The following is a 144,179-nucleotide window of genomic DNA, read 5'->3' as shown; positions in this document are numbered from 1 at the left end:
GGAGGCCAAGCAGTTGCAAGAACCAATAGATGCAGTGCAGTACAAGGAGGCAATGTTGAAGGCACGACTGAAGCCCTGGTTGGATGAGGCTTATGTGGTTACAGCCTCTATTGAAGGAAAGCTTGCGACTCTGCAGGCAACTCAGCAAAAGCTTCAGGCTGACAGTTCAGGAGCAGTGACCAAGCAAATGGTTGAAGAAGTGAAGCAGGCGGCCGCACAGTGCACTGCCGAGGTTGCGGTCATACAAGTTGAGCTGGGAGGTCTTCACGCTAAGATCTCTGTGCCCGCAGAGTGACTCGAGGGCGAGTCATGATGTTTGTGTTGGGGGCCTGTTGGGAACGGGATCCCCCAAGGATAGTTTTAGGGCTAAAAGCCCATGTTTTGGGTCAAGTTTTGTAATAAAGTTGTAAAGTCTCTGCATTTTGTGGTCGCGGAGTGCGAAGGTGTCATGAGTCATAAAGGGTTGTCTGCCCTTATTTTGTAAAGTGTAAAGTTGGTTGTAAAGATCTACCCATGGTTCACGGACCGTGGGATTGTATAAAAAGAGCTAAGTAAGCTCTAAGTAGTCATAAGTTTTTGGGAGTAGATGACAAGGCTTGGAGTCTTGGTAGAGAAGTCTAATTTTCGGGTCTTAGGGTAGGTAGGGCTATGTAGCTGTGTGCACAGGGTAGATAAAGTCTGTAATAATCTGAAGACATCAATAAAGAGAAGTATTCCGCAATTATTGTGTATATATTTCTTGTTAATAAATCTTGTCATATTGTGTATGGATTTCATTTACAATGCTTATGTGATGCGCGAATGTAAGTAATTATGTTGGTTAATTGAACACAAGTAAGAATATCTATTTACACAGTGTTGACTATGATTGTTTAGTAAGATAAGTAAAACACTTAAGATAACTTGGGAACCTGTACAATACGCTATCATAGCAGTGTGAAAGTACCTAGACCACAGGTTAGGGCTGCGCGAAGGTCAATCATACTCCTTTGCGGAGGTATTGAAGGGCAGAATAAAGGGCTAGACTAATAGAGCCCGAGTGCTTAGCGACCTGCGTGAAAGCAAGAACAGAGGGTATAAACCGACATCACGACCATCTCATGGTGCGGAAACTTGGTTCCAGCATCCCCCCATAGTGCTTTGGGTGAGACTTTGATTCACGCTCCGCAGGCTGATGCTGAAAGGGCCAGTAGTGTGGGGATTTGTTTGGTTAACTAACGTTGAACCTAGGTCAGGCCCCACACAGCCAACACGTTACGCAGGCCTGGACAGAAAAAATAAAATAAAAAATAAAAATAAAAAAAATTAATTAATTATTAATTAAAATTAAAAATTAAAAATTAGAAATTAAAAATAAAAAATAAAAATTTAAAATTTAAAATTTAAAATTTAAAATTTAAAATTTAAAATTTAAAAAAAAAATAAATAAATAAATAATTAAAAAAAAAAAAAAGAATAAATAAATAAATTAAAAAAATAAATAAATAAAAATTAAAAATTAAAAAAATTAAAAGAAAATAATTAACAAAAAAAATAATAAAAAAATAATAATAAAAAAAATAAAAAAATAAAAATAAATAAATAAATAAATAAAAATAAATAAATAAATAAATAAATAAAATAAATAAATAAATAAAATAAATAAAAATAAATAAAATAAAAAATAAAATAAAATAAGAATAAAAAATAAAAAGAATAAAATAAATAAATAAATAAATAAAATAGAAAATTAAAATTAAAAATTAAAAATAAAATTAAAAAAATAAATAAATAAATAAATAAAATAAAATAAATAAATAAATAAAATCAAGATCAAACGGGATAAGACAGGTATGTATTCTATGACATCTATTTCTCCCCCTTATAGTTTTGTAGCAGCCATGCTATGTAGATTGTTCGGTAAGCTCGATAGTACCAAATTTTCCCCGGAGTGGTTGTCATTAATAGAAGCAGTTGTGAACGCAACAATAATGAATTGGGCTCAAATTTTGTCTGATAATTTGGCAAAATCCATTATGGAGTATAGGAGAAATAGGAGTCCCTCTTTAAGGGTTTATCCCCCATTTTTCATGAGTGCCTTTGTAATGGACACAATCTGTTTTAGCTCTAAATTTCCTATTATGGGATGGAAGTGGACTGTGCAAGACCCGCTTCCTATCCATGTGTACCATAAGAGTTTGTGGGAGTCTCAGTTTCACCCCCATTTTTACAAGATTTGTCAAGGAGTTATGTTTCCCATCCATAAACAAGTCTACAATGCAACCGCCCCTAGGTTTTCCAAAGAAGCTGAAGTGGATATTTTTCCTGTAGCCAGATGGTTTGGGGAGGAGACATTTACCTATATCAGAGTATTTGGGACCATTGCAACACTGCATGTCCTCCCATACTATGTCCCTGACAAGTTAATGGCCAAGGAGATAGCCTACATTTTCGTTGCAATGTTGTGCGTTTGCACTACATGATTTTGGACATGCATGCAAAGAGGCAGAGATTATGAAATCTCTGAAATTAGCTACATTCCCAGGAAGGCAGTATGACCCAAATGGAACTGTTAAGGACTTCACTACTATGGTGAAAGTGAAACCATTCACCCATGAGGAAGATGCCTTTGATGACCTCTTCCTACAAAAAGAAACATTTTCATATGTGACGCATATGGCATCACTACTTTTTGCCCCAGATGATGTTGAAGCTTTTCATGTGTACAGAAAGAGGAGATTAAAGAAGGTCCCATTGGACCTACTACAGATTGAACCAATAAGGGAGCCAACTCCCAGTGTAAGCTTGGAGGACAGCTCCAAAGAAAATTCCGAAGAAAATTTTGAAGCAGAGACCCAGGAGAGATCTACTCATGAGTCAGAGAACTCAAAGCAGCAGTCTCAAAATGGGGGAGGCAATAAAAATAAAGAGTTTGAAAGGGATACAGTCAGAAGTACACAAATACAGTCGAGCAAACCTTAGGAAAGAAACAAGAAGAAATTCACTCTACTTCCACTCAGTTAGCAAAACCCCCAGTTATTGATTTGGAAAAGGAATGGGAGCATTTCAACAAGAAGCTTCATACAGATGAACAAACATCTGAGATACAAACTCCACAGCACAAGTCAACTCAAGAAATAACAGTGGAGAAAACTGTAGGCACTCAGGATGTTGAGCTCATTCCTGCCACCCCCACTTCAGAAATTATTTTGAGAATTGAGGAAATTCCTCCATTATATGTGTTTTATAGTCCTACTCATAAAGTTTCCTTTAAGAGAGAGACGAAGAAGAGGAAGCTAGATGTTGCAGCTATTATGAACCCTGATAATGAACCAATGGACATTGTATGGAAAGACTCACCCATGGACCCATCTGAAAACCTCACAAGACTGTTGCAATTTGCAGGAGCCTATGCTACGGCAACTATTGACAAAGTGACAGAGGTCCAAATGCTGCTTAGAGAAAAGGAACAAAATATTCTGCTGTTGGAACAACAATTAGCTCAGGAGAAATCCAATCAACAAGCAGAATTACAAGTAGTCTAGCTCCAACAGGAATTTGAACAGATGCAAATACAACATCATGCCAGCCTAGCGGAAAGAGATGTGTGATACAAGCCATGATAGATAAGTATACATACAATCCACAAATCAATGAGTTCATAAAGGAAGCACTCACTCTTAACTCCCAACTAATGCAGAAAAAGGAAGTTCTATGCCAAAAAATCTTTCAAATAAGTCCTTATTGCGAGATCAGTGATAAGCTAACAAGCCAAGTTGCTGACATGAGACTTGAGTATGACGAAATCCATAAAAGGGTTTTTGACTTTATCACTTGGCAAGAATCAGAAGAGGGGAGAAAGGTTGATTTTCCAAAGCTGGAGGAATCACATAAAGACATCTTGTTCACAGATTGGGATTCACGGCTCAAGCAAGCAGAAAGGGCAACGGCAGTCACGACAGTAGCAACAAACAGCATCATAGAAGCCATCAACAAAAATCTGCATGGCGCCAACCTGGTTGTAGAGTCTATACCAGGATTTCTTCCAAATGCCAAACAGTTAGAGCAGCAGTGGAGGCAGGCGGCAAAAGAAAAGGAGGAGGTAATCAGACAAATGGGTAAGCTAAACTGGGAAGCATACTAGCAGTTCTTAGTAAAACCATACAGCTAGTGGATGACCTTGCGATGCTTAACTACCTCCACACAAAAAATGGTGCCAGCGCTGATAGACGTTATATTTGTTGGGTAGTTGAAATCTGTAATCAGCCAACCGACACAGCTCAAGCCTATGACAGATATTTGCAATCTCAAAGATCGAATGCAAAGGAGTTAGTCACTTAGTTTATTTTTATTTTAGTTTTATTTTTGCATAATCTGAGGCAGGTCGTTTAAACCTACTCAATTATTTTTTTAATAATCTATTTTAGGACCTATAGTTTAGTATTTAAACCCCTCTCATGCATTTAGAGAGGGGTCCAAAAATTTTATCAAAAACATTCTTCAAAACATGCACTTTTGTACGTTTTAGGAGGTTCTGATGGAATGAATGGAATAGGATCTATTTTCCCTTAAATTTCTAGCATGGTCTACTGAAATGCACTTTTTTACTCTTAGAATATGTTGGGTTGATTGGAGTTACATCAATATTGTTGAAGTACATGAGTAAGACTCATCATATATGGCAATCTTATCTTATGATTTTGTTTTATTTATGTATCAGGCAATAATTCTTCTTTCAATTGTTTTGTGTGAAAGTCTGAATTACAGTGAGCATTATTGCACTTTTGTATGATGTTGGCTTTGATTTCATTCTAAAAACATGAATGATTTATATGCAATATATCTTTCACAATCGTTGTGGCTAACTATTTATCCAAAACGATTATTGTTAAACGATTTCACTTCTTATTGCAGGTTAATGATCATTATTACCAATTGTTATAGGAAATTATTGTAGATCGCATACTTTATTTAATTCTCGGGTATATTTACATTCAAATAGTGCTTAAACTAGGATATATGAACGTGTTTAGTAGTTTATATTATACTATACTTAGCTTGATCATTCCCCCATTACATCATATATCACCCCATCAACACTATCAAAATCTCTTTTGGGAAACTGGTCCCATTATCCCCAGTCTGAACCACGACACCAAACGGAAAAGGAGCTGCTAACCAAGGTCCGAACCAGGTGGTTTTCCCCCATGTTGTAGCAATGATTTTTTAGGCTTCAACACCTGCATTATGACATCCTACAGCCTTAAAACTATCCATTTCTCACATTAATTCACATTTTTTGTTATAATATGCATAGTAAGAGGAGTAAAAGGTGTTTTTCATAGTATGTGGCCTAATGTCGTTTAATTGCAGGAAAAAGAACCATTTTTTATGAATTTACTATGTAGGGGCTTGATGGAGACAAACAAGAGATAATCTAGGGGGTTTTTCCACCTCTTTAACTACCTAACTCACCATTTCGAATTCATTGACAACCAAGTAATTCCTAGCACAAGTGAAGCTCAAGAGGGATTGGATCCACCATTTCTGAGATCAACAAGGGAATCACTCCTATTTTCAAGGGAGCTGCTATCAACTACCCTTTTGTATAATTAAACAAGATTAAAATCTCATTAGGATTCAAAGTTTTGATTCAACTAGGTGTATCTATTGAGATGAGAGCTTAACATTGTTATTTTTACTTTCATGATATGTATGATACTTTTACTTTTTGATACTGAGAAGTTGGTTATTAAGTTGCATCTGAGTTAGTTTTAGAGGGCTGAGACCCTTGGGTTTGAGCCCAACCCAAAGGATTTGATCCCTCTTTGGTACTTTTGTTTTGTTCCTAGTTCCAAGTGTTTCATAGCTTTATTTCATTACAATAGAGGTTAAGCTATAAAAACATGTGATTGCAATCTTCTACATCACCTCTATCATGGGAGAATGGTTGGAAGGATTCATAATCTCAACCCAAAAACATTATGTTTAATATTTCTTGGAAATATATAGATGTTAGTTGTACTTCTTCATATCTACTTTCTATAATTTAGGAGTCATCTCAGTGATCAGAGTAGTGTTATGACATAAAATAGATGTTATTCAAATTGAACTCATCTTTCCCATCATAGTTTATATCACTATGTCAATGATCAATGGATGTATGCATGTGGCTGGTTGCAAGGCTATGTTTATTTGTAGGGGAGGGCACCTCTTTCACCTCCATTTCAGACTTCTCCATCTTCTCTTTCCATCCCTCAATTCTACCCCCAAAACTCTATTTCAATAGTCACTTTGCCTATGAAATTTAGGACACCATGGGCATTCATCCTGGTGCAAGACAAACCTCTGAGAGGTATTGGGCTTGTCTAGGAGGCTTCCAAAACTCCCTTCACTCTATGAAAACTTCATTTACCTCTTCATTCCCTCAAGACATCATATCCACCCTAAAAAGTCTCTTGGAACCCCTCCTATAGCATTATAGGTCCTCCTCTAGAAATATAGGACCTCCTGTAGTAGCACATGTAGCACCACTTTTCTTCACCTTCTTTGCTCCCCACTTCAACCTTAGCTCTATCAAGATGAATAATGACCCCAAGTTATGATTTGATGATCACGATAAGATCCTGTACAACTCCAGCCATTCATTTTCCTCACTGCAAAACATAGTAGAATTGGTGTTTTTCAATCACAAGCATGATGTAAGTTAGATTTCTAATTTTCAAGAAAATGTGAAATAGATAGATGATGCATGCAATTATGTCACTAATTTGATGAATTATGAAAGATAGAGTATCTTTTCTTCTACAAGTAGATTAACCCTTTTCCTTTCATGAAATGGTTAATTAGCATCTACAAGTGAACAAATGGCATTTTCACTTTCATAGCTAGAATCAATTTTCAATTGTGATTTCATCAGTAAGCTTTCACTATAGTTCAGTAGGATGAATGGTCTATGAACACCTTCATATAATGTCATGACTGAGAGTGGCAAGAGTAGAATCTAACCTACTGTGCATTTAGCATTGCAACCTCTAATTTTTTACGAACCCCAGGTTGATAATTTGAGTTGAGGAGCCCTTGGGAGTTGCAATATTCTTGGTGCAATACCAGGGCTCACCAGTTTTTGGTGATGTTGTCAATGAGGTGTCTAAGTGGATGTTGTTTCTACTTAATCATTGTTATTTATTTTGCATTCAATTTTGAAAAAATGAAGAAAAAAAACAAAAAATCTTTCATGCCTCGTAGAGTAGGGATAATCAAGGAATTGTTTTACCAAAAACTCCCACACCCTCAAGCAGTCAACCTTCACTCTTCTGTAGGTTTTAACCCCATACAAAAATTACCTGCACACGAATTCCAAAACACAGAAAATAAACAATGTGAGAGCATAACACATATACACAGAGATTTTCCCCTGGATCCCAAAACCGAGACTACCAACTTGATTTTTCATTATGTTCCTTTCAATTTTATAATACATATTTATACATGTCGAAGCATCCATACCATGGACCGAAAACCATCGCGTCCAAAACCATGGACCGAAAACCATTGAGACCAAAAAACATGTGCGAAAATCATGCACAAAACCATAGGTGGGTCCGCCCAACCTAACATAGGTTCCAAAACCAAAATTTTCTAGGGCACTGCCCCAGACCCCATAGAGTTGGGTTACCAGCACCCCTCAAACCCCCTATGACCCCCCCGCTACGCAATCGATGCAATGAAGGGGGGGCCCTACCCCCCCTCTAATCCCCCGGTTAACTACGTGGGCTAGTCGTGGAAAGAATATAACACAACCCAACATTCTCCCACTTGTTGTTTTCTTTTTGTAGGGGGACACAAGAGAGCTTAGTCATTTATCCAGCCCTACAATGCCCACTGTTTCTCTACACCAAGAGAACTTCTCAGAGCTCACAGATTTCATCTGTAGTATTTTTCAAAGTGTCCACCTTCACCAGCAACACCTTTTTGTCTTCTATCATATCCCTCACAAAGTGATACTGAACATCAATGTGATTTGTCTTTGAATGATATGCAGGGTTCTTTGCCAAGAAAATTACACTTTGGCTGTCACAGTCTATCCTTATAGCTCCCTGTACTTGAACACAATCTCTGCAACCAAACTGCTTCCTTGCTTGCATGAGTGGCTGCCATGTATTTTGCCTCTGTAGTTGATAGTGCCACTACAGATTGTTTCTTACTCATCCAACTGACTACACCTCCAAATAGGTTAAACATATACCCACTTGTAGATCTTCTCTGATCCAGATCTCTAGCCCAGTCTACATCAACAAAGCCACGAATATCCAACATTCTGTCTAATCCTGGTCTTCCTTGGTAGCACAAACCATAATCACTAGTGCCACACAAATACCTGAGATCCCACTTCACTGTTGTCTAATGCTCCTTTCCTGGTTTTGACATAAACCTGCTCAATACTCCCACTGCATGTGCAATGTCTGGTCTAGTACAGACCATTGCATACATCAGGCTACCGACTGCACTTGCATATGGAACATGGGACATGTCCTCTTCCTCTTCGTGTGTCTTGGGACACTGTTCAGCAGATAACTTTACACCTACAGGAATAGGAACCTTCACCGGTTTACTATCCTGCATATTAAATCTCTGCAATATTGTCTCGACATATTTCCTCTGGTTTAACCAGAGCTTCCTCTTTGCTCGATCTCTTTTAATTTCCATGCCCAAAATATAGTTTGCAGCACGAAGATCTTTCATGTCGAATTTGGAGGATAATTGGGCCTTCAAATCCTGGATAATTTCTTTGTCATTTCCAACCAGCAACATATCATCCACATACAATACCAAATAAATAACACGGTCACCAATTAATTTAAAATACACACAGTGATCTGCTTTGCTTCTGGTGAAGCCAAGTCCCTGTATAAATGTATCAAATTTCTGATACCACATCCTTGGTGACTGTTTTAACCCATACAGAGACTTCTTTAACTTGCATACTAGTTCTTTCTTACCCTTCACCGCAAAGCCTTCAATTTGCTTCATGTAGATTTCCTCTTCTAGATCCCTGTGAAGAAATGTTGTCTTCACATCCATCTATTCTACCTCAAAATCAAAAGCAGCAGCAACAGATAAAAGTAATCTAATAGAAGTTACCTTGGCAACAGGAGAAAAAATATCACCAAAATCAATTCCCAGCACCTAGGAATAACCTTTTGCTACCAACCGAGCTTTGTATTTCTCCACCTTTCCTTCTGCATTTGTCTTATTCTTGAACACCCATTTGCTACCAATGGGTTTCCTTCCAGCCGGCAACTCCACCAGATCCCAAGCCTCATTTTTGTGCAAAGATGCCATTTCATCAACTATGGCCTCTTTCCAGAGTTTTCCATCCTCTGAATCTATTGCTTCCTTCACAGTTCTGGGATCATCATCAGTAATAGATAAAGCAAAATTTGAACAGAAAGCAGATGGACTATACATTTCTGGTTGCCTTCTTTCTTGAACTAATCTTCTCACACCTAGAGTTTGTGGCTCTTCATCTTCTGATTCCTCCTCTGTTGTAGAGTTTGATTCTTCCTCCTTTAGCTCAAACTCTATCTTCTCGGGTTCCTTTGGTTGGACTTCATGTTTAATAACATCTTTCACCTCTCTGAACACCACATCTCAGCTGTAAACAACCTTCCTTATTACTGGGTTCCAAAGTTTATAACCCTTTAAACCATCCTTATACCTAATAAAGATGCACTTTTCATATTCACTATCCAACTTGGTTCGTTTCCCCTTTGGAACATGTACATATGCATCACATCAAAATACTCTCAGATGTGAAAGAGAGGATTTTTTACCAGTCCATACCTCTTGTGGAGTTTTAACCTCCAATGCTGATGAAGGTGATCTGTTGACCAGGTAACATGCTGTCTCCACCGCCTCTGCCCAGAATTCCTGTCCTAACCCGGCACCACTAAGCATGCTTCTTTCCCTTTCCATCAATGTCTTGTTCATTCTTTTTGCAACTCCATTTTGCTGAAGTGTATATAGAGTAGTCTTCTGCCGTGCTATACCACACTTCTTATAGAATTCTTCAAATTCCTTACTGCAAAACTCTCCACCGTTATCTGTCCTCATCACCTTTATCTTATTCTCTATCTGGTTTTCCACCAAAGCCTTGAATTCTTTAAACCTATCAAAGACTTCAGATTTCTTCTTAAGGAAATATATCCATGTATTCCTTGAGAAGTCATCTATAAATGATACATAGTACATAGACTTACCTAGTGATGGAACCTTCACGGGTCCAAACACATCACTATGCACAAGCTCTAATATATGTTTCACCTTCTTACCACCAGAGGGGATACTCACCCGATTTTGCTTCCCATATACACAATTTTCACAGAAATCAAAATCTAGAGAGCTATTACTCATACCTTTACCATGAAGTATTTGAAGGCCCTTCTCTCCAATATGTCCAAGCCTTTGATGCCACAGCATGTTCTTCTCTCCAAAGACCACTAGATTTTCTGCTCCACTTTTAGGAACCACAGAACTGTTGCACCCATCAACAACCGTGCTACCTTGCAGCTTGTACAGAGTTCCAATCGGAACTCCCTGCATCAATACCAGTGATCCCTGAACCATCTTGCATGTATCCTCCTCGAACACTATTTTTACACCTGCATCATCCAACTTGCTTACAGAAATCATATTTCTGGCCAATGCAAGAATATGCAGAACACCCGGAAGTGTTCTAACCCTTCTACCTTGCAACTTCAACTTTACTTTTTCGCGACCAATAATTCTAGTCTTCCTATCATCCCCTAAGAATACATCACCACCATCATATTTCTCATACTCGCAGAACCACTCCCTATGGGGAGTGAAGTGAAAAGATGCACCTAAGTCAATCAACCATGCCTCATGATCTACATGTGTACTTGAAGAAGCCAAGTACACATCCCAACCTTTATCTGAGGTGGTTTTCACCTCTGCAGAAGGAGCATCATCAGATTCCTTTCCTTTATCAGGAGCTTTAGATTTACAGTCCCTTTTGTAGTGCCCTTCCTTTCCACATTTCCAACACACCACCTTTACAGTTTTTCCTGGAGATTTAGATCTCCCTCTAGATTTAGATCTCCCACTCGTTGACTTACTTTTGTTTCTGTTCTGGGACCATCCTCGTACAGACAAGGCATCACCATTCTGGCTCTCCATATTTTTCCGTCTCATCTCCTCTGTCAGCAAGGATGAGACTATTTCATCAAACTGCAAGGTAGTTGCATTGCTACCTATTGCAATAACCAAACTATCCCACGAATCTAGTAGAGAACACAACAAATTGATCCACTTATCTTCATCTGAAATTTTAATATCAACAGATGTTAACTGACTTACCACAGTATTAAATGTGTTCAGATGCTCTGTCACCAAGTCTCCATCTTTCATCCTCAGGTTATACAGCTTTTTCCGCAGGAACAATTTATTCACCAGAGACTTAGATTGGTACAAAGTCCCTAACTTGTCCCACAAAGCCTTCGCCATAGCTTCCCCTGATACATTCAGCAATACTGAATCTGAGACACACAATCGTATTGTGCTCTTTTCCTTCCGATCCAACTTCTTCCATTCTTCATCGGACACTCCCGTTGGTTTAGTACCCTGATCTACCGCGATCCACTGATCTTTATCCACCAACAGATCCTCCATCTCGAGTTTCCACAACTCAAAACTCTAACCACTAAATTTCTCGATCTCTATCTTTCCATTGTTCACCATCTTCTTTCACCATCAGAATCGATCTCGCAAATCTCCCACTGAATAGGGTCTACCACAAGCCTGAGCAAAATCCCTCAGCAACAAAGGCGTCCCCTTGAAGCCAAAATAGCTCTGATACCAAATGTAGGTTTTAACCCCGTACAGAAATTACCTGCATACGAATTCTAAAACACAGAAAATAAACAATGCGAGATCATAACACATAAAACACATATACACAGAGATTTTCCCCTGGATCCCAAAACAAGGACTACCAGCTTGATTTTTCATTATGTTCCTTTCAATGTTATAATGCATATTTATACATGCCGAAGCATCCAATACCATGGACCGAAAACCATCGTGTCCAAAAACTTGTGCGAAAATCATGCACAAAACCATAGGTGGGTCCGCCCAACCTAACATAGGTTCCAAAACCAAAATTTTATGGGGCGCTGCCCCAGACCCCATAGAGTGGGGTTACCTGCACCCCTCAAACCCCCTGTGACCCCCCCGCTACGCAATCGCAACAATGAAGTGGGGGCTCCACCCCCCTTCTAACCCCCCAGTTAACTATGTGGGCTAGTCGTGGAAAGAATATAACACAACCCAACATCTTCTTCAATGACTGTGAAATTCCCTCTTTGACTCCAGGGGAGTTAGAAGACCCTTTAGGTGAGCAACCTAAAAAATTTTAAGAACCTATTAGGGAAGAAGAAGAACCCACAACACCTACCCAAAATTTGGATGAAAATAAGAACAATGAGGTTTTCCCCATCAAAGAAACCAATGGAGAGGCTATAATGAAGAATATAAGCCCTGTTGCCCTTCAACACTTCCATGGCTTAACCTCTGAGGATCCTGAAAACTTCATGTTTGAATTTTATGTTGTTTGTAGGACCTATGACTATGCCTCTGATGAGAAAAAGTTGAATTTGTTCCCCTATACCCTTAAATATGCACCCTTGCTTTGGTTTATGGGTCTTCCTAGGGGCAACATCACTACCTATGTCGAAATGAGACAAACCTTTAATAGAAAGTACATGGTGTTGGCTTGTACGAGCCTGACCCAAGTTCAGCGTTAGTTAGCCAAACAAATCCCTACACAACCGGCCCTTTTGGCATCAGCCTATGGAGCATGGACTGAAGTCTCACCCAAAGCAATATGGGGAGATGTTGGAACCAAGTTTCTGCACCCTTGAGATGGATGTGATGTCATTTTATTCCAGCTATACATGCCTTCATGTGGGTTTCTTAACCCTCTACTCCACCCTTTGGTACTTTCACGAAAGGGTACAATCGTCTTCCGCGCAGCCCTAACCATGGGCTGAAGTCCTTTCGCGTTGCTAGGGAAGTGAACTGCAATATCTTCCTAACTAGGCTAAGTGTTTTATTATCAGATCTTTAGTTAGCTTCGCGTAAAAAGATATTCCTACTTGCAGTCACTTATCCAACACAATTATATATATTCGCGCATCATATAAGCATTATAAGTGAAATTTATACCCAATATAACAGATGCATAAACAAGAAATAAAGATGCAGAAATTGTAGAATACTTCTCTTTATTGATAATTCTGAATGATTACAGACTCGACCCACCCTACGCACTCAACTGCAGGGTTCCGTGCACTCAACTGCAGACTTCTAGGCCTCTGCACACTCAGCTACAGAGCCTCTACCTATGCTATGACCCAAAACATAGACTTCTACTCAGAGCTATCTTTCATACATCATACCTTATTCCATAATTCCATTATCTGATTGATTTTCTCTAACTACTTAGAGCTTAGCTCTATTTATACAATCCCATGGTCCATGGGCCGTGGGTAGATCTTCTACAGCTGACATCACATTTCCAAAATAAGGGCGAACAACCCTATGACTCTTTAACATCTAAGTGCTCTGCGACCACAAAATGCGGAGTCTTTACATTTGGATTACAAAATTGGACCAAAATCTGGCTTTAAGCCCCAAAACTGCCCTTGGGGGATCCTGTGCCCAATAGGCCCCCAACACAAACATCATGACTCACCCTCGAGTCACTCTACAGGTGCGGAGATCTTAGCGTGAAGACCTCCCAGCTCTATTTGGATCACCGCAACGTCGGCAGCGCACTGAGCGGCTGCCTGCTGGACTTCTTCCACTCATTCGGTGACTGCTACTCTGAATCTTCTGCTGAGCTACCTATAGTTTTGTGAGCTTCCCTTCAATGGAGGTTATGATCGTGTAAACCTCCTCTCTCCATGGTTGTAAGTGTGCTTTTAAGACTGCTTCCTTATGCCGAGTGGCATCCACCTGTTCCTTGAGCGCCTTTGCCTCCTGCATCCATGCAAGCCTTTCTGTAAGGGAAACTGTGTAAGGAAATCGTGTGATTCGATGAATCAAGTGGTCTATGATGGGAATGGGCTCCTCCAGCCACAAACACCCATCATGCACCAAGCAAAGCAGCTACCTGATGACGAAGACAGTCACTGGGGTGCGGTGGTAATGTGGCACCCAGAGCAGGTTTAGTAACCCGGTTTTCTCTACACCCCTGAGCCATTTGCGCGGTTCCAATTCAATAATTTATGCCATCGCGTCAATCTATCGGTGCATTAGATACTCAGTTGCTAAATGTGGGAATTTCTCATGATCCATGAGGTCCCAATCTTCAAACTTCAATACAGGAACTCACCCTAAGTGTGGTCCCTGTTGGATACCTATAATAATAGGTTTCATATTTCATGATTGATTATTGAAAATCCAAATATGCTCTGCTTTGTTACTACAAAGATTCCATATTTCCAGGAAATCAGAGGTGTGTGAAATACTTCAAATATTGAGGACCTTATTACAAAATTTTTGGATGATTCAACAGTCTAATCTGGATCATGCCATGTTTCAATTTTGAGTTGTAGAATAGAGAAAGAAGTCTGTCCAAACAGCTTAATCTTGGCAGACAAATAGTTCAGGTAGAGAAACAAAGGATCCCAACAGCTTAATCTGGGACCTTGAAAGAGATAAGGGTAGAAGTAGATAGAAAAAGCAAAAGAAAAAGCCAAGGAAAAGAAAAGGCAAGTAAGGGTCTGCAAGTCCAAATGCACCCTCCAAGAAGAAATAAAATGCTAGGCAAGTAGCTGGGTAGGTAGCAGGGGTTGCAGAAAGGTATCCCTATCATTGCAAGGTTGATGATGGTGGGCAGCAAGGCAAAAGATTACAGCTGGAAGCATGACTAATTTCCCTCACTCCCCTCCAATTTCATTTCTAACATTCCCTCACTAGCCTGAGATTCATGGAAAAGACTAAGCTTTCATAGTGGTTCTTGATCTTTAAAAGCCACATTTCTTATCTAAAGTTCTTTTCATTTTGATCTACTCTTGGAACCAAGATTGTTTCATATAAACTCAATGATTTCCACATCCACTTACCTCCTCCTCCACAACTAACACTAACCCTATTGTACAAATCCCTTATATCGCCTTTCTCCCTAATATTACTAACACCAAGGTGTATAAATCCCAGCATTATCTACATATTCTCCTTTTGGCATTATAGCCAAGTAAATGGTCCAAGGAGACTTCAGTCCACCTGGGACTGTGGTCAACCTTGTCTTGGATGTGCTCTGACCCCTGGTTATGAGCAGAAATCCTGTCCCTCAAGCCCTTACCGTCTCTCTGCTGAAAGCGCACAGAAAACCCCCTTTTCCTATGAAAACCCCTGAAAAGGCCCAAAAAACCCAAAACTGCGAAAAAACCCACTTGCCTATAGTCCTCCGCCCAAAAATTAAACTGAATATTTTATTGCGCTGGCGGGACCCCTCCCCAACATGCTCGACCAGTCGGAAGGCCCGCCAGCCGTCAGATCTCCAGCGCCCAGATCTAAGGGTGGGCGGTCAATTTCAGATCTCGATGTGCCGACAATTAGCGTCCGGGGAAAGCGGTTTTACCTATCCCGTACAATGGACGCGTGGCGGACGGTAAGGTTTTTCGGAGCCCTCCTCCCACTTACCGCCTTTGCCCAAAGGTGGTGCAGGGAACCCACTTACCGCCACCCCGTATACCGCTACCCCACACGTCATGCCTACACGTCATGTCCACGCCGCTCTGACGTCACCCCGCCGGTGCCCGCCCCATCGTCCCTTGGTCCTCCACGCGGGCCCGCCTTTGCGCCCGCCCGCCACCGTGTCCTGCCGACCTGGCTAACACCTCAGCATCCACGTCACCCCTCACCTGGGCCCCGCCATGACGTCATGCTGACGTCATCGGCGGAAAAGCGCCAAATTCATACTTTTGCCAAATTTACCGTTTTAAACGGCTAAACGCATATTTTTCGCTTATTTTGCATGCGAAGCTGAACTAGCCGTTGTCAAGCCTGCTGCCGCGAAATCTTGCATTCAGCCATCAAATTCGACAAGTAAACCGTTCAAAGTTCGAAGCTTGACTGCATTAAGCCTTTGCAACCCAGCCCGCAAGCTTCCAGGTCGATTTGCCAGGTATTTTGCCGTCTTCTCCCATTCTGCCCGTAAATTCCAATTTTCTGCAAAATCACCATTAAAGTCTGCTAAAAACTCTAAATTTAGCTCTACCTAAGCACCCAAATCAGACATAAGCAACCTGTGCCATCCATTAAGCCCCAATTCAGCTCTGTACAAACCAGCTCGCGGGTTAAAACTGCAGAAATCGCCCTGAAGTACCCGGCATTGTTCCTTTTTGCCAAGTACTGGTTACCTACACTCTTCCTGTACAAATACTAATACCTCAGTAAACATTCCCTTAGACAATCCACATTCCTGAAAATCATCAGTACTTTGCTAGCTTCAGAACAACTTCACACCAGAAGAAGACATCACACCAATTGCACCTACCTGCTGCTCAAAGTCTTCAAGAGATTCATCAAAGCTCTGCATCCTGCTGCACACTTTCAGACTGTATCATGGCAGCATCTGCATCCTCCTCCCTCAGTGTCACTCCACTGAGTCAAACCAATAAGGAACTGGAAGCTATGCCATTAGTTGACAAAGACTGTCTCATAAATGATTTTGAGGGAAACAGAAACTTTTTGAAGACCTTCACCACATTAAGGGAAGACTATAAGGCAGGACTTGGTACAGATGGGATATGGGAGTCAAACCTGCCCTATTACTGCCTCCCAGCTGTGAATGTTTTCCCTGAAATCATTCACTTATGTGCTCAAAATTATGATCAGGAGCACAGAGCTGTCAACACTCAACTAGGGAGGATTTTGTTCTATATAAACGCTGACACCATCAACAAAATGCTGCACTTTGAACAGACAGAGTTATTAGTCCCTTTCTCCATGAGATCTTTAATAGAAGCAGGTGAGAAAATGACCAGTGAAGAGCTGCAGAAGGTCACCAGGAACTACATGTGGCCTGAGAACCAGCCTACAGGGCCACCTCCTTATCCACATGAGCACTTCAATGACTCAGGCAGGCTACTCCTGGACATGATAGCCTATGTGCTAGGCTACCAGAACAGCAAGCATGTGGATCTAGCCATGCTCGTAATGCTATCTGCCTACAGCCCACGACAACCCCCTGCCCGAAAGTACAACTTTGCCAAGTTCATAGCCAATAGGATCCATGATCAATTGTGCAAATTGGACAGACAAGGAGTCTTTAGATATTCAGCATACATCTACCACCTGTTCATGTATCATCACTCTGAAGCTTTCCCATGCTACATCAGAAGGCTGGACAACAAAGGGGAGAAAAGATCAGTCATATTCTGGACCTCAGTCTATCATGAAATCACAAGTTCACCCTACAGCTATTGTGAATTTGTAGATCAGTTTGTATACCCAGTCTCCAGCATACTTATGAAATCCCCTCCACCTAGAATATCAAATGAGATCAAGAAAGCTTTACAGCTTTCTAAGAAGTACAAAATAGGTGATTGGTACCTATATGAACACCACACTGTGTTCAGAGTGTATGGGTGTGAGCTCTGTCCATTCAGACTACCCAAGTATGTTCCCATGAGATTATTTGCCTTGGAATATTACAGGCAATTAATCCAGTCAGACCTCACTCACTTCCACAGCTCAAAGAAAAAAGCACACCTTAACTACAAAAATGAGCTGGGCCCTTTTATCATGAATAAGAAGGAAGGATGGGAGGCTGCAGATTCGATCCTAAAAGACAAATATAAGTTGTCTTACAGTTTCCGGTGGGTCCCATATGACCCTCAAGGTTTCATCACTGCCAGGAGAACAAAGTACAGACTCCTAGCCATCAAACACTGCCACTATCCACATCTAGAACAGTATGCAAACTTACAAGAGTGGCAGTTGGATACCCTTGTTGAGAGCTTGTCTGAAGAGGAAAAAATAGCTAAAAATATGAAAGAACTTGAAAAAACTATTGACCTGGACTATGTGACCCAGGTACCGTTCAGGCTGCCTCAAACATCAGGAGGAGGAACCTCAGTTACCAGGACAGCGCCGCCAACAACAGCACCAGGCTTGGATAAGGGAAAGGGAAAAATGGACGCCGAAGATGAAGCAAAAAAGCAGCAGTCAGAGCAGGGAAAGCAACAACCAGAGCAAGAAACAGGACAGCAAGAAGAACAAACCGGTCTGCCACAAACTGGGCTGCCAGAAACCACCTTATTGCAGACACCACCCCTTCAAGTGGAGCCCCTAACCACTTCAATTTTACAGACCCCGGCACATGAAGAAAGGGGGACCAAAAGACAAAGAGAAGAGTCCACTCCCCTCAGTGGATCCTCCCAACAACCAGAAGCTAAAAGGCAGAGGGCAGACTCCCCAGAAGTAGAAGACATTACTGAAGATGTCTTCAATGATACAGCCAAGGATAGGGAGGGCAGCCAACACACAGGGACTAGCTCCTTTCAGCAGGAGCAGAATTTACAACTTGGCTTGGAGGTATCATCTTCTTCTCAACAAAGCCAGAAGCTCAAAGGTGCTAAGGCCACCTTCAAAGAAATCAAGGCAGCAAATGAACTATTGAGGGCTGAGGTTTACAAGCAATTTATAGATGCCACTCCAGCCCAACAAGAAAGATTGATGTCGGTCTACGACTTCAAAGAGGAGAAGATGATATTCAGCCATTTCAAACCTAAGGGGCCCAACCCAATGTCCACTGCTGATTTCATCAAAACAAGGGTGGAGGTCTTGGCCAAAGACATACATCCTATGGACCAAATTGAGCTCCATAAGCAGACTGGAGAAATGGTCTATGCCACCTTGGTAGATAAGGCCACACTAGCTCATGAGCTGAAAGAATCCTTGAAGCACACAAATACTCAACTGGATTTTGAGAGATTGTCTTCCAGGGCCAAGGATAACAGGATAAAATCTCTTGAAGAGATTATTGTTGATCTAGGGCATAACCCTAGTGACCCAACCGGGGTAAAAGCCCTCCTGAAGAAAAAAGAGGATGATCTCAATGCCATGAAGAGGAGATTGAAGCTGTCACCTACAGAACATCCTCAGACAGCTGAACTGCAAAAAGAAAAACAAGTTGATCAACAACTTGATCTACTATTGCAGCAGGATCAAAGGATCCAAGAGCTAGAGAAGGAGCTGGGGAAGTCATTACAGGACAAACAGGGAGAATCCACACTACCAACTCCCCCAACAGATTCTACAGCAGCAACAGGCTCTGAGGCAGCAGTGGCCCCTACAACAGCAAATACAGTTGACCAGCCCAGCATAGAAGAACTAACTAAGGCTGTTAAGCAAATGGAGCTACAAGCAGATGAGATAAGGAAGGCAAAAGAAAAACTGGCAGAGATAGATGCCAAGTATGACCAGTCTAAAATGACAGTGGCAGAACAGGGCAGACAGATCAAGACCCAAAAGGACAGAATCAAAGCCCTGGAGAAAGAGCTTGATCTCAAAAACACCATGGCTGAGATCAAGAGGATCTTATGGAATAAAATCACCCAAAGCATGATTAAACAGTGGAAGTCACTCAAAACAATCCATGAACATATGGATTTAATTGTGCAAGCTCAGATAGATATCCAGAGGGCTAAGACAGCACTAGGAAATAGACCTGAACAAGCTAGCCAACTGATAGACTTTCTGAACAGGCAAGACAAAGATGAGCTGGCAGCAGTTGGAATCACCAACAGAACGGAAGCCATCCTTATGACCAAAAAGGTGCTAACACTCAGAGGATATGTGCAGACAGCAGAAAGGAGGAGCTATGAGATACAGACTGAAGTTGAAGACTTCAAGCTCAGAATGGGGATGCTACAGGCAAGAGGAATGCCTAGCCTATTGAGCGGTACAGGGAAATTGATCAACAGAGATCAATTTACAAATAGGATGGCCGCGTACATAGAAAATCAAATCACTGCATCCAGCAGTGCTTCTGAAGAAACCGTTCCTCCTACAGGACAGAGTTTGTACACTCAGCTTGAAGGGTCATTTTTTATTGAAAATGAAGTTAATCATCTATTTGAAACTCCTCCAAGTTTTTTCAAATACACAGAGCTTGATGAGACATTGATTAAAATGCGAAGGCATCAAATGCCCAAGGAGGACTGGTGGCAAGCCATGCTCCAGATTCTGCCACAGTAGTTTCAAAACTCCAGGTCAAAAGCCAGCTCAGGTCACCGCAAGACAAGTATAAAGTGGTCAGTGACTGGAAAATATCTAAAAGGTGATTCATCACTAACAGTGACAGCTAGCCACATTTTGAAACACACGCCTTCAGCCGACTACAACTGCTACAAATTCAACAGCATCTGACAGATTTTGACAGCTAAAGGACTAAGAGCTACTACTGCATTTACTTCTTCATTTACTTCTTTGGCTACTGCTCACTAGCAGTTGGCAGCATATTTATGAGGCATTTACTCTTCTTTCAGATATTTTTCCAAATGTAAATCCGTATATATACCCCCCTTAGTAACGCATAAGGGGTTGCTGGAATTTTCTCTTGGATAACTTCCATCCGCTGTAATATTTTCAGAGAATTAATACAAAGGAGGAATGGAACTTCCAGAAGTTTGGTGTATTTGATGTCTTGTGGTGAAGGATGCATGTTACAGGATTCCATGGGTGTTGCATAAAACTATAAGTATTCTCAAATCTCTTGTCGTGTCTGTTTTGAGTCTTTTGTTCTCTTTGTCGTTCTAATGTTTTACACTTGATAGCAAGGTGAAAGGATAGTACCAGGATTTAACCATGTTTACCCTGGACTCAAACTGAGCTATTATATATGTTTTCCTTATATACAGTAACAGAATTGTAATTCTTAATTGCTGCAATTCAAAACTGTGTTTTTATTGTAACAGTCATTCTCAGGGATGTTTTTATTGTAACAGTCATTCTCAGGGATTCAACTTTTGCCCCTAAGACCTCTGTTTTCTCTTCTTAAAGCTATCTGTTGGGAACATATAGATAAATAGTGAAAATTCTTAAATGCTTTCACTGTTCGTGCTACCTGTTACCAGTCTTTTAATCAAAAATCTGTTCTATTAAACACCCAAATGGCCCTGTAAGTTCCATCTTTCATCTCACAGATTCAAACACATTAAGCCACAGACTCCATTGCCCAATGATATTCAACATATCTAAAAACTACATCACTGAAGTCTAAGGGAATTTCATCAACCGAAACACAAACATGACCTGTACTCAATACCTAGCCTAAAACACCATCACTGTAGATATAAATCATAAAGAGAGAGCCCTCTCTGATCACTGTTTGGCTAGAAACAGTGATTAAAAGATTGGTTAGTGGTTACCCCGGCCGTATTCCCTTGGGAGTCATAGGGAACAACCTGGGTGTTAACATAACTGGCGACTCCACTGGGGAGGACTATTCAATTACTATCTATCTTCCAAAGCTTTCATCAAGCCTGAAGCTAGCCAAGACATCTTAGGACTGTTTCTCTTATACAGGGGCAGTCTTAGGGAAGAGCTAACTAGGGAAACTTATCCTAGCCTTGAAACATATATAGTCATTCCAGAGTTCTTATTTGGCCCTTGTAAATACAAAACTTCTGTATAAAGTTCTGAAAGAACACTTAGAAGCTGGCTCCTAAAAGAAACCCAAGGCATACTAGGGCACACCCTGACCCTGATCAACCCATCATAGTTGATAACCCAAATATCATCCCAAAGAACATAAGGAAACAGCACAAGCAGGATAAACCTGCTGATTCAGATATAAGGTCAAGACAACCCATCCTCATTCCCACTCCTTGCAAAGTCCTTTTTCGTTCCACACCCAACACCCCTAGTTCATCTTCAACCCCTCAAAGTCCTACCTTTCCATCTTCACCATCTGCACATACTCACTCAACCAGTTCTCCACTTGTTATCCATCCTATTAACCCCAGTACACCTGTAATCCCAGTTGTCCCATTTGTTCCTATCAACCCTATTAACCCTATAAACATGGCTAACAGATATGCACCATTGCAGATTCCAGCCAATGCTCCGGCTCTACCCCAAGACTACCAAACTAGACTCTCATTTTTTGACTCCCATGGCCCTTTGACAGCCATCCAGCATGCTAAAAAGATGCAAGACCACTTTGAGACCTATGAAATAGATGATGACAGTGTTAGAATGAGAATTTTTGTCCAAAGCCTAACTGGGGATGTCAGAACTTGGTTTAGATCCTTGAATGCAAATTCCATTGCAACCTCTGAAGTTCTATACCAGGAATTTACCAACAGATGGGAGAAAAAGAGAGATCCACACCATATACTTGGTGAATATAACACTATTAAAAGAGGTCCCCAAGAAACGGTGTTGGAATATTGTGCTAGGTTTAACAACATATACAATGCTATTCCCCAGAACTTAAGGCCCCCTCCTGATTTGGCCCTTTATAACTTCCCTGATGGTTTTGACTCTGATATGGCCTATCAGTTGAGAGAAAGAGACCCTCCAACCCTTGCAGAAGCTCAAAGAGTTGCAGTCACTGTAGAGGCCAACCTAATTGCCAAAAGAAACAGGGCAAAGCTGGAAAAGAAGGTTGGTTTCAAAGAAGAGCCCTCGGGCTTCGATCAGAAGTTGGATGCAATACTAAACAGCATGAAAAGACTAGGTGAGAGAGTGGAATCAGTAGAAAGAAAGTCATCATGGGAAGCACCACTAAACAATACTCCTAGAAACCCAAATTTTAGGAGAACACAAAACCCCAATATAGGAAAAACAGGTGCTGACCAAGATATCAGACCACCTTTTCAAGAAAATTATGCAGAAACTTCCTCGGCTAATCAGCTCAATGAAGATCCTGAGATCAATTTAATAGGTCTGGATGGTAAAAGCCATGTTTTCCTAACACAAGAAGACCATGATGAGGATGAAAACAAAACATTCCAAACACAATCAGGAGAATCCTTTGACTTTAAGCAAGGATATGATACTGCTGTCTATGAAGTCCATAAGCAGTACAAACTAAGAAGTCGGACTGTAAATGCAAATCAGCCTGAAAAGGTAAAGGAGAAACAGCAATCTAAAGAAGCCTCAGTCACTGAACCTAATGACAAAACAAACTTGCCTGCAAAGGAAGTAGTGGTTGAGGAGGTCACTGAATTTCTGTCCACACCACAAGAGCCCACAGCAACATCATCCTCTCACCCAAATCCGAACATCACCCCTCAAGACATGGACATGGGGGGCAGGTTCCAAAATCAAGATGAAATCCAACAAGAAGATTCATTGAATAAGGAAAGGACTGCTGTCCGTGACCCTAAAATTCAGGTGGATAAACCCTTTGACCTAGGAACAGAGATTGGCAAGTTAAAGATAGCAATTCCCCTTTTAGAGCTAGCCAAGCATGACATATATAAGCAACAGATCAAGAAATCCCTTCAGCTCACCAACAACAAAGATGATGTAAATGTACTAGATGACACTCCAGAATTACTGTTTGGTCCAGAGGTAGATGGAAAAACAGTAGTCACAGGGGTTTTACCTTTTTATGTCAGCTTGCACGTTCATGATAAAATACTGCACAATGCAATGTTTGACTCAGGTGCATCTCACAACCTCATGCCAAAAGCAGTCATGGAAAGATTAAATTTGGATATAACAAGACCATACAAAGACCTGTTTTCTTTTGATTCTAGTCAAGTAAAATGCTTGGGCCTGATTAAGGATTTATGTGTGTCCCTGGTTCAATTTCCCAACAAAACCATTTTAATGGATGTTGTTGTTGCTGATATCCCACCCAAATATGGAATGCTCTTATCAAGATCATGGGGAGCCAAGCTCCAAGGCTCCCTGCAATTAGACATGTCATATGCAACCATCTCTGTCTTTGGACAACCCAAGAGACTTTATAGGGAAACACTCATGAAATACATGGTCAGCAGTGAAGAAAAGCCTCAAAATTTTCCAATATATGCTGTCCATTCGGACATAGACTCCTTCATCCTTTTCAATGACAGCACAAATTCCTTAAGCAATAACATTAAGACCGAAACACCCATACAAGAACAAAACATCCATCAAACAAATGGCACCTGCCAAAATTTAATCAGCCCAACAATACCCATTCACCCTCCTTTAGTTGTCAAAAATTGTCAAAAAAGTGATGAAATTATCCTAGGAGACAAATGGGAAAAGAAACCTCAACTCATGCTCACATGGCCATCCCATGAGAAGAATTTAGGATCCCCTGACCAGCAAGATAGTCTGTGGGTCCTAGAGTTTGATGGCTCAGTTAACAAGTTAGGGGCAGGAGCTGGAGTATGGATACATAACAAAGAGAAAGCCTGTGCACAAGGCAGGGCATATAGACTGAACTTTAAATGCACTAACAACATGGCAGAATATGAAGCTCTGCTACTAGGTCTCAAGATTGCAAAATCATTACAAGCACATAGCCTCTCAATCATGGGGGACTCTGATCTAGTAATTCAACAAGTAAAAGGGGATTTTGTCACCAATGACAAAAGATTAAGGTCCTACAGGTCTGCTGTAATTGAAATGCTAGAAACTTTCTCCGAGTTTGTTCTCACAAAGATTCCAAGGGGCCACAATCTCCATGCTCACAGCTTGGCAACATTTGCCAGCACCTTCAAATTCCCACTACAACCCAACAATTGTTTCACAGCAGAAGTCAAATATAGGCCTTCTATTCCAAACAATGTCAAAGAATGGCAAGTATTTGAGAGTGATAGGCAAATAAACAACTTTTTAACTTTGCAACAAGAGTTTACAGGATTAAATATTGACCTTGAGACAGCAAGTCAATCTCAAATTGTTGATGGAGCAAGTCAATCACAATTACAGTTTCAACAATCTGCTCACCCAATGTCACTTAGGACAGCAAAACAACTGCTCAGCCCAACCATTTTCAACAATGAAAACATTCAACAAATTAAACAAATGGACAGTGAAGAGATGAGTAACATTGAAACTGAAATCATACAACTCAAAGACAACTTCCTCCCAGTGGGCCTTACCCCATTAGAGGATATTTTTGACTCAAACGACATCCCTAGGAAGCCAAAAATGCAGCCATTAGATGCAAGAGTTGAAGAATGTAATATTGGCACTATGGAAAAGCCTAAGATAGTCAAGCTGTCCGCCTCTTTGCCCCCCGATCAAAAGCCCAAATATGTTGATCTCTTTAAAGAATTCCAAGATGTCTTTGCCTGGGGTTATGAAGACTTGAAGTCTTATGATACCTCTGTTATACAGCACACCATTCCCCTCAAGCCTAATCAAAAACCATTCAAACAAAAATTGAGAAGAATCAATCCTGTGCTTCTTCCTTCCATTGAAAAGGAATTACAAAAAATGTTCAAAGCTGGGATCATAGCACCAATCAGGTTTTCTGAGTGGATTTCAAATTTGGTCCCTACAAGAAAGAAAACTGGTGAGATCAGACTTTGTGTAGACTTAAGGAATCTGAATCAAGTTTCACTCAAAGATAACTACCCTTTACCAAAAATGGACCACATCCTCCAAAGAGTAGTAGGAGCCTCAAGGATATCACTGCTTGACGGGTTCTCAGGCTTCAATCAAATTTTAGTGCACCCTGATGATCAAGACAAAACTGCATTTACTACCCCATGGGGAACTTTCAAGTATGTGAAAATGCCCTTTGGATTGAAAAATGCAGGGGCAACATTTCAGAGAGCAATGGACATTGCTTTTGCAAAAGAAATTCATGATTTCTTGGTCATTTACTTAGATGATCTCACACCCTTCTCAAAATCTGACCAAGAACATTTGAAACATTTAAGACAGATTTTCATAACATGCAGAAAATATGGCATCTCCTTAAACCCCAAGAAGTCTTTATTTGGTTTGGAAGAAGGGAAACTTCTAGGACACATCATTTCGAAAGATGGCATAAGAATTGATCCAGATAGGATACAAGCTATCCTACAAATGCCTCACCCAAGGAATGTCAAAGAGCTTCAAGGATTCTTGGGAAAAATCAACTTTTTGAGAAGGTTTATCCCAAATTTAGCAGAATTGATCAGACTACTAAACAATATGCTAAAGAAAGACTCAAAGGTCAAGTGGACTGTGGAAGCAAAGCAAGCCTTTGAAAGTATAAAATTGGCCTTGACCCAAACCCCAGTGTTAACTAACCCTCAGTTTGACAGAGACTTCGTCATTTTCTCCTTTGCCTCCCAACACACTATTGCTGCTGTTTTATTGCAGAAAGATGACCAAGGGAATGAAAAGCCCATTGCTTTTTTCAGCAGAGCTCTTAGGGATGCCCCCCTAAAGTACCAAATAATGGAGAAACAAGCCTATGCCTTGATCAAAGCCATCAAAGACTTTAGGATTTACATCCTTTACTCCCATGTTGTAGCTTATGTACCAAGTCCTATTGTCAAAGACATTCTCACACAAGAAAACTTAGAGGGAAGGAGGGGAAAATGGATTGCGAACATACTTGAATTTGACATTGAAATAAAGCCTACAAAGTTGATAAAAGGGCAAGGTTTGGCTAAGTTAATGACAGAAGCAAATTTCCAAGCCTTAGATATCAACCAACTGGACAGTGAAACAGAGCTGGCGACTCCAAAGATCAATGTAGCCTTTGAACAATCTCCATGGTACTCTGATATCTGTTATGTGTTACAAAACCTGTGTGCTCCCCCAGGACTGTCCAGAACTAAGTCTAGGTTCCTAAAAATGAAAACATCCAAATTTTGTGTGTTGGATGAGAATCTACTCTGGAAAAACCATGAAGGTATTTTGCTGCACTGTCTTCTTGAGAATGAAACTGATAAAATTATGCAAGAATTCCATGCTGGAGACTGTGGTGGACATTTGTACTGGAAGTCCACTGTGGACAAAATATTAAGGGCCGGTTATTACTGGCCCACCATGTTCTCAGATGTGAAGAAATTCACAACATCATGCCACAAGTGCCAGCTGTTTGAAGGCAGAAGACAGTTGCTGCCACTTCCTTTGAGGCCCATTTCAACAGAAAGACCTTTTCAACAATGGGGCTTGGATTTCATTGGAGAGATTCATCCCTCATCTTCAGGACAACACAGATGGATTTTGACTGCAACAGACTACTTCACCAAGTGGATTGAAGCTGCCCCATGCAGACAAGCAAATGACTCAGTGATCATTCAATTTTTAGAAAACAATATACTGGCTAGATTTGGCTGCCCAGAAAAGATAATAACAGACAATGCTGCTGCCTTCAAATCCAAGAAAATGATAAATTTCTGTCATAAATTTCACATTACTTTGGGCCATTCTACAGCTTACTATCCTCAGGGAAATGGTCTTGCTGAATCATCAAACAAAAGTTTGATAAACATCATAAAGAAAGTGCTAGAAGAGAACAAAAAGAACTGGCACAAGAAGCTAGTAAATGCTTTATGGGCAGACAGATTAACCACCAAAAGATCAATTGGGACCAGCCCATATGAGTTAGTTTATGGATTAGAGGCCAGATTTCCCTCATCACTAGGGGTGCCAGTTATGAAACTTCTACAAGAAAGTCAAGCAGAGCCAAATGATATGCAAAGAAGGATCAACCAGATAATCTGTTTGCAGCAGACCAGAGAACAAGTTTTCAGCAGAGTGCAAATACTACAGGAAAAACTTAAAAAGGCCTTTGACAGAAGAACCAAAGCAGAAGATTTCAATATGGGAGACAAAGTTTTAAAGTGGGATGCAAGAAGAGAAGAGAAAGGAAAACATGGGAAATTTGATTCTTTGTGGAAAGGACCATTTGCTGTCCAAGCAGTGCAAGGTAATAACACTTATTTCTTTAAAAGTTTGACTGTAACTGAACTGGATGAAGGTCCTGTCAATGGCAGGATGCTGAAGCACTATTATGATGGTCCACTATGATAAGGATCCAAAGGTTCATTGTATATATTCAGGCCTATATATGTTTTCTATTTTTAGTTTGTAACAAGAGGTTTTCCAAGGGCTGCACCTAGCAGCAATAGGCACATAGAACCAGAGGTTCCCCATCAAAAAGCACACAATTTTGACAGGTTACATGTATCAGAGCTCAAAGATTAAGATGGACAATCGAGCAACAAGGCAATCTGACCTGCTGTTCTTGGTCTTTCAAAAGAAAAACCATCCCCATGTGGAGCCACTGTTGGATACCTATAATAATAGGTTTCATATTTCATGATTGATTATTGAAAATCCAAATATGCTCTGCTTTGTTACTACAAAGATTCCATATTTCCAGGAAATCAGAGGTGTGTGAAATACTTCAAATATTGAGGACCTTATTACAAAATTTTTGGATGATTCAACAGTCTAATCTGGATCATGCCATGTTTCAATTTTGAGTTGTAGAATAGAGAAAGAAGTCTGTCCAAACAGCTTAATCTTGGCAGACAAATAGTTCAGGTAGAGAAACAAAGGATCCCAACAGCTTAATCTGGGACCTTGAAAGAGATAAGGGTAGAAGTAGATAGAAAAAGCAAAAGAAAAAGCCAAGGAAAAGAAAAGGCAAGTAAGGGTCTGCAAGTCCAAATGCACCCTCCAAGAAGAAATAAAATGCTAGGCAAGTAGCTGGGTAGGTAGCAGGGGTTGCAGAAAGGTATCCCTATCATTGCAAGGTTGATGATGGTGGGCAGCAAGGCAAAAGATTACAGCTGGAAGCATGACTAATTTCCCTCACTCCCCTCCAATTTCATTTCTAACATTCCCTCACTAGCCTGAGATTCATGGAAAAGACTAAGCTTTCATAGTGGTTCTTGATCTTTAAAAGCCACATTTCTTATCTAAAGTTCTTTTCATTTTGATCTACTCTTGGAACCAAGCTTGTTTCATATAAACTCAATGATTTCCACATCCACTTACCTCCTCCTCCACAACTAACACTAACCCTATTGTACAAATCCCTTATATCGCCTTTCTCCCTAATATTACTAACACCAAGGTGTATAAATCCCAGCATTATCTACATATTCTCCTTTTGGCATTATAGCCAAGTAAATGGTCCAAGGAGACTTCAGTCCACCTGGGACTGTGGTCAACCTTGTCTTGGATGTGCTCTGACCCCTGGTTATGAGCAGAAATCCTGTCCCTCAAGCCCTTACCGTCTCTCTGCTGAAAGCGCACAGAAAACCCCCTTTTCCTATGAAAACCCCTGAAAAGGCCCAAAAAACCCAAAACTGCGAAAAAACCCACTTGCCTATAGTCCTCCGCCCAAAAATTAAACTGAATATTTTATTGCGCTGGCGGGACCCCTCCCCAACATGCTCGACCAGTCGGAAGGCCCGCCAGCCGTCAGATCTCCAGCGCCCAGATCTAAGGGTGGGCGGTCAATTTCAGATCTCGATGTGCCGACAATTAGCGTCCGGGGAAAGCGGTTTTACCTATCCCGTACAATGGACGCGTGGCGGACGGTAAGGTTGTTCGGAGCCCTCCTCCCACTTACCGCCTTTGCCCAAAGGTGGTGCGGGGAACCCACTTACCGCCACCCCGTATACCGCTACCCCACACGTCATGCCTACACGTCATGTCCACGCCGCTCTGACGTCACCCCGCCGGTGCCCGCCCCATCGTCCCTTGGTCCTCCACGCGGGCCCGCCTTTGCGCCCGCCCGCCACCGTGTCCTGCCGACCTGGCTAACACCTCAGCATCCACGTCACCCCTCACCTGGGCCCCGCCATGACGTCATGCTGACGTCATCGGCGGAAAAGCGCCAAATTCATACTTTTGCCAAATTTACCGTTTTAAACGGCTAAACGCATATTTTTCGCTTATTTTGCATGCGAAGCTGAACTAGCCGTTGTCAAGCCTGCTGCCGCGAAATCTTGCATTCAGCCATCAAATTCGACAAGTAAACCGTTCAAAGTTCGAAGCTTGACTGCATTAAGCCTTTGCAACCCAGCCCGCAAGCTTCCAGGTCGATTTGCCAGGTATTTTGCCGTCTTCTCCCATTCTGCCCGTAAATTCCAATTTTCTGCAAAATCACCATTAAAGTCTGCTAAAAACTCTAAATTTAGCTCTACCTAAGCACCCAAATCAGACATAAGCAACCTGTGCCATCCATTAAGCCCCAATTCAGCTCTGTACAAACCAGCTCGCGGGTTAAAACTGCAGAAATCGCCCTGAAGTACCCGGCATTGTTCCTTTTTGCCAAGTACTGGTTACCTACACTCTTCCTGTACAAATACTAATACCTCAGTAAACATTCCCTTAGACAATCCACATTCCTGAAAATCATCAGTACTTTGCTAGCTTCAGAACAACTTCACACCAGAAGAAGACATCACACCAATTGCACCTACCTGCTGCTCAAAGTCTTCAAGAGATTCATCAAAGCTCTGCATCCTGCTGCACACTTTCAGACTGTATCATGGCAGCATCTGCATCCTCCTCCCTCAGTGTCACTCCACTGAGTCAAACCAATAAGGAACTGGAAGCTATGCCATTAGTTGACAAAGACTGTCTCATAAATGATTTTGAGGGAAACAGAAACTTTTTGAAGACCTTCACCACATTAAGGGAAGACTATAAGGCAGGACTTGGTACAGATGGGATATGGGAGTCAAACCTGCCCTATTACTGCCTCCCAGCTGTGAATGTTTTCCCTGAAATCATTCACTTATGTGCTCAAAATTATGATCAGGAGCACAGAGCTGTCAACACTCAACTAGGGAGGATTTTGTTCTATATAAATGCTGACACCATCAACAAAATGCTGCACTTTGAACAGACAGAGTTATTAGTCCCTTTCTCCATGAGATCTTTAATAGAAGCAGGTGAGAAAATGACCAGTGAAGAGCTGCAGAAGGTCACCAGGAACTACATGTGGCCTGAGAACCAGCCTACAGGGCCACCTCCTTATCCACATGAGCACTTCAATGACTCAGGCAGGCTGCTCCTGGACATGATAGCCTATGTGCTAGGCTACCAGAACAGCAAGCATGTGGATCTAGCCATGCTCGTAATGCTATCTGCCTACAGCCCACGACAACCCCCTGCCCGAAAGTACAACTTTGCCAAGTTCATAGCCAATAGGATCCATGATCAATTGTGCAAATTGGACAGACAAGGAGTCTTTAGATATTCAGCATACATCTACCACCTGTTCATGTATCATCACTCTGAAGCTTTCCCATGCTACATCAGAAGGCTGGACAACAAAGGGGAGAAAAGATCAGTCATATTCTGGACCTCAGTCTATCATGAAATCACAAGTTCACCCTACAGCTATTGTGAATTTGTAGATCAGTTTGTATACCCAGTCTCCAGCATACTTATGAAATCCCCTCCACCTAGAATATCAAATGAGATCAAGAAAGCTTTACAGCTTTCTAAGAAGTACAAAATAGGTGATTGGTACCTATATGAACACCACACTGTGTTCAGAGTGTATGGGTGTGAGCTCTGTCCATTCAGACTACCCAAGTATGTTCCCATGAGATTATTTGCCTTGGAATATTACAGGCAATTAATCCAGTCAGACCTCACTCACTTCCACAGCTCAAAGAAAAAAGCACACCTTAACTACAAAAATGAGCTGGGCCCTTTTATCATGAATAAGAAGGAAGGATGGGAGGCTGCAGATTCGATCCTAAAAGACAAATATAAGTTGTCTTACAGTTTCCGGTGGGTCCCATATGACCCTCAAGGTTTCATCACTGCCAGGAGAACAAAGTACAGACTCCTAGCCATCAAACACTGCCACTATCCACATCTAGAACAGTATGCAAACTTACAAGAGTGGCAGTTGGATACCCTTGTTGAGAGCTTGTCTGAAGAGGAAAAAATAGCTAAAAATATGAAAGAACTTGAAAAAACTATTGACCTGGACTATGTGACCCAGGTACCGTTCAGGCTGCCTCAAACATCAGGAGGAGGAACCTCAGTTACCAGGACAGCGCCGCCAACAACAGCACCAGGCTTGGATAAGTGAAAGGGAAAAATGGACGCCGAAGATGAAGCAAAAAAGCAGCAGTCAGAGCAGGGAAAGCAACAACCAGAGCAAGAAACAGGACAGCAAGAAGAACAAACCGGTCTGCCACAAACTGGGCTGCCAGAAACCACCTTATTGCAGACACCACCCCTTCAAGTGGAGCCCCTAACCACTTCAATTTTACAGACCCCGGCACATGAAGAAAGGGGGACCAAAAGACAAAGAGAAGAGTCCACTCCCCTCAGTGGATCCTCCCAACAACCAGAAGCTAAAAGGCAGAGGGCAGACTCCCCAGAAGTAGAAGACATTACTGAAGATGTCTTCAATGATACAGCCAAGGATAGGGAGGGCAGCCAACACACAGGGACTAGCTCCTTTCAGCAGGAGCAGAATTTACAACTTGGCTTGGAGGTATCATCTTCTTCTCAACAAAGCCAGAAGCTCAAAGGTGCTAAGGCCACCTTCAAAGAAATCAAGGCAGCAAATGAACTATTGAGGGCTGAGGTTTACAAGCAATTTATAGATGCCACTCCAGCCCAACAAGAAAGATTGATGTCGGTCTACGACTTCAAAGAGGAGAAGATGATATTCAGCCATTTCAAACCTAAGGGGCCCAACCCAATGTCCACTGCTGATTTCATCAAAACAAGGGTGGAGGTCTTGGCCAAAGACATACATCCTATGGACCAAATTGAGCTCCATAAGCAGACTGGAGAAATGGTCTATGCCACCTTGGTAGATAAGGCCACACTAGCTCATGAGCTGAAAGAATCCTTGAAGCACACAAATACTCAACTGGATTTTGAGAGATTGTCTTCCAGGGCCAAGGATAACAGGATAAAATCTCTTGAAGAGATTATTGTTGATCTAGGGCATAACCCTAGTGACCCAACCGGGGTAAAAGCCCTCCTGAAGAAAAAAGAGGATGATCTCAATGCCATGAAGAGGAGATTGAAGCTGTCACCTACAGAACATCCTCAGACAGCTGAACTGCAAAAAGAAAAACAAGTTGATCAACAACTTGATCTACTATTGCAGCAGGATCAAAGGATCCAAGAGCTAGAGAAGGAGCTGGGGAAGTCATTACAGGACAAACAGGGAGAATCCACACTACCAACTCCCCCAACAGATTCTACAGCAGCAACAGGCTCTGAGGCAGCAGTGGCCCCTACAACAGCAAATACAGTTGACCAGCCCAGCATAGAAGAACTAACTAAGGCTGTTAAGCAAATGGAGCTACAAGCAGATGAGATAAGGAAGGCAAAAGAAAAACTGGCAGAGATAGATGCCAAGTATGACCAGTCTAAAATGACAGTGGCAGAACAGGGCAGACAGATCAAGACCCAAAAGGACAGAATCAAAGCCCTGGAGAAAGAGCTTGATCTCAAAAACACCATGGCTGAGATCAAGAGGATCTTATGGAATAAAATCACCCAAAGCATGATTAAACAGTGGAAGTCACTCAAAACAATCCATGAACATATGGATTTAATTGTGCAAGCTCAGATAGATATCCAGAGGGCTAAGACAGCACTAGGAAATAGACCTGAACAAGCTAGCCAACTGATAGACTTTCTGAACAGGCAAGACAAAGATGAGCTGGCAGCAGTTGGAATCACCAACAGAACGGAAGCCATCCTTATGACCAAAAAGGTGCTAACACTCAGAGGATATGTGCAGACAGTAGAAAGGAGGAGCTATGAGATACAGACTGAAGTTGAAGACTTCAAGCTCAGAATGGGGATGCTACAGGCAAGAGGAATGCCTAGCCTATTGAGCGGTACAGGGAAATTGATCAACAGAGATCAATTTACAAATAGGATGGCCGCGTACATAGAAAATCAAATCACTGCATCCAGCAGTGCTTCTGAAGAAACCGTTCCTCCTACAGGACAGAGTTTGTACACTCAGCTTGAAGGGTCATTTTTTATTGAAAATGAAGTTAATCATCTATTTGAAACTCCTCCAAGTTTTTTCAAATACACAGAGCTTGATGAGACATTGATTAAAATGCGAAGGCATCAAATGCCCAAGGAGGACTGGTGGCAAGCCATGCTCCAGATTCTGCCACAGTAGTTTCAAAACTCCAGGTCAAAAGCCAGCTCAGGTCACCGCAAGACAAGTATAAAGTGGTCAGTGACTGGAAAATATCTAAAAGGTGATTCATCACTAACAGTGACAGCTAGCCACATTTTGAAACACACGCCTTCAGCCGACTACAACTGCTACAAATTCAACAGCATCTGACAGATTTTGACAGCTAAAGGACTAAGAGCTACTACTGCATTTACTTCTTCATTTACTTCTTTGGCTACTGCTCACTAGCAGTTGGCAGCATATTTATGAGGCATTTACTCTTCTTTCAGATATTTTTCCAAATGTAAATCCGTATATATACCCCCCTTAGTAACGCATAAGGGGTTGCTGGAATTTTCTCTTGGATAACTTCCATCCGCTGTAATATTTTCAGAGAATTAATACAAAGGAGGAATGGAACTTCCAGAAGTTTGGTGTATTTGATGTCTTGTGGTGAAGGATGCATGTTACAGGATTCCATGGGTGTTGCATAAAACTATAAGTATTCTCAAATCTCTTGTCGTGTCTGTTTTGAGTCTTTTGTTCTCTTTGTCGTTCTAATGTTTTACACTTGATAGCAAGGTGAAAGGATAGTACCAGGATTTAACCATGTTTACCCTGGACTCAAACTGAGCTATTATATATGTTTTCCTTATATACAGTAACAGAATTGTAATTCTTAATTGCTGCAATTCAAAACTGTGTTTTTATTGTAACAGTCATTCTCAGGGATGTTTTTATTGTAACAGTCATTCTCAGGGATTCAACTTTTGCCCCTAAGACCTCTGTTTTCTCTTCTTAAAGCTATCTGTTGGGAACATATAGATAAATAGTGAAAATTCTTAAATGCTTTCACTGTTCGTGCTACCTGTTACCAGTCTTTTAATCAAAAATCTGTTCTATTAAACACCCAAATGGCCCTGTAAGTTCCATCTTTCATCTCACAGATTCAAACACATTAAGCCACAGACTCCATTGCCCAATGATATTCAACATATCTAAAAACTACATCACTGAAGTCTAAGGGAATTTCATCAACCGAAACACAAACATGACCTGTACTCAATACCTAGCCTAAAACACCATCACTGTAGATATAAATCATAAAGAGAGAGCCCTCTCTGATCACTGTTTGGCTAGAAACAGTGATTAAAAGATTGGTTAGTGGTTACCCCGGCCGTATTCCCTTGGGAGTCATAGGGAACAACCTGGGTGTTAACAGTCCCTCAAAAACAATATCATCAGGGAGCAACAGAGTTTGCAGAGAGCTCTTTCTCTCATCTATGTCCTTCGGCACTTTGGCTTTTCACTTGCGTGGAGGAACATATTCTAGCAGCCTAGTAATAGGGTCTGCACCCTAGGTTTCAACTTCCATTTCTTCGTCCTCCTCCACCAGGATATCTTCAGATTCCTCCTCGTCGGCCTCCAGATTAATGGCCTTCCCCTTTTCCTACAAGGTGAGCTTGGTCCTTTGTGGGTTTCATGGTGAGACGTACACCGGGATCATAGCCTTCTTATCCTTTTTAGGTCTCAGTGTTCTGGGTGATTTAGGGACCTCAACTATTATTCTGGTGCTCTCTGGGGCTTCTACTACCGCAATTTTCTGCACAACGTCTTCGGCTGTCACTACTCCTGTGTCCATGGCTTCTGCAGGTGTTGACATAGCGCTATTCCACAATTCTTGCAGTGTCTTTGGTAGTTGCTCAAATAATGAATTCGCTTTCAGAGTCTCGAATAGGTCTTGGTTCATGTATACTTGAGTGCGCAACAACTCAGTTCTCAAAATGCCAAGTGTTTTTCACTGGACAGCCACTTGTAATTTATAGGGTCTTTTGAATTCAAATTCGACCATTCCCCTCACATTCGATCCATTAATGCTAGATTAGCAGCAGATTAACCCATAAATATCGCCTTAAATGCCTGCCGCCCGCTCCATTTGGCCTCAAACTACCCATCAAATTGTGAATAGTGACTTTAACAGTCACTTTCCGGCGGACCTGCGCGCGAGCGCAAATGTCTTCGCCCTGTCATGGACCCCTATGACACTTCGCTGCATTGTACGGTCTTGAAATCGCGCATCTCTCCAAACCATGCATTGCAGTTTATAGTCTCGTGCCTCCTTTCAGCTACCTGGAGCGCTAAGATTGTGCTTCTGTCGGCTATTCAGATAGTCGGGCCATCTCTGTATGGCTTCAAACAACTGCCATTCACCTTTCCTGGGAAGGGATCTCCATTCACCTAGACCGCGCCACTGTCGATAATCTTCTTAATAACATAGGGCCCCAACCAATGCATTCTAAATTTATTTGGAAATTTATCATACTTACTGTTATACAATAGCACCAAGTCAGTCACCTTAAAGGTGCGCAGCCATATGGTGGTCGTGCCATGCCTTTTCGCGCTGCTTTTGGACGTGCTGGTGAAAGCCAACCAAAAATATCTCTTCTTCGAGGTCATCTAACCGCACGAGCCTCTCTTCCAGGGCTTCATGATCTATCATACCTGTGAGCACTGCTATGCATAGACTAGGCACGATGTATTCCATAGGAATTACGGCTTCAACCCTGTATACCAGCCTAAAGGGTGTATGTCCTGTTAACTTCTTACACGTCGTCTGATAAGCCCACAATACTGTAGGTATGCATAGGTCCCAATCACTTCACTGAGCATTGCATACCTTGGTCAGCGCATTTTCAAGCACTTTGTTGAACGCCTCCACTATCCCATTAGCATGTGGGTGATAAGGTGTGCTCTTTTGATGATACACATGAAATTCTTCCGTCAGTGCACTGATCGTTTCGTTCAAAAAGTGCATACCCTGATCACTCATCAAAATCTTTGGGCATTCAAATCGCATCAGTACATTTTCAAATAGAAACTTCGCGGCAGTCGCGCCCGTGCAATCCTTCACTGGTTGAGCTTCTACCCAATGAGTCAAGTACTCTGTCACAGTGATAATATACCTCATGCCTGTCTTTCCTTGAGGCTGAATAGGTCCTACAAAATCTATTGCCCACTTCTCAAAAGGTTGCAACATCATTTGGGGATTCAAATTCATTTCATCCCTCCGCGATGGTCTGCCTATCCGCTGACATACATCACACGCCTTGCAATATGCTTTTGAATCCTGATGAAGGGTTGGCCACCACAACCCTGCGCATAGAATCTTTTGCGTAGTTGCTCTTCCTGCATAATGTCCTCCCGCAGTGCCCCCATGAGCATCCGCGAGGATGATGCTTTGCTCAAATTCAGGTACATGCCTTCATAGTATTCCATCATTCCCCATTTTGTATAGATGCCCAGCAATGACAGAGAAATCTGTCGCGCGCACCACTAATTCCTTATTTTGCTAGAAAAAGTATCCTTCCGACGTAGTTCCTGTTATTAGGAAGTGTATTATGTCCTCGAAATGTTCATCCGCGACGCGCACAGCAAAAATTTGTGCGTCAAGTAATCCTTCCTCCAAATTAGTACGTTCATCCCCGGTCTCAATGTGAGATAGGTGATCTGGTCCTACGTTCAATTGTCCAGGCTTCACAACAACTTCAAAATCATATTCTTGGAACAATAAGAGCCATCTGCAAATTCACCCCCCCCAACACAGGCTTATTGACCAAGTACTTCAGCACGGAGTGATCCATATACATCTTAAAGTGACCTCTTAGCAAGTAGTGTTGATACTTCTGGAGCATATACACCATAGCTAGCCCCTTGCGCTCAGTGGTGGAATAGTTCTTCTCTGCTTTGGACAGTATGTGGCTTGCGAACATGATAGGGTGGTCCAAGCCTTCTCCACCATCCTGTGTTAGTACTGCTCCCAACACTATACATGACATGTCAACATGTACATGAAATTCTTTCTTCCAGTCCGGGAAGACTAGAATCGACACGGTAACCATCTTTTATTTCAATATATCCAAGCTTTTCTTACAGTCATCATTCCAACATAAAGAGACATCCTTCTTCAACAATTTTTCCATTGGCACAATGATCTGGGCATAGCCTTTGATAAACTTTTTTAATATCCCATATGTCCCAAGGTAGCGCGCGGCTATTTCACACTTTTCGGCGCTTCCAAGTTTAGAATCACCGCAATCTTCACGGGGTCTACCATTAGCCCCTGTTTGCAAACCACATGCACCAATAGGTTCCCAAAAGGAACACAAAATAGACACTTCCTGAGGTTGAGCGCGATCTAGTATCTTCGACAGGTATCCAACATCAAGCGCAAGCTTGCTACATGGCGTTTAACTAGCCCAAATACAATCCAATCATCAAAGTATACCTCTAGGAACTTATGAATAAATTCCTTGAATGCCACAACAACCACGCACAAAAATATAGCAGGTGCATTCTTCAACACAAACGGCATTACAGTATATTGAAAGCAACCCCACTTAGTTGCGAAGGTTGTCTTGCTCCTATCCTCCGGCACGATTTTGATTTGGTGGTACCCCGAGAACCCATCATTGAAGGAGTATGCTTCCTGGCCACCTACCTTGTCGAACACTTCATCTATGAACGGATTTGGGAAAGGATCATGCACACAAGCATCATTCAATTTTATGAGATCCACGCATATCCTTATTTCATCCTTCTACTTCTTCTCTTGCACCACCATATGGCTTACCCATGTAGAAATTCTACAAATTCTCTAGAAATCTAGCTCTAAGACCATGTAGAAAATCTGACTGTAGGTTAACTCGATAATGCAATATAACCAAAGAAAAATATTATAACCTACTTCTACTATCAATTTGGGGAAGCTTAAAGATCAAGCAAGATCAAGCTGAACACATTTAACGATAAGAAGAAGAATCAATGCACAATACACATGAAAATACTCAGGGGAAAGCCTCAGCTAAAAACCCCACTATCTGTATTATCATACAAGGTGGAAATACATAGGAACTATACAAATCCTTAGCTCTCACAGCTAGCCAGCTCTCAGTACAATCCTTACAAATGCTCACAGGCAATCCTGGCTTCTCACAAGCCTTCCTCTCTGCCCTCCAAGCTCCTATTTCCTTGCGTTGTTCCTCTGGGATGATCTTCTCCAAGCAAGTAGAAAACTGATCTCACATCCTGTTAGAACTACGCAATCCTCAAGGAACCTTACCTTGACTGCATGCATTAGTTTCCTTTATAGGAAAACACATGCAACTGATAGTACATTGTCCTTGACATTTAGTTCAACTGGGGCTTTCTCATAATAGACATGCATGAGTTTCAGATGAGGGAATCTTCAGTTAACTGGAGTACACTTGTTGAGTGCGTGCATGCATCAACTGACTAATAACTCACCATTAGTTCCTTAAACAGTTTGGAACTAATTTAACTAAACTTAACTCAGTAAACTGAGCTAACTAATTACAACTCAAATATAACTCAATCTTATCTCCTTAATTAAGGGATAATCTCCTTAATTTAATGGATAACTGTTGCATGACTTCAAAAAGACTTCTAACTTGAATTTCTCCAACTAATTAATCCATAATTAATTAATTAATTATTTCCAAGCAGCTGGTGAGACTAAATTCGATTTTAATTCACATTTTTAATTCAAGGACAAATTAAAATTGGAATATTCTGGATTCTATTTTTATTATTTCTTGTTGCTATTTTCAACAATCCCTCTCAACCAGAAAGGAATTCAACTCGATCCTGATCGTGAACCTTTGGAATGTTATGCATGCAACACTTATTTCTAGTGTTGTTGCTCCAGCAACTCCAGAAACAAACAAACAAACAAACAAACAAAAAACAACCAACCTAAATCAGTATGATGCATCTGTCATCAAAGTCTCTAACTGCTATTGCCTCTGTCAACTGAAAACTTTGCACTTCTGCTGACTCTATCTTTCTGCACTCTTCAGTATCTAACTGCTCTAGCCTCTATCACTTTGATCTTTGAATGCATCAATCCCATTGATTCCTCCCACTACTATGTACTTTGGGCTCCTGTAGCAAGGTACGATCCATGAGATAAAACCTCTCAATGGACCCTGCTCAATTTCAGCCTTCATGGAACTATCACTTCACATCGCCCCACCTCACACCTGGAGGTATGGCTTCGTGTGATCCCTCTGCCCACTTGGATCGAAATTCCCCCATAATGGAGGTGTCTACATGAGTGGATCTCTTCACTCAGTCTCCTCTCTGCTTCTCCAATTGTGGCTCCTCCACAATTGTCTGAGACTTCTTCTGGGGCTGCATGTTGAGAGGTAATTTACTCTCCCTCTCAGCCACCAAGTCTCTAACATTTGCCTTGCTCCTCAAGGCTTTGCATGCATCTTGAACCTCAAGAGCATACAAGTTCTTAACTCATAAATCGATCTGTTTCACCTGTCTCGTGGTGATGTGTCTAAGGAAAACCTTTCCCTTACTGAAGACAACATCGTAGCCTTTGTCCTCCAACATCGCGACCGATACCGAGTTCTTCTTCAGTCCAGGCACATACTTCACATCTGTCAAGGTGAGAGGAGCTCCATGCTCCCTCTGAAAAGCAATCATGCCCACTCCTGAAACATTATACTTTCCATCGTCACCCATCTCTATGCGCATCTTGAGGTCTTTCTCCTCCAAGTCATTGAATAAAATTTTATCACTGGTCATGTGGAATGAGGCTCCACTATCAAGATACCAAACACAACCCATCGTTGATGACACCATGCATGCGATGAGGGTAAAGTCCATTTCGAACTAAGAGGCTAATGCCTCACCTTCCAATCCTTCCGAGGATCCCTTCTTGGACTTCTTCGATGGGAAATTAGTCACATAATGTCCCATCTCGTGACAATTAAAGCATCTCACTTTAGACATGTCACCCTTCTTCCCTCCATGAGAAGAATTCGATTTGGAATGGGAAACCTTCCCCTTTCATTTCCTTGCCTTACTTGCTAAGGCCAGATTTTCTTCATCATCATCCTTGGATGAAGAACCATCTCATGTGCTCCTCCTGATCTCCTCTTGCATCAGATTCAACCACAGTCGTTCCCAATCCGGTAGTTTATCCCTTCCATTCACAAATTCTTGGTAGCTATTCCAACTCTTTAGAAGGCTAAGGAGAGCGAGGCTCACCATATCATCATCGGCAGTAGTTATTCCCACACTGCCAAGCTCATCTCTGCATGTGGTGAGATTGTTCAGATATGTGCAAATAGTATTGCCCTTCTCCATCTTGATTCTTCGAAGCTTATACTTGAGCACCAATCTCCTCTAGTCGCTACTGTTCTGGTATAGGTCCTTCAATGTCTTCCACATTGAAAATGGAGTATCCTTCCCATGGAGACTCGAGACAATATGGTCTCTAACTCCCTCAAGGATGATCCGTCTCGCCTTCACCACACGCTTCTTCCACTCAGCCAACTCTTGTCTATTAGTTGAAGCTAGATTTGGGATTTCTTGATCAATTAAATCATTCAAGTCATTGTCTTCTAATACAGCCTCCATGCGATCTTTCCATGCTATGTAATTCGAGCTACCTTCCAAGGCATACTCGAGTCTCAAGCCATAGAACGACATTGGCCAACCTTGAAGTATGATAAGAAGTCGATTTGCACCTGCAACCTCGAACTTCAAACTTCGAATCCTCTTCTCAGTATACTGTTCACTGCTCTGATAAACTTCGCTCTGATACCAAGTAGAAATTTCTACAAATCAGCTAGCTCTAAGACCATGTAGAAAATATGACTGTAGGTTAACCCGATAATGCAATATAACCAAAGAAAAATACTATAACCTACTTCTACTATCAATTTGTGAAAGCTTAAAGATCGAGCAAGATCGATCTGAAAACATATAACCAGAAGAAGAAGAATCAATGCACAATACACATGAAAAGACTTAGGGGAAAGCCTCAGCTAAAAACCCCACTATATGTATTATCATACAAGGTTGAAATACATAGGAATTATACAAAGCCTTAGCTCGCAGTACAATCCTCACAGATGCTCACAGACAATCCTGGCTTCTCAAAAACCTTCCTCTCTGCCCTCCAAGCTCCTATTTCCTTGTGTTGTTCCTTTGGGATGATCTTCTCCAACCAAGTGGAAAACTGATCTCTCACATTGATCTCACACCCTATCAGAACTGTGTAATCCTCAAGGAACTTTACCTTGACTACATGCATTAGTTTCCTTTATAGGAAAACACATGCAATTGATAGTACATTGTCCTTAGCATTTAAATGAACTGGGTCTTTCTCATAATAGACATGCATGAGTTTCAGATGAGGGAATCTTGAGTTAACTAGAGTACACTTGTTGAGTTCATGCATGCATCAACTGATTGATAACTCACCATTAGTTCCTCAAACAGTTTTGAACTAATTTAACTGGACTTACCTCAGTAAACTGAGCTAACTAATTACAACTCAAATATAACTCAATCTTATCTCCTTAATTAAGGGATAATCTCCTTAATTTAAGGGATAACTATTGCATAACTTCAGAAAGACTTCTAACTTGAATTTCTCCAACTAATTAATCCATAATGAATTAATTAATTATTTCCAAGCAGCTGGTGAGACTAAATTCAATTTTAATTCACAATTTTAATTCAAGGACAAATTAGAATTGGAATATTCTGGATTCAATTTTTATCATTTCTTGTTGCTATTTTCAACAACCAATCGAATTCTTCCATAGGCTCAATGATGCCTGCTACTAGAATTTTGTCTAACTCTAAGCGGACCTTCTCCTTGTATTTCAGATTTAAGCGGTAAGGCCTCTTCTTAACTGGCTTCATGTCGAGTTTTAATGTGATCTTCATCACTCCTAGATCTCCGATTATTCCTTTCAAATCCATAAACTTGGTAGGGAATAAGTCCTGGTATTCGCGGAGTAATTCAGTGACCTTATCCATCGTCGCGTCATCCCAGTAGTCTCCAATCTTTGCGAACTTGGGTTCTGCCTCTGTACCAATGTTCACCTGTCTAGTTTTCACTGGCACGGTTATATCAGGGTTCTCAATCTGTGGTCCCTGAACCTCACGGTGGCCTTCTGTTTCTGGAATGTTAATCTTCCATGGATCCTCATCCTCTTCTTCAGCAGTTACATTATAACATTCCAGTGCGCGACTCAGCTGAGTAGCTCATTCAGGCTACGTTAGGTCTAAAGGATCCCGCGGTATCCTAAAGATGGCTACTTTCACCTCTTGTAGCGCTTCATCAATATCGTCAAACCCGTCCTCAAAACTAAATGTCATCATGAATCCTTTGCGTAGGATATCCCATTCACCTATCCCATGGTGAAGCTCTATTTCTACATACCAATTCATTGGGATAACATCCACGATATGATAGAATAGGTGAACCCACTTAAATTGTGGTTTTTCTCCATAAGCCTATGTCCATTTGGCCAGATGTGCACGCGGATCATTCTGCCCATCGTACTTGTCTGTTAGTCACATATTAGGCTTCCCAAATCGTGTTTGCATCATTTTCCTACATTTTCACCAATCATCAAAACTCCCCTTGTGCGTACCCCACCATCTTGCGAGCGTAGCGCATAGTGCCCAGTCCAAGGCCGAAAGCATTGTTTTTCTGGAACTTCTCTTTCGAATGCATCCAAAAAGATATCTATCTCATTTAGTCCATCATAAGTAGGCAAATTTCTTACCTCTGATGATACACAGCACAACGACCTGGTCATCATATTGCAATTCAGTGTAGTTACTTCATGTAATCGATTCTGCAAGCGTTCTATTTCCTCATCGGAGTCCAAAGTGCAGTAACTCTCGCGATCCCTTGTGATCCGTCCATCCGTGGTGGGATTCACCCAATCTTGGTCTCGCGTCATTATCTTATAGATGCAGTCCAGATCATCATCACTCTCATAATTGCGGACCGGTTCTGTGTAGCATGATCCTTCCGCTGGATCCAGGGGTATTATTATGTGCAGTGATTTCTTCTCGAAGATCATTTTTCACTTTTTCAGAATGATTACCCCGTTTATATCAATAGCCCAGTCAATTCCCAAGAGCGTAGGGTAGGGATTGTTGTCATCAACAATCTCTATTACTTCAAAGTCTGCTAGCATGCTCGCTCCCTCAATATCCATGGTCACTCCCTGCATCCTCCCCATGGGTATTATTTTCTGCTGATTCACCATCCTTGGTTGAATTGGAGACCATTGCAGTGTAGGTCTCCCCATTCACTCCCATGTTTGCTTCGGTAGAACATTTGCATCTGATCCCAAATCCAGAATGACTTGATCCATTTCGCATTCTCTGATCTGCGCGGTGAGTCTCATTTCACGCCCCACCCTTGTTTTATGCTTTCCGATATTGCGAACTACGCGTGGTTCACCTGGTGTGGTCCCATCATATCTATTGATAAGTCCCTGTAACATTTCACAGCCTTAATGTCGCGCAGTAACTTCATACAGGTTTCCAGGAAAGTTGTGAGCATAGATGGGTCCATCTCCGGCTCAGGCTTATCCTTGCTTCCTGAAGTGGAGGCCTCAGCAAAGTTCTTCTTAGCTTCCATGAATGCTTCACGAGCACGCTCCAAATTGAACTCGACCTCTTTCCCTGGGGTTTTGCGAACCAATGTATTGTCTTCTGGTTGTTTCCCCTTGTCATCCCCCATCACAATTCCACTTTAGAGCACTATATTTACATTCGGGTCTTCCTCGTGCGACTCAGACCTCATCATTTGCAGGTTCTGAGTTGGGGGAGACGGTAGCACCCCTTTGTCACGTATCCTAGTTATCAGCGTAGGACAATCTTCTGTTTCACGATCAAACAACGTGCAATACTTGCATGACGGGCGCATTGGATTAGTGCAATTGCTAGCATAGTGTCCTGGCCCTTCGCAATTGTAGCAAATCAACTATCCACGACCTCTACTAGGTCCTCCTCCACCTCGACCTTGTCTGTGCCCCTAAAATCTTGTCCTCGCCATCCCTACATTCTAGTCAAGGGGCCGCATTTCGGCTTGAACCATGTAGGTGGGAGTTCTATCCATCATTAATTCATAGCTCCTACAAGTATGCTCATCATGTCCTACCGATCTGCAAAATTTGCAGAACAACTGTTGCGACGTTTGCACATACTTTTGTAGCAAGTGACAGTTATCTGTTGAATGTTTTCCGGCTACCTAATAGATAACGCACCATAAAGAAAGCGCCGCGCTAGGTCCTGCTTGAGCTTCTGGCCTTAAAGGCATCGGTCCTCCTACTGCAAGGTAATTTTAAAGATCGTGTTGGCTTGTGGGGGGCTGACCCAGGTTCGGAGTTAATTAGCCAAACAAATCCGGGTACTACTGGCCCTTTCGGCAATAGTCCGTGGAGCACGGGCTAAGGTCTCACCCGAAGTAGTATGGGAGGGTGCTAGAACCAAGTTTCCGCACCCTGGAGATGTCTGATGAGTTCAAATGGTCCTTTGTTTGTTCTTGCACGCAGGTGGCTTCGCGCACCTTTTGTTCCTCGCGGCCTGATACCCTACCTTCGCGTAGCCCTAACTGGGGGCTATGCCACGCTCTGCGTTATTACCCGAGATCTTATTTATCTTCCAGTATTAATTAAGCACCTTCGCCTACTTAGATGTATTAAGTTATACTTAACAGTACAAAACATTCATACAGGTTCGCGCAGTAAATAAATAGTATATTTGCAAATTATATCCAATCATGCATTAAAACAGGAAAAGATACACAAAATTATAGCAAACTTATCTTTATTGATTTTCCAACAGTTACAGACTTTACCCACCCTACACACTCAGCTGCAGGGGTCTATGCACTCAGTTGCGGACTACTAGGCCTCTGCGCACTCACCTGCAGAGCCTTCTCCTACTCTACGACCCACAGACACACTTTACACTTTGACTCAATCACTTAGACTTCGCATTCTTCTATCTTCTTCAGTATTAGTTATCTTCTACACTTAGAGCCTCACTCTATTTATACAATCCCATGGTCCACGGACCATGGGTAGGTCTATCCAGCCGACATTACATTACAAAACTAGGGCAGACAACCCTATGACTCTATCATGCTTTCGCGCCCTGCGCCCTTAATTCACAGAGCTTTTACAACAATATTTGGTCGAAACTTGGACTTTAAGCCCCAAAACATGCCTTGGGGGGGATTCCATGCCCAATAGACCCCCAACACAAACATCGTGATTCATCCTCGAGTCACTCTGTCAGTGTGAAGATCTTTGCGTGAAGTCCATCCAACTGTTCTCGAACTGCGTCAAGGTCAGCAGCACATTGAGTTGTTGCTTGCTGGATCTACTGCATACGTTGTTCTGAGACCTCTGTGTTGGAAGTGCTTCTCTACATCACTACGTGCATCCCTTTCATTTGTGTGAGCTTGCCTTTAATTTATGTTGTAATGGTGAAGGCCTTGTTGATCCAAGGCTGAACGCACGCCTTCAAGACTACTTCCTTGTGTCATGTCGCGTCCACCTGCTCTTTCAGTGCTTTAGTCTGCTGCATCTGCACGAGCCTCTGAGTGAGGGCCACAATCTACGCAGTTCCCTTGATGCTATCATATTGTTGTTGGAGCTCTGACACCTCTGTCTCTAAGCATTGGATGTTGGGATCCTCCTGCAGATTCATGAGGACCTCAAATGATTCTTCCAACATGCTGGTGCAGTCTCGCACTGCACTGCCAATTTCCTCCAGTCCCATTGTGATAGCGCTAGCACGCTGTTCTCTGACTTCTGGGGGGTGGACGGCTATGCCTTTAACCATAGCTCGACGATCTGAAGGTTCAGCTCCAGCTGAACCTTTGTCATTTCTTCCCTCACCTTGCGTACCCCTGCTGCTAACCTGTGGATCCGCACCTCTGTTGGTATGTCTGCTGGGATGGCCAACTCCGGGATGCTTTGGCAAGCATCATCTATCACCTGTACCAACTATTGATTCTGCGACACCACTTCATCATGCTGCAAGCTCAGTTGTTCCATATTGATTTTCTGCTCACTGAGGACTTGCACTGCGCGGCTCTCCCTAGCTCGCAGCTCTACAGTTATCCCATCCTGCAACACATATAAGGTCTCTCGTAGTAGTGCAGCTAGATTGATACCGAGACCTTTCAGTGCGCTAACCGAAGCCCTGTTGGCCTCATTGGTTGTCACGAGTGTCCCTTCCGGCAGCACTATGGTATTTTTCATTTGCGCGTGCAACAGTTGTTCTGTTGTCGTTGAGCCGACTGCGAGGCTAGTCGAAAGGGTACCAGCCTAAGGAGGGCGCGCCTGTAATTCCTGCAACTGTGTTTTGAGGGGCCCCAACACAATATGGTTCTCTACATGAAATCTTGGAGAGCCTCAGAGGTGACATCGTGAACTATCTCGTTGATGTCATGCAGATCACCCTGAGTTAGGGTGATCGGGTCAATCGACAACTTTGATGCCTTAACCTTCTTACGCGACCCTGCCCGCTCTATTGGGTGCTCGTGCTTCAACTGCATTGACAAAATCTGTGGGTCCACGCCTCCCTCTTCTGTCTCTACTTCCTCTGCTTCCTACCCCTGCGAAGGCATCATTTGGCCCTCGTCCACCTTCGCAGTTGCCTCCTGTGTTGTTGCTGTTGTTGTGGCCTTTTCCTGCTTAGTTGCTTTCTGTGCAACATCCCACGTCGCCCGCACTTCTACTGTCATTGCTTCCTTCCTTCGCTTTTCGGACAATTGTGCGATGTGCAGCTTGGCCTCGTCTTTCTTTCTCTGTGTTGCCAACTTCTCTATCTCCACGATGTCTGGGGCACGCCACTCCAGCGGCCATGCCTCCAGTACATTAAAAATGACATCGTCTGTGGCTACGAAGGGTAGCTTTGTCCACTATTTGGTCAGGTCCTTGCGTGCCCTGATGTAAATGTTATGCATGTCTGCTTTGAATTCTGAAAAACTCTGCAAACTTTCATAAACAATGGGCGACAACCGTAGCTTGTGATTCATCTCCATGAACATCCAAAAGATTTTACTATCGCGGATCCTCTTAGCATCCTTTGTGGCCCAGAGCGAAGCGTACTTCGCAACCTCTGGCAGGTCCCTGTCAATTATGGGGAATTGACTATCCTCTGGTAATTCCCCTGCCACGAGCACTATGGATAGCAGAAGCCATGCATAGTGGAACATTTTTCCCTGTTCCTGAGCTTCGCGGAAATTTTCTAAAAACTCCTTGCAGAGGAACTCGGACTAGTTAAACTGGACCCCCTCCACGCACTGCTCAGCCAGTGCTACCACCGGCACGGGTACTTCGTCCGCGTGGCACTTGCGCATAACCTTTCCTGCCAGGATTTGGGTCACCACGCATACTACTTTCTCCTTGATGTTGGAGATGGCATAGCCCCTCTTCTTCTTTTCCATCTTGTACTTTTTCTTCATGGCCTCCGCGATGGCCAAGTCACTGCCCTTCCCTTCCGAGATGTCTGTGGGGTCCTCTCCTTTGCATGGAAGCCGGGAGATGCGGTGAATCAAGTCTGTCGTGATGGGGATGGGCTCCTCCAGCCACAAACACCCATCATGCACTAGGCAAAGCAGCTGCCTGATGATGAAAATGGTTATTAGGGCATGGTGGAAATGTGGCACCCATAGCAGATTTAATAGCACAGCCTTTTCCACTCTGCACAACCACTTTTGTGGCTCTAGTTCTGTAACCCTCGCCGTGGTGTTCTGCTTGGGCTTCATAAGGTGCCTGGTCTCAAGGTGAGGGAACTTCTCATGGTCAGTGAGGTCCCAATCTTCGAATTTCAGGCTCGACATGCGTCCCAGGTGCGTACCCTCAAACATAATGTTGTCTGGGAGGAACGGGGTCTAGAGCGAGCTCTTGGTCTCGTCCAGGTCCTTGGGCACTTTAGCCTTCCCTTTTTGCGGGGGAACATAGGTGGGAAATTTTGTCGCAGGGTGCGTAGGTTGAGTGTCCTCCTCCATGCCTTCATCCTCATCCTCTGCGATGATAAGATCCTCCAGATCTTCTTCTTCTTCATCGGTCTCTATGGTGACAGATTTCCCCTTTTCCTCCATTGACATCTTGGTGCACAGCGAGTTCCGCAGGGACACACGTATGGGGACCATTGCTTGTTTGTCCTTCTTGGATCTTGGCGTGCGCGGTGATTTCAGGATTTCTACCACAATGCCAGCACCTTCCAGCCCCCACAGTCAGGGCCTGCGCGGCCTCCTCGGCGGTTATTTCTGTTATCTCCATAACATCCTCAGCTGTTACCATTGTATCTGTGCAGAAACCTATCACTCGCGAACTCAGGGACTCAATCAATGCTCGGCACTCAACAATCAGGGCTTTGCTCAATATCTCAATTCGCAAATGACCAAGTGTTGTTTGCTAGGTAGCCCTTTGTAATTTATAGCACTTTTTGAATTTGAATTCGATCATTCCCCCCAAATCTAGTTCATTAATGCTCCCTTGGCCGCAAATTTTCCCGAATCTTGCCCATAAATCGCATCTTAAATGCCTGCCGCCTGCTCCATTTGGTCTCAACTTGAGTATCCCATCATGAATAGTGACTTCAACAGTGACTTCCTGGCCAACCCACGTGGCAGCACAACCCCCGAGCGCGGTCGCAAAATTGGTGACTCTTTTCTTCTGCACGCAGTTCCAACATCTCGCAGCTCCTAGGCAGAATAGTTTATAGTCCCATGCTCCCTTTCAACTTCCTAGAGCGCTAAGACTGTCCTTCCTTCGACTAGTCAGGTGGTCACACCACCCGTGAAAATTTTCATCCTATCATCCATCATATTTCCTGGAGAATCCCCACCTTTTATTGCTACGGTCGGCATCACGCACTTTACCATTTTCAACGCGCTACCCTGATCATTATGCTTAGCAATGTGCGGTCCAAGCCAAGGCATCAGTCTGATCAATTTGTGGCAATAGGCCTTAAACCTGTCATCGCGATCATACACATCTGGTGTTTCCACCCTGGTCTTTTTGCTGAGAAAATCTTCCTTTATCTCATCCTCCATGTTCTTGACTTCTGCATCCGTCAAAGTGCTTTTCTTCCTTAACCGTACCCTTTCTTCTTCAAGTTCTTGCAGTCTAAGATTTCCATGTTGTATTTCGGCTTCCAAGGTTTCGCGAACATTCATATCTATCGATGCTATCATGTGCAGTCTAAGTTCTTCAAGTACTATAGGGCTTACTATGGTTGCTTCATACTCCAGCCTTGGCAGTACCTGCATGGTTAGGTTTTTGCACGTGGTCCTATAAGCCCAAAGAACCCCTGGTACACGTAGGTCCCAGTCAATTCGCTTCAAATTGTGGATCTTTTTCAGTGCTTCGCGTACTGTGTTAAAAGCTTCAGCATGGATATTCTTCTGCACACTTGGTCTGTCCATATGTCATGGTCCCAACCATAGCGGTCATTCGCGCCATTGCCTTACCTGCACCTACTTACCTATTGTGTCTCCTACCGCGAGGACGGTGTGTATTCAGGCAAGTGTCGCACCACATGCCTGTATTTTCCTGGATAGGTGAGTGTGCGAGCCGGTTCTTCTATCATACTTGTCCTTTAATTGCAATTGAGGCTTCCCAAACCGCATGACCATCATCCTTCTGCATTCGCGCCAATCCTGAAAACTTCTTTGGTGCGTACCCCACCATCTTGCAGGCATTACACGTAGTACCCATTTCAAAGTGTCGAAACGCAACTGTTCTGGTACTTCTCTTTCAAATTTGTTCAGAAAGTCCTCCACCTCACTTAACATGTCATAGGTAGGCAGATCTCTTACCTCTATTGCTACAAAGCATAGTGACCTCGTCATCATGTTACAATTTAGCGTGGTTACCTCGTGTAATCAGTTCTGCCATTGTTCTATCTCTTCGTCAGAATCTGATGTGCAGGAGATTTCACGCTCCCATGAGATTCGGCCATCCGGGGTTGGATTTACCCAGTCTTGCTTGCGCGCAGTTATGTTGTAGATACAATCCAAGTCATCATCGCTGTCGTAGTCACGCATTGGCTCTATGTAGCGCAATCCTTCTGCAGGGTCTAAAGATACCACTACACGCAGTGACTTTTTCTCAAATATCATCTTGCGCTTCTTTAGATTTATCACTCCATTCATGTCAGTGGCCCAATCTATTCCCAGTAGCATGGGGTAGGGATTGTTGTCATCAACAATCTCTATCACTTCGAAATCTGCTAGCGCGCTTGCTCCTTCAATATCTACTGTTATTCCCTGCAATCTCCCCATAGGTAGGATCTTTTGTTGGTTTGCCATTCGTAGTTGGATAGGAGACCATTACAGCACAGGCCTGCCCATGCACTCCCATGTCTGCTTTGGCAGGACGTTCACATCTGATCCTAGATCCAGAATTACTTGGTCCATCTCATATTCCCCAATCTGTGCGGTCAATCTCATCTCCCTGCCTATTCGGATCGTGTGCTTCCCAAGCTTCTGAACTATGCACGGTTCTCCTGGTGCGGTCCCAGCGCATCTAGTTATGAGTTCTTGCAGCCCCTTTACAGCCTTGTTGTCGCGTAGCAACTTCATGCATGTCTCCAAGAATGTAGTGAGCATCGATGGGTCCATTTTCGGCTCTAGTCTGTCTTTACTTCCTGAAGTGGAGGCATCCGTGAAGCTCCTCTTAGCTTCCATGAAGGACTCCTTAGTGCACTCCAAATTAAATTCGGGTTCCTTCGTTGGAGCCTTGTGAACCCAAGTACTTTCTTCAGGCTACTTGCCTTTGTCATTCCCTATCGTAATACCACTCTGAAGCATGATATTTATATTAGGGTCTTCCTCACGCGGCTCAAACCTCAACATTTGCAGGTTCTGAGTTTGGGAAGGTTGGAGTGCTCCTTTATCATGCAACCTCGTTATTAGTGTTGGACAGTACTCCATCTCATGATCAAACAACGTACAATACAAGCATGATGGTCATGTTGGATTTGTACAATCGCGGGCATAATGCCCCATCCCTTCGCAATTGTAACATATCAACTGTCCACGACCTCTTCCTGGTGCCATTCCACCTCGGCCTCATCCGCGCCCCAAAAATCTAGTGCGCGCCATTCCTGCATTTTGATCGAGGGGTCATGTTTCAGCCTAAACTCTGTAAGTAGGAGTCTGATCCATCATCAGTTCATAACTTCTACAGGTGCACTCATCATGGCCTACTGACTTGCAGAAATTACAGAACAACTGTTGGGAATTCTGTTTATACTTTTGTAATAGATGGCAATTATCTATAGCATGTTTTCCTCCTATCTGACAAATCGCGCACCATAACGCAGGCGCCGCGCTTGCTCCTACTTGTGCCTCTAGTCTCAATGGCATTGGTCCTCCTCCCGCGAGGTAATTCATGAACACCAGGCAGTGGTCCTTGTCGTTCCCCTGGCCCTTACACTTTACTCACCATACCTCCTCGCACATCTCTGGGCACGTTGTCCTGTCTTGTCTGAAACTCTCCATCTCTAGGTACAAGTTTTTCAGCTGCGCGTGAATCTGCTGAACTCCCAAGTTAGGATCTTGTATCGGAGTCTCGTGCAATCTCATCGCGACCTCCAAAGCCTCAGCCTGAGTGGTTAGCCTTTGTTGCGATAGCGCGTTCCGTAGATGTGGCGTTAACGATGCTACAAACCATTCGCGGTGTTGCCCATCTATTAAGGTCATGTTCGCTTCGCGAATTGTGCACTTCAGTCTTTGATCCAACTCCCACGGGGTTTCGCCTGGTAGCATTGTGATTTCCTTGAATCCAATGATCGATTGTGCCTCCGATTTTGGTCTGCTAAATTCCTTGTTTAGCGTAGCTTGGATATCCGCTATCCCCACATTCAGATTGTCATTGGAATGCTTAATGTACCAGGTCAGCGCGTGATCCTGCAGAGCGTTGATCAACGTTTCCTTCTTTATATTGTCGTTTGTGACACTCTGTGCTTCCCATACAGCTTTTACCACGAACCAAAATTGGTCTAGATCCTCATTGCCTACTCCTTTGAACACTGGTAGCTTTATTGCACTGGCCATACTGCTTCGCGGTGGTGGCGGAGGTGGTATGGACGAAGTCAAGGGTGAAGACGGTGAAACTGATGGTGGTGTGGGTGGGGGTGGTATGCGCGGGATTCTCTGCCTTATCAGATTGATCGCACTTCTTGGAGAGACCTTCGCGAGTTCTTCTTCACCTCCTCGTGGAAGGGAAATCAAGAGGCTAGTCTCTAGTTCTATGCTACCTTCGTTTCTGTAGATTCTCCCACTTCGCGTAGCCCCAAACATCAATTTATTCGCATAACTCGCTTTTCACATAGTAGCATTTTATTCCAAGTGTTCAAAGATTTAACGTACTTACCTCGCGGTCCCTTGAGGAAGTGTCGTTCTGCCTCACTATAGTTGACTGAAGTATCTACTGTGAATTCGGTGATGAATCCTCCTATGATTCGATCAAGCTAGTGATCGACAGCGCACGTGATCTTATCTTCCGATGCTTCCAGTCTGCGCACCAATTCTGGAGTCCACACAATAGGTTTGTCGAGTTTACACCTTCCTTGGCTATCTGCTAGCTTTGCAATCCACTCGTACAACTCAGTGGGGAAGGATGCAAAGAAAATTTCATGGATCTCTGTATACAAGTAGCAATCTAACCACTCTTCCTTTGATAGTCGCGGATTCCTGTTTTCCTACGCCACGAACTCGTGAATCTTTCTGTCCAACCACTCTTCAATTCCTTTCTTTGTCGGATTCCAGTGATACGACATTAGACATCTCTATGCAGATCTCGATCCCAGCAACGGAACCATTTGTTGGCTTGTGGGTCCTGACCGAGGTTTGTAGTTAATTAGCCAAACAAATCCCAGCAATACTGGCCCTTTCGGAAACAGTCCACGGAGCGCGGACTGAGGTCTCACCCGAAGTAGTATGGGAGGGCGCTAGAACCACGTTTCCGCACCCTGGAGATGTCTGATGAGTTCAACTGGTCCTTTGTTTGTCCCTACACGCAGGTGGCTTCGTGCACCTTTCGTTCCTCGTGGCCTAATACCCTGCCTTCGTGCAACCTTAACCAGGGGCTGTGCCACGCTCTGCGTTATTACCCGAGATCTTATTTATCTTCCAGTGTTAGTTAAGCACCTTCGCCTACTTATATGTCTTAAGTTATACTTAACAGTACAAAACATTCATGCAGGTTCGTGCAGTAAATAAACAGTATATTTGCAAATTATATCCAATCATGCATTAAACCAAGAAAAGATACACAGAATTATAGCAAACTTCTCTTTATTGATTTTCCAATGGTTACAAACTCTACTCGCCCTACGCACTTAGTTGTAGTGGTCCGCGCACTCAGCTGCAGACTACTAGACCTTTGCGCACTCAGCTGCAGAGCCTTCTCCTACTCTACGACCCACAGACACACTTTACACTTTGACTCAATCAGTTAGACTTCGCATTCTTCTGTCCTCTTCGGTATTAGTTATCTTCTACACTTAGAGCCTCGCTCTATTTATATAATCCCATGGTCTGCATACCATGGATAGGTCTATCCAGCCGACATTACATTACAAAACTAGGGCGGACAACCCTATGACTCTATCATATTTTCACGCCTTGCGCCCGGCATTCACGGAGCTTTTACAACAATATTTGGTCAAAATGTTGGCTTTAAGCCCCAAAACATGCCTTGGGGGGGATTCCATGCCCAACAACTGGGTAGTGGTCTTTATCATGACCCTGACTCTTGCATTTCAAACACCATACCTCCTCGCACACCTCTGGCCGAACCGTCCTATCGTGCTTCAAACTTTGCATCTCAAGGCACAGATTCTGCAATTGCACGTGGATCTGTTGAACTCCTAGATTAAGATCTTGCATCTGAGTCTCATGTAGTCTCATGGAAATATCCAAGGCCTTAGCCTGATTTGTTAGCTTCTGCTACGATCGCGCACTCCTTAAGTGGGGTAGTAGTGAAGCCACAAACCACTCAGGATGTTGTCCATCTATCAAATTCATATTGGCTTCGTAGATTTCATACTTCAATCTTTGATCCAATTCCCACGGTGTCTCACTTGGTCGCATTGTGATTTCTTTGAATCCCATAATCGACTGCGGCTTGAACTTAGGACTGCTAAATGCCCTATTTAGTGCTGCTTGGATGTCCGCTACTCTTGCATTCGGGTTATCGTTGGAGTACTTAATATACCAGGTCAGTGCGCGACCTTGCAGAGTGCTAACTTGTGTCACTTTCTTTATATGGTCATCTATAACACCTTGAGCTTCCCATACAGCCCTTACAACGAACCAGAATTGGTCTGGATCCTCATTTCCCAAACCTTTGAACAAAGGAAACTTCACTGTGTTTACCATATCTAATCGCGGTGGTGGTGGAGGTGGTACAAGTGAAGTTGGAGGTGATGACGGTGAAGACAAAGGTGGTGTGGGTGGAGGTGGTATTCGCAAAAATCCCTGTCTTATCAACTAAATAGAACTTCATGGAGAGACCTTCGTTATCCCTTCTTCATCCCCTCGTGGAGGTGAAATCAAGGGGCTATACTCAGGACCCTTATTTCCTTCATTTTTGTAACTTTTCCACTTCACGTAGTCCCAAACATCAAGGTGGTTGCATAACCCGTTTTTCACACACCATCATTTTAATCCAAGTATTCAAAGATTTTATGTACTTACCTCGCGGTCCTTTGAAAAATCATCGCTCCGCCTCACTATAGTTGACTGAGGTGTCAACTGCGAATTAAGTAACAAATCCTCCTATGATGTGATCAAGCCAATGATTGACAGTGCACGTGATCTTATCCCCTAATGCTTCCAACCTTCGCACTAGCACTGGGGTCCACACAATAGGATCATCAAGTTTCCACCTTCCTTGGCTATCTGCTAGCTTTGCGATCCACTCGTATAGCTCAGTAGGGAAGGATGTGAAAAAGATTTCATGGATCTCCGTATACAGGTATTGGTCCAACCACTATTCTTTTGACATTCGCGGGTTTCTGTTCTCCTGTGCCACGAACTCGTGAATCCTTTTTTCCAACCAGCCTTTGATTTTTTTCTTAGTTGGATTCCAGTGATATGACATCACACATCTCTCATGCAGATTGTGGTCCCTGCAATGGAACCATTTGTTGGCTTGTGGGGACCTGACCCAGGTTCAGCGTTAGTTATCCAAAAAAATCCCTACACTACTGGCCCTTTCGGCATCAGCCCGCAGAGAGTGGACTAAAGTCTCACCCGAAGCAGTATGGGGGGATGCTGGAACCAAGTTTCCACACCCTTGAGATGGATGTCATGTCGTTTTATTCCAGCTATACCTGCCTTCATGTAGGTTTCTTAACCCTCTACTCCACCCTTCGGTACTTTTGCGAAAGGGTAAAATTGTCTTCCGCACAACCCTAACCCTGGGTTGAAGTCCTTTTGCACTACTAGGGCAGCGAACTACGATATCTTCCTAACTAGGCTAAGTGTTTTATTATCATATCTTCAGTTAGCTTCACGTAAACAAATATTCCTACTTGTGTTCACTTATCCAACACAATTACATATATTCGCGCATCATATAAACATTATAAGTGAAATTTATACCCAATATAACATATGCATAAATAGGAAATAAAGACGCAAAAAGTATAGAATATTTCCCTTTATTGATAATTCCGAACGATTACAGACTCAACCCACCCTGCGCACTCATCTGCAGACTTCTAGGCCTCTGCACACTCAGCTGCAGAGCCTCTACCTACGCTACAACCCAAAACTTAGACTTCTACTCAAAGCTATCTTTCATACATCATATCTTATTCTATAATTCCATTATCTGATTGATTTTCTCTAACTACTTAGAGCTTAGCTCTATTTATACAATCCCATGGTCCGTAGACCATGGGTAGATCTTCTACAGCCAACATTTCATTTCCAAAATAAGGGCGAACAACCCTATGACTCTTTAACATCTACGCGCTCCACAACCACAAAATGCGGAGTCTTTACATTTGGATTACAAAATTGGACCAAAATCTAGGCTTTAAGCCCCAAAACTGCTCTTGGGGGATCCCGCGCCCAACACATGGACTACCATAGGTTGAAATAAACCAAGGAAGAAATAGTTAGGATTACTCTTGGACCTGATGAATCCCTAGAGGACTATGAGGAGAGATTTCAACACAATTATAGGAGGGATAAATGTACCCTTGATCTTAAGTCACTCAAGCTATCTCTTTTCTGAGGGATCAGGGAGAATGTGTTTGAAACCCTCAACATGTTGTTTAGAGGATATATCTATAAATTACCCTATGATGACGTCAAAACTGTATTCAAGAATCACTCTAGGGCTGCTAGGAAAAAGGGTAGGGTTAGTCAAGGCTTGGTCAGTTCCTCTCCCTCCAAAACATCCATCAAGAATGAGATAGAGAAAATGTTGGAGGATTTCAAGAGTGAAATGATGCATACCTTTGCATTGAAAATGGATACCATGAAAATCAAAAGAAATAAAGAGGAAGCAAAGAGGGCACTAGCTATTTTATGTCTTAAATTCACTAAAATACATCTTAAGAATGAATGCCCATTGAATGTCATAGAAGTCTGCCTAGTCTATGAAGAAAATCATGCAATAGACAAATTCCCCTCTTTTCCAAGCCTAAAAGTTGTATACTAAGGGGCAGAAGGTGGGTCAGAGCAACTTTGCTTCATTAATCAAAGAAGGCCTCAAGGACCTCGACCATATCAACATGGCATGCAAGGTGCACATTACTCTTATTACAATCCAAACTAAAATGCACCTTTCCAACCTTTGTACCCTTCCACTCATCCATCATGGTCCAAACCTCCTTCTTAGCCTTATGCTCCTCCATATCCTCCTCATCATGTCAACCATCCTTTTCAGCTATATCTTCCCAAATATTCTCAATGGGGAAACCCATCACAAGGGTGGAGGCCTTAATTCAACCAACCTCTTTCTTTAATGCCTCCACCCCAACCTCAACCATAGATCACTCATCCTACTCCAACTAAGAAAACTCAAATTCCCGCTCAACCCAATCCGAACCTAAACAACAAGCAGGAAAAATAGGTCTACAGTGGGGAGACATCCTATCCTGCTTATGTTGTGGAAATCCAAGAGATCAACCTTCAGTCTAGGAGAGTTCTCCTAGATAATCATCCACATTATCCAATTGAATAGCTTGAAGAAGAGAAGGAAGAGAGTGCTCCTCAAGTTAATCCACCTCCCTTTCCTAAAAGGTTGATCAACCCTAGCCAGCACACCCAGAAGAGGTTGAACTTTTGGGAGAATTGAAGAATTTGTGTGTTAAGACACCCCTTCTCTAGGCCATTAAAGATGTTCCAATCTATAATAATTTTATCACGGAAAAATGTTTCAAAAATCCCGAGATAATAAAAAGAGACACCCCCTCCATCCATGTTGTTGGGAAACTATCTGATCTGATGCTTGGAAGGGCGATCTTCCCAAAATACCTAGACCCTGGTAGCCCAGTAGTGGATGTGCACATTGATGGAATTATGGTCCCTAATACCCTAATTGATATTTGGGATGCAATCAATGTGATGAATAGGGAAACCATGTTGAAGTTCAATCTCCAAGGGGTTTTGTGTTAGGTCCCTATAATACTAGTGATTCCCCATTACTATTGCCATTGTATCCCTTATTGTTATTATTGTGCCCCATAGAATCCCACTATTGTTATTTTTGTGCCTTTTTATTATTATTGTTAGGTCGGCTTGATTATATTGTGACCCCTTAGACTCCTATATATAGAAAGGAGGTTTTTTCATTTGTATCATCCAAGAATTGTTCATTTGTGTAATGTAAAGGAGGTTTCCCCCTCGAAGAGGCTAAATTCTAAGGCGTTGATCTATCTTTTCTATCATTTGTGAGTGGTTTCATAACATTTGGTATCAGAGCTTTGGATTCTGGGGTTTCGCTGCTCCAAATAGGTCATCGTGGAATTTTCGCTATAACTTTTTTTCTGTGATGTTTCAGAAGCGAGAAAAAAAAACCCATTTGAGACGAAATCTTGTTGAACCTTGCATCTGAATTTCATATCTTGTCTCGGTATATTTTTGGAGATATGATCTGAGGAAGTTAAGGTTTTTGCAAGCTCCAGAATTTCATCTAAAACAAGTCATTGTGGAATGTTCGCTATAACACTTTCTCTACGAAGTTTCAGAAGCTAACAAAAAAACCCATTTGAGAAGAAATCGGTCTAAACCTCAGCTCTAAATTTTAGATCCTGTCTCGCTATATTTTCGGAGATATAATCTGAGGAAGTTAGGGTTTTTGCAGACCCCCGAATTACATTCCAAACAGGTCACCTTGGGAAAATCGTCATAACTTTCTCTCTAAGCATTAGATTGAATTTTTGTAAGAAGTTGCAGAAAGAGGACAGATTTTAGTTTTTGGGTATAATTTGCAAAACCTAAGGGAAACAATGACCCGTGGCACGTCGTACAAGTTCGTTCTAATGAACGAGTCTATACTAGCTCATCGTGGGAGATTTGGCATAACTCTTCATTGGAAAATCCAATCTTGATCAGACTTGCGGAGTTAGAAAGATTACTCATATGGTTACCGCAAGAAGTAATTTTAGACCTGGTAGATCCAAAATTACAGAGATACATCAAATTCAATATCAAGCTCCTACAAAGTAAAAAAAGGTGTGTAGTTCTTTTCAATTTTTGCATAAGCTTGGTTTGAAAAATTAGTTTGAAAGAATTCAAAGGGAATAGTGAAGCATTATTATCGGTAATTGATGCCCCGAAGAAAGAAAATGGAAACACAAAGTAAGAAACCTGAAAGCTCTAGCATGACTCATGAAGAAGAGGAAGAAATGCAACATGATATATTAAAATTACGAGACCAGGTGCAACAAATTTCACTCGCACAAAATGTAACAGAAAATAAGATGGATGGTTTAAAGAAAGACGTAGAAGCTAAGATGGATGGTTTAAAGAAAGGCATGGAAGCTAAGATGGATGGTTTAAAGAAAGGAGTAGAAGTTAAGATGGATGGCATGGAAGCTAACATGGACGATTTGAAGAGAGATTTGACAAAGTTTCTACAAGAAATTCTTATTAATGGCGAAAGGGTAGTAAAGGAAACTCATGATGATAACAAAATAAATGTTAATCATGATTTCATAGACTCTAACATTGGATCGAAGGACCACCATGTTCCAAAGATCGATATGACAAAGTTTTATGGAAAGGATCCCGGAACATGGATACTACAGATAAAGCAATTTTTCGATCTCCATAATGTGCAAAACACAACAAAGGTACGCATTGCAACTTTATATTTGGAACCAAATCAGTTTGTATGGTATCGATGGCTTTGCTCTCATAAACAAATTGTCACTTGGTCTATTTTTACGGATGAAATGATAGCACATTATGAGGATACAAAATGCAACACTTTTTTTAGCCAATTGATAAATCTCAAAAAAAAGGGTTCAATGATGGAGCACATTGAGGACTTCCAAAAATTGAATATAAGGATAAAATATATTCCAGAGGAGCATAGGATTGATGTGTTCATAGGGACTTTAAAAGATAACATCCAACATGAGGTTCGCCTTTGGGAACCAGATTCAATGGAGAAAGCATTCAGGTTGGCAAGAAAAATGGAAAGCAAAATTATGGCAACAAGGAAGCCTACCACTCACAATCATAAAGATGGAAGTGTCGTTGCCCCTAGCCATCCACAACCTACAAGGTTGACACCATAACAATTGGAAGAAAAAAGAGCAAAAGGGCTTTGTTACAATTGTGATAGAAAATACACTAAAGGTCATAAGTGTGCCAAGAAGAAATTATTTTACATAGATTGTGAAGAGGAGAAGAAAAGGAACAAGAAACGTCAAAAGAAGAGGATATACACCAGGAACAAACCCTAGAAAAAGAAGAAATGAATCCGACCATATCTTGTAATGCATTGGCTAGAATTACCACTCCTCAAACTATCAAGATAAAAGGGCATATCAAGAAGAAAAAGGTAATAGTGTTCATTGATTCGGGAAGTACCCATAACTTTATTCATTGTAAGATAGCCAAGGAATTGAATTGCTTCCTATATCCAGCACCAAAGTGTCAAGTGATGGTTGCAAGTGGATGAACCATAAATTGCTCAGGAAAATGACATAATATCAAGCTATCCATGGGAGAATATGTATTGAATAGCCCAATGCTTTCCATTCCAATGGGTGGTGCTAATGTTGTACTAGGAGTCCAATGGCTACAATCCTTTGGTACTGTTACACAGTAATTTGTCACTGTCTCCCTGTCAGTCACCCTACTGTGTCAGGAATTCACTATAATCAAGTTCATGCCTTCTGAACTGGCCAAAAACCCATTTTTCCAAAGTTTTCCTCATCAGCGCGTCTGTTTCTAAAATATTCGCGATGACTGGCGGCTCGTAGTGTATTCAGTGCGCTGCCAGCGCGGAAGCACATCACTTTTCCGCGCTGGTCGCATTTCATGAGCCAGTGCACCTATCCTTTGTCTTGGGTCGCGCTGACATGACTTTCCTAGTTATTGAGGTGCGACATCAGCGCGTCAGTTACCTTATAATCCGCGCTGATCCTGTTTGGGCGAATTTGTTCCAACAACCAGCCTTCCAGATAACTCCAGGCTTGGTTGTTGGCTTTGTGAGTATCGACTCCCTTCTATGGCATGACTGTTCGACCCTTTGCAACTACTTCCCTTCAGGATAAGCTCATCCTTCCACCCTTTTAGGAGGCTCCTTCTCCTATATAAACTTCCACCATTACCATGAGCAGCTAGTTTGGAATAGCTTGGATTGTATAGAGCTTATAGTGCTCAAATTGCTGCTACTATAGGTATTTGGTGTGCTAGGTGTGGAAGTGATTGATTGCTTAGGGAAGGTTGTTTGGTGTTGCTTGTGTGAGAGAGAGAGTTGCTTGTCTTGGAGAATCATTTCCAAAGGTGAATGCTTGGGACACTTGCTGACTGGCCCCTCCTGAGAAGGTTACCGACGTCAGAACATTTGGTTGTACTCTTCTCTGTTGGATTAATAATAGATGACTGCTATTATTGTTGCATTCTCATTTGTCTATGCAATGGTTAAATGTGAATTACATCCTTTCTGACTGATGTATGGTTGCTTTTATTAGATTTCACGCTTGTGTTTGTTTCCTCTTCATGTGTGCAGGTATCTATTCGCGGGGATCGCGGAAGATCGTGACCAGCCAAAGCGAAGGAGCGAAGGCGGCATCTCTTCGTCAAACGACAGCACTGGAATCCAAGTAGGTGCTCTTTACGTCTTGTTTAATTGTAATTAGGAACATGCATAGCAGCATTGTTTGATTGTTGCTAGACCCTTGCTGGGCTAGTAGGGATCGCCTCTATCCGTAGAGGGGATTTACCTCTCCAACAATTTGGCAACTCCGCTGGGGATCAGCCTTTTTGTCTCTTGTGTTTGAATTTGATCTTTCTCTCTTTTCGAGTTTTTGGGGATTGTTGTTCTGCTTGTAGCCTTCCTGGGTCCATCTGGGAAGTGTCTTGACTGTTAAAAGACTTTCTACCTTTCGTTTGGGAGTTTTCTGCTTTGATTCTACTCGTTTTCACCTTCGTCGCGGTTTAATTCAGAACAGACGCGCTGACGTCGCACCCCTGTTTCGCTGTTATCCTTGTCATCGCACCTGTACAATTAATAGTCGCGCTGACCTCGTTTTTTGAGACAGCGCGCTTTATCCGTGTGCTTCCGCGCTGACGTCGCACACCTGCTTCTTTGTTCTCCCTGTCATCGCGCCTGTGTGATTAATAGTCGCGCTGACCTCGTTTTTCTGAGACAACGCGCTTTATCCGTGTATTTCTGCACTGACGTCGCAAAGTTGCTACAGGCCTCCTCCTGTCAGCGCCGAGTTGCTGAAGGCTACCCGCGCTGATCCTGTAGAATTCATTTTTGTCCAGATTATCCTCCTGAACTTGTTGCTTTAGCTTTCCCCTCTTCTCTCCACTTGGTTTGTGACTTGTTTTTCATTACCTGAACTCTGAGCTGCTTGTTTGCGAAGTCTTGTTCCACAGGGTTTCGTTTTTGCTCATCTTTCGGTTTTTGCAATACCTTCCTCTTTGCTTTCGCTGCTTGGTTTGTGTTTCCGCCATCACTCTTACAGTTGGTGGATTGTGTTGAATCTCTATTTGACTGGTTGTAACTCTCATCCTCCGGGTGTTTGCTTTTCTCCATTGATTTCGCACTCTAGCCCTAGGGCATCTAGCGGTCGTGTGTGTGTCAAGCCTTCCGTAAGGATCTTGTTTTCTTGTTTTGACCAGCCAACTTCAGATTTGTTTTTGCACTTGTTCAGTGATTGTTGAAGTGTTTTTGGTTGTGTTTCCGAGTGGTTTTCGCTTCCTCCTTGTTTGAATCCTTGCTTGTCTTGCCGAGCTTAGATCACATAGCTCGTGCGAACTTGGTTTTCCTTTTGATTTGGAAATCTTTGTTGGATGTTTTGGGAACTTTGTGTGCTTTCATTAAGTGATTTGCTTGGTGTTCCGGTTCCTCCAAATTCATTTAGATGCTTTGTGCCATTGAAAGAAAATCAAACTAGTAGCTTTGCTTTTGAGAATTGAAAAGGAAAAGAACGTTTCGTTGATTTGCATTTTCAAAAGAAAAAGTTTCCTTTCCTTGCTTTTAGCTGCATTAGGTTGCTTGTTTGCTTGTATTCGTTTTGTTTGATCAGAAATTCTTTACCTTCTCATAGCTAGAATTCATCGAACAAAATGAAATTCTTTGGCATGTAGTTTGCATCTAGGTAATTGTGAGAGAACATACGATAGGACCTGAAATCGAAACTTAATTTCAAGATCAACTATAAAATGAACCGAATGAATCTAAAAACGCATTGGAACTAAACGCAAACATCTAGAGGTCTAGGTTAGAGACGTGTTCCGGCGTCTTTAAACATAGTCACTGTTGTTTCACATTATGGTTGGGTGATTCCTCCTTCTGTGACTCGATAGTGGTCTAACACGGACTGCGCTCCCACGTACCGTCGCGTATATAGGGAGACCCCACTAGGCTTTTATCCTTTATCCATAGGAAACCGAGTCTGCCGCCTTGTGAACCGTAATGCACCGAACACAGCATTCGAGAAGATTGACTGCAGTACGGAAAGTCCTTAGCTCTCATACGATTGCTGAGGTGTATAAGCAGTTTTACGGGTCGCTTGGTAAACCTTATACCTAGAGTCTCCAGAGCAGTCACTTTTGATCCTTTTCGGACTCCCTAAATGAAAAGGTGCCTGTGAGCGTCTTGTCACTTCGTGCTCATTAAACATTCGAAGGAGACTGGAGTCATCTTTTCGTCATTTTCTCGACTCTTGAAACATGAAAAGGTCAAGTTTGGTTCTTGTGTCTTAAAGTTTATTCGGCCACGATAACATCACCTGGTTAGATCTTGTGTGCGTTAGCTTGAGTAGGTTTCGTTTTCGTTTGCTATGGCAACTTTTCTGGGATTCACTAACCCAGGTTCCCCCTCTGATGGGAATCCAGGACAATTCCCTCCTCTTGGGAGTGTTGGTGCTCCGTATATGGCGACATTGTCCCTACCAGGGTTAACTGTCGGGTTGCCTGTGTGGTTGTTTTCAACCTCTTTGGCCCCTACCGTATCGGCTGTTAGTCCATCAGTCCCTCCACCTGAACAACATCATGTTGATCATAAGGTGGATCTCTCCCCTTCGACGCCTACTTCTACGTCGTCCTCTTGTACTTCGCCTGGTGAAATTCTCGATGTGAGTAACCAGGTGGCTAAGAAGAAGAAGGGGAAGACCAAGAAGAAGAAGTCCCCTAAGGGAGAGCCTACACACACAGTCCCCCCCTCAAGTCCGGCTATCCCCTCCAGTATACATGAAGTCGGGTCACCTTCTGCTCCTCCGCGGAAGGTCAAGTTTCCTTGTTAATTATGCAGGAAGGACCATATGCTTCGTGATTGTCCTGGCATTCCCAGGGTATTAGAAGTTTGGTCTCACGATCCGGCCCGCCCTTCATCGTCCACTGATGATCATGGCGATGCTACCCCATCAGTTGGGAATGGTAAGGAGAAAGGGAAGCTTCGAATCCCCTGTCGACTTTGTGAAGGCAATCATCCCCTTCACCTTTGTCCGCTCATGGATAAAGCCTCTGCTGTGTTGGAAAGTCTTGCTACTCCTCCGAATCCATTTCCCACTGGTTATCAACGTCTTTCCACGACTGTAGATCGTACCCCTGTTGACAAAGAGATCACTTCAGATTCCCCTTTTGTCTAGGCCCCTCTTCCTGAACCTGGCTATTCCCAGTCTGTTCCAGACCCGTCGTTGGTCGGAAAGGGTGTTGATTCGAGTTCACCTCCTCTCAAGCACTCTGTTTCGCAAGAGCAAAATTCTCATGTTCTTCTCGTCTCCTCAGATTCTCCTGAGCTTGATAAAGGTTCTCCTGAAACCTCTCCGGAGAATTTAGATTCGGTTCTTTCCAAGCAGGGGGGCAACCATCTGGTTCCCCCACCAAGTAGTTCGGTCATCTCCTTTGATTGGAGTCGTTTGACTACCCCTCCCCTTCCATCCCACGTGCCTTTCTGGGTCACCGCCTATGCTTGCAATAAGGCGCTGCCTGGCACTGTGTTAGACGAAGGGGCATCGGTTAGTCTTATGCCCGTTACTACTTTGCGAGCTTTGGGTTCCCCATCGCTTGTACCTATCGCACCGAATCTCACCGCTTTTGACGGAGGAATGAGTCAGCCATTAGGGATCCTTCCAAAGTTTCCTATTACTTTAGGGGGCAAGACTGTCTATATAGACATCTCAGTTACCCAAGGTTCTTTAGACTTCAGTCTTCTCCTTGGTCGTGATTATGTGTATGCCATGGGAGCCCTTGTTTCTTCACTTTTTCGTGTGGTTTGTTTTCCACACGATGGAAGAATCGTGACGTTTGATCAATTATCGTTCGTTCGTCCACAAGCCCCTCCGGCGCACTCGTCCTTCCCTCCTGGCTTTCATCCACAAGTTGCATCTGCCTCGCCGCAAATCAACTACGTGGCCACCCACCCCGTGCCCGTACCCAGTGATGACACCATCGTCCATAGTGTCCTGGGGGCATTAGGTCCTGATTTCCGAGATGTTGGCCTTCCCTCCGGAGCCACTTTCTTGGGGGCCTCCACTTCCCGTTCATTATGACGAAGTCTGGATGGAGCACAGTTCCTTGTCTTGTGTCAAGCTCACTAAACAATGAAACAAGGCGTTCCGAGGATAGTTTTGATCTTGTGGCGACCTCGTTAAAAAATGAAACAATGGTTATGAGGATAGTTCTTTTACTGTGTCAACCTCATTAAAAAAAAATGACACAACTCCCTTTTCAGATCGAGTCTTTGATTAAGATCTCGTAAAATCCCAGTCGAGTCTTTCCAAGATCTCGAAAGTGAACCTTCATTCCATCCACTTTGTCGAATGCAATGAAGCTTGGGGGGCATGTACCTTGATTTGCATTATTATGCTGGGGGCATGCAAACTTATAACAAGCATAATTTTTTTGTTTCAAGCTTGTGTAAACATGAAACATAATCCAAGCAAAGTTCTCCATGGTTCAAGCTTGTGTAAAAATGAACCCATACCCGATTTACATCTCGTGATTGCCATTTTTATCCGCTGAATTCTGCTAGATGAGCCTTGGTTGCTTCATTCCATTGCTACCATCTCTTTGGCCGATCATATTCTCTCACTTGGTTGTTTATCCTTTCCTGAGGAACCGCAGCGATGAGTGGTTTTATTAGCCAGCCTCTTAACCATTACATGTTTTGAACAGTTCCACCATTACCGGAACCAGTTGCTACCCTTTATACCACTCGTTCCTCTAGGACGAGTCTCCTTTAAGCTCTTTTCTGACTCGTAAAATGTGAAAAGATTGCCGAGTATTTTTCCCTTTTTGACTCGTTAAAGAGAATAAAAATGGAGGTCTGCTTTCAGCTCTTTTCTGACCGTTTAAAGATGAAAAGATTGTCGAGTCCCCCTCTCGACTCGTTAAAAAAATGAGAGGCGGTCACCTTTAAAGCTCTTTTTTCGACCGTTTAAACTCAAAAAGATTGCCGGGTTTTTGTCGTTTCGAACTCGTTATTGGCTCCAAAACGACGTACTTCTGACCGCTTTTCTACTTTTTCGGGTCGAAGTCACTACTTACGAAAAGTACTCCTCGATCGTAATGGTCGGGCGGTTCTTTCGAGCATTGTTTTATACTTTTTCGGGCTCGAGAGACACAACTTTACGAAAAAGGACCCCCCTGGAGTTTTCTTTTCCGTTGTCTTTTCAGACTCTCTAAACAGGAAAAGACGCCGAGTTCTTCCTTTGTCAGGCTCGTTAAAACTTAATGACATCGGACACCGTCGAAATGACGCTTTCCAAGCATATGCTATCCCCGTCAAGCTTGTCACCCAAAAATAATCGGGGTACCTGCCAGAAATGGTGGGGAAAATGGAACTGTAATAATTGTCGTGTCGGCAGTATGTCGCTCTTGAACATGGCACTAGTCTGCATTCGTGTCTGGGTGGGGATATTTCATCTTGTTTTTCACTGGCCTCTGTGGGTTTGGGTTATCCTGTTTGACCTCTCATCTGCTCATTGCCATCGTCACCATACCCTTTCCTCATTTGATGTCAAATACTGCCAAATCCGCTATAGTGCCGCCGATATGTTCAAGAGAAGTTGACCTCTGCAATAATACAACCTCATCTACTATCTCACACAAATCATTTTTCCTCTATCTCGCGTCGATGATGTGGAAAACATTATGGCCCACCTTCGATCAAGGTCACTTCCTGTCGACTTCAGCTCATTATCCGGGAAGGTGACTTAGAGACTCCCTTCAGGTGCCTTGGAGCCTGCATGCCTCAATGGCAGGTTCTTCGTGTTCGACGCAAGGTTTTCATCATTGGCCTCCGATCGAATGATTCTGCGAGTGTTCGACACCAGCTCATTGATTCACATGCCGCGGATTGTACCTATAGTACCTTGAGGGCCATTGTCATTATTGGTGGTACCTCTCGCGTCTGTTAACAGTTTTCATCATTGACTGGTAATCAGACGATGTTCATGCATGTTCGACTCCAGCTCATGTATTCACATGCTTGGACTTGTACTTTGTTCGGGTGGGGACGGAGCGCAAGACCCTGGATCTCTGTCTGTTATGGTCTAGGTTGCGATTTTGTGGATGATCATTACATGACTCATTGATGGATGGCTGCGCCCATACCTGAGTCTTCATGGATGGCTACGACCATACCTTATCATTATTTTGGTCTCTTTAGCTGGGTGGTTGCATCCATTCCACAGACCTTTTCGCATGTCTTTCGGATGGCTGCGCCCATGCCTAGACTCCATGTACTTGATTATCAGAGATATTCGGTCCTTCCTGGTGGTGTTCCAGTTCGGCGAGTGTTGTAAAGCATTTCACCCCTCCCACTCTGTCGGTCTTCATGCTTTAGGGGGCATCTGTTACACAGTAATTTGTCACTGTCTCCCTGTCCGTCACCCTACTGTGTCAGGAATTCACTATAATCAAGTTCATGCCTTCTGAACTGGCCAAAAACCCATTTTTCCAAAGTTTTCCTCATCAGCGCGTCTGTTTCTAAAATATCCGCGATGACTGGCGGCTCGTAGTGTATTCAGTGCGCTGCCAGCGCGGAAGCACATCACTTTTCTGCGTTGGTCGCATTTCATGAGCCAGCGCACCTATCCTTTGTCTTGGGTCGCGCTGACATGACTTTCCTAGTTATTGAGGCGCGACATCAGCGCGTCAGTTACCTTATAATCCACGCTGATCCTGTTTGGGCGAATTTGTTCCAACATCCAGCCTTCCAGATAACTCCAGGCTTGGTTGTTGGCTTTGTGAGTATCGACTCCCTTCTATGGCATGACTGTTCGACCCTTTGCAACTACTTCCCTTCAGGATAAGCTCATCCTTCCACCCTTTTAGGAGGCTCCTTCTCCTATATAAACTTCCACCATTACCATGAGCAGCTAGTTTGGAATAGCTTGGATTGTATAGAGCTTATAGTGCTCAGATTGCTGCTACTATAGGTATTTGGTGTGCTAGGTGTGGAAGTGATTGATTGCTTAGGGAAGGTTGTTTGGTGTTGCTTGTGTGAGAGAGAGAGTTGCTTGTCTTGGGAGAATCATTTCCAAAGGTGAATGCTTGGGACACTTGCTGACTGGCCCCTCCTGAGAAGGTTACCGACGTCAGAACATTTGGTTGTACTCTTCTCTGTTTGATTAATAATAGATGACTGCTATTATTGTTCCATTCTCATTTGTCTATGCAATGGTTAAATGTGAATTACATCCTTTCTGACTGATGTATGGTTGCTTTTATTAGATTTCACGCTTGTGTTTGTTTCCTCTTCGTGTGTGCAGGTATCTATTCGCGGGGATCGCGGAAGATCGTGACCAGCCAAAGCGAAGGAGCGAAGGCGGCATCTCTTCGTCAAACGACAGCGCTGGAATCCAAGTAGGTGCTCTTTACCTCTTGTTTAATTGTAATTAGGAACATGCATAGCAGCATTGTTTGATTGTTGCTAGACCCTTGCTGGGCTAGTAGGGATCGCCTCTATCCGTAGAGGGGATTTACCTCTCCAACAGGTACAATAGCTTTTAATTTTTAAGAACTTTTCATGAAATTCTCTGCAGAAGGAAAGGAAGTTGAATTAAGGGGTATCATGGGAAATCGGGAAAGATAATCAGCTCTAACGGAATGACAAAGCTTCTAAGTAAAGAACAACGAGGCATAATTGCAAAATTATGTTCACTAGAGGTTCCCACATCGAAATCATCCATTTCTCCAGATCTCCAAAAAGTCTTGGACAATCATTCCAAGGTATTTAAGACTCCCAAAGGCCTCCCCTTATTTGTGATCATGATCATGCTATCAATTTGATTCCAGGAAGTGTTCCTCCAAACATCAGGCCTTACAGATATTCCTATGTCCAAAAGAGTGAAATTGAACATATGGTTGCAGAAATGTTAGAGACTGGTATAATTCAACCTAGTCAAAGTTCTTTCTCTGCTCTAGTAGTATTGGTTCACAAGAAGGATGGATCATGGTGCATGTGTCCGGATTATAGGGAGCTCAACAAGCTCACTATTAAAGATAAATTTCCCATTCCTGTCATTGATGAATTATTGGATGAATTGCATGGATCAATTTACTTCACCAAGTTGGATCTTCATTCAAGATATCATCAAATCAGAATGAAGATTGAAGACATTCCAAAAACAACATTTAGAACTCACGAGGGTCATTATGAATTTTTGGTCATGCCTTTTGGCCTTACTAATGCACCTTATACATTTCAAGGTTTGATGAATTCCATTTTCAAACCCTTCCTTAGAAAATTTGTGTTAGTATTTTTTGATGATATACTAATCTACAACAAGTCTTGGAAGGATCATGTCCAACATGTTGACATGGTGCTCAAACTATTGGAGGAGAAACAATTATATGCAAAAATCTCCAAATGTTTCTTTGGAGTACAAGAGGTGGAATATCTAGGTCATATTGTATCTCATGAAGGTGTTAAGGTAGACCCTAGAAAAATTAAAACCATTAAGGAATGGAAAATCCCCACATCCATAAAGCATCTACAAGGATTTCTCAGGTTGACAGGGTATTATCGCAAGTTTGTTAAGAATTATGGGAGAATAGCAGCACCTCTAACAACATTATTGAAGAAAGATGCATTCTCATGGACTCCAGAAGCAACAAAGGCCTTTGAACATCTTAAAGAGGCAATGTGCCAAGCACCAGTCTTAGCTACACCGGACTTCAAAAAAACCTTTATTGTGGAATGTGATGCCTTGGGAAATGGAATTGGTGTTGTTTTAATGCAAGAATAAAGACCCATTGCTTTCGAAAGTTATCCAATCAAAGGAAAGTATTTACACACAGCTATTCCAAGCAAATGTTGGGAGGAGGTTTCAATGGATTTTACCACAGGTTTACCCAAGTCCGAAGGAAAGAGTGTTATCATGGTGGTAATTGAAAGACTTACCAAGTATGCACACTTTTGTGCATTATCTCATCCATTTAAAGTGAGTAAAGTTTCTATTGCATTTATGGAAACAATTCAAAAGTTACATGGAAACCCAAAGATAATTGTAAGTGACAGAGATCCCATTTTCACTAGAAATTTTTGGACAGAATTATTTTCCTGTCTTGGTACTCAGTTAGCTCATAGCTCATCTTATCATCCTCAATCTGATGGGTAAACTGAGATAGTAAATAAATGTTTGGAAGGATATCTTCGTTGCTTTGTATCTGATAAACAGACACAATGGGTCAAATGGTTGTCTCTGGCTAAATGGTGGTATAACACTTCCTTCCATACTGCAAAAAAAATGACCCCATTTATGGCACTTTATGGATATCATCTCCCATCCATCACATCATATTTAAGAGAAAATTCTAAGGTTCAAGTAGTGGAATATCACATCGAGCATCAGCAACAAGTTCTCCAACTCTTAAAGGATAACCTCACCTTGGCGCAAAATAGAATGAAACAGCAGGCAGATCAACATCACAGTGAAAGAATTTTTTATTTAGGTGATTGGGTATTCCTACGGCTACAACCATATAAACAAATTTCCCTCAAGCAAGCTAAGAAGGATAATAAATTATCACCAAAGTATTATGGTCCGTACAAGGTGTTGCAAAAGACAGGTACTATGGCATACAAATTGGAGCTTCCTGCAGCTTCCCGAGTGCACCCAGTTTTCCATGTTTCATGCTTAAAGAAGGTTATAGGTGACAAGATTCCAGTTCAAACAATATTGCTAGAACTTGATGAGGAAGGAAAAATCATATTGGAACCTGAAGCAGTCAAAGAAACAAGAACTCGATAGCTACGAAATCGATCAATTTCAGAGTATCTCATCAAGTGGAAGAACTTACCTATTGAAGATTCCACATGGGAGGATGAGAATTTTATACAAAAGCATCCAGAACTACTCAAGCGTTGAGGACAACACTTTTTTGAAGGAGAGAGGCATGTTAGATCCCTATAATACTAGTTATTCCCCCATTACTATTGTCATTATATCCCTTATTGTTATTATTGTGCCCCATAGAATCCCACTATTGTTATTTTTGTGCCTTTATATCATTATTTTTAGGTCATCTTGGTTATATTGTGACCCCTTAGACTCCTATATATAGAAAGGAGGTTTTTTCATTTGTATCATCCAAGAATTGTTCATTTGTGTAATGTAAAGGAGGTTTCCCCCTTGAAGAGGTTGAATTCTAAGGCGTTGATCTATCTTTTATATCTTTTGTGAGCTGGTTTCATAACACTTTGAGACATACCACAACAATGTTGCAGCTTGCAGACAGATCTATAGTAGCTCTGAAGGGAATTGTCCAAGATTTTATGGTCTCCATTGACTCTTGGGAGTATCCTACTAATTTCCTAGTTCTCCAACCCAAAACCAAGTTTAATGGCTATCCTCTCATCTTAGGAAGACTTTGGTTGGCCACTGTTGATGCCTACTTTAGTTGTAGGGTTGGGAACATGAATATCAAGGTATGGACATTTATCCAAACAACTTGTGTTGTATCCTCCTGCTCATCCTTCTATTGAACATGACTTACCCTTGTGGTTAGAGGATGAAGAAGAGGGTGAATTGTATCACACATCCCCTTACCCAATATGCACTCTAGAAAAAGTCATAGGAGGGGGGAAACTTGATGAAGATGACCTCATTAACCATATCTTATAGAACCAACCTCCCAATGCCATACCAATTGATGAACTAGTGAAAGAATATGGGAGTAAACCTTTGACTAAATTATGCTCTGTTAACTCAAGTCCAGAGCATGCCAAGATTGTAGAATTTTGCCCATCGAGAACTTTAAAGATCAACCCCTCTCTCTCATCCAAACAGGAAGAACGTTTGCGCATAATATTGAGGGAACACTTAGATGATTTTGCTTGGGATTATAAAGAAATGAAAGGGGTGCATCCCTCAGTTTGTACTCATAATATTTACATCAAATAGGGATGCAAACTTGTGCAGAAATCCCTGAGGAGGATGCACCCAACTCTTAAGGACATTCTGAAGGAAGAATTACAAAAGCTACCAGATGTAGGGTTCATATACCCCATTTTGGATAGTAAGTGGTTGTCCCCTCTAGTTTTAGTACCAAAGAAGAATGGAAAATGGAAGATCTATGTTGACTATAGGAGCTTAACAAGGCCACAAAGAAATACCATTTTCCCTTGCCCTTCATTGACCAAGTCTCATATGGTCTTGCAGGAAATAAATTGTTTTCCTTCTTAGATGGATTTTATGGATACAATCAAACCCAAATTAGCACTGAAGACCAAGACAAGACTATATTTACATGCCCCTAGGGCACATTTTCCTATAGTTTTCTCCCATTTAGTCTATGTAATTCCCCTGCTACTTTTCAGAGGGTGGTTTTAAGTATCTTTGTAGAACTTGTTCATGACTTTGTTGAGATATACATGGATGATTTCACTCCTTATGGGTGTGACTTCCAGGAATCTCTCTCTAATCTGTGAAAATTCTTGAAGAAATGTATTGAAATGAATCTCTCATTGAGCCCTGAGAAATGTGAATTCTTGATGAATGTAGGGACTTTCCTTGGCTATTCCCAATATAAGGAAGGGATACAAGTTGACCGAAATAAGATTTACATCATCAAAAGGGTCCCTACCCCTCAAAAGGAAAGAGATATCAGGAGTTTCTTGGAATTAGTTGGCTATTATAGAAGGTTCATCAAATATTTTAGTAAAATGGCCTCACATTTGTTTGTATTATTGGCCAAGGATTCATATTTTTGTTGGACAAGCAACTGTCAAGAGGCCCTTGAAGTGTTGAAAGAAAAGTTGACCACTGCACCCATCCTTAGGGGTCCCAACTGGGCATTGCCTTTCCATATCCACACTGATGCATCAGATAAATCTGTGGGGGTATCCTTAGGACAAGTAGAAGATAAATTTCCTTATGCTATCTATTTCATTAGTAAGAATATGTCTAAAGCTAAGTTGAATTACATTGTCACTCAAAAAACACTCTTAGTTGTAGTACATTCTTTAAACATTCGGGCACTATATCACTGGGTATCAAACTTTTGTTCATACTGATCATGTAGCCATTAAGTATTTAATGAATAAGCCTGATTTCAATGCTAGGATAATTAGATGGTTGTTATTTTTACAACAATTTGATTTGACTATTATTGACAAACCAAGGAAAGAAAATGTGGTTGCATATTTCCTGTTGAGACTAACCTTTCCTACCGATAATGAGGAGATGGTGGATGATCAACTTCTAGATGAACACCTCTTTACCGTGTTGGTGATTTATCCTTGGTTTTCTGACATAGCCAACTATTTGGTTGTTGGGAGTTTCCCTCCTAATCTATCATCTAATGAGAAAAGCAAGATTGTGAGGAAAAGTGCTCCTTTCACTTTGATTGGGGGCAATCTTTTTATATTGGGACCAAATTAGATCTTGAGGAGATGGGTATGGGAAGAAGAGGTCCTTGACATCCTCTTAGCATGCCATGATGGACCTTGTGGGGGTCATTTTGTTGTTAAGAGGACAACCTTTAAAGTTTTATAGGCTAGTTACTATTGGCCAACTTTACATCAAGATGAAAGGATATACACCACTAGATGTGATTAGTGTCAAGGGATGGGAAAGGCCACACCTAGGGATGAAATTCCCTTACAACCTCGAGTGGCCTTAGAACCATTTGACAAGTGGGGCATGGATTTCATTGGGCCAATTGATCCACCATTGGGATAGAAGAAGCAAATCATTCTGTGACTAATTGCTTGAAAAAGTGGGCTGATACAAAGGAAGTTAAAGAAACAAATGAGCAAAAGGCGACTAAGTTTTTAAGAGAAAACATCTTCTACAAGTTTGGGTATCCAAGGGAGGTAGTCATCGATAAAGGAGCACAATTCCCATCAAATCTGATTGAAGACCTCATGAGGAAACACCATATCAAGCACAAGACATCCACTACCATCACCCTCAAGAAAATGGGCAAGTAGAGGTCATAGATAGAGCATTGGAAAGCAATCTAACCAAGTTTATTAGCAGTAACAGGAAATATTTGGCAGACAATCTTGTGGAAGCTACTTGGGCCTACAACACCACTTGGAAGACCACCAATGGATTCACTCCCTTTGAGTTGGTCTATGGGAAGAAGGCCCTATTGTCTATTGAATTTGAGTACAATACCTTGAGGGTGGAAGCTCAGTTAGATTTAGATATCACTTCATAACAACGGGAAAGGTTGCTCCGACTCATTGGTCTAGATGAATTCAGAATGCAATCTCTCCTACACATTGAGATAATCCAACTACAAAGGAACATTTGGAATGACAAGCATATCAGAGAAATGAATTTCCAAGAAGGATATTAGGACTTGTTATATGATTCTAGATTTAATGATTTCAAGGAGAAGTTGATGACAAGATGGATGGGTCCCTATCTAGTAGATAATTTTCATGAGAATGGGTCTGTCCAAATCATAACCATTAATGAGGAATGGATTCCCTTACTTTTCAATGGTCATAGGTTGAAATTGTACAAGAAACCTCTATCCAAGGAAGAATTTTTCATTTCAGCCAGCAAAGAATTAAATGTGATTGGGAGGCTCATAGACCCCAATCCACCAAAATTATAAAAAGAGAGAGAGAGAAAAATAATAATAAGAGGGCCTAGATGAAAACCTCTATGAGGCATATGAGGCACACTTCCGAGTTGAAAACCTCTTTGAGGCAATCCAAGAGAAAAAAAGGGAATATCAAAATAAAATATCCCTAGGTGAAAACCTCCTCTAAGGTGCCTAGGGAAGGCATGCAAGCTTAAAACCTCTACAAAGGCAATCTGTTTGTCTCAAAAAAAAAAGAGAAAAAAAAAAAGAGAGAGAAACACATGGAAGGAGCTCTTACACCATTTCTGCTAACATTCTTTTTCTTTTGCAGGACTTCACACAATTGGAAGATTTTATGGCTACAATGTTATAGCTCGAAATCTCACTCTTATGGTTTGTGATGATCCACTTATGGCCTAGGGCAACCCCTCCTTCCAGACCTGGTCCAAAATTTAAAAAAAACAGTGTTTTATTCCCTATACGCGACATTGCCCTGAGTTAAACGCGTGTACACGCGGGTCTGTTATACCCAACCCGCGTGTATCTATTAAAACACTTAAAAAAATAATAAATTCCTCTTTTTCGGGCGGAGATAGCGGGTTTTACCTGCTGGATCACCTGTTAGTGCCCGTGGCCCAACTGTTCCCAACCAACTCCTAACTAAAAAACTACTTTGGAGAGGGTATAAAAAGACATCAAAGGGAAGGCCAAGGGGAGAGAGAGAGGAGAGCAAGATTATTATGCTGAGATTTTCCCTTAGACCAGGTCTGAAGTCCTTGGTGCTTTCTGCACTTCCCCCATTTTGCATAGGAAACCCTTGTTTCCATGTGTATTGGTGATCATTCATCCTTGATATCATCATTGAGTAAGACTTGGAAGGAGCTCTTGTTGGAGGCTTGAGGCTGGAACGAATCCGGGAGGAAGCTTTGCTTGGAGCCTGCTGAAGGTGTTCAGGTGATATCTTTCTGTTATATGTACTTTATTTGCCTTTATATATAAAGAAACACGTCTTTGTTCCCGAAACAATCTTTCTTTATGCTTATGAGATTCTTGTCTTGAATTCTTATGCAAGTGGTTACTTAAAGATTTTTATAACTAAATTTATAGCATAAAGATGGTTTATACATAAGTATCTGTATATGTACTGTTGTGTTCTTTGATTTGTTTGTCTTGCAGGTCAAAGGAAGAAGAAGGGAACTCCAAGAAGGGTTTGGACCCTAAAGGCCTTCTCGAACGTAGGACCTTAGGTACGTACCCTAAACATTAGAATTTGCTTAAAAGTAAAAATGATGGCTGTGTGTGTGTGTTTCTTTGGATAAGCAATTTTCAGTCTGGTAGAGTCTTAGCCCAAAGGACCCTAGGGGTACTTTCCCTTCAACCATACAAGGAAAAAACTACAAGTTTCCATCCATCCTCCCATCCACACACCTCATCTCCGTACTGTCCACTCATATAACAATCTCTCTCCACCATCCAATCAACAAGAAACTCGAATTTCACCTCTTCATTGTGATGTTATAGGAGGGACCTTTATTGTTATAGGAGGTCCTTTAGTGCTACAACAAGAGATTGTGAAGCTATAGGAGGGGGATCCAATGAGAATAACATACTAGAAGGCCATTCTTCCTCTATAAAACGATAAAGGAGGGTCCTCCAATGATTCTTTCATCACCCATCCATTCCATTTAGCCAAAACTTGCTCAAATTTTCCACTCTATCCTACCTCTGAAAAAAACACATAAACACCTATTTTCTATTCCTCCAACATCTACACCACTTCCTCATGACTCTAACCATGTCCTCATGACCTGTCATCACTTCCCCTCAACACCAACATGCAAGATGAATACTTCAAGGGAGGATTAAATGACTACTACAGGGAGAAAACTCCTCCTGTAACAGCCTGTGCAGTCACAACAGAAATCCTTGAGATATTTTTTTTCACCCATAGAAAAATGATGGAGATGTGTCTACAACTAGGAAGGGAAACATCATAATTAGGAAGGAATTCCACCAATAGCAACATCTTGGACATCAGGAAGGCACCTACACACACAAAACAAATTTATCAGTCAGGGTAAGTTACGAATACATGCACCAAAAACAAGCAAAAGAGTCAAGTCCCTCTAAGATCATGATGTTATATGGCCCAGCTTCAGCATGCAACCATCTATGCATAAAATGACTAAAATCTGTAATGGTCGAGAAAGGAGTTTTAATAGGTTGGAGGTGGCTATTGATCTTGGCCACCCTCGGCTAGTGAACTTAAGATTGTATTAGTCACCCATGAAACGTGGAGATTTCAACTCAAACTAAGGTGGTGTTCACTAAGAGTTGGGTGATAATCATGAGGAGAGAGGAAATGATTGCAAGGAGTAGGGAAAACGGTCCAAAAAGGAAACTCATGTATATGCCACGTCAGTAAAGCCCTCCAAGATTTTACCCCAAAGAGAATATTATGTACTGGGATCAACTTCATTTGCACCATCGCTCATTCCAAAAATAGGGAGAGGAAGGGCGAGCTATTGTTTCAGACTACCTAGGGTGCCATCGAGAAGTTTCAAACCTTTCTGCAGGTGTTACAAGAGGAAGCTACAGGTAGGTATGAGATTCTGTAGGAGGGATGAGAAGGAGCTATAGGAGAAATTGAAAGGTGAAAAAGGAGCCACATCGGCTCGAAATTGTCTCAAAACCATCATACACACTGTCACACGGAATAAGTCGATCTTGCGGACAAGATAGACCTTCATAGAATCCAAAGAAGATCTAATGATAAGCAAACCAACCAGACATTATCTTTCTCTAAATATGCTTTAGTAAACAATAGCAAACAAGTGTTTTTAGGGCCTACCTTAGGTCCAACTCTAGCTTGTGGATGCCCTCGCTCCTTCGATCCAAATGAGCTCCTTTTCGCGAATCTGCAAACACAAACAAGGCAAACAAATTAAATAGCACCTGAAAAGCCAATTGCATAAAACATATTTAACATGAAAGTCAAGGAGTCCATGAAACAAATAACATAAGATACTTGTTGAGAAAAATGAGTTTGATTGTATTAATTCAAAAGAAGAAGAACCTTACAACCTTTGCCTTGACACTGTACAAGCTCCTCCCAGGGTCCAGCAAGAAGTCTCCTCTACTTTGACAAGTTTCACTCACTCCCCAATGAAACCAAAAAGGTATGTGATCTCTCCTCTTTAGGCTTAACTAGGAAGTCTTGATTTTACCAGCATTTACCCTTAAAAATGTTCAGCTTCTAACCTCTCTAGCAACCAGCCCAATGCCTGTATTAATAGTGCAATGGAGGGAGGTTACTAGGTCCTCCTTCAAAGGGATAAAGCCCTCCTTCAAAGGGATAGCTCCTCTCATCAAGGGATTAGCTCCTTCTCTTTCGGGATGCATGAACCACCTCAGAGCGAACAATCCACGTCAAAATTCCTTCTAGAAACCTCTAGAATTAACCCAAAGTGAGTTTTTTAAGATAAAACTTGCGCCTTTTGACTTTCACAGGGGTTCGCACCTACACCGTTAGGGATAGAGCGGGTAGGTATGCAGCTTTTGTACACAGAAGGTATAGGACCGTAGGTGACCATGAGAGAAAGTGCGAAACCAGAGTTACATTGATTTTTAATGTCTTTCTCTCATTTCCAAAGCTTGATTTGAAGAGCTGAGGTCTGAGACTTGCTTAGGAGGACAGTACAAGTGATAATAGACCCATACTGACTGTAAATAATCATGATGACGATATTTTTGTGTAACAGATTGCCCCCTAAAGTGTGAAGTCTGTAGTAGATGAGGATTTCTTATCATTTAGGAAGAGTGAAGTACTTTATCATTTCGAGGATCATCTTGTGGAGAACCCGGTTGGAACCTGTAAAAACATTCAATGCAAAATATATATATGAGATCATATCATCGCTGAGGTAGGCATTCCCATGCTCAGATCAAAACTGACTAGAAAAACTAACTACTGCTCTGATACAGGAATGATATTGTAAAACATCACAAGTATAGACTCATGTGGACACAGTATGGACGCAGCCATTTATTTATGAATAGTCCATTATATAATGGATACAAAATTCCTCGCAGCCTGGATTGTGGAAACTAGATCCAGGGTCTTCATTTCTACTTCCCGAAACGGTACGATTCTATCCATGCGAATGAATGTGTTGATGTCGAATATGGTAGAAACCACTTGATTACCAGTCAATGATGTAAACCGTTAACAAGTGTGAGAGAAACCACCAGTGATGTCAATGGCTCTCAAAGTACCCAGTACAATCCATGAGATGCGAATAAATGTGTTGATGTCGAGCATGTCACGGAATCCTTTGATCGAAAGTCAATAATGTAAACTGTCGTCAAAGGCGAGAAACCTGCCATTGATGCATGCAGATCTCAAGGTACTGACGATTCCTAGATCATCTTTCTAGATAATGAGTTGATGTCGATAGAAAGTGATCCGTCGTAGCCAAGCCCACAACACGAAATCATAGATCAAGTTGAAGAAATTTAGTTGCAAGAACTGACTCAGGGATGGTCAAGATGGATGACAGATATTTTGCAGATGAATGTCTTATTGGCAGTGACCTCTTGAACACATAACAACACAACAGATGGTTTGGTGACAATTGACCCAAAGTTAATACCTAGAAACCGGCTGAAGACTTTCAATGTGGTTTGATCAACTGTTAGGCAAAGGATTTCCCAACCCAGGTGAATAAAAGTGTCGTGTTCAAGAGTGGTTACAAAGTATGACAAACAGGCTCATTTTTCTCTCTTTTCCCCCACCATTTCTGGCAAGTACCTCTTTATTTTTGACAAGCTTGAGGAGGAAAACATTTACTTGATTATAAGCTCATCCTTCGGATGAGTCCAACTTAGTTTAAATTCAAACCCTAAGAAGGAGTGGTTCGTTGTTGTTTGTAATTGAACAGGTCCTTTACTGTGAAATTTTAACGAGTCTAGTATAGGAGAAACTCGGCGTTTTTCAATTTTAGAGAGTCTGAAAGAACTTAAGAAGACTCCAGGGTTGACCTTTTTCGTAAATTTGTGTCTCTCAAGCCCGTAAAAGTATAAAATAATACTTGAGAGAACTGCTTGATCTTTTACGACCAAGGAGTATTTTTCGTCATTAGTGCCCTTGACCCGAAAAAGTAAAAAAGTGATCAATGACACGTCGTTTTATAACCAATATCGAATTCGAAACGACAAAAATCCGGCAATCTTTTCATGTTTTTACGGTCGGAAAAGAGTTGTAAGCGGACCGTCTTTTAATTCCGTTTTAACGAGTTTAAAAGAAACACTCGGCAATCTTTTCATGTTTTAGGAGTCAGAAAAGAGCTTAAAGATGACTCTACGTGTTTTTCTGTCGAAAATGGTAGATTTTGCCTAAATAATCCTTTATTCTGCACAAAAACACAAACATTACTCATACCAGTTTGAAATGGATAAAAACGTCGCAAAATACCTTTTCAAAGTGAAACATAAACAAATTTGTGATTTATTTACTCAAAAAACTTATAAAAAGGGCCTTTGTCGATTCATTTTTACCGTTTGAGTTTGGGTGAGAAAATAGTGCGTTTGCTTAGAAAACTTCCCGTGAAGATTGCGGAAAATCCAACCGTCGGAATCGAGCGCCGTCTTCTCTAGGTAATCCACATCATCCTACTCTTCATTTTCAACCGTTTAGTTTTTTGTTTTAGTCCTTAATTTTATTTTTTGGGAGGGTTTTTAGGCGCAAAACCCGCGCGAGGGGGCCCACAGGTTTACCATTGCGGACCCGCGGACCCCGACTTTTTCTCCATTAGGAAAAAGCTTGAGGTCCGCACCTTCCATGTAGACAAAGTGTGGTCCCACGCACTGTGTCTAACCCGGAGGGTGCGTACCCCGCCGCAAGGGTTTTGAACCCAAATATTCTCAAAAATGGACCAATCAAAATATTTTCTAGCAATTTAATTAATCTTTATACTTGATGCAGAGAGTACATCATGCTAGATTGGGGTGAGGACGTGGATGTTGTCGCATGGAATCATCAGCCTTCACTTGATGCTTTGAGGGCATGCGGACTGTACAAATTCTGGGCCATTCCTGGCATGAGGGCTCAGGTGGATTTCTTACAGTGGCTGGTTGACAGATGGAGCATACAGGACCAGTGCTTCTTCATTGGCGGCCACCAGCTCGAAATCAAGCTGGCAGACATATATTTCTTGACTGGTTTGCCTAAGAGAGGAGAAGACTTGACTCTACACCGGACTAGGCCAGGTGGCCAGTCTGTCGATAGCCTGCGGCTAGAGTACTGCAACAACCAGGCTAGAGACAAAGGGATAGACATAAAGACCATATCCCGTCCTGAACTCATGGTGATTGCGTTTACTATCACCAGACTTTGCGGAGCTGCCGCATTACATATTGCCATCGGATCCCAGATGCGTATGGCAGTTGATTGCTTTCGAGGCACCATCTTCAACTGGTGCGATGCCGTGTTGGCCAATGTGAAAGGCCAACTGACTAGGGCCAAGAACGGACGACTAAACACCTTTGGTTATGGGGCTTTGGTCATGAGTTTTGGCCTGAAGAGGGTTCCTATGCTGATCCCACAGCACCTTAATATTGGAGCTGGGCTTCCTCGAGAGCCCAAACTGATGCGATGGGTCGCAGTCATGGCCCGTCACCCAGACGAGAGGACAGAGGTTGCTCGGTTCAAACCTGAGTATTTCCAATGGTTGGAAAACCAGGTCTTTTCCATTCAGGACTTCCCTTACGCTGGGATAGATTTTCGTGGTGACCCAGACATGGCTCTTCCACCAGGAGAGCAGTGGGACGAGTCAGGTAAAATCCTTTTCAACTTTTTCCTATTTTAATTTTTTTTTGTTATTTTTCCATCGTCTCAAAACTGATAGTAAAAAATTTCAAATGCAGATGTGGGTCCACAGCGACCAGCCGCTCTCCGGCCTTTCGAGAGGAGGCAACCAGTTGCACCCGCGCCAGCCCCACAGGACGAATCAGCAGAGGTTTTGGCCGAGTTGGAGGGTCATCTCGAGCGCTTGACAGGAGATATTCCTGAGACCACTATAGACGACATTCCTCGTTGACTTCAGCGCTATGTGATTGGAGTCCTGGGACCTTTTAGGAGGTTCCTTTGTAAGGTGGCCCGTGCAGTGGTTTCTTATAGAGATCATCACCAGTGATAGGATGATCGCCTATTGTGGGCACATGTGACATTTTGTTTTTTGTACTTATCATTTTTTGCCGATCATAAGGTGTTTTTCAACCTATGATCGAGGACGATGTATTTTTTGACACACTCCTATATATATATATATATATATATATATATATCGCTATTACCGGCTTATCTTGTAAATCATGTTATGGAATGATTTTAAATTCACATGTATGATTATTGCAAATGTCTATTTAACATTCGAGAAGAAATTGCATCTGCTAATGTATTTAAAGACCTTGGAATATGCTGATATTCAATGTAATCAAACTCACGTTCCAAGAGACGCACTCTCAAAAATAATCTTAACAACACTGGATTTCTAATGGCATACACTCTATTAAGCTGTAATACAACGAGTTCAGAATCTAACCTCACTATCAAACTCTGAATCCCAAATGAAATAGATTCAGACAATAACTCAATCACTGCACTATACTCGGCAATGTTGTTCGTTGTTTGACCGAGGCTTGCCCCATGCATAGACACTAACTCGTCAGAGGGCGAATAGATAACCCAAGCTGCAGAAGAGATGTTCTGTGTATTACGACAAGCACCATCAGCAAAACCAATGTATGTTTGGAGAGGCATCGAATCTGCAATATCAAGAGTAAAACCAAGATAAGCAGGAATAATGACGGAAAACACTCTCTAAGCTAAGCACATTGTTTAAACTAAAACACACCAGCTAGAAAGAAAAACTATCCTAACTAAAAATCTCCATACCCATTCTTTTAAGCATAATACCTCTTCAAGTAAAGGCCATTTCTGGGTTTACCCAAAGAGTCCCCATCAAAGTCTACCAATTCATAAGCCCCTTTGGCTAGCTTTCGCTTGACAACATAGGGACCATGCCACATAGGAATGAATTTTCCAGCGCCTAATTTATCATTAGCTTGATCATAAACTAAGACTAGATCTCCTTCCGAAAAATTTCGAGGGGTCACATTTCGATCATACTGAGCTTTCATCTTTTTTGCGTGAGTCTAGATCGCCAATGCAGCATCGCGTTGATTCTCATCTAATTGAGCCAAGTATAACAAACGCTTTTCCTCTTCGGAAGTGGCTGGAAGTAAGTCGATGGCCATTTGCACTGACGGGATTTCGCATTCAATGGGTAACACGGCTTCCAAACCATAGACTAGTTGGAAAGGAGTGAACCCTGTTGATGTTTTTACTGAAGTTCGGTACGCCCAAAGCACTGAAAATAGCATGTTGTGCCAATTCGACCGATGAATCCCAATGATTCGTCGGATCATGATAACTAAAACTTTGTTGATGGACTCAACCAGACCATTCGCTTGTGGATAATAAGGGGTTGAACTATCGTGACGTAAACCAAGCTGGCCTGTAAGTTCGGTCATCATAACGTTTCGAAAATGATGCCCATGATCAGTGAATATCGCTTACAAGACACCAAACCTAGAAATTATATGATTGAACATGAAAATTGCAGTTGTTTTGCCGTCTGCCTCGAATGTATGCATCGCCTCGGCCCACTTAGTAAAATAGTCTACCGCAAGGATGATATACGCATGCCCCCCGGCCGAGTGAGGGTTACATGTAATAAAATCGATACCCCATTTGGCAAAAGGACCAACGGCAATTATAGGGTGGAGAGGAGCAGGTGGAGCGTGCATCTTACGATCAAAAATCTGGCAGTTGTGGCATTTTCGGACCGCCGTAATACAATCTTTAAATAAAGACGGCCAGAAGTAGCCAGCGCGCAATATCTTTTGGGCTGTGGCAAACCCAGACATATGACCGCCACACGCTCCAGAGTGACAGTCATTCGAAACCCTTTCATCTTCCTTGTGAGTTAAGCAACGTCGAAAAACAGAATCCGCCCCACGGCGATAAAGAGTATCTCCAATAATTCTGAATTGTTGGGACTGGAATCGAATTTTCCAACGTTCTGACCTTGAAATTTCTGGCCGAAAGGATTGGGTCTGGAGATAAACGATGATATCCCCATACCATGGATCTAAAGTGCTGATTAGAAACAAGGATTCGTCCGCAATGGGCTCCTCTGCCACAGTTTCCGTGTCAGCACGCGGGAAGTCACACATTAACTCCGCAAAAACTAAAGATTTCTTAGACTTAGATTTCTCAAATTCCAAGTCAAACTCTTGCAGGATAACGATCAATTTAGAGTACTTGCCCCCTAGCAATTGCTTGGTCAAACTGTAGATCATAGGGTTGCAATCCGAAATGACTGTAGTTTTACGGAGTAGAATGTAGTGACGAAAACGTTGGACAGCTTGGACGGCTGCCAATGCCAATTTCTCCACATGTGAGTATTTTAGCTTAGTTGGATTTAACATTCGACTAAGGTAATATATCACATGTTCCGTTCCAAATTCATCTTCCTGAACTAAGACCATTCCAATGGTGGAATGTGAAGCGGCGAGATACAAGAAGTAATCCTGGTTGTAGTTGGGAGGATGCAACAACGGTGCATGGGTCAACGCGTGTTTGAGTGCATCAAAATATTTCTGAGCTATCTCATCCCAATAGAATTGAGTGTTTTGCTTCAACAACCAGGTAAAACCCTTTGTAACCTCGGCGTAGTTAGGAATGAATCTTCGTAAAAAGTTTGCTTTCCCCTGCAAACTTTGGAGTTGGCGAAGACTCGAAGGAGGAGGCAATTTGATGATAGCTTCGACCTTTGAGGGATCAACGCGAATACCAGCTTTCGAAACTACAAATCCCAGCAATCGACCCATTTCTATACAGAAGACATATTTGTGTGGGTTCAACCGAATACGATAATGCCTACACCTCATAAAGATTGCTCATAAATGGACAAGGTGATCAGCTTGATGTAAAGAATGAGCAGGCAAATCATCGAGATACAGTTGCACAATGTGCTTGATGTCATGAAACGCATAAGGCATCGCCCTTTGAAAAGTTGCTCTGGCATTCTTAAGCCCAAAAGGCAATTTGCAATAAGCAAATGTCCCCCATGGACAAATGAAAGTCGTTTTTGGTTGATCGGCAGGTAGAATGTTGATTTGATTGTATCCGGAAAAACCGTCCATAAAGGAAAATATTTCGCTGCCAGCACAATCATCAATGATTTGATCGATATAGGGAGTTGGGTAATTGTCCTTTGGACAGGCTCGATTAATGCCCTTATAATCGATGCATATTCTTATTGTTCCTTGCTTTTTGTTAACCGAAACAATATTCGATACCCAATCCGTTAACGGGATCGGATAAATGAAACCTGCATTCAACAGTTTTTCAACTTCTGCTTTAATTGCAGCAGCTTTTCGTTGGTGAATCTGACGCAAACGTTGCCAGACAGGTTTAGCGTCTGGGTAAGTCTTGATCTCATGAACAACAATCGCGGGATCAATTCCTGGCATTTCCTCATAGGACTAGGAAAACACGTCACGAAATTCTTGAAATAGGGCCTTATATAATTGAATTTCGTTATCTTTACACGAGGCACCTATATGAATGTTCTCAACAATTCCGGGCTTAACCGAAATGTCAATAGGAATAGTTCGAGAGATGTTTCCCAAATTTAACTCTGAATCGGGATGTTTCATTGGATTCTGAGGTTCCTTGACATATTCAGTTGTAAAAATTGATGAGAAATCATTTTCAAAACGATCATCCTCAGGTAAAAACGAAGATCTGTGATGGAGATCTTCCCATGGTAAATCATCTACACATAGGATTTCACGAATTTTCTCATCAAAGTGAACAAGTTCAGAAAACGTAGTTAAATCCGAGGTTGATGTGAAAAGTGATTCCTCACGGACCACATTCATTAAGTCATTTTTGGTTGAAAACGAGTCAGCAAACGACTGCACAGCTTCATAGGCAATTTCATATGGACTCAAAGGCATGGAATTACCAAATGAGTCTATCTCAGATTCAGAAGGGACGATCCAAGGATCATCATAAATAATTGTGTCTGATGTAATCATATGAATGGTTGCAAATGAAGATGATGCGTTGATTGGAGGAAAAGGAAAAGTTCCCAGTAAACCGGCATCTTTAACTAATCCTACTCCAACATCCTTATATGGGATAGTCGTTTTACCAACATGCTGAATACTCTCTGAAGAGGTTGGGTCGGATGAAAAGTAAGCTAGCTGGTCTATTGTTACGATCTTTCCATTGTCTGGAAACTTTATTACTCGAAAGACCAATGAAACGACCGCTGTCATAGCGTAAGACCAACTTCGACCCAAGAGAAGGTTGTAGTCTAGAGGGGCATCAACCACCTCCACATCTAGACTAACGGTTTTTCCTTCAACCCCTATAGGCAAATCCTCTAGAATGCCGAAAGGATGAAACCCACGACATCAAAGGCCTTTAGAATCGTCGAGGATTGATTTAGTGAAGGAGAACCAAGTGATCTCCAGCACTATATCGACATAATACACGTTGAGGCTCCCTCATCAATTACAGTCCGATGAATAGGCCTGTTTTTTACTATCACTGGAATCTGGAAAGCCATTTGATGAGGCAAACGCGGCGTACTATTTTCTAGATCGAAAATTATTAGGTTCGGGTCCTGAACATCAACAGCTCCTATAGCCGACAAAAGTAATTTACGTTGTGTTGGGCATGATTGCAGCACTTCCAAAGCCGACATTGCTGAGGGTGAAACAGCTAAATCCTAAACAATGTTATAATTCTGAGCCGCTCTCGCATGTGGATTGAAAGCTGACTTTTGAAGTATACCCTTGGCGGGCGGTTTGATTACCAAGTCTGGATTAGGTTTCTCGATCTGTAGTGGATCGGAACCGAGAGCTGAGGTTGATGGATTAGAATGAGAAGATTCTGCTTCTTTACCATCAACAGGACTCTTACTACCATAATCTTGCGATCGAGTCGCAATCCTAACATGGGACATCATCAGTATGGGTTCTTCATTGGCACTCGAGGATGAACCTATCATCTTGTTGTCTTGAGCCGGAAAAGGATCCTTCAAAACAGCAGGAGTTTGGGAACCCTTGACAATATTCGCAACCTCTGCACGATGAGGGCAATCTCTTGTAAAATGTTCATCGTCACAAATGAGACAAGGATAACGAGGTTTGCGTTTTTCGTCATTGGATTCCGCCTTTTCAGGTTTCTCCTTTGAAATTTTGTCTATTTTATTCTTCTTCTTTCCTTTCTTCTTCCCACCGAATTTTGATTTGGTTGTAGATGACTCTACAACGTGAATATCGGCAGAAATCTCTGAAGAAGAATCTCCTGTTGGGGAATCAGGCAAGGTTATAATAGGAGAAGAATTCTTGGAAGATTTCTTCTTACTTTTAGTGTTAATCATGCCAATCATACCATCAGCGGCATCAGATCCCGAAGGAGCTGCAGAGATTTTATTTGACTTGGGAAGATCGGGGATTTTTTCGTGTAACGTACCTGACTGAGTATAGACCAAGCCAAGGTACTGTGCTTGAGCAATCACTTGCTCCTCAGTAACCACTCCAGCTTTAGCAACATCTTCAGTGATCTTTGGCAACAAAGATTTTACAAACCACTCGGCCAAGATTTGATCCGGAATAAATACCTTCACTAAACGACGTCGACGTCTCCACTCATGAATATGATCTGAAATGTATGTGGATGTCGACTATTTTAGCGAAGTTAACAATTCCGTGCCATTGTCATATCGGACTGGCAACTGGAAATGAGTTAAAAACGAGGTAGCTAACTGACTAAAATTATAAAAAGTGCCTCGCGGTAACTCAATGTACCACTTGGCCGCGAGACCAATTAGAGTGCGCTGGAAAAGTCTAAGACGGATCGAATCATTTGTGATGGAGTTAGACGCACACCATAGGTGGTAAGTCATCACATGGTTCGACGGGTCCTCTCCTGATTTACCTTCGAACTTGGGAATGTCACTGGGCAACTTATTCGGCATTGGCGGCCAAAACAGAAGATAATTAATGGGATCGTTCATTAGGCGCGACAAGTCAGGTAAGTCCAAAGTTGCGATAAACGGTAACTGCCGATTAGGATCCCAAAACTCTGGGTCATGAGACCATCCCCAAGAGGAGGATATCCAGGATAACTAGGAATAGGAATCGCGTTCGGGATATTGTATCCCCCCGGAAAACTAGGATTAACCGGACCGTACTGGGTTGTTGAGGTTGTTGATAAGTGTACCCAGGATACGGTTGATACTGACAAACTGGCTGCTGGACAGCAGGACCGAATTGGTACTGTCGCTGGTACGGTTGATAGGTGAATTGTGGTTGACTTGTGACAACCGTACTTAAACCAGGTTGTCCTACAGGCATCTGAACCGAAGTCTGAATCGTAGATCCAGACGGCGGTAAAGATGTCTGAGGAGTAGATACAGGAACAGTAGAAACCGGAGCTGTCGATACTCCAGAACTAGGTGGGGTAGATTGAATAGATGTAGCGGCAGTTGTAGCAGTGGTTTGAGGCGGAGTACGAGGTGTACTAGGCCCAGGCTGAGAAACTACCGAAGGTACAGAAGTTTGAATGTTAGACTGGACCGGTTGCTGGGATGTACCAGAAACTAAGGATTGTCCATTTTGAGATGACAACTATACACTTGGCTACAACACCTGTTGGGTTTGCGATGGATCCCACACTATATTCATTCCGGGGTACTGACCCATAACTGGTTGAGAATATTGAGGACCATAACCTGGTTGAGGGTAGGATTGATAATTGAAAAGTACATTTCCCGTTCCTTGAACAAATGTTTGACCTTGGGGTAGTTGGAAACCTTGGTTCGAGTATTGACCTTGGGGTTGATACCCTTGAGGCACATACTGATACTGGGGTTGACCTTGAGGTATAAATTGATACTGGGGTTGACCTTGGGGTACATATTGAGTTTGGGGTTGACCTTGAGGAATGTACTGTCCCGTAGGTATGTACTATCCTTGAGGTTCCCCCCAGATGCAAATTGTGTACCTTGAGGTTGCCCCCCAGGCATTAATTGAGGCTGCCCCCCAGGCGGTAACTGGCCACCTTGAGGTTGAGGATTGGGAATAGAACCTGACATCATAAGAATGTCTTCTATGCTCAACGGTTTATTACCATTGTTTCCAGTTAATAACCCTTGCTCAATGGGTTGAGGAGATGCTCCCAGAAAAGTACCAGAAAGAGACTGATACCCAGAGGGAACAGATGGACCGCCGTACAAAAAGGATTCAGGCGATTGAATAAACATGGACGACTGTCCTAACATATTTACGGGAGTATAAAAACCTCTAGGTGTTGAGTGATAAGGAGCATGAGGTGGTGAAAAACTTAACCCTGAGTTTTCTAAATAATTAGTCAAAGAAAGATACCAAGAACTACTCCTAGGTGGACTATAAAAAATTGATTCACGCTCCCTTAGTTCAATGACAGGTTGATTTTCAGGGATAGGGATGCCTACTTCTTCTTCTTCCGGAGCAAGTTCTTCAATAGAAATAAGTCCAGAAGGAAGATCTTGAGTGATTACTCTTTCTACCCTAGGTGAACCAGGACCACTAAAAGTTGGAGAAACAAACCCCGATGTCGGAGTAGCAGCAAATTCACTTTCAGGCTCGGATATTTTGGGTTCTTCACCTATATCACTAGTAGATGAAAAGCTACCAGCGATTTCGGAGACAGACACTGACTGTGGATTATATTCTGCTACTGGCGTTTGAAAATCAGGATGTACTATCAAAGAAGATTCTCCTTCTTCCGGTGATCCAACTCTACTGTCTCTAGGAGTTACGAGGACTTTTAAGCCTTCAAGTTGGCTCGGTACTTCCTCAGGAGGTTGGCCCCAAAGTCTACGGGACTTCCTCAGTAACTCAGCCACGTTTATAATCTGAGGAGACTGGCCCCGAAGTCTACGAGACTGTCTTGGTAATTCAGCCACAGTTAAAGACTTTTAACTACTTCACACGCAAACAAAGTAAAATCTCAATGAAAAACACCTAAAGTCTCTAAAGAACCAAACAAATTTGAATCACATGCCTAAAGAATCTAGGAGATCAAACACACACAAACAGTAAATTTCCGGACCGAAAACACTAGTTGGTGATGAAATCCAACGTCGCAGATTTTAGTACAGAAATGGCAGTTGGAACAGTTACCCCGACAACCTGCTTAATGAATAGACTGGCACAAGTTCCTCCACTTAACCGTCTCGAGTGAAGTGAACCCCCCAGAAAATCCAGGTGAGTCTAGCCGATGTCTGCTCCAGGTACAGTGGGATCTTCCCACCACTGTCACCTCAGGAAGAGTCCTAAAGAATATGGCCACTAAGGTTACCAACTGAGACAAATACACCTGGGGGAACAGTCTACGATCTGATACGCACGCAAGGGCAGAGTAGCAAGCTCAATCCCCTTGAAGGCTCCTTGACATAATCCAAGGTTTACCAACAAGTTACCCCAGGCTCCTCGACAATGGTTAATCCGAGGTTTACCATTTTTAATACGTGAATATCTGGCATCGTTCCCAATGAGGAAGGATTTATTCCCACACTGGTTCCGACACGATCTCGTGCTTCTCCTTTAAGAGGAGCTTTCCCAGAGCATAAATGCAACAATTGGATTTCTTCCCTACCACAAGATACAGCTACTTGTTTGTTTTTACTGTCTTGGAGAGTTAATTACTCTCCTACTCGAAGACACTAGCCTAAGCTAAGTTGGTGTATCAGAGCCCTAGAAATAAAAATGTTATTAGGTGAATTTTACTTTAAGCATTAATTTTAGTGGTTTTTGTTTAAGTCCAAAGGTGCGGAGATGAAACTCGTGGTATGAAGACTCGACTCAAAATCACTAAAAATGCACCTAAGATGATCTAAACAATCTTTTTCTCTTTGATGAACTTCTAAACTAAGAAAGAGTTTGAGAATGCAAATACTTTGTAAACACAAATCTTTCTCAATTAAACAAATTAAAAGAAGAGCTTTTCCTTTCCAAAGCACTCAAAACGAGACATCTAGTTATTTCACAAAAATTTCCCTTTTTCGTTTCAAAGCATTCAATCACTACAAAAAACAAACTTTTCCAAAAGAGATTTTTTTATATTTTGTAAATAAAACACTCAAAACTAATGAAAATGACTAACTTTGAGAGCTACAAACTATAAAAACCTATTTGAAGTCAAAGCCTACTAAAAGTCTTTTTTAAGGATGTTTTACTCAGCTAGATGCAAGCTAAGGACTAATTCATGCAAAATCACAAATCAGTCAAGAACAACCAATTTCGTTTTCTTTTTGAAAATGAAAATCGAAACTCTCAAACACAAGCTTTTCAAAGTTTTGAAATGAGAAAATACAAAGCGGATTCTTCAACAAGGGGAGATTTCATACATGGTCAGACTCATAAGAAGGCTGGTAGACACTAAGGTGATCTGAAGTCCCTACAGCATCTAAGCTCAGAGCCACTACACAACCAAAACGAAAAACAAACCCAACAAGCAAAACTCCTAGGAATTTCACCTAAAACCCTAACACTAACGAAATCAATCCAAGGAAAGTTTTTGACAGGGTACACGCAGGTCTGGGCAATGGCTAAAACCTATAAACTAATTCTAAACTAATAAAAAAGAGAAAATTTTAAAATTTCTCAAAACTTTGACAGAGTACGTAGGCAACCTGTTTACACAGGTGCGTTCACGCTCTGTGCACAAAGCAAAAGCGCGTACAGGTACGCACTGTGCTTAACTCAGAGGGTGTGTACTTCTCCCAAAACTATGAAAAATAAAAACTAACTCAAGATTAACTAAAATCACCCAATCCCACAATTATCAAGCCAAAAACAGAAACAAAAATACAGTTTCTCAGGTCAAAGTATAAACAAGGAAAACAATCAATTCCCCAGCGGAGTCGCCATTTTGTCACACGGAATAACTCGATCTTGCGGACAAGATAGACCTTCCTAGAATCCAAAGAAGACCTAGTGACAAGCAAACCAACCAGACACTATCTTTCTCTAAATATGCTTTAGTAAACAATAGCAAACAAGTGTTTTTAGGGCCTACCTTAGGTCCAACGCTAGCTTGTGGATGCCCTCGCTCCTTCGATCCAAATGAGCTCCTTTTCGCGAATCTACAAACACAAACAAGCCAAACAAATTAAATAGCACCTGAAAAGCCAATTGCATAAAACATATTTAACATGAAAGTCAAGGAGTCCATGAAACAAATAACATAAGATATTTGTTGAGAAAAATGAGTTTGATTGTATTAATTCAAAAGAAGAAGAATATTACAACCTTTGCCTTGACGCTGTACAAGCTCCTCCCAGGGTCCAGCAAGAAGTCTCCTCTACTTTGACAAGTTTCACTCACTCCCCAATGAAACCAAAAAGGTATGTGATCTCTCCTCTTTAGGCTTAACTAGGAAGTCTTGATTTCACCAGCATTTACCCTTAAAAATGTTCAGCTTCTAACCTCTCTAGCAACCAGCCCAATGCCTGTATTTATAGTGCAATGGAGGGAGGTTACTAGGTCCTCCTTCAAAGGGATAAATCCCTCCTTCAAAGGGATAGCTCCTCTCATCAATGGATTAGCTCCTTCTCTTTTGGGATGCATGAACCACCTCAGAGCGAACAATCCACGTCAAAATTCCTTCTAGAAACCTCTAGAATTAACCCAAAGTGAGTTTTTTAAGATAAAACTTGCGCCTTTTGACTTTCACAGGGGTCCGCACCTACACCGTTAGGGACAGAGCGGGTAGGTATGCAGCTTTTGTACACAGAAGGTGCGGGACCGCAGGTGACCATGAGAGAAAGTGCAGAACCAGAGTTACATTGATTTTTAATGTCTTTCTCTCATTTCCAAAGCTTGATTTGAAGAGCTGAGGTCTGAGACTTGCTTAGGAGGACAGTACAAGTGATGATAGACCCATACTGACTGTAAATAATCATGATGACGATATTTTTGTGTAACACACACACATAGTTGTTTTGAGGAGAAGTGACATACTCCTTCCTTGTTTTTACATCCATTTACATGAGAAATCTGCCTTAAATTGATAGTGTATAACAATCAATTAAGTAGTAGGAGGCATTTTTGGAAATTGTTAAGGTTAGAAGAAGAGAAAAAGAGTTGGCTAATATCAATTCTAGCATCCTTCTCCCTCACTGCTACAAAGGAATTTAACACTATTTCACCACTAAGATTGTTTTAAAAAAAAATGAATTCCACTCCTAAGTAGCACTAAGGAGGGACAATAGAAGAAACGGGAACAGGATTTAACAGAAGATAACCCTTAGACACCAAGAGGATTCACTAACACCCTCCTGTAGTGAACATCTTCAGAAGACATCAATGGTTGGGTTTCTTTGAGTTGTTAAAGGGGTATAATGATGATCTCACTTATGAATTTTCCATGGCATTATATTCTCAAGGAGAAGACAATTCCACTACTATTGTCAAAGGGTTGGCCATCTCTCTAAGTCCTAAAACCGTAATTAGAGTGACCACCTTACCCTTATGGGTTCGATGGAGAAAAGAGGAGAAGGCAGCAAGTGTGACAACCATGAAGAACTTATTCATGCAGGATGAGAATCCCATAGAAGATAAGAATGGAGTGAAAATAGAAAGACTATCATACCCCTAGGATGAGGTGGCTTATCACATCCTCAAATAAATATCGTGTGAAGGGAGATTGAGTGTGATGTATGCCTATCATTTTAGGTTACATCATGAGCTAAGATTCAAATTGAATTTTCCTCTCCCTCAAAGACTTAGTGTTCCCCATTTCCTCCTATAGTCAATCATTGAGATGAGTCAAAAGGTGAAGGGCGGAAAGCACCAACACTTAGCTCACCATGGCCTCATAAAGTTAATTGTGATGGATGATTTGAGCCAATTAAGGATCCATGTCCTATGGACTAAATTTGTGGACATGGATGGGGAAACTTTCATAGAAAACCAAGCCATTGCACCTAGAGAAACACAACCTCTAGCACTGGAGGTAAAGAAGGAAAAAAAGAAAGAGAAGAAGGAGAAAAAACAGAGGAGGAAGAGGTAGCAAAAACAAAAGAATGGGAAAAAAAGCAAAGGAATAGGAGGTGACATAGACAGAGGAAGGAGAAGTAGAAATTAAAGGGGGAAGAAACAAGTAGAAGGAACAATAATCCCTAAGGAGACTTCTAAACCCCAAGAAGGAGAAAAACAACCACATCAAACAAGTCTATCTCTAGGGGATACTAAAAAAGAAGTAGCTGCAACATTAGCTACATTGGACAGACTTGTCAAGCCTAAGAGGAGGAAACCAACACAAGGTCCCCTATATTTCAGAACCAGGAAGAGCAACAAAATTAGACAAGGGAAAGCACAAACTCCCACAAGGGTCCCTATATTTATTGATGAATCACCAAGTAAAAAGGAATAAATAGGACCCAATGAGGGAAATATTGAGGAGTTCACTTCTCCTAAAACCAAAACCAACTCACATGAAGCATCTTTGGGTAGGCCCACCACTACGTCAATGACGTTCAAGAAACCCATGACACAAGTTTCCTTTGAGAAAGCATAACAGGGGAAGTTATAGGAGAAGAAAAACAAGCTACAGGAAGAAGAAACCACCTCAAAATCAGTTGGAAAGGACCTCCAAGAGCTCTAAGAGCCTGATCCATAGCCTAGCTTAGGATCCTACTACAAATTTTTTTAAGGAGGAATAATTATCCTTGAAAAATCGGCAATCCCAATCCTCTATAAGCTGGAGACAGAGATAGGCAGAGCCCACAGGTGGATGCAAATTTCCAAATCCAAGAATTTGGAATATGTGGGCCTCATGGAGAAGAAATTCACTGAAATGGGCAAGGAATTGAGTGATTTGAGACTAAGGGAATCTATTATGAAGGAGTAACTACAGGAAGAAAACAGAAGGTTGGGAGAGAGGTTGCATGAGAAAGAAACACAACTTACCACCATGGAAAGTCTCTCTATGGAAGCCACGAAATGCAGGCAAACATCCAAATATCATGCTCTCTTCCTCAAAGAACAGTGGATACAGTTCCAAATAAAAACTCTAGCACAATATGGGTCTCTGCCTTTTCAGGACTACAGGCAATTTATTGAGTTTTATAAATAACTAGTATGGAAGACAGGATAAAGTTAGTAGAATTCTATATGAACAATTTCATTTTGACATATCTGAATTTCTAGGATACCAATTCAAGATTGGGAGAGATCCAACTAATGGCTTTAGAATCTTGGTTGATTCATGAAGAGACAAGATCTGAGGAGGTGAAAAAGGTAATGACAAAAGATGAGAAGGATCCCTTGTATATTAGAGCAGAGCTAGTGAGCCCTAAGGCTATCATCAACAATCATAAACTCATCTCCTTTGATGCTTATTTAGCACCCAAATACATTGCAACCCAGGAGCAATCCAATCTGCACTTTGAAGACACCTTTATAATGTTGGGAACATAAAGTATGCAAGCTTTCCAGAGAAGATGGCATGCCTTACCCCACAGTCTACAAGTCAGCTAATATCACTCTCTTGAAAGGCTAAGGAATGACTTGGAGAGAACACCATTGTACAAGAGATTCATGTAGAGGATGAAGATCAAATGGATAGGAATCAAACTCAGTCCACCCTTGCTGCTAGGCTTACAAGAATGAAGGAACCAAACAAAGGAGTAGAAGGAATGCATTGAGATAGAAACAAATGTAGTTTTTTACCCACAAGAAGGCACACCATATGAGGTGCCTTGGGATGTAAGAGAGGCCACTAGGGCCATGAAAGAGCTTCACATGAATGACTAAGTTGCTCAGAGGATGAGAAACACCTTCAACAAGGGGATGATGATGAGTCCCATCAATAGGTAGACCTTGAATATCATTATGCCATCCTCTAGCCTTAAATTATCATTTTCTCACATTAATTCACATTTTTTGTTATAATATGCTTAGTAAGAAGAGTAAAAGGTGTTTTTCATAGTATGTGGCCTAATGTGGTTTAATTCCAAGAGAATAAGCATTTTTTAGGTATTTACTATGCAGTGACTTGATGGAGACAACCAAGAGAGAATTTAGGGGGCATGTCCACCTCCTTAAATCCCTAACTCAACTTGGGATCACATCATCCTCTCTCAGCAGTTCGAATTCATTGAAAACCGAATAATTCCTAGTACAAGTAAATCTCAAGAGGGACCAAATCCACCATTTCCTAGATCAAGGAGGGAATCACTCCTATTTTCAAGGGAACTACTATCAGCTACCCTTTTGTATAATTAAACTAGATGAAAAGCACAATAGCCTTCAAAAAATTTTATTCATCTAGGTGTAGCTATTGAGCTCAGATCTTGACATTATTACTTTTACTTTCATGAGATGTATGAGACTTTTACTTTCTGATAATGATAATTTGGTTATTAAATTGCATTTGAGCTAGTTTTAGAGGGCCGAGACCCTTGGATTTGGGCCCAACCAAGAGGATTTGGTCCCTCTTTTGTGATTTTGTTTTGTTCTTAGTTCTAAGAATTTCATATCTTTCTTTCATTATAGTAGAGGTTAAGTTATAAAAACCTATGATTGAAAGCTTCTACATCACCTCTCTTGTGGGAGAATGGTTGGAAGGATTCACAATCTCATCCCAAAAACATTATGTTTATGATTTCTTGGAAATATAAATATTTTAGTTTTCCTTATTCATATCTACTTTTTGTAACTTAGGAGTCAGTTTAGTGATCAGAGTAGTGTTATGGCATAAAATAAATGTTATTCAAATTCAACTCATATTTTTCGTCATAGTTTATATCACTATGTTAGTGATCAATGGATGTATGTATGTGGTTGGTTGCAGGGTTGTGTTTATCTGCAAGGGAGGGAACCTCTTTCACCTCCATTTTGGACTTCTCCATCTTCTCTTTCCATCCCTCAATTCTTCCACCGAAACTCCACAGTCACTTTTCCTAGGAAATTTAGGACACAGTGGACATTCATCCTGGTGTAAGACAAACCTCTAAGAGGTCTCAGGCTTGGCTAAGAGGCTTCCCAAACCTTCCTTCACTCTCTTCAAACTTTTTCTACCTCTCCATGCCCTTAAGGCATCATCTACAACCTAAAAAGGTTCTCAAAACCCCTCCTATAGCATTACAGATCACCTTGTAGCAATACAGGACCTCCTGTAGCAACACCTGTAGCACCACTTTTCTTCACCTGCTTTGCTTCCCACTTCAAACTTAGCTCAGTCAAGATGAATAATGACCCAGAGTTGTGATCCTGTTCTCTTGGACGCCATTGAGACAAATGAACCCCTGAAAGATCTGGAAACAAGAAGCATGCATGGAAAGAAATATGTCAGTGGAAACAAATCAAATCCGGGGAAGGACACAGCACATACCTGGGACACTGATGAGCAAGATTGCACAAATTTCTTGGGCCAAGTAGCCATTGTCCTCCAGAAATGCGTAAAATAGTCCTAGAGGCCAGTGCTAGGTAGGAATGCGCATTTATGGAGAGGAAGGTGAGCCTTCCTTCCCCAGATTGCCCAATGGAGCCTTGGTGAAGGCAGATTCCGGGCCAAGGTTGGCCCAACTCGCCGACGGAAAACTGAAAGAAAATAAGGCAGTGAATGCATGGCGACACTGAGTGATAGCAAAAGTGATTGATAGTGCATGCAAACATGAAAGAAAGATTCAGCAAATAGATCAACATGGATGTGGGTGAGGTAGTTCCTCAGTTGGGCAAACGTCCGTGCAAAACAGTTTGATGCATGTGACAACAGTGAGATAGCAAGGAAAACTGAAACAGAGCTAGGACAAGCTAGTATACATGTAAACGATAACAAGTGTTCAAAGAAACCAATCAAACAGCACTACACAAGCGAATACACAAAAAGCGACAAAAATGCTGAAAAAGACGAGTTGAGGCCACTTACCCGTGAATAGCTGAGCCGGATGTGTCGAAGAGTCCTGGATGTGTTGTGGGATGTCAAAGCTCCAAAATAAATGTGAATGAATGAGCTCTGATGTGCCAAATAAATAAGTTTGGTCTCATGACGTGCATGCCAAAAATCTAGGAAAAAGCGACACTTGGAGGGAAACTTCCAAAACAACTTTGCATGTAACCCCCAGCTGCTAGTAATAGCTCCCTAAATCATGGGATGCCCTTTGCATGTTATCTCTTGCTTTTCTGAGAAGAGAAAGTCATGTTTCCTCGGTCCTGGGTGGAACTGGTCAACCAGACTGTTCATGCATGTAGTTGCTCAACTGCTTGGGAAAAGTGTGCATTCCTGGCTGGGAGCTAGGCTAACTACCCAGGAGGATTGCACAATTTCTGGGCAGAGCAGCTGACTGCTACCCAGATTTACGCAAATCCTAGGCTGAGCAGCCCTGCTAGGGAAATTTGCGCAAATCCTACTGGGAGTGTTGGCTAGCAGGATTGCGCAATCCTGGAGCCCAGGAGGCTACCAGAGAGGATTGTGCAATTTTTGGAGGAAAGGTTGGTTACCCTCCAGAAATGCACAAATTTTTGGAGCCCAGCAGGCTAACAGAGAGGATTGTGCAATTTTTGGAGGGAAAATTGGTTACCCTCCAAAAATGCACAATTTTCAAGGGGAAGTTGCTCAGCCTACAGCTTGACCAAGTCTGGGTGAACAACCTATGAGGGGAATGGATCGATTGTGATCGATAGGCTGCCTTTGTTCAAGGAAAACACTAAAGCTTGAGTACTTGATGAAGCAAGACAAAGTGTTGTGAAAGGTTGGTAGGGAGGTTCCAAAACAATCTAAGGCAAAATTTTGGAGGGTGGTTGCAACCGCTACAACAGGCTCTTGGTGACCTCATTGAAAGATTAAAGGAAGAAGTCATCCAGGACAAGTATCATCATACATCATTTTAAAAGGGAAACATTTGCTGATAAGGATGTGCGAGATAGAATCCTCATTGGAGGATTCACCGATCTAGAGAGGAAGCAAGTGTTTCATCAGGAACTCCAACTTGTGGAATTCATGAGATGATGGTATGATGACATGAGAGATGAAGCAAATCAAGGGGTCGAAGATATTTTCAATCAAAGAAAGTTGTTGGAAGAATCTTAGATGGCCTAAAGGTAAATAAGGTATGTATGCTTATATTTAATATCATAGAGACATGTCCTATGGTTGCAGGTAACAAGGATCACTTCTTCTATTTTTTAGAAGCATGATCAAAGGAAAGGAATCTCCTCCTATGAAATAATGTCAGAAAGGCATGAGTCACACTAGATGAAATCAACTCATATGAAGTATGAGGTGGTTGACAACGATTGAGGAACTTTGATTGGAAGCTCCTAAGAATGAAGTTTGTGAAGAGGCAGGAAGATATCATGATAATATGCAATGATGGTAGAAGGCATTCAACATTCGAAGTCCAATAAGATGTGACTAGAATATCTCCTGGAAAGATGTGAAGGCTCTAATGGAAGTCAGAAAAAGATAGAGACCCTTGATACTGAATATCTATGGGAGATGTGTCAATTTGCATGCAAGATGTTGATACTTACAGGAAGATGTCATGATGAAAGATCATCACAAACGTAATTTTGATTTGAAGTATTCATTGATTATTTTTGAACTAACATCTGGTTGGGCTTATGTAGGATTGTCAAAGGGAAGATCTGTGAATGACTTCCAAACATACCATATAGAAGGATGTAATGTCCTTCCGAAAAATATGGCATGAAATCAGAATGACATGAAGCAAAGCCAGATGGAAAATCTAATGGATCACTTTCTGATGAGTTGAAGACATGACTGACTCATGGAAAAAAGTGATGGATGATATGTGCCCTATGTAGAAGTTCCCTAGAAATGAAGACTCCTTGACAAAGAAGAAATTCATGACATCGAAGAAAGGAGATCTTCAAGCAGCTGATTGTTCGAGGATCTCCACATGAGGAGCTATGATAGGTCCCTGGTTAAGAGGGAGACAGAAAAGGAAGTTTCTTACTTGGAAGAAACTTGGGAAAATTCCTAAGAAAGAATCTTAGGTACATTCCTTTGTGATAGGAATGAGCACATTCCTTTAATGGAATAAATCCTCCTGGTTTGAAAAATGAGAGATAGACATGTCATTCTAATTACCTGGGAAGACAGAATGGAGGATTGTGTAATCATTTGGCATCCGATGCTTTTTGAGGATGAGATAGGGCATCCAACAATAAGAGTAGTCATGGAGAACTGATATTCTTTGAGGATTGGGGAGTCCAAGATAAGAATAGTTCTCATGGAGCATATCCTAAGTGAACTCGGGTGGGGTATGTTCCTAGAGAGACAATGATTAGTGTGTCTATAAATCATTGGTCTCACTAACATTGGGCTCAATATCTTGTGGAGAGATGGAGTTATTAGTCAAGGCCTTGCTATATAACAATGATGGTTGATATGATGCTATACAAATGAGTTACAAATCCGAATTCGTTTTATGAGAAATTCTCCAGATTGAGAATGACCAAGTACCATTATGAATACCTAGCTAGCTAAGAGGGAGTGTTGAAAAGTGTAACTAGGTTCAGTATTCATAATGACATGTAATTGTGACTTTTTTAAATGATGTATGAAGAAAATAAAATTATTATTTTAAGCCTTGCCTCATGGGTTTCATGAGAAAGTGATTTTATTTTAGATGCTCCCATTGAGAGCCTTAGGATTTGTCATTAAAGTCAAAAGAATCAATGTCATGTATGAAGAGCTCTTATTGAGCATGTAAACGAGTCCATTAAAGAGTCTAGAATCTCTCCAACAATAAGCACATGGTTCTCCTATCTAAGTTGACCTCCAAATGAATTAAATAGCACATGTTGGCTCACCTAATAAGACACATCCCTTCGTTATATGACATGTCGGCTTATATATATGACAAACCACTATATATAGGCATAAAGGGTATTCACATTTACATAGAGAATTTCGAATATCTAGCTCTAAGATTTCGGTGGATGGACAAAGACAAGTTCAGATGCCTCTCTGACTTCAGTGAATAGTGACACAAAACTCGGACATCTCAGAATTCGGATGAGAAAACATAAGGAGCTCGGACTAAGGAACAGAGGTAATGTTTGGGTGTTGTCAAGGGAATTAGGATCCCTTTGTAGTTTGTATTACAGTGACAGTCAAAGGATATGAGACAGTTCGGATTGCATCACAGTCATTTTGGTGCCATGAAGGAAGCCTCAGATTCAGGGAATATGATTCGGGTATCCAAGCACAATGATAAATTCAGATCCCTGTGTAATTCAATAAGTAACTACAATGATGCATACAGTTCGGTGTCATGATTTCGGAAAGGACATAGAAGCTACAGTTTCAAGAAGAAGTCACAGTTTGGTGTCATAAAAAAGATCATTGTTCAGTGCTATGAAGGAACTGCATATCACAGTGATTCTGTGGGATCTCAGTATAGGTCTCAGTGCTACCTTAAGAGGAAATATATCAGTATAAAGGAAATCTCAATGTGAAGACAGTGAGAAGATCTCAGTGGTGATGCTAAGAAGGTCGAAGTGGAAGAAGAGTCAAGAAGAAGGTTGACTGTCCAGAGAACATGTGTCTTGATCTTGGAGTGGAAAATAGGTCAAGGGTCTTGGTCTTGGTATTCATAAATTGGAATCTATATAAGGGGTTTTCCTCTCAAAGAGTGAGAAGTTTTGGCCCTGGCTCATAACCTACATGTTGTGTCTCTTGTCTATTTATGTTCATGCATTGGTTACTGTTTGATGAAGAAGAACAATAAGAATATAACGTAAAGAAGATCCTAATCTAAACAAGTAAAAAACATTCACAAGTAGTCACTAACGGCAGAGAAATCAACTAATACTAATGCCCTAGATTTCTCAACATTTGGGAGGATTTTGGTCCCTAAAAGATTTTACTAAATGAGGTGAGGAAATTTTTACTCCACCTTCTCTTTGGTGTATAATTTAGCTTTGCCTAGAAGTTGTCCCTTCCACCCAATCTGCCAAAGGTCATGCTACCCATGTCTTGTAGTTCTAAACCTCTTTTGTAAAACTACTTTTGTCAACTCTATCTGGCGTCTGGTGCCAAATCCTCAACAGAAGGTAGGACATGTTCCTCTTCCTGATCTAGCATGGAAGGCTCATAGAGTTTCAAATTCTCTACATTCACAACTAAGTAAATGCATGTATATGGTGGTAAATTGATTCGATAGGAATTATCACCCACTTTTTCTCGTATCTCAAATGGACCATACCTTACCAGGCCCATGTAGCCTCTCCTTGTTCAACTGTAGCCATATTCAATCTCTCACATTGAATTTTTTCTCTGTTTCATGTTGATCATCCCTGGCTTTATACTTCTCCTGCGACTTATGCAGTGTTTCTTGTACTTGTAGATGGATCTGCCTAATCTTCTCTATAAATTTTTCAACTCTCAAAGCATCTCCTATAAGATCTTCGCTCACTCCTCCTTACTTCCCATGTGCAATATCTAAAGATGAAGGTGGAAAATATCCAAAACAAGTCTAAAATGGGGACTTTCTTGTAGAAGTGTGCACTGCTTTATTATAAGAATGTGGTATATATACCATATTTTCATCCCAAGTCTTCGGATGCTTCTAGTTGTATCCTCTCAGAAGTTGCACCAAAGTCTTATTGACTACTTCTATATGCCCATCTATTTGTGGATGGAATGTTGTAGATCTCTTCAACACTATGTCCATCTTCTCCCACAATGTAGTCCATAATACACTGAGAAATCTTGTGTCCTTGTCTCATATGATGCTCCTCGGTATCCCAAAGTGCACCCAGGCCTGTCCAAAGAACACGCTTGTTGCTTCTTGTTCGTTGATGCTCCTTTTACAGGGCATCAGAACACACATTTTGATGAACCTATCAACTACCAGGAACAGGTAGTCATATCCCTCTCTAGTTGTCAGTAAACCTCCCACAAAGTCCATGGAAATGTTTTCCCAAGGACGAGTACGTACAGGTAAGGGATGATGAAGACCTTGTTTCCTCTTGTTAGGCTTGCTAGTACAACAAAGCATGCATCCTCTATAAGCCTAGCTACTTTCTCTTTAATCTTGGGCCAATACACATACCTCAGCAAGTTACTCACGATCTTCCCTACACCAAAGTGCCCTGCAACATTGAAGGTGTGAACCTCCGTAATCAGCTGCAAACGCTCACCTTTAGGAACACATAGCTTATCTAGCCTGTAGAGTAACCCATCCTAGAGAGGGTATTCAATAGTGTTGTCACCATCGTACGCATGACTCTAACTCTGCAACTGTTGATACACCTCCTTGAAGTCTTCATATTCTGAATACGCCTTTTTGTATGCATCATGGGTGAATGGCTCCATGTACATAAGAGTCCCTGAAGTTGTAATATTTTATATTGGTGGCCTTGAAAGCATATTAGCCAACCCGTTTTTGTTTCCCTTCTTATACTTGATCACCAAATGAAACTGTTGTAAAAACCCCATCCACTTGTAATGCCTCGTCTGTTGTAGCTTACTCTGGGCCTATTAGCTCTACTATGCAATGATGATTTTGTAAGGTCAGAGAGAAGCATGGTCTGTTGGGTTGTGTCCAAAAGAGGGCTCACATTTGGTCATTCTTCCTTTTTCTTCCTACCCCGCTTAATCTCTGCCACCTCCATTCCTCTATTTTTCTCCTAAACCCAACAGACTAACCCCCATGGCCTTAGCCCTAAGCACAAAACCCAAAAAACCACCATGAAACCTTACCCATATGCTCTCGCGCGCTCGTAAAACCTCTCATTATCTTCCCGCCGTTGATTTTCCCCCGCTGATCCAACGGCTCCCGTCGCATTTGATAAAGGCAATCCGCTCTCTGCTCCCCACTGTCAAATCATCCCTGCCAAGATCTGACAGTCTTCGCTCTCATCGTGCTGGAAACCTGATTGAACGATAGTGTGCGATGAGAGCGGTTTTTCTCTCTCATCCGCCACTACGTGTCAATCACTAAGTGGAATCGTGTGACCCCGGGATTTTACCGCTTAACGCCCGAAAGTGGTGCGATGAATACCATTACTGCCCATTAACGCCCGTGTGGCTCCATCGCTCGATGACCGTCCAATCTGTCCGCCAAAGATCTAACGGCCCCAACTCACCCCGCTCTCACCTCGACCAATAACCTTCGTCGAGCCATCTCCGTTGTCCATTTCCCAGATCCGACAGCCATTCTTCTCGCTCGCCCAAATCATCCACCTACCCATGAATTCCACGTCCTCTGATCATTCTATTTCCTGAAGGAGGAGATGACCAGCTCTGCCATCATCAGTCACTGTCAGACCCCCAAAAACCATATTTAACAGAAGGCATGGCCAAGGGAGAAAAGGACAAGCATGACCCTGTAACTGAATTTATCAGTCATGGACTCCACTGGTACGAGCACTCCAACCACCTAAAAGGACAGCACAGCCCCTGAATAGATCAGATTCACTCACTGAATCAAGCAAGCACATTCAGAGACTCCATCAAGCAGTTAAATGTGGTTGGTGGTCAATTATGACCCCTCCGTACCAAAGCGGCCAAGTTCCCTTGTAATATAAATATATAAATACCCAGAAGTAAGAGGTAATCAGGGTTGGCATTTGATGTAAGATTCAACTTCTGGAGATTGTAGATATTTTGTCGCTTGCAGCATCTCGTCTTCATTTTCATCTAATGCAAGCTTCTTTTGTTGTTAACTTCTCACTTTCCATTTCCCTCTGTTCTAAGCTTGTACCTAATATGTTGTGTTCTTGATCTCTTGATGTTAGCACTAGATAACTGTCATCTTATCTCTGTGTTAGAATCTTGTATGCATCATTGAATAGGTTGCCTAGGTTTCTTTCTATCTAATGCAGGAGAGTTGTCATCCTGTCTTTGCATTAGTAGATTAGGTTTACTAGTTTCTTTACTAGTTGCAGCCGGCCATCACATGGTCTTGTGCATCTGCTGGTGTGGTTAGTATTCTCCATATTCACCTAATATCTAAAACTGTGAGCATTGGTGGTCTAAATCCTTGTAGTTTGAGGGTGTTCACGCATGTCTGGAGTGAAACAAAGTAGAAGTGGTTATCTGGCTTGAACCAAACCATCATTCCTTCCATTAAACCTACAACAATAGTTGAATTTATATGTTACTAGGCATCTCCGAGCTACAACCTTGGAGAGTTTCTTGGAATCCTAACATTAATTGGCGTCGTTGCCAGGAAGAGGAGATTGAATCTCAGCTTCCTTAGGAGAACGACACAGATCTAGCTTTGATGATAGACAAAGTCTGGACATATTTTTGGTTGTAATCATCTATCTGGTGACTCTACTGAAGGACCAACCTTTTGGCGACTCCACATTACAGTTCTGGCTCAGTTTGTGAGGCATACTCGAAGAAATCCTCAGAAATCACTAGCTAACCCATTGCTTGACCCTAAGAAGATTGTCAAGCAAAGCAAGATATCACAGAAAGGAGCATCAAAATCAGGTAAGCCTAAACAATCTTATGCATCTCTGCAAGAAAGTCTTGTAGCTGTGCATGCACATGTCAAAAATATAGAGCCTAGCATTACCAGGGAAGAAATACTCTCAAAGATTCATAAAGCTCCTTGTTCAATAAGTTCCCCTTTGGATCTCAGTCCAAAGAAAACCTCCCCTATAGTCCATCAGTTTCCTTCAGCCCTATCATTCATTTCTCAGCTCCCTACCTTCCAAACTGCCAGTACCCTTCCATCTACCCCAGTCATGGCAGGCCCACAAGCACCTACCAAAATGGAAAGAATCATAGCTGCTAGGTATGGACCCCTGGTCCTGCCTATTCCTTTGAATGCCATGCCTGCAGGAGAATATCATAAATACATGCCTAATTTCATTGGTACAGAGGGAGTGACAGCGGAAGAACATCTTGAGTCTTTTTATAGCTATGTTGATAACCTAGATATCAGTGAAGATGATGTGTGGATGAGGGTTTTTGTCCAAAGCCTTGATGGAGAAGCTAGAAAATGGTTCAGAGAATTAACCCCTAGGTCTATAGCAGACATTGAGGCCTTAGATGATGTGTTCCTAAAGCATTGGGGGGATAAGAAAGATCTGCTCTACTATCATACTGAGTTTGGGAACTTACAGAGGGAAAATGGTGAGTTGCTATCTGATTTTAATAAGAGATTTAACCACATGTACAACAAGATACCAACTGAAGTGAAACCCACCCCTACCTCTGCTAAGCTCACCTATGCCAATGCCTTCGATTCTTATTTCTGTTTACTATTGAGGGAGAGAAGATGTGCTTCTTTGGCTGATATGCAAGATGCAGCCCTGGAAGTAGAATCAAACATCATGGCTGTAGAAAAGCTCGAAGGTAATGCTGATAGAAGAAGACAGAGGGGTGAGCCCTCATCATCCTCAGATCCTAAGATCGATAAAATGGCTAGGATGATAGAGTCATTAGCCTCTGAAGTTTCCAAATTAAAGGTTGAGCAACATTCAGGGAAAGGATGGGCTCCTAATACCTTTGCTCTTCCAAATCCAAATCCATATAGAAGAGTAAATGAGCAGTTGCAGATTTTGCAAAGAAACAAGGATGCCAATAAAGACCAAAGGCTGAAGACCCTTTTTCAGAATATAGTCATAGAAGAAGAGCAGAATGAAGAAGATGATGAGATCCATGGTATGGAAGACAAGGGTAGCGCCCCTTTCTTAACCAAAGCTGCCTATGAGAGGTCATTATTCAATGGTCAAATCAGCCAAGAACAGGATGGTAAAGCTATTCCACAAACTGTCGACCAGCACCAGTATGATCTGAGATCTATGATGAATAATGTCAAAGACGCTCCTACTAATAAAACTGTTGTTCCTGCAGAACAACAAGATAATAAGCAGAAGCAACTTGTAGCTGATCCCATCATCCTCAAATTTCCAGCTGTAGAGGTAAGAGGCCTTGAAAGTTCCCCTTCTTCTTTCATTTTTCAATCAGAAATTCAGAAGCCAAGAATACTCATGCCTCTGATTGAACCAGTGAAGAATGAGTCCTTCAAGAAATCTATCCTTGAAGACCCTGAGCCTAAAGCCAGCCCAGCTTCCAATGACTATGCAAATCTGCAAATTTACCAACCCGTTGTTATCCTCAGCCCAGTGGTGAAAAAGTGTGAGGTCAGCTCCCCATCATCTTATGTTCCTCTGTCTGTTCAAGATAAAATCCCTCATAATTGCCCCCTAGGTGTTGGAGCCAACCATAATTCAATGCCCAAGGCTGACATGGATAAGCTCAGTCTTGATATTATGAAGCCTGCTTAGTTGACCTCCACACAACTTGAAAGGGTAGTTTGCCAGATCATAGAGGAAGAAGGCCCACAGATTTGGGATACCTTCTTTGATGAGGCTTGTTCTAAGAAAGCTATAGCAGCAGGTGATGTCTTTGTGTCCCCCACGCAAGAATACATTGATTCACCATTTATATTAATTGTTCAGGCCACAAATGACACTGTCAGATACACAGCAACCCTTATTATTTAGCAGGTGTAAAAAAGCTCCCACGAAAAACATCCAAGGATAAGAGCATACAGAGAGGGAGTGAAATATAAACCATCTCTACCTAATAAGGTCAAATGCCCTAAACTTTTTGAGGTAGGTGATCAAATCAACAAGCTTTTGCAAGTCTTTGATGAATTGGCTGACATGCACATTGACCAAGAGAAAGAAACCTTTCATAGAAAGGTAAAAAGGGTCAATTCTTAGTATGGTGATTGTTTTCTCCAATGGGATGCACTGAAGGAAAGGCAGGGAGATCCTGGTAAATTCAATGCTCTATGGACAAGATCGTTCATCATTGCTCAGGTCTAGGGGAACAGCACTTTCATGCTACAAAGTATGGAAGGAGAAACAATTTTTGATGGCCCAGTCACTGGGTGGTTTTTGAAAGTTTATGTAAATTAAGGCCTTTAGGCCTAAGCATTGTAAATAGGTTCTTTTTACAAGTTTTAGTATAGGCTTAATTAGACTCCATGCCCAATGGAACACTTGGAAATTTCTCTGATCTTGTTTTTGTATGAAAGGCAGTGGTCTACAGTTCTTGAAACCTCACAGGGAGAATTTCATCCCCAAAAGGAGCCAATGTTAGCTATGTTATGCAATGCTAATTCTCTAAGGTCATAGAGAAGCATGGTCTATTGGGTTGTGTCCAAAAGAGGGCTCAAATTTGGTCATTCTTCCTTTTTCTTCCTGCCTCGCTTACTCTCCACCACCTCCATTCCTCTATTTTTCTCCTAAACCCGACAGATTAACTCCCGTGGCCTTAGCCCTAAGCGCCAAACCCCAAAAACCACCATGAAACCTTACCCATACGCTCTCGCGCGCTCGTAAAACCTCTCATCGTCTTCCCGCCGTTGATTTTCCCCCGCTAATCCAACAGCTCCCGTCGCATTCGATAAAGGCGACTCTCTCTCCGCTCCCCACCGTCAGATCATCTCTGCCAAGATCTGATGGTCTTCGTTCTCATCGCGCTGGCAACCCGATCGAACGACAGCGCGCAATGAGAGCGGTTTTTCTCTCTCATCCGCCACTACATGTCAATCACTGAGTGGAATCACGCGAACCCGGGCTTTTACTTCTTAACGCCCGAAAGAAGTGCGATGAATACCATTACCACCCGACTAATCCACCCCGTCCGTGCGGCTCCGTCACCCGATGACCATCCGATCTGTCCACCAAATATCTAATGGCCCCAACTCACCGTGCTCTCACCTTGACCGATAACCTTCGTCGAGCCATCTCCGCCGTCCATTTCCCTGATCCGACGGCCATTCTTCTCGCTCACCCAAATCATCCACCTGCTCATGCATTCTACGTCCTCTGATCATTCTGTTGCCCGAAGGAGGAGATGACCAGCTTCGCCATCATCAATCACTGTCAAACCCCCAACAACCATATTTAACAGAAGGCATGGCCAAGGGAGAAAAGGATAAGCACGACCCTGTAACTGAACTTATCAGTCATGGACTCCACTGGTATGAGCACTCCAACCACCTAAAAGGACAGCACAACCCTTGAACAGATCAGCTTCACTCACTAAAGCAAGCAAGCACGTTCAGAGACTCCATCAGGAAGTTAAATGTGGTTGGTGGTCAATTATGACCCCTCCATACCTAAGCGGACAAGTGCCCTTGTAATGTAAATCTATAAATACCCAGAAGTAACACGTAATTAGGGTTGGCATTTGATTTAAGGTTCAACTTCTGGAGACTGTAGATATTTTGTCACTTGCAGCGTCTCGTCTTCATTTTCAGCTAATGCAAGCTTCTTTTGCTATTAACTGCTCACTTTCCATTTCCCTTTGTTCTAAGCTTGTACCTAATATGTTGTGTTCTTGATCTCTTGATGTTAGCACTATATAACTGTCATCTTATCTCTGTGTTAGAATCTTGTATGCATCATGTTGTGAAGGTAAATCCCCTTTGCGGACAGAGGCGATCCCTACTAGCCCAAATGGGGTCTAGCAACAATCAAACAACGCTAACACGCAGGTTCCTAATTGCAAATCAAAGACCGATGATGAGGTCCTACCTGGATTCCAACGCTAATATTTGTAGAAGAGTCGTCGCTTCCGTTCCTTTGCTACGGCTGGTCACAATCCCCACGATCCTCGTGACCGGACACCTGCACATGCAAAGAACGACACAAACACAAGCATAAAATCCAATAGATGCAACTATATATCAATCAGAAAGGATATAACTCAACATCATCACGAAAGACAATAAGAGTGGAACCATAATGATAGTCGTCTATTATTGATAAACAAAGAAGAATACAACCATAGTTCTGACGTCAAATCCTCCTTTGGCTAGGTGATCAGCAGCGCATGCCTTGCAAAGCTTGTTGGGAATGGGGAACAAGCCTCTCTCTCCTTGGTTACTTGGACAAGAATCTCCTCACTTTAGATTTAGCTTCATGGGAATGAAGAAGGCTTATTGTAGCATGAGCTTAGCAATTCTCAGACTTTGGGACTTAGAATTTGGAACTTGGAGACTCTAACTTGTCAAAGGCAAAAGGACAAGCTTTTATAGATAGAGGAGAAGGAGTTAGGGTCATCCACAAGATTCATGGGATTGGCTTTATCACTAAGAAGCTTCCATGAGAGGTGGAGAACTACTTCCCTTCTATGGAGATTCGAAGCCAAACTGACCCAACTCAATATAGATTCAGTCCATGAGTGGGTTAGGAAGAACCTTCGTAAGTTTGTTTGTTAAAAACTTTACCCAACTGGGCTGGCGCGAGTGCGACTCTGAGACAGAGCGCCAGCTGGCGCTCCCTCTTTGGAGGATTTCCCCCATTGGTGCGAGTGATACACAGTGGAACCGTGCCAATGGAAAAAGGGCTATTTTTATGGGTATTTTGCATAAGGTGTCTTCAGGGCATATGAAGTACATACTCAAGGGGATATAATGCAAGTGTTTTCAGGTTATGTCACTTCTCACAGGTCCCGGAATAAGTCCTCCAATGTGTGGGAGAAGGGGTAACAGGGACGGTGACAAATTATTGTGTAACAGATGCCCCCTAAAGAATGAAGCCCGAGAGAGAGAGAGAGGGGTGAAATGCTTTACAAGAACATGGCCAACTGAAAACACTGCCGCCGGAGAACCTGCATGAAGAATTACAACTGATATCTCAAGTACAAGACGTATGTGGTATGGGCGCAGCCATCCATAGCAGAGTACATAAAAGTCCAGATCCAAGGTATGGGCACAGCCATCCAGTGAGGATCGATAAACAGACTCAAGCATGGTCGCAGTCATCCAGTGAATGAGTCATGTAATGATCATAATAATCCACAAAATCGCAACCTGGTTCCCAACAGACAAAATCCAGGGTCTTGCGCTCCATCTCGACCCGAACAAAGTACAAGTTCAATCATGCTAATATGGGAGTCGAAGTCGAACATGCAAGAACATCGTCTGATTACCAGTCAATGATGAAAACTGTTAACAGACGCGAGAGGTACCACCAATAATGACAATGGTCCTCAAGGTACTATAGGTACAATCTATGACATGTGAATCAATGAGCCGGCGTCGAACACCCGTAGAATCATTCGATCAGAGGCCAATGATGAAAACCTCGCATCGAACATGAAGAACCTGCCATTGAGGCATGCAGGCTCCAAGGCACCTGAAGGGAGTCTCTAGGTCAACTTCCTAGATAATGAGCTGAAGTCGACAGGAAGTGACCTTGATCGAAGGTGGGCCATAATGTTTCCCACATCATCGACACGAGACAGAGAAGGATAAGATGTTTTGTGTGAGGTATCAGAGGGAGGTTGAGTATTCTGCAGAGGTCAACTTCTCTTGAACATATTGGCGGCACGACAGTGGACTTGGCAGTATTTGACATCAAATGATCAAGGGTCATGGTGACAAGGTAATGAGCAGATGAGAGGTCAAACAGGATAACCCAAACCCACGGAGGCAAGTGTAAAAACAAGATGAGATGTCCCCACCCAGACACGAATGCAGACAAGTGCCATGTTCAAGAGTGACATACTGCCGACACGATAACGATTGTGGTTCCATTTTACCCACCATTGCTGGTGAGTACCCTGGTTATTTTCTGATGACAAGCTTGACGGGGATAGCATATGCTTGAAAGGCATCATTTCGACGGCATCCGATGTCATCAAGTTTTAACGAGCCTGACAGAGGAAAAACTCGGCGTCTTTTCATGTTTAGAGAGTTTGAAAAGACAGCAGAAAAGGAAACTCCAGGGGTGTCCTTTTTCGTAAAGTTGTGTCTCTCGAGCCCGAAAAAGTATAAAACAATGCTCGAAAGAACCGCCCGACCATTACGATCAAGGAGTACTTTTCATGATTAGTGACTTCGACCTGAAAAAGTAAAAAAGTGATCGAAATCACGTCGTTTCATAACCGTTAACGAGCCTGAAATGACAAGGGCCCGACAATCTTTTCGTCTTTACACGGTCGGAAAAGAGTTTAAAGATGACCGCCTCTTATTTACGTTTAGCGAGTCAAGAGGAATAACTCAGCAATATTTTCATATTTAGACGGTCAGAAAAGAGCTAAAAGTAGACCTCCATTTTTATTCTCTTTAACGAGTCAAAAAGGGAAAAATACTCAGCAATCTTTTCATATTTTACGAGTCAGAAAAGAGCTTAAAGGTGACTCATCCTAGAGGAACAAGTGGTATAAAGGGTAGTAACTGGCTCCGACAATGGTGGAACTGCTCAAAACATGTAATGGTCAAGAGGCTGGCTAATAAAACCACTCATCGCTGCGGTTCCTTAGAAAAGGAAAAACAACCAAGTGAGAGCATATGATCGGCCAAAGAGATGGTAGCAATGGAATGAAACAACCAAGGCTCATCTAGTAGAATTTAGCGGATAAAGCGGCAATCACAAGATGTGAATTAGGTATGGGTTCATTTTTACACAAGCTTAAACCATGGAGAACTCTACTTGGATTCAGTTTCATGTTTACACAAGCTTGAAACGAAAAACTATGCTTGTTATAAGTTCGCATGCCCCCAACATAATGACGCAAAACGAGGTACATGCCCCCCAAGCTTCATTGCATTCAACAAAGTGGATGGAATGAAGGTTCACGTTCGAGATCTTGGAAAAACTCGACTTGGATTTTACGAGATCTTAATCAAAGACTCAATTTGGAAAAGGAGGAGTTGTTTCATTTTTTAATGAGGTTGACATAGGAAAATAACTATCCTCATAACCCTTATTTCATTTTTTAACAAGGTCGACATAAGATCAAAACTATCCTCGTAACCCTTGTTTCATTTTTTAACGAGCTTGACACAAGATCAGGAACTATGCTCGACCAGACCCAGTTTCATTTTTTAAGGAGCTTGACATAGGAAAGTGAACTATAATCTCAATGAACTTCATCATAATGAACAGGAAGTCATTTCTTCCAAGAGTGTCACTCCCGGTGGAAGGAAAACGTCTTGGAAGTCAGGACCCAATGCCCCCAGGACATCATGCACGGCGGCATCATCACTGGATACAAGCATGGGATAAGTAGCCACGTAGTTGACCTGCGGTTGGGCAGATACAACTGGTGGATAAAAACCAGGAGGGGATGGCAACTGCGCAGGAGGCACCGGGGGACTAAAGAATGATAATTGATCTATAGTCATGATTCTTCCGTCGTGTGGAAAACAAACCACACGGAAAAGTGAAGAGGCGAGGGCCCCCATGGCATAAACATAGTCACGACCAAGGAGGAGACTGAAATCTAAAGAACCTTGGGTAACCAGTACGTCTATATAAACGGTTTTGCCTCCCAAAGTAACAGGAAGCGTCGGGAGGATCCCTAAAGGTTGACTGGTTCCTTCGTCAAATGCCAATAGATTCTGTGCGACTGGTACAAGCTGTGGGGAGCCCAAAGCTTGCCAAGTAGTGAAAGGCATGGGACTAACTGACGCACCCTCATCCAAGGCAGTGCCAGGTACTACCTTATCATAGGCATGTACTGTAATCTGGAAAGGCACATGGGATGGAAGGCGGAATGTAGTCAAACGACTCCAGTCAAAGGAAACGACTGAACTACTTGGTGGGGGAATCGTATGATTGCCCCCCTGCACTACAGGAAACGAAGAAGGACCCTCTTGATCAGCGAGGATAGGAGGGTCGTTCTGAGACTCAGGAGAATCTGACGAGACAAGAAGAACATGAGCAGTAGAATCATGATGCTCCTCCGGAACAGAGTAATCAACAGGCGGTGAACCCAAGTCAACACTCTCTCTGACCAATGGTTGGTCTAGAGCAGGCTTGGCACAGCCAGGTTTGGAAGGAGGAGGACAGACAAGAGAAGAATCTAAGTCGATCTCTTTGTCCACAGGGAGGGGGTCAGAAGAGAGCCTCTGATAACCAACAGGAAGTTGGGGTGAAGAAGCTGTAAGACTTTCCAAAACAGCGGAAGCTTTATCCATGAGCAGACAAAGGTGAAGGGGATGATTGCCTTCACATAGTCTATCTATGTCTCTCTTGTTTTATGTGTTTCTGTATTTGTGTTTCTGCAATATTTTGTGTATTTGATTGCTTCATTAATTAATTTTGTAACACCCTCTCAATGAGAGAGACATTCTCAATAAGTCCAAGATTGTCCCGAAAGTATATATATTTTATGTTATAACCCCATATACCACTCCATTATAGTGAGAAAAACCCAAGTTTAACTTACCTCTGCTGGCTAAAATGGATCCCCTTTTCACCACTACATTTACTAATGTGAGGGTTATTCCATGATAAAAGGGTCAAATTACATTGAGAAATTTCTCATAATTGTTTTTACAAAATATTATAATTATGAAATAATAATTATTTCATAATTGACAACAATTGAGAAAAAGCTCGTAATATAGAAAAACATTTCTAGAGGCTTATTTTCCCAAGGAGATCAAATTAACCCACTCGTGTATGAGTTAGATAGGGGTCTACTATTGGAGAATCTTCCTAAATTCTCTTCACCCCAAGCATCTACATTCATCCTCCCTGGAGAATCTTTGGTCCTATATATATTGGTCTATCCTAGAGGGTCAAGCTAGCTAGAGAGCCTTGGAGAGAGTATTGTTATGCTATCACTTTGATTCTAGTTCATACATCTTTGAGGTCACACTGCTCATAGTGGGGAGACTATTGGATCTTGGAGAGGAGATTCACATCTAAAGGTATACATTTTTTATTCTTTCATTTTGTTTATGATTAATGAAATTACATGTTCCCTTTCTTATAAATCTATGCTTATGGTTGATTATACATGTTAATGTTTATTTGAGCTAACAGTATTTTGTGGAAGGCTATTTGTGGTCTTTGTTCAGTGGTTCATGTGTCCATCTAGTAGATATATTACAGGAGGCAAGCTATCTTGGTTGGAGCTTAGACGTTTTGCATCGAACACAACACCATTCACCTATCTGCGAGAGTTACAGGTGTGAGCTCAACCGTTAGTGTACGGGCTACATGCATAATTGACTGCTTGAGAATATAGATCGAAATGTATATCTGCGATTGCATTGGTCATTTCTGTTTCTGTCTAGCAACTTTGGTAGGGCCATAAGGTATCTCCTTGTGCATAATTCATCACAACAGAATTGGTTCTTTCAATAAGATATTTTACTCTTTTTCCCTCATTTCTTTGAGATCTCTTCTCTTTCACTTTGGATTTGGTTTTTGTGATCTTCCATTGAGTTTTATTTGGCTATATGGATTGGCTTGAAGCTCTCCTAGTTCTATTTTCTACAGATCTGAAGAGATTTCAAGTCTGATATTTTGTTTTTGTTTTTTGTATGAGAGAATAAAACATCACACATTTAAAGTCAAATTATATAATTTTATGTGCAAAATTTTATTAAATTTTCCATTGATCTAGATTCCCCTTGAAATTTTGTCCAAAGCCAAAAAAATAAAATCACTGAAAACGAACTCTGGATGAGGAAGTTATGGCCAATTAAAGATTGACTGGTTTGTTTTTCCTCCATCCTCACACACAATTGTTCTTTCATATTATTTCCTATACAAAATTTAATAAGAATAACCACATATATGGATTCCTCTTAAAATTCTAGCCTAAAAAAAAAACCACCTGAAATAGAGTTTGTATGAGAAAGATATGGTTGATTGAAAAATCAACCTATTTTCTGTTTGGTTTCCAAATTTTAGGGTTTTCATCAGGCTTATTTGTTTGATTTTTTTTTTTTTGTGTTTTTGTTCAAAAGGTTTTTTTATTTGTTGGATATTTTTGCAACTATTGCTTTCAACTATGAAACATATTAGATATGAACGTACTCCTGTTGGTTTGTGTTGTATCTTTCATTTGGTGCTACTCTAGGGTTTTCCTTGGAGATTTGGTGTGCTTTGGTTGGGGCTATTGTCCTCATCTTTGGATCCAATTTTTGTAGATCTATTTATTTGATCAAGTAATAGCTAAGATTTTCTTTTTTATTTCATTTTTCAACAATATTTGTCTTTGTTTGGACTTCTTCACTTTTTCTTGAGTGTTTGTTTAGTCTTGTGTGCATGTTTTGTTCACAAGAGGTGGTATTTACATTTGTGGTTATGCAAGTGGTCACCTAAGAAATTTATTTGGGTGTGTTTGATCTATTTTTTTCAATTTTACATTCTTGGTATCACTCCCACTTAATCTTTTCTATGCCTTCCTACCTCTAGGGTAATTTTTTGGCCATTGTAAAGCATTGGCTCTTCCTGAGATATTTTGCTACAGCCCTAGCTTGTTGACATCACCCTCTAGTTTTTTCACTTTTTTTCTTTCTTATTGATTTCTTGAGAGTGTTTTTTTGGCTTTGGATTCCTATCTCTTTGTTGGGTTGTGTTATATTATTTTCACGACTATCTCCCCCAGTGTAATCGAGGGGTTAGAGGGGGGCAGAGCCCCCCCTTCGTTGCGCCGATTGCGCACTGGGGGGGACACAGGGGGGATGGAAGCCCCCCCTATATAGGGGATTTGAGGGGGGTAGTTAGCCCCCCTCTACGGGGTCCGAGGCAGGGCCCCAAGGAAATTTTTTTGGGACCCTATACTAGGTGGGTGACCAACCTATGGTTTTGTGCATGGTTTTTGCACATGGTTTTGGGTGTGATGGTTTTTGGTCCATGGTATTGTATGCTTCGGCATGTATATATATGTATTGTAACATTGAAAGGAACATAATGAAAAATCAAGCTGGTAGTCCCAGTTTTTGGATTCAGGGGAAAATCTCTATGTATATGTGTTTTATGTGTTATTCTCTCGCATTGTTTATTTTCTGTGTTTTAGAATTTGTATGCAGGTAATTTCTCTACGGAGTTAAAACCTACATTTGGTATCAGAGCTGTTTTGGCTTCAAGGGGATTCGTTTGTCGCTGAGGGGTTTTGCTCGGGCCTGTGGTAGACCCTGTTCAGTGGGAGATCTACAGGATCGATTATGGTGGTGAAAGAATATGGTGAGTAGTGGAAAGATAGAGATCGAGAAATTTAATGGTCAGAGTTTTGAGTTATGGAAAATCAATATGGAGGATCTGTTGGTAGATAAAGATCAGTGGATCACGATAGATATGGGTACTAAACCAATGGAAGTGTTCGATGAGGAATGGAAGAAGTTGGATCGGAAGGCAAAGAGCACAATACGATTGTGTGTCTCAAATTCAGTATTGCTAAATGTATCAGGGGAAGCTACGATTAAGTCTTTGTGGGACAAGTTAGGAACTTTGTACCAATCTAAGTCTCTAGCAAATAAACCGTTCCTATGGAAAATGTTGTATAACCTGAGGATGAAAGATGAAGATTCAGTGGCAGAGCATCTGAACGCATTTAACACTGTGGTAAGTCAGTTATTATCTGTTGATATTAAAATTTCAGATGAAGATAAGTGCATCAATTTGTTGTGTTCTCTACCAAATTCGTGGGATTTTCTGGTTATTACAATAAGTAGCAATGCAATTGCCTTGCAATTTGATGAAATAGTCTCATCCTTACTGACGAAGGAGATGAGATGGAAAAATATGGAGAGCTAGAATGGTGATGCCTTGTCTGCATGAGGAAGGTCCTAGAACATAAAATAAATAAGTCATCGAGTGGGAGATCTAAATCTAGAGGAAGATCTAAATCTCTCAGAAAACTTGTAAAGGTGTGCTGGAAATGTGGAAAAGAAGGGCACTACAAAAGGGAATGTAAATCTAAAGCTCCTAACAAAGGAAAGGGATCTGATTATGCTCCTTCTGTAGAGGTGAAAACCACCACAGATGAAGGTGGGGATGTGTACATGGCTTGTTCAAGTACACATGTAGATCATGAGGCATGGTTGATTGATTCATGTGCATCCTTTCACTTCACTCCCCATAGAGAGTGGTTCTGCGAGTATGAGAAATATGATGGTGGTGATGTCTTCCTGGGGGAATGACAGGAAGGCTAGAATCATTGGTCATGGAAAAGTAAAGTTGAAGTTGAAAGATGGAAGGATTAGAACACTTTTGAGTGTTCTACATATTCTTGCATTGGCCAGAAATCTGATTTCTGTAAGCAAGTTGGATGATGCAGGTGCAAATACAATGTTTGAGAAAGATACCAGCAAGATGGTTCAGGGAGCACTTGTATTGATGTGGGGAGTTTAGATTGGAACTCTGTACAAGCTACAAGGTAGCACTGTTGTTGATGGGTGCAATAGTTTTGTGGTTCCTAAAAGAGGAGCAGAAAATCTAGTGGTCTCTGGAGTAAAGACCATGCTATGGCATCAAAGTCTTAGACATATTGGAGAGAAGGGTCTTCGAATAATTCATGGTAAAGGTATGGTAGAAGGTATTACCAATAGCTCTCTAGATTTTTATTTATGTGAAAATTGTGTATATGGGAAGCAGAATCGGGTGAGTTTCCCCTCTGGTGGTAAGATGGTGAAACAAATATTAGAGCTTGTTCACAATGATATGTTTGGACCTATGAAGGTTCCATCACTGGGTAAGTCTGTGTACTATGTATCATTTATAGATGACTTCTCAAGGAATACATGGATATATTTCCTTAAGAAGAAATCTAAAGTCTTTGACAGGTTTAAAGAATTTAAGGCTTTAGTGGAAAATCAGATAGAGAAGAAGATAAAGGTGCTGAGGACAGATAATGGTGGAGAGTTTTGCAAGAAAGAATTTGAAGATTCTTTAAGAAGTGTGGTATAGCACGGCGTAAGACTACTCCATACACACCTGAGAAAAATGGAGTTGCAGAAAGAATGAACAAGACGTTGATGGAAAGGGCAAGAACCATGCTCAATGGTGCCAGGATAGGATAGGAATTCTAGGCAGAGGCGGTGGAGACTACATGTTACCTAGTCAACAGATCACCTTCATCAGTGTTGGAGGATAAGACTCCACAAGAGGTATGGTCTGATAAGAAACCCTCTCTTTCACATCTGAGGGTATTTGGATGTGATGCATATGTACATGTTCCAAAGGATATAAGAACAAAGTTGGAAATTAAATCTGAAAAGGTGCATCTTTATTGTATATAAGGATGGTTTAAAGGGTTATAAACTTTGGAACCCAGTAACAAGGAAGGTTGTGTACAACCAGATGTGGTGTTTAGAGAGTTGAAAGATGTTATTAAACATGAATTCCAACCAAAGGAACCTGAGAATATAGAGTTTGAGCTAAAGGAGGAAGAATCAGACTCTACAACAGAAGAGGAATCAGAAGATGAAGAGCCACAAACTCTGGTTGTGAGAAGATCAATTCGAGAAAGAAGGCAACAAGAAAGGTATAGTCCATATGCTTTCTGTTAAATTTTTTCTTTATCTATTGTTGATGATGATCCCAGAACTGTGAAGGAAGCAATAGATTCAGAGGATGGAAAACTCTAGAAAGAAGCCATGGTTGATGAAATGGCATCTTTGCACAAAAATGAGGCTTGTGATCTGGTGGAGTTGCTAGCTGGAAGGAAACCATTAGCAGCAAATGGGTGTTCAAGAAGAAGACAAATGCAAAAGGAAAGGTGGAGAAATACAAAGATCGGTTGGTAGCAAAAGGATATTCCTAGGTGTCGAGAATTGATTTTGGTGATATTTTTTCTCCTGTTGCTAAGGTAGCTTCTATTAGATTACTTTTATCTATTGCTGCTAGTTTTGATTTTGAGGTAGAACAGATGGATGTGAAGACAAAATTTCTTCACGGGGATCTGGAAGAGGAGATATACATGAAGCAACCTGAAGGATTTGCGGTGAAGGGTAAGAAATAACTGGTATGCAAGTTAAAAAAGTCTATGAGAGGGTTAAAATAGTCACCAAGGATGTGGTATTAGAAATTTGATACATTTATATAGGGACTTGGCTTCACCAGAAGCAAAGAAGATCACTGTGTGTATTTTAAATTAATTGGTGACTGTGTTATTTCTCTGGTCTTGTATGTGGATGATATGTTGCTGGTTGGAAATGACAAAGAAATTATCTAGGATTTGAAGACCCAATTGTCCTCCAAATTCGACATGAAAGATATTGGTGCTACAAACTATATTTTGGGCATGGAAATTAAAATAGATTAGGCAAAGAGGAAGCTCTGGTTAAACCAGAGGAAGTATGTCGAGACAATACTACAAAGGTTTAATATGTAGAATAGTAAACCGGTGAAGGTTCCTATTCCTGTAGGTGTAAATTTATCTGCTGAACAGTGTCCCAAGACACAAGAAGAGGAAGAGGACATGTCCCGTGTTCCATATGCAAGTGTAGTCAGTAGCCTGATGTATGCGATGGTCTGTACTAGACCAGAAATTGCACATGTAGTGGGAGTATTGAGCAGGTTTATGTCAAAACTAGGGAAGGAGCATTGGACAACAGTGAAGCAGGTTTTCAGGTATTTGTGTGGCACTAGTGATTATGGTTTGTGCTACCAAGGAAGACCAGGGTTGGATAAATTTTTGGATATTCATGGCTTTGTTGATGAAGACTGGGTTGGAGATTTCGATCAGAGAAGATCTACAAGTGGGTAAGTGTTTAACCTATTTGGAGGTTCAGTCAGTTGGATGAGTAAGAAACAATCTGTAGTGGCACCATCAACTACACAGGCAAAATACATGGCAGCCACTCATGCAAGCAAGGAAGCAGTTTTCCTGCAGAGATTGTGTTCAAGTATGGGATTAGCACAGGGAGCTATAAGGATAGACTGTGACAGCTAAAGTGAATTTTTTTTGGCAAAGAACCCTGCTTACCATTCAAAGACAAAGCACATTGATGTTCAATATCACTTTGTGAGGGATATGATAGAAGACAAAAATGTGTTGCTGGTAAAGGAAGACACTTTGAAGAATATTGTAGATGCATTGACAAAATCTATGAGCTCTGAGAAGTTCCCTTGGTGTAGAGAAACAATGGGCGTTGCAAGGCTAGATAAATGAGTAAGCTCTAAAGTGACCCCTTGTGGAAAGAAAACAATAAGTGGGAGAATGTTGGGTTGTGTTATATTCTTTCCATGACTAGCTCCCCTAGTTAACCGGGGGGTTAGAGGGGGACAAAGCCCCCCCTCGTTGCGCTGATTACGCATTTGGGGGGTCATAGGGGGTTTGAGGGGGGTGGTTGCGCCCCTCTATGGGGTCCAAGGCAGTGCCTCAAGGATTTTTTTTTTTGACACTATATTAGGTGGGCAGACCTACCTATGGTTTTGTGCATGGTTTTCGCACATGGTTTTGGGCGCGATGGTTTGCAGTCCATGGTATTGGATGCTTCGACATGTATATATATGTATTGTAACATTTAAAGGAACATAATGAAAAATCAATCTGGTAGTCCCGGTTTTGGGATCCAGGGGAAAATCTCTGTGTATATTTGTTTTATGTGTTATGCTCAAGCTGTTGTTTATTTTCTATGTTTTAGAATTCGTATGCAGGTAATTTCTATACGGGGTTAAAACCTACATCAACAAGGCCATGGAAAGCCATGATTTTAGGTCACTCATCCAAATCTTCTACCCTAGGAAGGAAAGAGGAATGATAATGTAGTTCCTCCCAAGGAAAATTAGAAATAAATTTGACCTCCATAATAGCTTCATCGTAGGAATATCATCATTGAGGAAGTCATGAGAAAGAGGACGGTCAATCAACTAGATAGGAAAAGGATAGTCATCAAGTTACTCACCATAGACTTCACCCAACTCAGAGGTATCATAGGTTGGATGGATCACTTGGTAAGCAATATTAGCCAGACTTAGAGGAATATTCTCACCATACAGATTGATTTCTGAAGGAGAAGGCATCACCTAATGATCAAGTGACCAATGGGATCTACTAGTGATAGAATAGGTCATGTGCATGGGAGAAATAGAAGTTAAAGGAACATCAAATAGGGTTATAGGAAAGGCACCTGTAAGCAACATGTTTTTGAAAAATCCCACGTCAACACTCTCCTAGGTCAAAGGGTTATCTCTAATAAATGGTAGAATAGTGTTCATAGTGGTAATTTTAGTCAATGAAATACAATAATTAAGCTAATTAATAGTGATGGTCTTACCTTCATGGGAAAGCGAAGAATGTAAAATAGTGATCACAAGATAAAAAATAATAGCAAAGAACCAATTATGCCTAGGATAAAATTATAGTGTAATGGGGTGTCAAAAACTTCTAGATTAATATTAAGGATCTTACTCCCTAACTTTATGGAAAATGCTAGAAGAACACCTTGAGGAAGAAAAGTATGACCATCGAAATCGTAAAGCATAGTACTTTACGTAGCAAGTGTTATAGAACTAAGAGATTTCTAACATGATGATGTCATGATATAGTTAGAATATCCTTCATCTAGAAGAGTTTGGCACACATCTCGATTATGGATGAACACTGAGATATAAAAAGTGACTTGATGGGATAAGATAAAATGATTGGCATAAACGTCAAATGTTATCAAATTTAACTCAGAGGGATCAACCCATATAGTACCAGTTGACAATGATCAACCTTGCATATAACATCTTTTCAAACCGTTGAAGGTTCCTATTCCTGAATGTAGGAATTTACAGGGTAAGTTCCTCAGAAAGAACACCAAAAGGACACCGCTCACAACCAGATCTCAAATCAATACACCAGTATTTTTGACGTGGTTAAAACCCTCAAAGTGCAAGGAGGGAAACAGTCCACGGCCTGTCCCAACGTGGGTACTACAGGCAATTTATTAATCAAAGAATGAAAATTTACATAAGCTTCTCTCATGCACGGATTACCCGAACAATGACCCTCCATGCGCTTTAAATAGAACTCATGGACCAATCGGGTGTCAAGCCACGGATCAAGTGTCGGTAATACCGAGGTGAGAGTGAACCGTCGGATCACTACATATCGTGACCGTCGGATTGTAAGTTACAAAATGTACAATGGTAAAGAAACACACTTTACCTAACTCTAACCTAAATCTATACTAGACCAAGTTGAACTTAACTATATCCTATGTGTCGGAATATCCTAACATCCCCCCTTAAGAACAACTTGGGATAGGATTGAAGGATTTACAAATGTGACACAATAGGAGAAGGAAGGAGGCACTAGAGCCTATCCCCCCTTAGTGACAACTTCCTGAACTCCAAGCATATATCGAAGTTTAGTGAACTTCGCCTCTGTGAGAGCCTTTGTGAAGATGTCTGCAACCTGATCATCTGTTGGACAATATTGCACTTCAAGAACATGGTCATGAATGAGCTTTTTGATGAAGTGCATGTGTAGTTCAATGTGTTTGCTGCGCTGATGCTGGACTGGATCTTTGCATAGCTGAACGGCACTTTGATTATCACACCAAAGTGTGGTTGGATGCTGCTGCTCAAAGCCAAATTCTGATAGGATCTGACGAAGCCACAGGGCTTCCTTACCAGCTTCCACGGCACCACGATACTCTGCTTCTGCTGACGAAAGAGAAATGGCAGCCTGTTTCTTACAAGCCCATGTAATAGGTCCTGAACCAAGAGTGAAGACATAACCAGCAGTAGACTTCCGATCATCAGGGTCACCAGCCCAATCAGAATCAGTGAAACCAACTAATAGAGGGGCTGCTTTGGCACTGTAATGAATCCCAAACTGTACTGTACCTCGAACATAACGAAGTATTCTTTTAGCTGCTTTCCAATGAATTTCACGGGGGTTTTGCATAAAACGAGCAACAAGGCCAACAGCAAAGGAAAGATCAGGACGAGTATGGGTTAAATACAAGAGTTTTCCGACAAGTTGACGGTATAAGGTAGCATCAACTTCAGGAGAAGTACAAGAGACTGAAAGTTTGACTCCAGACTGAAAGGGAGAAGGGGCTGGCTTACAGTCTTCCATGTGAAAATGACGAAGAATATCACAAGCATACTTGGACTGGGAAAGGAAAATACCCTCCTGGGATTGCAAGACTTGAAGACCGAGAAAATAGTGTAAGTGTCCTAAGTCTGTCATTTCAAATTTCTTTTTAAGGCTGGACTTCACATGGTTTATAAGGTTGGGATCACTACCAGTAAGAATAAGATCATCAACATAAAGAACAAGGATGATAAGAGAGTTGCCCACTTTCTTGGTGTAGACAGTATTGTCAGAATGACACCTAGAAAAGCCAGATTCTAAAAGAAAGCTATCCATTTTTGCATACCAAGCCCGAGGAGCTTGCTTGAGGCCATAAAGGGATTTCTTAAGTCGACAAACAAGGCTGGAGTCTGTTTGTATGAAGCCAATGGGTTGTTCCATATAGATTTCTTCCTGCAAGTCCCCATGCAAGAAGGCAGATTTAACATCCATCTGATGGACTTCCCATTTTAAAGAGGCAGCAAGGGAAAGAACAAGGCGGATAGAGTTCATTTTGGCAACAGGGGAGAAGGTTTCAGTGTAGTCAATGCCTTCAACCTATGAAAAGCCCTTAGCAACGAGACGAGCTTTATGTTTATCAACTTTCCCATCTGGTCCATACTTGGTTCTGTAAACCCATTTACATCTAACAAGTTTGCGTCCCTTTGGTAGAGGAACAAGATCCCATGTATCATTTGTCATCAATGAATGATATTCTTCATTCATAGCTGCTTCCCAATGTGGATGGCCTGAAGCTTCTGCAAAAGTGTCAGGATCATGATTTACTGGAGCTTGAGCCAGTAAAGAAGAGGCTCTTTCAAACTGAGAACGTGTACGTCGCTGATCTGTAGGATCACCGGCAAGATCACCTGCTGCATCCTGAGTAGCACGGACCCATCGTGGAAGTTGAGGATCCTGAGAAGGTGGGGGAGGATTATCATCCTCGCTTTCATCATCTGAAGAAGAAATGTTTTCAAAAATAGAAGAGATAGGAAGAGGTGGAACATCCGCCGGACTAGGCTCGCAGGCCGATTTATTTTCATCAAACTTTACATCTCTTCTAATGATAACATTTTTGGACTTAAATGGAATAAGTCTATAACCTTTTACATCTTTAGAATATCCAACAAAATTACATTTCTCACTCTTAGGTTCTAAAGCTTTATGCTTTTCATCTGGAATATGGGCCCATGCTTCACTTCCAAACACACGAAAGTGACTTACATCTGGTTTAATGGAACTCCAAGCTTCTTCTGGAGTGATATTCTCTAGAACCTTAGTAGGAGTGCGATTGATTATATAATTTGCACAATTAATTGCTTTGGCCCAAAAACTAAGACTGAGTCCTTTAGATTGCAGCATACAATTAGCCATTTCCTTTAAGGTGCGATTTTCCCTTTCAGCTACACCATTTTGTTGTGGAGTGTATGGAACAGTATGTTGCATTTGAATTCCATTTTCGGTGCAAAAGTTGATGAATGTGTTTTTAACATATTCTCCACCATTATCAGTTCTTAGCTTAAGAATTTGATGTCCAGATTGCTTTTCAACAAAGGCTTTGAAGGCCAAAAAGGTGTTAAATACTTCGCTCTTGAGTTTTAAGAAGTATACCCAAGTGCGTCTGGAGAAATCATCAATGAAAGTTAAGAAGTATTTGCAGCCAGAGAATGAAGCAACAGGAAGAGGACCACATAAATCATTGTGCACAAGCTGTAAAGGGGCTGAGGCGTGCCAAGATGCATGTTTGTCAAAACTGTCCCGATGATGTTTTCCGAGTACACATCCGGAACAAACACCATCTCTGCATGATACCATGGGAAGGCCTGTCACCATATTTTCTTTACATAGATGCCGAAGGGAGCGATAGTTTAAGTGACCAAATCGCTCATGCCAAAGTTTGCTCACTTCATCATTATGAGCAATAAATACTGAGGGAAGATTTGATGACCCAAAGTTGTGAAACTTATACAACCTTTTGGAATCATCAGCAAGACCAGTAGCTAGAATCTGTTTAGGATCTTTTAGATCCTTGATTACAACATCATGAGGTGAAAATTCAACAATTTTACCTTCACCTGAATGAGTTATCTGATAGACAGATAGAAGGTTGCAGGATAAGGTTGGAACACATAATACATCATTAAACTGACCATTGTCTAGATGAACAGTTCCAGTCCCTACAACATTAAGAGATCTATCATCACCAACATATATATTTTTGGTGTTACAATCATTTAAAGAAGAAAACATGGCTTGGTTTTTGGCCATGTGACAAGAGGCTCCAGAATCAATGAGCCACTCATGAGAATGAGAAGAAGAAGAAGATACATTTAATGCATAACCAGACTGAGATGATTGACAATGACATGCAGAAAGTGCCATTCTGGAAGTTGAAGTTGAAGTAGGCTCCACATGGATGTTATGTTTCTTCATTGCTGCTTCCAAGGCTTCCATCTTCTTAAAGCATTTAGATTCTAAGTGGCCATCTCGATCACAAAAGTTACAATGTCTATCAGTCTTCTTCCATTTGTTTTTATTGGTCTTATCATTTTGCTGAAATGATCTTTCATTTTGAGGCTGAGATGGTTTAGGACCAGTAAGTTCCTCAGAAAGAACACCAAAAGGACACCGCTCACAACCAGATCTCAAATCAATACACCAGTATTTTTGACGTGGTTAAAACCCTCAAAGTGCAAGGAGGGAAACAGTCCACGGCCTGTCCCAACGTGGGTACTACAGGCAATTTATTAATCAAAGAATGAAAATTTACATAAGCTTCTCTCATGCACGGATTACCCGAACAATGACCCTCCATGCGCTTTAAATAGAACTCATGGACCAATCGGGTGTCAAGCCACGGATCAAGTGTCGGTAATACCGAGGTGAGAGTGAACCGTCGGATCAATACATATCGTGACCGTCGGATTGTAAGTTACAAAATGTACAACGGTAAAGAAACACACTTTACCTAACTCTAACCTAACTCTATACTAGACCAAGTTGAACTTAACTATATCCTATGTGTCGGAATATCCTAACACTGAAGGTGTGAAGTTATATGCTAAATAGTGTCCCCAGACACAAGAAGAGGAAGAGGACATGTCTTGTGTTCCATATGCAAGTGCAGTCGATAGCCTGATGTATGCGATGGTTTGTGCTAGACCAAACATTGCACATGCAGTGGGAGTGTTGAGCAGATTTATGTCAAAACCAGGGAAGGAGCACTAGACAACAGTGAAGTGGGTTTTCAGGTATTTGCATGGCACTACTGATTATGGTTTGTGCTACCAAGGAAGACCAGGATTGGATAGAGTTTTGGATATTCGTGGCTTTGTTGATGCAGACTAGGTTGGAGATATGGATTAGAGAAGATCTACAAGCAAGTATGTGTTTAACCTATTTGGAGGTGCAGTCAGTTGGATGAGTAAGAAACAATTTGTAGTGGCACTATCAACTACAGATGCAGAATACATGGTCGCCACTCATGCAAGATAGGAAGCAATTTGGTTGCAAAGATTGTGTTCAAGTATGGGGTTAGTACAGGGAGCTATAAGGATAAACTGTGACAACCAAAGTGCAATTTTCTTGGCAAACAACCCTACTTATCATTCAAAGACAAAGCCCATTGATGTTCAGTATCACTTTGTGAGGGATATGATAGAAGACAAAAAGGTGTTGCTGGTAAAGGTGGACACTTTGAAGAATACTGCAGATGCATTGACAAAATCTGTGAACTCTGAGAAGTTTTCTTGGTGTAGAGAAACAATGGGTGTTGTAGGGTTGGATAAATGACTAAGCTCTCCTGTGGTCCCCTATGGAAAGAAAACAACAAGTGGGAGAATGTTGGGTTGTGTTATATTCTTTCCACGACTAGCTCCCCTAGTTTAACCGGAGGGTTAGAGGGGGCTTTGAGCCCCCCGTTCATTGTGCCAATTGAACAATGGGGAGGTCAAAAGGGGGGCATCAACCCCCCCTGTATAGGGGGTTTGAAGGGGGTGGTTATCCCCCCTCTATGGGGTCTAGGGCAGCACCCCAGGGAATTTTTTTTTGGACCGTATATTAGGTGGGTGACCTACCTATGGTTTTGTGCATGGTTTTTGCACATGGTTTTGGGTGTGATGGTTTTTGGTCCATGGTATTGGATGCTTCGACATGTATATATATATATATGTATTATAACATTGGAAGGAACATAACGAAAAATCAAGCTGGTAGTCCAGGTTTTGAGATCCAGGGGAAATCTCTGTGTATATGTGTTTTATGTGTTATGCTCTCGCATGGTTTATTTTCTGTGTTTTAAAATTCATATGCAAGTAATTTCTGTATGGGGTTAAAACCTACACTCTTACACTTTTTGAGTACTTTTAATTTTAGCTTGAGGACATTTTCAGTCTCTTTCGGTATCTCATTTTTTGGTTTGTCTTTAGGGTCTAAATTCTTGTAAATTTATGGTTTACATTAGAAACTAGTGAGAAGTGAACTTGATAGGACTTTGTGTGTTTAAAAATACTCTCACCCTCCTGTAGTTAGAATTTATCGAATTGAAAGAGAATTTGGCATATAGTTGCATTAGGGTGTTATAGCTAACAAGAATTTATCACACTATCTACGTTTCACACCGCGACCCAACTATGTAAATAACAACCATTAAAGTAAATGCATTAATAAAATTCACTAGACTTGTCCTTTATTTTCACTGCTAATACACCAACATTAGCTTAGGCTAGGGTTTTGGAGATAGGTGTGTGAGTAAATTGCTCCAAAACCGTAAAACCAACTTAAAAGCCGACGATAGGGAGTTAAATCCACATGCAGTAGTGCAGTTTGGGATGCCCTTCTAACACAAGGGTTAATCACAAGGTCACACTTGGACTAGGTGGGGTGACATAGTCCATTTTGCTTATTTTTTGGTGGCACAGATTGTGGAATTTGTACTTATTACAAACAATGTTATTAACATTTTGTTGTAGCACTTGGGGGACACTTGGGAGGAAACTCTCAAGGGGATTTTGGTCTTTGTTGTCCTTCCCTTGCATGTGAATTTGGCTGATGATTGTCCCCCAGGGTGTGTTATTGTTAGTGGTGACCTTAGTGTCCATTCTTTTAGGACTCATACATAGGTGCAGGATCAGGCTTATCTTCTCTAAACCTGGGATGAATATTAGTCATACTCTCTTATTCCTCTCAGAGGGCGCACCATGGATAACAAGGGAACTTGGACCAATTTCGCAACTAAAATGGTTGGGAAGCAGTTTGCTAGTATAATTATCCCGCCACCAGCTTCTTTGTCTTTGGTTTGTGTGTGACTACCTTTCTAGTACTTTTCTAGTGTGTGCTCTTTGGTTTGAGTCAATAGTTTGGCATTAGCAGTGTCTGTAATAACTTGTTTTGGTTTATATACATCTATTCACCCTGGTTGAGCCTAGTCACTAACAATCACGTTGAATTTGGTTTGTCTCTTGAATGAGGTGGACTTGTCACTCTTGCTCGAAGAGTTCCTGTCGATGCTCAAGACTTAGACCAACCTGTAGTCGTGGATTCTATACCTAGTCCTCCTAGTAGTGACTTGGTTTCAGTCAAAACATTAGAAGACAACTCAACTTCTCCTGCTAATCTACCTTTGACCGATCCTCTAGGACAAGAGTTATTGCAATTGAATCCTAACATTTCTATCCCTTCCTACACATATGTTCCTTTTTTGGCATTACCTATGGAGGAGGTTATTCCTATTTACTCTTTGCATTGACAATCTCTGCTTCCATTTCATCATTTCCAATGTTGAACGTGGCAGTACCTACACCTCTATCGACACGTCTCACATATTCTTGGATCATTCTACCGATCTCTTCTATGGTTCCTACAAATTTCCATAGTGTTCCTATGCATATTCTTTCATCTGTGTCGACTGTGATGGTTAAACCTAGTTAGCTTATAGGATTAGAGAATTTTACTCCTCTCTTTTCTCAACCTACTATTCTTGTTTCTCATATGGGTATGGCTACCTAAGGAAATGTGTGGGGAGGATCATTTTTTGGTCCTAGTCAGTCTGGGGCAACCTTACTTCTAATCTAAGGCACATGGTTTGGGTCCGAGTTCGAGTTCAACAATGATTAGGTTGGGTTTGAATTTGAGTTTTTTAATGAGGTTCACAATTAAGTTTGTCTATATAAATTATATATATACATATATTACATTTAAAATTAAATATAGGGTAAAATAGTAATATATCAACATCAATAAACATAAAAATGTTATCACGAACATGGAAATTGGAAGGATAGATTACAAGCTTGAGTTGTGACATGAGGTTATGAGTTTTGATCTATGGACTTGGTAAATGGTTATGAGGTTCGATGAGGTTTTCCAAACCTCAAAAAAATTCAAGGTTTTCCAAAATTTGAACCTCAAGTTTGAATTTTGATGAACCTTGTGACATAGCTTCTAATATCTGTCAAGCCTGTTATAGTTCTTTGTTCGGAGGGACGACACCCTTTGGTACCTTTTCCGAAGCAGCTATTTTACCTAGGGGAAAGCCTACTGTTAGCACCATCACACCTATAAGTAATCATCTTTATGTTGGTGTTGTTGCACAAAGTGGTCCATATTTTCCCATCAGGAAGACTGTATTAGCAACCATGCTTTTGGGGGTTCTTTGCACTCTATGGGCACTTAACCAAGGGGAAAAATCCTTACACTAGTCATGCTGGTCCACATCCTTTTTATGTTGGGATGAAGTCTTACAATGTCCAACAACCTATTCTTTATAATTAGTATATGGGGTTTCCTCGCGATTGGTCAGGAGGCTTTCCTGCCTGAGACCCATTTAGTCAGCTTCATAACCCCTTTTTATCCTCTATTGATTTATCAGATTTGGCTAAGTTGACAAATGACCATGTTGGGTCCCTATAATACTAGTGATTACCCCATTACTATTGTAATTGTACCCCTTATTAATATTGTTGTGCCCCTATTATCCCCATATTGTTATTACTGTGCCCCATAGAATCCCTCTATTGTTATTTTTGTGGCTTTATATTATTATTGTTAGGTCGGCTGGGTTATATTGTGACTCCTTAGACTCCTATATATAGAAAGGAGGTTTTGTCATTTGTATCATCTAAGAATTGTTCATTTATGTAATGTAAAGGAGGTTTCCCCCTCGAAGAGGCTAAATTTTAAGGCATTGATCTATCTTTTCTATCTTTTTCTTGAGCTGGTTTCATAACATTTGGCATCAGAGGGCTTTGGATTCTAGGGTTTCGCTGCTCCAAACAGGTCATCGTGGCATTTTCGCTATAACTTTTTTTCTGCGACCTTTCAGAAGTTAAAAAAAAACCCATTTGAGAAGACATCACGCTGAAGCTTGGGTCCAAATTTCGGATCTTTTCACGATATATTTGCGGAGATATGATCTGAGGAAGTTGGTCTTTTTGCAGACTCCTAAATTACATTCCAAACAGGTGACCTGGGGAAAATCTTCATCAATTTCTCTCTAAGCATCAGATTGAAATTTCATAAGAAGGTATAGAAAGAGGATAGACTGTAGTTTCTTGTATATATTTTTCAGAGCCAAAGGTCGAAACAGTGACTCGTGGCACGTCATACAAGTTCGCAGTACTATACTAGTATATAATCAGGTCACTGTGGGAGATTTCGCATAACTCTTCCTTGGAGAATCCAATTGGGATCAGACTGGTGGCATTGGAAAGAGGACAAAGAGGGCTACAGCAGGTCACAATTTCAGAACTAGATGATTTGAATGTACAGAGATACATCAGAGGCAATATCAAGCTCCTACAAAGTGAAAAAAGGTGTGTAGATTCTTTTAAACTTTTGCTTAAGATTGGTTTGAAATTTATTTTGAAGGAATTCAAAGGGCATAGTAGAGCATTATTATCGGTAAATGATGCCCCGAGGAAAGAAAATGCAAACACCTAGTAAGGAACCTGAAAGCTCTAGCATGACTCATGAAGAAGAGGAAGAAATGCAACATGATATATCAAAATTACAAGACTAAGTACAACAACTGTCCCTTGCACAAAAAGGAACAGAATCTAAGATGGATGGTTTAAAGAAAGATGTAGAAGCTAAGATGGATGGTTTAAAGAAAGGTGTAGAAGATAAGATGGAATGTTTAAAGAAAGGCGTAGAAGCTAAGATGATTGATGTGGAAGCTAAGATGGATGATTTGAAGATATTTTTGAAGACAAACATGGAAGATTTGAAAACAGGCATGGAAGATTTGAAGACAGATTTAACAAAGTTTCTATAAGAAATGCTTACTAATGGTGAAAGGGTAGTAAAGGAAACTCATGATGAGAACAAAAGAAATGTTAATCATGATTTCATAGACTCTAATGTTGGATCGAAGACCCACCATATTCCAAAAATTGATATGAGGAAGTTTGATGGCAAGGATCCCGCAACATGGATATTACAGATGGAGCAAATTTTCGATCTCAATAATGTGCAAAACACACAAAAGGTACGTATTGCAACTTTATATTTGGAACCAAATCAGTTTGTATGGTATCAATGGCTTTGCTCTCGTAAAAAATTTATCACTTGGGAATTTTTACGGAAGAATTGATAGCACATTATGAGGATACAAAAAGCAACACTTTTTTTAGCCAATTGATAAGTCTCAAACAAAAGGGTTCAATAATGGAGCACATTGAGGAGTTCCAAAAATTGAACATAAGGGTAAAAAATATTCCAGAGGAGCATAGGATTGATGTGTTCATAGGGTCTTTAAAGGATAATATCCAACATGATGTTCACCTTTGGGAACCTGATTCATTAGAGAAGGCATTCAGGTTAGCAAGAAAAATGGAAAGCAAAATTATGGCAACCAGGAAGCATACCACTCACAACTATAAAGATGGAAGTGTTGTTGCCCCTAGTCTTCCACAACCTATAAGGTTGACACCACAACAATTGGAAGAAAAAAGAGCAAAAGGGCTTTGTTACAGTTGTGATAGCAAATACACTAAAGGTCATAAGTGTGCTGAGAAGAAATTATTCTACATAGATTGTGAAGAGGAAGAAGAAAAGGAGCAAGAAAGGTCAAAAGAAGAGGATATACTCCAAGAACAAAGCCTAGATAAAGAAGAAATGAATCCGACCATATCTTGTAATGCATTGGCGGGAATTACCACTCCTCAAACCATCAAGATAGAAGGACAAATCAAGAAGAAAAAGGTAATAGTGTTGATTGATTCAGGAAGTACCCACAATTTTATTCATTGTAAGGTAGCAAAAGAATTGAATTGCTTCTTATATCCAGCACCAGAGTGTCAAGTGATGGTTGCAAATGGAGGAACAATAAATTTCTCTGGAAAGTGCCATAATATCAAGCTATCCATGGGAGAATATGTATTGACTAGCCCAATGCTTTCCATTCCAATGGGAGGTGCTGATGTTGTACTAGGAGTCCAATGGCTACAATCCTTGGGTACAATAGCTTTTAATTTTCAAGAACTTTTCATCAAATTTTCTATGGAAGGAAAGGAAGTTGAATTAAGGGGTATTGCAGGGAAACCAAGAAAGATAATCAGCTCTAATGGTATGACAAAGCTTCTAAAAAAGGAACAAAGAGGTGTAATTGCACAATTATGTTCGCTAGATGTTTCCACATCGGAATCATCTATTTCTCCAGATCTCCAAAAAGTCCTGGACAATCATTCCAAGGTATTTGAGACTCCCAAAGGTCTCCCACCTATGCGTGATCATGATCATGCTATTCATCTGATTCCAGGAAGTGTTCCTCCAAACATCAGGCCGTACAGATATCCCTATGCCCAAAAGAGTGAAATTGAACGTATGGTTGCAGAAATGCTAGAGGCTGGTATAATTCAACCGAGTCAAAGTTCTTTCTCTGCTCCAGTAGTATTGGTGCACAAGAAGGATGGATCATGGCGCATGTGTCCGGATTATAGGGAGCTCAACAAGCTCACTATTAAAGATAAGTTTCCCATTCCTGTCATTGATGAATTACTGGATGAATTGCATGGATCAATTTACTTCACCAAGTTGGATCTTCGTTCAGGATATCATCAAATCAGAATGAAGATTGAAGACATTCTGAAAAAAACATTTAGAACTCATGAGGGTCATTATGAATTTTTGGTCATGCCTTTTGGCCTTACCAATGCACCTTCAACATTTCAAGGTTTGATGAATTCAATTTTCAAACCATTCCTTAGAAAATTTGTGTTAGTATTTTTTGATGATATACTAATCTACAGCAAGTCTTGGAAGGATCATGTTGAACATGTTGACAGGGTGCTACAACTATTGGAGGAAAAACAATTATATGCAAAAAGATCCAAATGTTTCTTTGGAGTCCAAGAGGTGGAATATCTGGGTCATATTGTATCTCATGAAGGAGTTAAGGTAGACCCTAGCAAAATTAAAGCCATTAAGGAATGGAAAATCCCCACATCCATAAAGCATCTGCGAGGATTTCTCGGGTTGACAGGGTATTATCGCAAGTTTGTTAAGAATTATGGGAGAATAGCAGCACCTCTAACAACATTATTGAAGAAAGATGCATTTTCATGGACTCCGGAAGCAACAAAGGCCTTCGAACATCTTAAAGAGGCAATGTGCCAAGCACCGGTCTTAGCTACACCGGACTTCACAAAAACCTTTATTGTGGAATGTGATGCTTCAGGAAATGGAATTGGTGCTGTTCTAATGCAAGATGAAAGACCCATTGCTTTTGAAAGTCGTCCAATCAAGGGAAAGTTTTTACACAAAGCTATTTATGAGAAGGAAATGTTGGCAATACTCCATGCACTTAAGAAATGGCGACCCTACCTAATGGGAAGACACTTCAAGGTAAAAACAGATCATGATAGCCTTAAATACTTTTTAGAACAAAGATTATCCTCTGAAGAGCAACAAAAGTGGGTCACAAAGATGTTGGGTTATGACTTTGAAATCATCTACAAAAAAGGGAAGCAAAATGTGGTGGCAGATGCACTCTCAAGAAAGGATGAGGATGTGGAAGCATTGTTGTGCGCCATTTCTATTATCCAACCAGATTGGATAAACGAAGCAAGGGAGGAATGGAAGAATGACGAAGAAGTGTGGGCACTTATTCGAAAGTTACAACAAGATTCCAGTACGTCTGATACATTTAGCTGGCAAAATGATTCGTTATGGTACAAAGATCGCTTATACCTCTGTAAGAATTCCCAGCTAAAACAAAAGATTCTTATGGAATTGCACACTTCTCCCTTAGGAGGGCACTCAGGATTTTTAAAAACTTACCACAGGGTTAAGAAGGAATTTTTTTGGGATGGCCTTAAATCAGATATTCAAAAGTTTGTGGCGGAATGTTTGGTTTGCCAACAAAATAAAGTTGAAACAATTAAGACATCGGGTCTATTACAACCTTTATCCATTCCAAGCCAATGTTGGGAGGAGGTTTCAATGGATTTTATCACAGGTTTACCCAAGTCTGAGGGAAAGAGTGTCATCATGGTGGTAGTTGACAGACTTACCAAGTATGCACACTTTTGTGCATTATCACATCCATTTAAAGCCAGTACAGTTTCTACTGCATTTATGGAAACAATTCAAAAGCTACATGGAAACCCAAAGATTATTGTAAGTGACAGAGATCCCATTTTCACTGGAAATTTTTGGACAAAATTATTTTCTTGTCTTGGTACTCAGTTAGCTCATAGCTCATCTTATCATCCTCAATCTGATGGGCAAACTGAGATAGTAAACAAATGTTTGGAAGGATATCTTCGTTGCTTTGTATCTGATAAACAGACACAATGGGTCAAATGGTTGCCTCTGGCTGAATGGTGGTATAACACTTCCTTCCATACAGCAACAAAAATGACCCCATTTATGGCACTTTATGGGTATCAGCCACCATCCATCACATCATATTTAAGAGAAAATTCTAAGGTTCAGGCAGTGGAACATCACATCGAACATCAACAACAAGTCCTCCAACTCTTAAAGGATAACCTCGTGTTGGCACAGAATAGAATGAAACAACAGGCAGATCAACATCACAGCGAAAGAAGTTTTGATGTAGGTGATTGGGTATTTCTACGGCTACAACCATATAAGAAAATGTCCCTCAAGCAAGCTAAGAAGGATAATAAATTATCACCAAAGTATTATGGTCCATGTGTTGCAAAAGATTGGTACTATGGCATACAAATTGGAGCTTCCTGCAACTTCTTGATTGCCCCCAGTTTTCCATGTTTCATGTTTAAAGAAGGTTATAGGCAACAAGCTCCCAGTTCAAACAATATTGCCAGAACTTGACGAGGAAGGAAAAATTATATTGGAACTAGAAGCAGTCACAGAAACAAGAACTCGATAGCTACGAAATTGATCAATTTCGGAGTATCTTATCAAGTGGAAGAACTTATCCACTGAAGATTCCACATGGGAGGAAGAGAATTTTATACAGAAGTATCCAGAACTACTCAAGCGTTGAGGACAACACTTTTTTGAAGGAGAGGGGCATGTTGGGTCCCTATAATACTAGTGATTACCCCATTACTATTGTAATTGTACCCCTTATTAATATTGTTGTTCCCCTATTATCCCCATATTGTTATTACTGTGCCCCATAGAATCCCTCTATTGTTATTTTCGTGGCTTTATATCATTATTGTTAGGTCGGCTGGGTTATATTGTGACTCCCTAGACTCCTATATATAGAAAGGAGGTTTTGTCATTTGTATCATCCAAGAATTGTTAATTTATGTAATGTAAAGGAGGTTTCCCCCTCGAAGAGGCTGAATTTTAAGGCGTTGATCTATCTTTTGTATCTTTTTCTTGAGCTGGTTTCATAATAGACCCCATTTGACATGATCCCTGGTGGCCACCCATGCCTACCAAGTTGCCTTCAAATATCCCCAAATTTGAATGGAAACCTATAGATAATCCATCAACTCACATCACCACTTATCATTTTTTATTTTCATCAAACTTGTTGGTGGATGATTTGATTAAATTGCGTCTTTTCCAACATACCCTGATTGGAGATGCTACAAAATTGTACATTGAATTGGAGAAAACATATTATAGTTATTTTTCATCTTTATCTCAAACCTTCTTAGCTCATTTTTAGTTACCGACGAGGTATGACATCGATTCTGACCTCTTGTCTAACTTTAAACAAAATGATGCCACATTGATTTTTTATCACATCCATGAGTGACGACATTGCAAGAGGTTACTTTGAACAAAAATCCTTGATGAGATCTTACATAAATGGTTCATTTGATTGTTATGTCCTTAGATAGTCAAGTATGTCTCCATGATCAGGGTTGTTACCGACGAATAGGTCATCTTAGCTACCCAACAAATGTTGGGTGTGGAGCCTAATTATCTTCCTGATTCAGAGGTCTTTATTTCTGCCAATTGTATACCCCAAGAAGACTGTACAACATCCGCACAGGAGGGGGGGCATCCCCCGTGACTGGGGGGTCCGAGGGCTAATGGGGGTTTGGGGGCAACGCTCCCGAAGCTAAAAATAGATGTAAAATTTCCTTGTAAAATATTGAAATTTCATAGTCAATCTGAGCCGATCATTATGCGGAGGATCTGACGGTAGAAGATATGTTTAATTTAGGGTTTTTTCCCTAGAAGGAAAATCCTCGCTATGTATGAGGGAATTGTATTGCGGATATGTATATGTGTATTGTGAGCGAGAAAGAGAGAGGAGACTATGTGAGAGTGAAGAGGAAATTACAATGGATCTGTTGTAGGTTGTATCTCTTCATTTTGCTGGATAATATAAAGGAAGAACTGGCTATTTCTCAGTGGACATAGCCCAAATTAGGTGAACCACATATATCTATTTCTCTCTTGTTTTATGTGTTTTCTGTGTTTGTGTTTTCACAATATTTTATGTGTACCATTGCTCTGTAATATATATTTTTCTAACAAAAAATTGCTTTGATTTATTCTCAGTTGGGAATGCTTTATGATGTGCTTCTAAATTCTCCTCACCCTTCTATAGAACCACTTAAATCGACCTCTGGACCACAAGATGATGGTGTGATTGGTTTCATTTATGGTTCTATGATCCAACTTGCAGCCCAACTTGGGAAATTGATCATGACATCAAAAGACCCAGTAAGTGTGTCTGAATATATAAAAGGACCCTCTTCTGAGAAACTCACCAATGTTCTCATAGTGAAGTCCACAACACCTAAGAACAACAATCAATCAAGTTGAAAGAAAAATAAAAAGAATAAACAAAAGAACCAAAATGCTTAGGAGACTCAACCAAACCTGCCTAATTAGGGAGGGAGTACATCTAAATGATGTCATAAGATTAAGTTCCCTTGCAATATTTGTCAAGGTGAACCTTTGACTCATGAGTGCCCTCAAATGGATGAAGTTCACATGCCTCTTGCACCACCACGTAATACCCAACAACCTTCTATTTTTACTCATTCGTTCTGTGCACAACCACAACAATAAATGGTTTCCCAAACTCATCCACCTCCACAAGAGGGAAATGAGGGGCCCTATGTTCATCATGCTAATAATTCGCCTATCCTTATGTGCCAAGAGAACTTCAATTTGACCACGTGAGTTGTCAAATGATACTCTTGAGTCGAGTTTCTCTTCTAAGGACTCAACCACCCCAGTTGTTTCCACTGGATCGCTCATGCTAGATAATCTTGTGGACCAAATTTATCACCCACCTAAGGGTGTCATTCGCAAGACTACACACAACCTATCTACATGAGCTACCCAACATTACAATATTGTTGAGGACTTATCCTAAACTCCCTGTGTCATGTCTGCTTTGGATGTTTTCAAATCTACCCTCAGCAATGCAAATCCTTTTTTTCTACGATCAGTTTGGTGGATCCCACTTACTCAAACCTTATCATGTTTAATGTTGAAAAAGCTACTATTCATTTTTCCCACTAGATATCCTTTCAGATTACTATGCACATACTTCATATGGATATTCATTTCACTTTGGTGGATGAAGGCTCTTCTCTTGTGTCATGTCAGCATCCTGCTAGAAAGCTCTTGACTCTCCAACACTCTGCAAGTACACTACTACTATATAGGCATTTGATGGGGATCATTTTGTTCCAAAGGGGGTTCTTCCTAAGTTTTCCATTGAGATAGCAGGAAAAATTGCCTACATCTATGTTGAAGTCATTGATGCTCCTTTCAATAGTACAAATGGGACCAAAATTTTACGACTATTAGTTGGATATGCGAATGATTGGCATTGGCTATCCAACACATTGGTGTTCATCAAATTGTTGCTAGAATTTTATCAAATACTTGATACTTTAGTCACCACTAGATATGCAATAGTACAAATGTCGATTATCGGACACATAAAAAAGGTTGAAATGGTCATTAAAAAGCTGATGTTTATAAGTCGATTTTGGATGCTACAAATCGTCAGATATCCGACGATTATAATGTCAAATATTTGGTAGATTGTACACCATTATGTTGCCAGATATTTGACACATAGGTTATTCTAACTGACATAACAAACTAATATTGAGGTGTCAGGTAATCAATGACATAAGAAAATTGTGCAACATATTTTTTTTCATTGTGACGCTTCCTAACCAATGGTGATGTGTCAGTTATGCGATGGATATTCGACACATAGGTTGTTTTTTCCAATGGAACAAACCAATGTTGAGTTGTCGGGTAATCGACGGAATAAATAAATTGGGCCATAGAAGTGTTGTCACTCTGATGATTTCAAGCCAATGATTAAGCATTGGATAAGCAATGGATGAGAGTTTTGTCTGACAGGAGTGTTAAGGTACTGATGCTTTTGTCCATCGATTTGGTCGTCTAGTATCTGGGGAGTACTCCGACCGACCGTTTTCGAATATTCGACGACCTTCCTATGCCATCAAATATTCAACGGTGATATGTGTTTTAATATATACACATAGATTATAAGTTTTCTCTATGGCTTTTCTCCCTTATACATTCTATTCTTGCAGGAGATCCGAGGGTTTCTCGGTGGCTCCGCTCCCCACATTGAATGGACTATATAGAGACATACATTACAAGAATTACTAGATCACTTTACAAATAACCAAGTATTGGTGATAATCCAGCATCCAATCAAAGGCATAAGCACAATCCACATTGGTTTCATCAAATATGTTGTTCATGTCCCAAAAGTGTATTATGAAACATTACAATCATAAATTAAAATCCATAAAAGATCACAATTTTGTTACTATTTTTCCTAACAAAGTATTAAGATTCAAGAAATGGTTTGACTTCAAATGTGGAATATCACTTGTGTATACCAGTGTTCTCCACAGAGACCACGAGTTGGTTACACTGACCCCACATGGATTATAGAAAAGTGGCTCCTTTGTTGGATGGGTATCTTTGTTAATAGAAGAGATCCACAAATAAACATTACTCTTTTAACACAATAAAACTAATTTAGCAAGCTTGCAAACATAGGTAGTGCCTTGGTGACTTTCATGAATGGAGGTACTTGTTTATGTACTCTAGCTTTATTTTTTATCACATATCATGGTTCACAATTCACTTGGTTTCACTGGAAATGTTTTGTTATTCATGCTCAGTATTTTCAGTTTTTTTGAAGATCCCATTCCAATGGAGCCCTAAAGATTGCAATGCATAAATTTATTGCATCCCACTCTCGAACAAATGTATTAAAATAAAACAATTCACATATATTATATTAGTTACCATGTTATACTTTCATAATAATGGATTTTGAATGAAGACTAAACATAAGATAAGTATGATATACATAAAAACAAATAAGTTAGATGTGCTACAAATCTCCGCTATCTACTTACATCTCACTTTGCTCATTCTAGCTTTCCAGAATAGGTGCTCCCCTTCAAAAATTTCCGTGAAGTTGACATTCCAAATGTGATCCAATACATTAATACTCTTTCCTATTTCATCACTATGTTGATGAATATACGCCATGGCTTGATATACCATATATCCCTCTACCATAGAACCCTCAGGACGTGCTTTTTGTCTGACCAAATCCATCAGTGATTTCAAGTGCCTCTCAACCATTCACTTTGATCTTGCGTGTACACGTCCACAATTTTCAATCTCCTTGACTTGGTTTATGAGGTAGTGTTCTTGTGCATTGAAAAATGTCAGAGGTAGATACCTTTTCATTTCACACATTAGATCAGGAATTTGTTTTCTCCAATATTCTATATCCTCTTTATTGATTTATTTAGATGAAAACCATCTACAAATGAAGCAAAAAAGGCATAGGTTTCAACAAAAAAAGAATAATATAGTACATGATGACAAGAAAAACACATGCAGTGTAAAATACGCTATACAAAAACTTATGGAACAAAATACACTTTTTACATATAAATCCCCACTTGCCTCATTTATTTTCCCAGATGATTTATAACTTGTTTGACATTATTGTCAAAGTTTTCTCAGAGAGATAAAGATAGAACATACTTTAATAAAAATAATGATCGATCATTATTTTTTCCCAAATTAGTAGAAAAAAACACTAATTAACAAAATGTTTTACCAATGTATAAAATATATATACACAAAAATAATTACCTTAATGAATGTATGCCAATCATGAGTTTTTAGCCCCCCAAATTCACCTTTATTTGTTAGGATATTCTTTATGTTTGAAGAAAATCCAGTTGGAAATTTATTTTTTCAATAACCTCTTTAACATGCTTGCTTTGATGTTCTGTCAATAACCATGAAAGGGTGCTTATATTTTTTCCTTCTCCATCCCTGTTTGAATGAATCACACTTTGAAATGAATGGTCAGCCTCCTTAATGTCATTACAAATCTTGATTTTATTTATTTTTAATCTCTCCTTCCTTCTAAGATTCGCCATAAGGTCTCTATTACATTTTTCCTGATGTGCATTGTATCAAGCAAATGAACAATTTCTAGGTGCTCATAGTAGGGGAGTCTATTGAATTTATTCGGATAATTTTTCATTCCTCATGGAAGTGCCCTGTTATTAATGGCTTCATGACCTATAACGTGAATCATAGATAAAGATATTATAACAACGATATAACCATTCAATTAGTACAGTGAAGAAAATCCCACAAAAAGAAAGAATAATCCAAACATATAATGTATATTGATACATATACAATTTGATCCATACCTTGAGAGACTCTATTATATTGCAATGTCCATGCACGAAATGTCATTCTTTGTGGTCTTACTCCAATCTCTTCTTTCCAATTGAAAAGATGTTTTTCAGTACTTTGGTACATATGGTTCTTAGAAAGGAAGTGACTATACTCATCAAAATCCTCCTTTCCTAAGCTTCTTGAATGACGAGATTTAATCTTAGGACCATAAACTTCACAGGCAAATTTACCCTTTGCTTGAAGACTTGTAAGAGATGGAATAATTATTATATCAATTATTTCAAGTATGCACAATGAAGGTCAAACTATTTAAAAAACTATTTAAAATTAAACATTATTAAACTGCAGGGTCACATTATAACATATCGTAAAAATGTGTTAGTCTTGGGGCATAATGAATTGTCCATAAAATCATTGCATAGAATTCAAATTCCCTTTGTGCAACTACCGTTTAGATATATCATACATAGTGACACCATTCCATAACTCCACTAACTCATCGATAAGAGGCTTGATATATACATTCATATCTTTGACTTGGTACTTACCTAATTGATTGAACATACAATACATAATTACTATATATATGAGTAAATAAAAAAATTTATAAGACATAATTATAAGGCATAATTGAACATATATGAGTAAATTAAAAAAAAAATATAGGACATAATTATGAAACAAACAAGACAAATGAGATATTATTGTGCTAATTATTTTTATTCTAAACAAGTTAATACCTGGAACAATCATTGTCAACATTATGTCCTCCCTCTTTATTGACTTCCACGGAGGAATGTTATTGTTGATAACAAAAATGTGTCACATCGAGTAAGTAGATATGACCTCTCCAAATGGATTGACACCATCAGTTGTTAATAAAAGTCAAGGTTATCTCTTAAACTCTGACCACTTTTCCTCTATATTCCTAAATGCATATGCAGGAATTCCAAGAACACCATTTTCACTTCTATTGCTTGCATGGGGTGGAAATGTGAAGCTGGGTTATACTTTTGTGAGAATTTGCCATGAAAAAATCATAATCATAAATTTTCGACTGAGCTAAACAAATTTTTGGCTGAATTATTTCAAAATTTTAGGCTGAACTATCATACTAACATTCAACCAAAAAATTGGTTGTTTAGATTAACGCCAACCATTTAAAGGATTTTTTTTAGGAGGGGAAAAAACCGGTAACAGGTTTGTTCAGCTGAAAAATAATTTCAACTGAAAAAAAAAAGTCTGCTCATATTTTTTATTTTTGATCAGAAACGTTGTTCACACGAAAAACGTTTTTGACCAAAAAAAAACATTTATATATATGAGAGCGATGAGGCCACTGCAAGATTTTCTACAGTTGTTGGTTTGTTAGTCTTTAGTTGTTGGGTCTTTGTTGGTTCGTTGTTCGGGTGGTCCATTGG

This window comes from Pinus tabuliformis, chromosome 9, assembly GCF_031772625.1.
Source record: "Pinus tabuliformis cultivar Carrire ecotype Pingquan chromosome 9, CPIR1, whole genome shotgun sequence".
Taxonomy (NCBI): domain Eukaryota; kingdom Viridiplantae; phylum Streptophyta; class Pinopsida; order Pinales; family Pinaceae; genus Pinus; species Pinus tabuliformis.
Note: the sequence above shows the minus strand (reverse complement) of the source record.